A 100974-nucleotide genomic window follows, 5' to 3' on the forward strand; every position below is an offset into this window, starting at 1 on the left:
CTTTCAACTTTCTCTGATAGCATTAATGTACAGTATATATCAGATTACTAAAATTTCTTGAATATATATTTGTCTCCTCTTTATTAGATTACAAAATGAAGCAAGCATAAGTAATTTTTAGTAAAAGGAAACCCCCCTAACAAAAACAAATTGGAATATTTTACCATCAAGTTGAATATAACAATCCTACTCTTAATCTGCAGGGCAAAAGGGTCATGTGATAATAAAAGAAAATAACTCCCATAATTCCTGCACATATATAATAAATTCAACAAAAAAAGTATATTGTGAACATTCAAAACCACTTTCCCAAATATATTTTCCTTTGACTCTAAGATGATCACATCATGAGGTGATCATGAATACATGCCATGGTTCAAACTCCTCTAAAGCTTTTTCACAGGCGTTGAGGAAACAGGACTGACTCACTAGTTGCTTTTGGACTCGGGCCAGATGATCACGCTACCTCTCTTGCTAAATGCACCCTTCTTTGGGCCGGCGGAATGTGACTCCTTTGCAGTAACACACCATGAGTCACAAGCTTTGCAGGTCTCGCTTGGCCTTTAATTAATAAACAGGTTTGAAAAGTTTCAGTGAAGAGGAAGACTGATGAACAAACACCTTAGGAAGGTGGAAAAACATATTTTTCCTTCTTTAGATGTAGTTAATGAGAAATTAAAAATGGGAGTTGAATAGTGCTCCAGGGATTTCTTTTAATCATGTACAAGAAATTATTTTCCCATTATTAAGAATTATACTCAGAGAGCATCTGTTGTTAAATTGCACTAATTTTATACAGGGTCCTTTTACTAAACTATGGTAAGCATGAGTTTACCGCATGCTAAAAAGACTTGCCGTGGGATATGCACTGTTGTCCTATGGTATATTTGCCTGTCTGCGCACATACACTGCACGGTAAAAATATTTTTCTGAATCTTCTGTAAGGGAGCGTGTTTGAGATGGAGAGTGGGCGTGACAGTGCTAATCAGTTATCGTATGAGGCATTGCTACACGCTAATTGATTTAACACAGAGTTAGCATGTGGGCCTTTAGAAGGAAATTCTGTAAGAGGCACCTAAAGTTAGGGGCTAAACTTGCCCCCCTCCCCCCCTTTATGAAACCATATCTGGCTTTTTTATTGCCGGCCATAGCTGTATTAGCTCCAACGCTCATAGAATTCCTATGAGCATCGGAGCTGCTGCTGCCGGTGATAAAAAAGTCTAACGTGGCTTCATAAAAGGGGGGGGGGGGGGTAATTAGTAAATTGGCTTGATAGACACCTATCTTCTTAGGCGCAATTCTACAAAACATAAGTGTCTTTCGCATAACACCTAACTACAAAGTACCGTAGGTGCGTTTAGGGGTGAAGAAGGCGCAGTCCTCTAATGACTTAGGTGCCTATAATGTAGGTCTTTAAAACCCTGGCCTACATTACAGGTGCCTAAGTTTTAAGTTAGACGCGATTCTGTAAAAGGCACCTAAATGTGATTAACAAGAGATAGGTGCCTATATTATAGTTGCCTATCTTTTTGGACGCCATTTACAGAATTTCCTACTTACTGTGTATAAAATAGGTATCGGTAGGAGCTCACTCTAACTTTTTTTAAAGACCATGTTTAACCACTAATTACTGTTATTCAGGCCCAGATTCTCAAAACTTTAACGCCGTCGCTAAATTGTTTACTGACAGTTTAGCCTGTACGCATTTTAGCGGCAGATTATCAAAACGGATTATCTCTATCAATAGCCATCTCCGACAATGCCATGCAAATGGGCTCTCCGGTGGATTCTTAAAAAATGCCGAGCCATTTTCTAAAAGTGGCGTCGTCTGTTGGCAACATAAATAAGCAACTGATCTAGGGGTGCCAGTACAGGTGTGACAGTGTCAGAGACTGCTAGAAAGCCATGTTATGATGCAGTGGGAGAGATGATCATTCTCTCACCTTGCATCACATCACCCCTCCCCAGGAGTGGCCACAAACATGCCCCCCTGCAGTGGGAGAGATGCCAATTCTCTCCCACTACTAAGAAATCCATGCCATTGCCCGGCTGTGCCCCACCTCTACAGCGGGAGAGATGCCCACACTCTTCCGCTGCCAAGAAATCCCTGCCGTCGCCCAGCTGCACTCACCCCCTGCAGCAAGAGAGATGCCCACTCTCCCCCGCTGCCAAGTGACCCCCCTTGCCATACAATACCCCTCACAACCGACGCTCCCTCCCCCTTACCTCCAAGTAGTTGATTTGAGGGACATGGACTCCCTCCTCCCAGCTGGCCTGCGTCATCCAAAATGGGCCTTCCCTTCCCCAGTGCATCTTGGGATGCACCGGGGAGGGGCCTGAGGCTCCGATTGGTCCAGGTTGTATAAGGCCTCTCCTATGAGCGTTGGAAGCAGTGCCTGCGCTAAAAACCGCTTCCGCGGTTTTGTAAAAGGGGTAGTTAATTGGCAAAATACCTTCAATAGGCTCAGTAATTGCTAAAAAATAATTTAATTGGGTAATAGGCACCTAATGCCTAAGTGGGCATTTTTATGGGTGAAGCGTGACTTAGGCGCTGCTAAGCATGATTCTCGGAAAACTTAGGCACCTGAAATGCAGGCCTTTAAAACCCTCATCTACATTTTAGGTGCCTAAGTTTCTACATAGGTGCTGCTAGCTGTGATTCTGTAAATAGCGCCTAAGTGTGATTGGCACGCGGCTAGTGCCTATTTTTTAGGTACCAGGCGATTTATGTGCCGTTTATAGAATCAGCCCTAAAATGTTTATTTGCAATGTCTTAGGCCCATAAAATTGCATGAAACCATCCTTCTGCTTTGAGTGGGGAGATGCAGGAAAAAATTAGACTGCAGGGACGGTGAAGGGACAGGGATGAAATTGCAGGGATGGTACAGAGAGAGGAATGAATCTTTGTCCCCATGTCACCTTCTATTACCTATGTCTAATTATTCTTGCTGTATACCTAGGGTTACCAGATTTTCCCAAAGGAAAATCCGGACCCATGGCCACGCCCCCAGGCCCATCCAGTTCCGCCCGTGTCACTCCCCAGCCTCACCCCTTTATCCTGTTAGTGCGTCAGGACGTCATCTACACATGCGACTTGATGACGTCGTGTGCGTGCACGTGACATCACCGCGTTGCATCCACACATTAGCTGATGCTGTCCCGACGTCAGATGCTTTTCAAAACCTGAACAAAGTGCCAGGCTTTGAAAAGCCGTCCTGACCCCCAGATGTGTCCTCAAAAGAAGGACATGTCCAGGGAAATCCAGACATCTGGTAACCCTATATATATATACTGCCATGAGTGAATTTCTAAGTAAATCCTGAGAGAGAAATCTTAACAAGTCCAGACAGTTTTTAGCTGCAGGGAAACAAGAACTGAGCCAGAGATCAAATAGGGTCCATAGTAATTGGCAGAATAAATGGGCCCTGCCATCTTCATTTGCTTTTTCCTTTGATACTGCCACACATGTTCACTCTTTCAAGATTTAGCTAACATTTTACATGTTCTTTTCTTTGCTGGCAAATTTTCCAAATGGATTAGTTTTGCACATACCATGACAAGTAGTGCATAAGATTACCATAGACTTGGGTTTTTGAGTGAATCTTAGGGCTCCTTTTATCAAGCCACGCTAGCGGTTTAATGCGCGTAATAGCGCACGTTACATCGCCGGCCACACTAGCCGCTAACGCCTGCCTTGAGAAGGCAGTAGTTTTTTGGCCAGCAAGGGGGTTAGCGCGTGATGAAACATCACGCATGCTAACCCTGCTAGCGCGGCTTGATAAAAGGAGCCCTTAGTCTCATTGCAAAGACCCAGAAGACCACATGAGTGAAAAGCTACCAGATTTTTTTTTTTTTTTTTGGGGGGGTGGGAAAGAAAAGACAAACAAATTCCAGGATTATTATGAAAAGGTTTTTTTTTAAACATTATTTTTGCAGATTCCAGTTTTCCAGGTGTTAAGTCATTAATTTATGCCAAAGGGTATGTGAGACAATAAAATAACTGTCATTATAATTTTTCACTGCCACAAAACACTGTTAAAAGTCTGCAATTTTCAAGGAAATTCTTGCAAATTCCCAGTGGCCTTGATTACAGGCAACTGCTCATACTAACTGGAATGAAGGTGTAAAGGTCATCAGATGATGTGGCAGGATACAAGTCTCTGATGCCCAGATTTTCTAAAGTCATTGTTCATTCAATGATGGCACTAAACCATTGTTAAATGCATGTATTTTATTGCCTGATTATCAAAATGGCTCACCGTGGTCTTTTCTGGAGGTTGTTATAGGGGAAAACACCCTCCAGGGATTCAAGACAAAGTTAGACAAGTTCCTGCTGAACCAGAACGTACGCAGGGAAGGCTAGACTCAGTTAGGGCACTGGTCTTTGACCTAGGGGCTGCCGCGAGAGCAGACTGCTGGGCACGATGGACCACTGGTCTGACCCAGCAGCGGCAATTCTTATGTTCTAGCAGCCTCCGATTGTACTATGTAAATGTAGTACAAGTTCATTAATATTAAAACAGTAGTACAACGAGGTAATTAAAATTAAAATGAGCTCTCCAGGCAATTCTATAAAAGGAACGCCCCTCCATTTACGAGGAATCAGGGCCAATAGTTACCAGCAGGGTCCAAGCTGTCACAGCCTTACTTTCCTGTCAGTGCCTAAGTGCTGATTGGCTCAGGCACTGACAGGAAAATAAAGCAGCTTAGATCTGCCACCAGAAATAGCTCCAATTTCTTCTCCCCCCCCTACAGAGCCCAAAAATAAGCCTGATGGTCTAGTGCCACCTCCCCCCCACCATTGCTGCCCCTTGCCAATGCTCCACCCCAACCCCATGTGAAAGATCAGCAGGAGGGATGCTCTTTCCTGCTGGTAGGCCCACCTCTTCAAAATGGCAGGCCTTCTTCTTGCAAGTGCATCCTAGGATGCACTGGGAGGGGCCTAAGGCATTGATTGGCCAAGGCACCTAAGACCCCTCCCCTTATTGCCATTGGAAGGGGCTTTAGACGCCTGGGCCAATCAGGGCCTTAGGCCCCTTCTCAGTGCATCCTGGGATGCAGGGTCAGTTTTAAGACATGCTGGGGCCCAGGGTAGAAATTAAGGAGGGGGGCCCCTCTTCTACCTGCCCTTCTCTCAATTTCCCCATGCACCATTACTACCATATATATATATAAAAAAATTTTAAATGACTTCTTCACACACAAACACAGACAGACCTTCACCAAATATAGAACAGATCACAAATTAGAAATAGAAATATGAATACCAAAACTGAACTGGAAATCCCAAAACGTTAAAACTCAGCAAATACTTCATTTTGTACTAAACACTATCAGTGGCATTACCATGAGAGGGGCTGGGCTTCCCACCATGAGCTTAGGCCCCTTCAAAATGAACATCTCCCTTGCTGTAGCTGGTGAGGATCCCCAAGCCTCACCAGAACTTTCCAAGTTCTACAGCTTGCAACAGTACTTCAGAGCTGCTGCTGCTGCCTCTCCACTCCCTTGGCTTGTATGCATGCATGAAAGCAGTGGCAGCTTGAGGATATGGCCAGTAGCTGCAAAGCTTGGAGATTTCTGGTTGCTGGATCAGAGGTGGAGGTCTTCAGTTGGCAAGGCTTGGGGGATCCCCACCAGCTCAAGTATTTATATTTTGCATTCAAGTAGTGGAGAAAATTTGGTGCCCCCCCATTATAGACTACAAATATACTGTATTTATGATGTACAGATCACAAAGTTAATAAATTCAAAATAAAACACTATTTCTACTTTGTTGTCTGGACATTTTGTTTTTCCATCATGTTGGTCCCAGTTCTTCTTTCTGCTTTTTATCTATCTTTTACTAATTCTCTTTCCAGCATCTGTTCATTTCTTTTCTCCTCTTCTTTCTTGTTCCATTTCCTCACTATGCCTGTCTTCAACATATTGTTTTCTTTTTCAGCTTTCCTCCTTTTTTTCTTTTCTGCCTGTCCACTCAAACCTCACCCTCTTTCTCAACCTTCTTCTTTTTAAATTTTCAGCTACCTATTAATTTTCCATCTCCTCTTATTCTGTAGCTCTTCTATTTCCCATATTTCCCAGCCTATCTACTACCCATTACCACCACTGTACTCAATGCTCTCTCTCATCCTGTCATTCCCATTTTGACCTCTTTCACATGGCTCAGCACTTCCCGAATCCCCCTTCCTCTCTCATCAGGCTATATCTCCCTTCCCTTTCTCAACTTCTTAATCCACCTCTCTTGCCTCCTATGGGCCCACCTTTCATCCTATCTCCCCATGATCCAACATCTCTCCCTCTCTTTTTTGCTCTTCTTCTTTTCTCCATTCTTGATGCTGAACAATGGGAGGAAGGGAAAAAAGAGATGCTGAATCTCTTTCCCTTCTATCCCAGACCTAATATTTCACCCTCCCTTCCTACCCTCCTTCTATCCCGAGGTCCAATTTTTCTCTCTTTTTCTTCCCAACTGCCTTCCCATCTCATATCTCTCCCTGCCTCCCTGAGGTCCACTATCTCGCCCTTTCTCTTTCAACTATCCTATCCTCTTATTCTATATTGCTCCCTCCCTCTACACACACCCCCCGGCCAACCATCTCTGCTTTTCTCTTCCCAACTATCTTCCCTTCAAGTATTTATTTTCCCTTTCCTTCATAGCACTCCATGTTCAACTTCTCTCCCTTTCTCTTCTCTCTCTCTCTCTCCAGCCCACTGCCCACCATCTCTCTCTCTAATACCCTGTTTCTGGCCCTATAAGTTCTTCCTCTTCAACCCCTACCACAGTCTGGTGGTAGATGCCTGGAATGCCCTCCCGAGGGAAGTGGTGGAGAGGAAAACAGTGATAGAATTCAAAAAAGCGTGGGATAAACATAGAGGATCTCTAATTAGAAAACAAATAATGCAAATTAATGAGCTAAGGCTGGTAATGGACAGACTTGTACAGTCTGTGTCCCATATGTGATGATTTGGTGTAGGATTGGGCTGGGGAGGGCATTGATGGGAACTCCACTAACTTGGAACATGAGGATGTTATTGGCCAGACTATCCTGCAAACAGGATAGCTGGATAGGCTGGAGTGAGCTTGGATGGCAACTTCAGCATTTTGAACCTAGAACAATAACAGGTGGACTTTACAGTCTAGGACCCAGAAATATCAAAGAAGAGCCAAATTAATTTAATCATGCATTTTTAATGAGTATAACTAATGGGCATACTGGATGGACCGTTCAGGTCTTTATCTACCATCATTTACTATGTTACTTCTTTGAAACCCCTCCCCCATTCTACTTAAACACCCCCCCATAAAAAAACAGTTGGTCCAGGGGACTTCCTGGCCCAGCATGTCCTCCCCTTCTAAGCACACTGGTCTGATATCACCTTTGCCTTCGTTCAACTTCTCACCCATTTTAGACACGGTCTGATGAGGACCAGCCAGCACAGTTTCACAAAGGCAGATCTTGTTTGACAAACTTGCTGCACTTTTTCGAGGGAGTAAGCAGGCAGATAGACAAGGGCGACCCGGTCGACATTGTTTATCTGGACTTTCAGAAGGCGTTCGACAAGGTTCCACATGAACGACTACTTCAGAAAATTGTGAGCCCTGGAATCGAGGGTGAAATGCTCACATGGATTAAAAACTGGCTGGAGCATAGGAAATAGAAAGTGGGGGTAAATAGACAATACTCGGACTGGAAGAGCGTCACCAGTGGGGTGCTGCAGGGCTCAGTGCTTAGACCCGTGCTCTTCAACATCTTTATAAATGATCTGGTCATAGGTATGATGGGCGAGGTGATTAAATTTGCGGATGATACGAAGTTAATCAGAGTAGTGAAGACGCAGGGGGATTGCGAAGATCTGCAACGTGACATAATCAGGCTCGAGGAATGGGCATCAACATGGCAGATGAGGTTCAACATGGATAGGTGTAAAGTGATGCATGTCGGTAACAAAAATCTCATTCAAGAATACAGGATGTCTGGGGCGGTACTTGGAGAGACCTCCCAGGAAAGGGACTTGGGAGTTCTGATCGACAAGTCGATGAAGCTGTGCAGCGGTGGCGAAAAGAGCGAACAGAATGCTAGGAATGATAAAGAAGGGAATCACAAACAGATCGGAGAAGGTTATGCCGCTGTACCGGGCCATGGTGCGCCCTCACCTGGAGTGCTGCATACAGCACTGGTCGCCATACATGAAGGACACGATACTACTCAAAAGGGACCAGAGAAGAACGACTAAGATGGTTACTTGGTTGGAGAAGCTGCCGTACAGCGAAAGATTAGAGAAACTGGACCTCTTCTCCCTCGAACAGAGGAGACTGAGAGGGGACATGATTGAAACATTCAAGGTACTGAATGTTACTTAGTAGATAAGGTACTTAGTAGATAAGGACAGGTTGTTCACCCTCTCCAAGGTAGGGAGAACGAGAGGGCACTTTCTAAAATTGAAAGGGGATAGATTCCGTACAAACATAAGGAAGTTCTTCTTCACCCAGAGAGTGGTGGAAAACTGGAACACTCTCCCGGAGTCTGTCATATGGGAAAACACCCTCCAGGGATTCAAGACAAAGTTAGACAAGTCCTTGCTGAACAAGGACATGCGCTGGTAGGGCTAGTCTCAGTTAGGGCGCTGGTCTTTGACCAAAGGGCCGCCGCGTGAGTGGACTGCTGGGCATGATGGACCACTGGTCTGACCCAGCAGCGGTATTTCTTATGTTCAGGGAACTGGGTGCTGCGGCAACGACTCCAAAATGCAGCGGACCACGGCAGAAGGAAAGCAGGGAGGGAGGCCGCAACTGCTAGTTCCCTGCAACAAAAATGAATGAGAAGTTGAACAAAAAGTGAAAGCGACGTCAGACCGGCTTGCTTAGAAGGGGGAGGACATGTTGGCCCATAGGGCCCCCCCCCCCCATGGGCAGCTGCCCTGTTTGCACCCCCCCCCTAACGCTGGATCTGCTGGGATGCCGTGGTGTCAGAACTTAAAGAATCTGGCTCTGAGTTTTTCCTGTTGGAGCTGGCACATTATTTACTCTCCCACCACACCCCCAGTGCAATTTAGGACAGCAATTGTAAATGCTTACTGTTTGCAGATAGTTAATTTTCATGTGTAAAGAATGCAAATTTCTTTGGCTTGCACACTGGGTGGTACAAGTCTCACCTTGCTTTGGGTTGTATTGTGTCACTTGAGCTGTTTTACCTGGTCTAACCTGAAGCGAAGGGAATGCACAAGGCTGAGGAAGGAAACGTGACTCTCACCTGTGTTAGACCCTCTCCAAGGTAGGAAGAACGGGAGGGCACTCTCTAAAGATAAAAGGGGATAGATTCCGTACAAACATAAGGAAGTTCTTCTTCATCCAAAGAGTGGTGGAAAACTGGAACACTCTTCCGGAGGTTGTTATAGGGGAAAACACCCTCCAGGGATTCAAGATAAGGTTGGACAAGTTCCTGCTGAACCTGAACATACGCAGATAGGGTTGATCTCAGTTAGGGCTCTGGTCTTTGACCTGGGGGTTGCTGCGGGAGTGGTGCACTGGTCTGACCCAGCAGTGGCAATTCTTATGTTCTTATGCTAATTGCAGATAAAAAAATCCCTTTGCTGCTCTGTAATGCATTCTGATAAAAAAAAAAAAGTCTGACTTTTTTGTCAAAGCATCAGTGGCATTGTACAAACAGTGTCTCGATTGATATGTTATCACACACGAGGGGCTGCTGACAATTTCTCAGCCCAACCAAGAAGGAAATGATATGGAGCCATGAAACTTGTAAGTTATTTCATATATTCACTCCTAAGTTCAACACACTTGGCATATCATGTCTGAAGTTTCTTTAACCTTTCTAAAAAATACTCTGATGTCTGGTCACTAAAATACTGCTCCATTGCTGCTATCACCTCAAAATCACTCAGAATTGTTATCCTTTCAGACTCTTTTTAAGGCTTGGAAACCGGAAATATTGTAGTCAGATGGAGCAAGATCTGGTGAGTAGGGTGGATGGTCTATGCACTGAAACCCCAAATGTGTCACAACATCCATCATTTTGCCAGCCTCATGAGCAGGTATGTTGTCTAGCAAAAAGAGAACTCTTTTCCGCAGCTTCCCTTTCCTTTCAATGCCTCCTTTAATCGGTACCGCAAGTTACAGTAGTATTCTGAATTAACTGTTTGGCCCCCTGGGAAGATAGTCGGTTATTACAACACCTTCTTGTTCCTAAACACTGTTGCCATAACCTTTCCTGCTGACTTTTGGCCTTGGAGAACCTTGAGTGCCGCAATTGCATGGACTGATCTCAGGATCATACTGATGTAACCATGTTTCATCAACAGTAACTAGTCGTTCCAACACGTTGGCAACAGTTCGCTGAAAATGCTGCAGAATCAACTTGGATGTCTCCACTTGCTGCCGTTTCTCATCAGCATTCAAACATTTGGGCACCCACTTGGCTGACAGCTTCTGCATACCCAGCTGCTCATAGATTAATCACTTGGAACGGTCCCTGGATGTATCTATAGTGTCTCAGCAATTGTTTTAGCTGATATTCACTGATCTGCCAAAATAAGGTCATGGATATGGTCAAAAATTTCAGGAGCTGACACCATTTGAAGCATCCCAGACCTTGCTGCATCTTCAGTCTCAAAATATCTACGCTGAAATTCTGCACACCACTTCTTCATTGTGGAGTATGATGGGCATATATCACTCAATGTTTGCATCATACATTCATGGATTTCCTTTGGAGTTTTCTTCTGCAGGAATAGGAACTTCATGATGACTCGGAGTGTCACTCTTGAAAATTCCACACTTTTCGTTGACTTGGTTCAATCAATGATCAGAAACAATGTCAAAACATAGAAACATGATGGCAGATAAAGGCCAAATGGCCCATCTAGTCTGCCCATCCGCAGTAACCATTATCTCTTTCTCTCTCTGAGAAATCCCACTTGCCTATCCCAAGCCCTTTTGAATTCAGAAACAGTCTCCGTATCCATCATCTCTTCTTTGGTTTAAAAAATGGGAACATGTCACCCCATACTTCCAGATACTCCACTGATTGCCGGTGGAATCCAGAATACTCTTAAAGTTTGCCTGCATCAGCTACAAAGCTGTCTTTGGGATTCTACCAACTTACCTCGCCTCTCAATTCATCCTCAACAGCTCTAATAAGAGCTCTCGCAGAATAAATCTCTTTAATTACCCATCCCTGAAATCATGTCATTACAAGAAGTTCCTTGACAGAATGTTATCATTCCAGGCAGCCAAACTGAATACATGGCTCGTAAAACCCATACTCAAGGCCACTTCATACACTGACTTAAGAAAATCACTAAAGACCCGTCTCTTTAACAAATTCTAATCCCAATTCTTGTCCAATCCCCCTCAGCTATCCTCATCCCAATCCCCAATTCTCTTGATTTTAGATTAACTCATGTTCTTCCCATTTGTAATTGTATTCCACCCAAATTGTTTTCCCCTTGCACCCCAATCTCTGACTAGATACATCCTTTTGATTCAAACCAACTTGGTTCTCTTCCATTTGTAATTTGTATCCTAGAAAGTACTTTTTCTTTTCCCCTTACATCTCATACTCTCATTGTATGTATCTTGTTGTAAACCACTTTGAACTTATGGTATAGCGGTATATAAGAAATAAAATTATTATTATTATTATTATTCTGGGGGACTGTTCCATGCATCTACCACCCATTCTGTAAAAAAAGTCCATAGATTACTCCTGAGCCTATCACCTCTTAACTTTATCCTATGCCCTCTCATTGCAGAATTTCCTTTCAAATGAAAGAGACTTGACTCGTGCGCATTTACATTACATATGTATTTAAACATCTCTATCATATCTCCCCTCTCCCGCCTTTCCTCCAAAGTATACAGCCCTACGATTCTGCAAATTGGCACTTTGCAATATAAAATAACACTTTTTACAGCTTCAGTGGCAAAATATATACCGGGTCATCTCTCGTTGGAACTTGACTCGGTTTACAAATAGTCAGAAGACCAGAATATACAGAACATAAAAGATGGAGAATAGAATAGAGTTAAAAAAAAGAAACTTATCATGAAAAGATCTTACATTGTTATCGGTTAGTGGATTCTGCAGGTAAATTTTTTAAATACTATGAAAAAAGCAAGGTAAATATAGGTAAAACATTACAAAAAGAAAAAAAAGACTGAAATTGTAATCCTACATCATCTCAAATTCATTTCACCTCTTCATTAGAAGTATTTTATTTACTTATTTAAAAATGTTCTACCCCCATGCTATCTACCATTTTGGGCGGCTTACAAACTACATACATATGTTTACTGCATAATAAAATAATAATACAATAAAGAATACATTCATAAGCAGGATAAGGATACAAAGAAAACCCCTGCAGACAAAGGCTGAATATCCTTTGAGTCATTCACATCTTCTTTTTACATATCTTTTACAAGTTGGTTTACACATCTTTTACAATTGGTTAGGTGCCCTATTATAGAATTACTTCTTTAACACACCATAAATGCAAAGGTTTACTGCCCTTTAATAAACAGGCTCATAAGCTTAATCAGGAGTTAAATAACTTGTTCAAGTCCACTAAGCAAGTGATAATTGAGGTATTCAAACATGATACTACAGCTTTAAAGCTTAATGCTAACCAGCCAATACCAGGCAGTCACACTGTTTGCATTTAAATTCTACCCCTCAAAGTGTTATTTCAATCAACTCCTTCATTAGCGGATTCTAGAGGTCCAGTTTTGTAAAATCCAACAGCTACACATGAAAGCACTAATATTTACATGTATAGGCTGCAAAAATGGCACACAGGCAAACCTCCCATTGCAAAATGGCTATACCTACTGGATGTGCTGCATAATACACAGGCAGATTATAGATACAATGTAGATATTGGAATTGAGATATCCAGGTTGGGGTATTCTAGAAAATAATCTGTTTACCTAGAGCCTTTTCTAAAATGCATACAGGAATAAGGACATAGATATGTATAAATTAGCTACATGCAGCAACACTTATTTAGTAAATGTCAGCATCTAAAATATCAGTGCATACAACTTGGCAACATACACATGCATGTTGAAATTTCAGAACCTACAATTGTAACTGCTGGTATAGACCTGTATGTCTGCCAGGTTAAAAACCTACACATCTGTTTCCCCAAGCTCTCATTCTGATAGCATTTGGGTTTCTCCCTCTGGTAAACAATGCGTCTTCTTATTTAAATTTTAGGCACAGGTTAAAAACAGTTTTATTTACTAAATTTATGGGGAATCAGTGGATTGTATATTTAATGATGTCAAATTTATATTTTTGCTGTTTTTGTACAGCTTGACTCTTTTGTAAGCCGCTGTGAACTGTAAGGCTCTGCGGCCTATACATTTTATGTTATGTTATCATGGCTTAGGGTTGCATGTCAACAAATGGTGTTGGGACATTTATAAATCATCAATGGTATGGTAAATAAATACATTGGGATATTGCAGAAATACATGATTCCATCAGTACAGAAACATTTTCAAGTAACTGCATATACCAGGACAACAATGCCATCGAGCAAAAACAGTTGTTGACTGGAAGAAATCCAAAAAGATTTCTACCCCCAACTGGCCAACCTAGTCACCAGACTTGAGTTAATTGAGAAATTGGTATAAAATAGCACTCAAAATATCCAAGCAGCATCCTACATCAAAGAGATGACAGACATACTCACTGCAGTCTAGAATAAAATGCTGGTAGTCACCAGCCACCAACTTCTGAAGTTGGCCCATTTACTGCCAGGTTAGCACAAGAATAAAGCTGCCCTACCAAATACTAATCATCATTAACACATGCCAAAATGGTAATTTTCTTATCACATTTAAAAAATTAAATAATTTTAAATCATAATATGTACACAACTATGGTTAAAATCCGCGAGGCCCGTGTTTTACCCTCTCCCACGTTATTGCAAGTTTTACGTGGAAATCATTACCACACACTGCATTAAAATGCATAGTAATTTGGTCATTCATTAAAATTTTGCAGCCATGCAATTAAAAAAAACATGCACTGTACTGGGAAACTTTTTGCCAGGTATGGGGCAGCATAAAAGGGTTAGTTGAGAAAAATGGGTGTCTTGTGGTACCCCCTCTTTCACTTCAATCTAACCAACCTAACCCCAGACTGCTTTCTGTAACTACTGTATTTCAGTGGAGCAGACCCCCTACTGACCCAACCCTCCTTATTAAAAAAAAAAAAGAGTTGCCCCTGTAGTTTAGTGTCTCTCCTCTCCATGTTTACCTCAGAGCCTTTGCAGTAAACACTTTAGTAGAAGGGCCACAAGATTTATGAACTGCTTCCCTTCTACATGAAAAATATCTTAGATATCATGTCATCCATATTTATCCTATCCTATTGTTTTGTAAAAATTAGCCACGAGGCAGCTTCTCATGCTTTGTGTTGACTTCTCTCCGTTGTGTCTACGGAATCCTTAATCATTTTATGATTTTTTTTTTTTGCTTATTTCTAAGCTTTATTTCCTTTTCTAGTTCAACATCCGTTTGCTTTATGTATTTTTGAAATTTAAACAAGTTTACCTTGCAAAAACAATAAAGTTAAAACTATCATCTCATCTTTGGTTTTCTGTACTAATCTTCCAGGAGCACTCAGTCAAGCGAACGCGTAAAGTTTAAGCGGCCCGCTCATCCCGCCGGCACTGCCAGGAGAGCCGAGAGAACAGTCAGGCCCCCGCCCCGCGCGAGCAAACGGCCGTCGCTTCGAAAGTCCCGCCCGAATGACGTCGCGGTTCCACTGAATGAGTCTGTGACGCAGCCTGGCGGCTCGGCTCCTCTGCTCGGGTACATGGCGACTGCGGCAAAGAGCAGGCAAGGAAAAGGGGGCGAGAAGCGGCGGACTGGGGCCTGAACGCTGCCACCTGGGAGACAAAAGAACGCAATTTCGGTTTTCTTCATGACTCGGCAAAGAGCTGTAAGTATGGGGGGAGAGGAAGGGGGAGCAGTGCTGGTGGGCTTTAGCGAGGACTTTTCCTCTCCTGCTGCGGCGGCTTTTCTTTGTGCTGGGCTTTCCTCCTCACCGCTCTGCATTGTGTGAGCGCTGACTAACCGCGTCGTGGTAACTTAACAAAGACGCTTTTGGTGGGTGCTCGCCCCGCTCAGGATTAACCTTGATCTTCAGGGGACATTTTTATATTTCCTTTTAAATCTTTTACATATGTTTCAGCTGGTGAGGGGGTAAGACTCAGCAACAAGTTAATGGTGAAAAAAAATGATATCTTTACAGAGCTCTGAGGTGTTTTGTCCCTCTTTTACCCAGTATTTATCGATTTACAGTGCTGAGTTGTGCCTTAAGGATGTAGGGTTAAAAAAAAAAAAAGAAATGTAATTGGCTCTGTGGGGAAATAAAGGTACTTCGGAAGGCCGTCTGTTTTCTCTAATTTTCTGGTGGGTTTATTTGTCGCCTTGTCAGTGGAGGAAACGGTTTTGTAAAAATTAATTCTTGACGTTTGTATGTAGAGCCCTTACCGGACACTCGCTCTTTCCATCCGGAAACGGTCGACATAGGTTTGTGACCGCTCTCGTTATGTTTTGGGCGTTATATACACTCGGATCATTTACTTTTTGTGTGTTTCTGTTGGTCTTTTGTGTAGTCTCAAATGTGGCTCTGGCTAGGGAAGAGTTACCGATGAATTGCGGCCGACCCTGGGTTTTCCTCTTTGCCGGCCACGGCTGGCGTAACTTCTTCTGAGAATCCGAGAATCCAGCGCCTGGTTACTGAGGACGGTAATTGACATTGGACGTGAGCCAATGGGTAACTCGCGAGACGTGCACAATGTGGTGAGGGGGTGGGGATTTGGAGGATCTGGCCAATTGGCGAGGAGTTGGGAATCTACCCCCGAATAGGTTGTGACGACAGGCGAATTCCGATTATCTCGGAATGTGTTTGGCGTTTTGGTGGGTACTAAGGGTGTCGAGTTTTTCTCGGCAGCAAGATTCTACATCAACGTGTTTCTTAATGTTATAACATTTAAAACATGAGTTCGTGATGTAGATTTTCGCCCGGAGTCTAGACTAATTATACCTGCTAAGACACAAGACACTTTTGATATTGTGTGACGTCAGCGCCTAATAAGTTTCCTAAATTATTCATCTCGACATTGATGAATTTTGAAGTCTTTTATTTAGACTCTTCAAGCATAGTTTTAGTAAGTTTTTATATACCGGTGAGACGGGATGTAGGAAGGTTCAGAAGAGCAACGTGTTTCCTGACTTGTGGTGATTCACCATGCCCACTGAATGAAATGCAACGTGGCTGATTTCTCCTTATTCGTGATGCTAGCAATCGAGTTATGTGATGCCTTTCAACTCCTAATTCTGTCCCTAGAGATGCGTGACTTATTTAAGCTTTTCTTCGTTATGAGAAAATAAGCATTAGGTTTCGTGTGTAAAAATTCAGTGCTTGGCAGAGGATATTTAAAGGAACTGTCTTGGAGGAGGCGACGTCTTCTGATGATGACGTTAACTGTACTGTGGATACAGGAGAAATGCTGCTGATCGAATTTGTAAAGAAAATCTACCTGTAGATCGCACCATTTATTGATGAAAATGTATCTTCTCACTGACGTTTGGCCATTAGATATGCACCAGTTATGATCGTCGTCTTTTTTGGGGGTAAGAATTTTTTGTCGTGTCATCACAAAACTGACTTTAGATATACAGTAATTGCTAATCTGGCTTGTAGGTTGTACATGACAGTTTTCCTGATGATGTGTGGAATGATGAACTTTTTTCTATAAATTAATAATAGTCTTCTAGTTCTTGGATTACTGTTATTTACTGAGGTTCCCCTGAAAATGTTACTGAGCTTTTGTGTGAATACAAAGTAGTTAAATTTAGGATAAAGTTTTGATACAAATTTTCCAAATATTTTATAATGACAGCAAATGAAATCAGAACTATAGTGTTTTATCAGAGAATAGCTTTTAAAATGGAATGTCTGACAGCAGTGTTTCACAATTTTGTCTGGAACTTTGGGTAAAAGGAAACAAGCTATCAAACTTAAGCAAAATACTGTTAAGTTGCATAACTGACTATTGGATAAAGTGGAAAAAAATGTGAAAATGGGGTTGTTTTAGGGAAAGAAATATGTAGGATAGTTTGGGGAAGAATTATGGTTTTCTATGTAAATCTGCATTTTAATAGGGAAAATGTAGTTATTGCATGATTTACTATATTTCATCTTTTCATTGTCAGTAAAGGGATGTACACCAAAGATTCCATGTCATCTATTATTTTGAAAAAAAATAATAGATGGATTTTTTTTGTTATTTTATGTTCTAGTTTTCTTATAATTCTTGTGCCATGTATTTTGTAAGGCTTTTTCTGATAGTGTATAAAGAATTCTTGCCTTGGGTGTGAGAGGAAAAGTCAGTCTCTGCTAAACAGGAAGCTTTGAAAAGGCTCTTAGTCTCTCAGATATCCTGAAATCCCTGTTAATGGCTCTTAAAGACCATTGGACTAAAGGGTGTGGAAATATGTTTCAAAATGAAATCATTCTTTATTCCTGGAAGCAAGTGTTCTGAACTGTTTTCTCCATTAGGCAGGATGCTGTGTTTTTGAGCTGGTTATTGAGCCAGAATAGTACTTCAAAAATGTAAAATAGGTTAGAATTTATCTTTTAGGGCTGAATGTAGGTATAGGTATACACCTTGTGTCAAATTTCAAAGTTGCCCAATAAACGAGACTGGTTACTGCTTTTCAATCTGGGTCCCTACTTATGGGCATAGTAATCTTAAATCCAGCTGTTCCTTTTTTTATTTTTTTTTTGCATTTTTGTAATATTCCTCGGCAGATTTGCAAATAACCAAAAGTTTTCTGTCTTCCTGTTTAAATCTTGCAGTAATTTTTTTTAAAATAAATTGAATTATCTTTTTCATTGTTAATAATTTTGCTACAATATGAAATGAAAGAAGTAGTGTATTTACAGAAAATAGTTAATAAAAACAATGGGACTGATTCTGAAATGGTGCCCTACGACCCCTAACTTAATTATTTTAATTGGTTTAATCAGTGCACTAATTGACTGCACTGATTAAAAACCAGTTAAAATCTTATTTAAAAAAGTGTAAGCGCCCATAGACACCTATAAAAAGAGCACCAGAATCGCGTCTACATCCTAAGATCAAAGTAAGCATAGTTTCGACTGAAAATGCCCTTTGGTGCAGTTAAGTGTGATTCTTCATTAAAAGTAGGTGCCAGTATCGTAGACCTTTAAACCCCTGGCCTAAAATACTGGCGCCTATCTTGGGGAGTCATAATTCTGCAAAGGGTGCTCGCTTTTGCAGTCTGGCCAAATATGTATAATTATTAGAAATAAGAAAGACAGTACAGCAAGAGTGTGAACATCTTTATGGAATATGATTTTATCTGCTATTTCTTTGTATTTTCTTTCAGATTAGATTAAAAATTGATGTAGACCAGGGGTGTCCAATGTCGGTCCTTGAGGGCCGCAATCCAATCGGGTTTTCAGGATTTCCCCAATGAATATGCATTGAAAGCAGTGCATGCACATAGATCTCATGCATATTCATTGGGGACATCCTGAAAACCCGACTGGATTGCGGCCCTTGAGGACCGACATTGGACACCCCTGATGTAGACTATCAGCTCTATGTCATTAATGTAGATATATATATATATATATATATATACATACACATACATACATACATACATACATACATATATACAGTATGTAGAGATACTCAAGAGTTATTCTTTTTCTTCTGGAGCTTTTAATTTAGTCAAGACACAGAATAAGATAGTTGAAAAAAGAAGAATGGGACAAACTAGGCATTATTTCTGTTCGTATAGCTGCTGCAGAACCACACCCTTTAAAACAAGAAAAGATAGGGACTGGCTCTTACTTACTTAAGAGGTCTGTGATGTGAGAGGCAAGAGCAGTCCCCAGCCACTCTTGCCCAGGTGGGCTGCTGCTATTAAAATGGTGCTGCCTAATCATTGGTGGTAGCCTTGTAAGGTGTCAGGTTGCCAAATAAGGGCAGAAATTGCACTTTAGCTGCTAGGCTGCACTTGACATATTTGTGAGGCCGAGTTATCCTGAGGAGGCGGCAAGAGGCTCTTCTCTTTAGGCTGTTACTGTCAAAAAGTAAAGGCTGATGGAAATTACGTAATGAAGGATTTGAATGGAATAGTGGGAGTATGGGTGAATTAGTTATGAATGTGTCTTGGAGGTTGGAAGAGATAAGGGTTTTTGAACAGATGAAGTCAGGATAAAGTATGGTGTACAGATATTAGGATAGAAGGTGTATGGGATGTGGCGTAAGGGGAGGAAAGCAGGGAAGTTTAGAGACCAGTTGTTAAGGAGTTCGGGGGGGGGGGGGAATAATTAGGTAGATAAGTAAATAATAATTTGCTTTACATTAGAGAGAATAATGATTTGACTATTTTTAAGAAGCTCCTGAAACATCATCTTTTTTTGTGAAATGAAATATGGGTTCTGAATATTTATTTTATTTGTTGGAGCTGCATGATACATTGGAAAAGATTTGTAATTACCAGGAATCCTTTTCTGGTGATTCTAGTGGCTGAGGATTGTCTTTGACAGCCATGGTATGCCAGTGTGATCAGAAAGTAACTGATTAACAGCTATGATTTCCTCAGGTGCCAGGGCTGTTGAATTAAGATCCTATACTCATGGAAGATCTGGATCCATTTTGGTTTATGGCTTGGCTCTTGAAAGGTGAAAGTTAAAGCATAGAATTCTATCTCTTGTCTATGTACAGGTGTGGTGTATTTTTGAGTCTTGGTGTGGGAACCAGGGTATAGCTTGCTACATCTCATTGATCCTAGTTTTCTTTCAGGGGTCCTTGAATGCAGTCTGTCCTGCCCTTAAGGTTCAAATCGCAGTTCTTTCCTGTTGCAGGGGTCACGTAGAGGGTTTCTTCCCAGGGTCACGTAGAGGGTTTCTTCCCAGAGGTTTACCCACATTTTCTGCAAGGTGTTAAGGAGATTTGGGCTTGCCAGCAGGCAGTGGTACATCAGTGGGATCTCGAGTTGATTTTAAAGTCCTTAGTGAAACTGCCTTACAAGCCTTTGAAACAGGCTCCTGTAAGGATTTATTTCTCAAGACAACAATCTTGGTGGCTATCTACTTCACAAGGCATGTTTTTCAGAATTGTAGGCCTTGTCCCACAGGGAGTAACAGTAGGGGGGAGGCAAATAGGATCTACACTCAGCCAGTAACAACAGCAGAAAAAGTTAGATCACAGGGTTGGAAAATTAAGAATGTATTTATTAAAGTTGCCTGACATGGCCATGTTTCACCTACTCTTGGTTGCATCAGGGGACAAAACTGAAATATATGTAGTACAAATTACAATCGCAATACTTATATCTTAAAGAAAATTAAATCTGAGTGTTGGGAGCAGCGCAGAGCATTCAGTGTGCCAGCCAGCACTAAAAAATGTTTTTGTGATTTTATAAAAAGGGGTAAAAGTGTGGTTCTGTCTGGAACATGGCTCCATCTATCTGTCTTGGTCCCACAGGTGGAGGGTGCTGTACCCTGCCAAGCTGTGTTAAAAAAAACAAGTATGTATTCTATCCAAAGCAAGGCCGGGCCTCAGTTAGCCTTGGTGCCTGGTCTATTGTTATTGCATTGCTCCCAGTTGGCCACAGCTTCCTAGTGCAAGTCTGCAACTCAGGAGAGCCACAAGGGGAGCACTCTGGCACATGGTTTATGCCTTCTATTCTTCATTTTGGGCCAATTTCCTGCTTTACAATTTAGCTTTACCATTCCTTTGGTAGACTCTGCCTCATCTGGATGGCGGCTATGCCCCACTCTCAAGTTTCTTTGCATGTGGCCTGTTCTGGAGTAGCTATCTGCAGGAATTCCGGTATTCCTTTTGCAAGTTGCTGCTGTTGCCTTTTCTTTGGCAGTACTGGGATTTACTTTCCCACTCCAGGGTTGGCATCAGGCCTTGGCAGCCTGCTTAGTTGTTAGGACAATTCAGAGCCAGTGCCTGCTTATTTTGTGTCTCTCCAGCAGAGGGCTGTCTGGTTCACAAGTACCATGGATTTCACTGCTTTCCTATCTTCCTGTGAAGATGGGACTTGTCTTGATTTCACAGGTCTCCTTTACTCCAATCTGGTGTATACTAGTGCTGCCCAATTCAGGGAAAAAATTTTTCATTTGATTTGGCCTATTGAAATTTTTCTATTCCAGTTTGATTCATTTTTCCCACCCATTCGGGCATTTTTTCCCCAAAAAATGGCCTGGCGGGTTTATTTTTGTAGCCTCTTTACCCATCCACACCCCCTTTGCCCTCTCTAACCTCACACTGCTGGTGTAAACAAAACAAAAAGACTTCCTCTTTCTGTTAGGTCCTAGCTTACACTTGCTGTCTAACACCAGCTCTGGCAGGATACACATTTCAAATCTGACACATTGTAATCACAATAGGAAAGACAAAATCCAACACAATCTGCAGTAAAGAAGAACAAACAAAAACAAAGAAAACTGCAGATGAGCGAACAAGATGCAGGCTATGTTTATTATATAAATTGTTGATTGCGGTTAATGTTACCACCTTTTTACAAACCAAGGGACCCAACATGGTCTGTGTTTCAGTTAACATGCCTTCATCAGAGGTCCTAACAAATGAAAGTTGTGAGTATATGTTTTATTTGAACGTCTTTTATGGTTTCTGGTTGTGGTGGAGCTGTGGGTTTGATGTGAGTCTACAGAAGGAATATGTTTTTTATCAATTGCTATATTTTGCAGAGTTGTGAAAATGGTTTAGTGACTGACAAATTTACATTTGTATGAACTTTATTCAGTAAAGGGCTTCGGGTGTATGGATAGAGCTCTGTTGACGGAACTAGTGCCTTCCCATGTGTTGTAGGTTAACTCTTGTTTTCATACTCTGGCAGTGATAGTAATAGTGGGATTTCTCCCTGAGGCAGACTTTGCTTGGCAGTTCCCGCGGCCAGGTGGAGGTAAATATTTGGACGGCTCCGGCTGTGTTCTTCCCATAGCCGGTTCCTGACTGAGCGCAAGAGGCGTGTGCTTATTTTCCTAAGTTGAGAATGAAGCAGCATTCCTTTATTTCTCTCCAATGTTTATTTTAAGCATTTTATACCATGATAGTGGGAAAAAATATTTTAATGGTTGGCTCCATGTAGGTTTTTAATGCATTGTTGATAGAGCCAGCTCATTTCAGCATGAAACAAGCACGCGCTTGGGTCTCCGGCGCTAGCGGGAGTACCACAGCGTTCACGGAGTTTATTTTGCAGCTGACTTAAGTCATTATCCTGCGGCTTCCCTGTTTTCGGGATTCTACGCGTCGGGAGTGTTTCAACAGCTTTTGCCACTGTTGCAGTGATATACCTTGTGTGTGTGTTTCCCCACTCTCTGCTTGAAAAGACTTAACTACTTTAATTGTGACTGTATTGTTATGCCTCACATTCTGCCCTGCTTTTGCTGCACTACTAGCTCTAACTGGCTTCAACCGGCCCTAACAACAAGCTTGTGAGTATGTCTCTGTTTTTTAATGTTGGTTGAACTTCAGGTTCTGTTTGGGAGCCTTAGTAATGTGGGTTCGGTCAACGTATGTTTAAGGAATGGATATTTTATTGAGGCTAAGTTTTATGACTAGAAATCTGTGGAGGGAGCTGGGACTTCCCGCCCTTTGCATGCACACGCTTGGTTTCCTTGTTGGTTACAGCGCGGCAGTAGCGGTGCAATTTCATGCTCGCACTTGTTCTCATTGTTGGGTTTCAGTGCAGCAGTAGTAGTCTTGTTTATTCTGAGGCTCTCTTTAATCGGTGTTTGTCACGGCCATGTGCAGCTGATTGTGCAGGTGCCGGTTTATAGCAGCGCGCATGAGATGGGACATGTTTTTTCCGGCGCTGTGGGCCGTTCTTCTGGTTATTCCCCGAGTCTGATTTTCTTTCTATGCAAGCCGCAGCAGGGTAAATTTTGCGGGGCTTGAATCCAACTATGTTTCTAGGAGCGTTGATGCAGCAGCCACGTGTCAGTGAGAATCAGATGTGCGCTTGGGTCTCCGGCGATGGCGGGAGAGCTGCAGGATTCCGGTAGTTTATTTCCAGCTGACTTTGGTCAGGGTATGCTGGGGCTTCTCTCCTTTCCGGTTCAGACAAGTTGTATGTGTTTCACCAGCTTTGGGACAAGCTTGGGCAGCTTTATATGTCTATGTCTGTGTTCCTGCTGTACTCCCTTGAAGGAAGCTGCTTGTTTAATCGGACTCTGGGGTTAGCACTCAAGGGGTTTACCAGAGAGACTCTGACCTGTGCTGGGTCACCCAGTCTCGGTTTGTCTCCGGACTGGGGCGACATACGGCAACTCATGGCACAGTGAGATCAGCAGTAAGATAGTGCCCTGTATTTCACACAGGTATCTCTGTACAGGTGCCCTGTATTTCTCATTGTCTCTCTTGGGGTCCCTGCAGATTGAGCCTTTGTCTGTTGGTAACTGTCCTTATTTGGGCCTCTGTGCTGAGCTTCATGTGTCTAGTAGTGGCACAGGATATATATGCCTAAAGGTAGTACAAACAGTTTCCAAGTTCGGGCTGTCTCTATGGGCATAATGACACTGCACATCTTCCTGCGGCCAGGACTCTCTTTCTCTATTTCTGAGGGGGCCTGGACTTCAGATTTCCATGCTTATCACATTGGTTTCTCCTGTCACCATTTTCTCATGGCACATGCTAGACGGGCCCCCCGACCAGACAGGAAGGGCTGTACAGCTCCTTTTAACCAGGAGCCAGTTACCTATTCTATCAAACCCGCGGAGGATCACTCGCTATGTGGCTGTTAGCCTCAACCCTGAAGCTCTCATTAGCGATGTGAGCTTTGTCTGATACCTGTAAGGATGCTGCTGTTTTCCACAGGGCGGTAGATGCAACATCTTGATTGAGTCTAGTACGTATTCACTTTAAAGGACATACGCATTTCGCTCATGTTGCATGGGGTTAGTACTGTTTTCATGGTTCCGGTATATTCCTCTTTACATTGTGAAACTTGATTTTTCCTAGGAGAATCTTCTTGCAGAACCTACAATCTCATCCTGCCATTCCCTGACCTTCTGCACTTCATTCTGAGGGGATCTTGACTTCTTCCAATGATTCTTCAGGCTTTCTCATGAGGAAGAAGACTCTATAATGTCAGGTCAGGGGGCTGTGAAGATTTTTCAGGATGCTTGCATCTTTGCATCCTCCTCAGGTTTCCAGTTCGTTCTTGGAGTCTCTATGTTTTGTGTTGCCCTTTTCAGTGTTACTGGTCCTCAGGACAGTTCTTGTAGTTCTTCGGGAACTAAGGGACGTTGTTCCACTTACTGCATGGTGCCTGAGACGGGGCCATTGGGCAGGCTGGATCCCATTCTGCTGAATTAGTTTCTCAGGGTTACACATTTCTGCAGACAATCTGGGAGTATATTTACATTTTCTCTATGGACTCCAAATCGGCACTTGGTTTGCTTGCCTCTCTTGGAACGGCGCTTTCGGTTTTGGCACATGCCATTTCGCCTACCCAAGGCTTCACGAACGTTTTAGGTGATGTGGGCGGTGGTACCGTTTTGGCGCTACCAGGCGATTCATCTAATTTTTCTTGACTGCCTGCTTGATTCGGACGACTTCCAGTCAGGCCATTTGACTGACACGAAAAGGGTGATATCTTTTCCTCAGTTCTTTACACGTGCATCTTCGAATTTGCACAGCGCTCTTTTCTCCTATACTATTTATAGGTATATCGGGGTGATGTTTTTATTCATATAGGAGAGACATGTGTTTCTTTCCGGAGACTTGGGTGTGGGGTCTCGGTCTCAGATTGGTATTCTTCTTCGCTTACCATGACCAAGAGTATGGGATTCTGTACAGTTTCTGGGATCCATATTGCTGACTCCACTGGGGGCTTCGGCTTGCTTTCCCCTTCTTACGCTACAGCAGTCGCTTTTGTTCCGGTGGTTCCCGGTATCTCAGGGCTCCAATTATTTGGTATGCTCCTCCTGCATCGCTCTGTATGATTTGGTGGCTCAGCGTGATTTCTCTTTTCAATGCATGCCTCGGTCTTTGCTGGACTATCTCATGATCACCGACCATCCCGGGCTGTCGGGTTGGGGGGCTCGGTAGCTTCCATCCTCAGCTCCAGGAGTCTGGTCTTCAGAGGCGACTCAGTACTTGTTCATTCTTCTACTCTTGAGCAGGGTCAGGCTACCTTTCTGGAGCTTCAGATCATTCTTCCGGATTGCCGCTGAGGGTCCTTTTGGTCAGTATTAGGATGGGGGTATTTCTCTACAGCTTAAGCAGTAGATGTTGTACTCATTGGCAGGTGAAGTTGTTCTGCTTCAATGGGTGGACTCTCATCTTCGTCTTCTGTTGGCAGATCCTTTTATGGATCAGGACAAGAGTTTGGATAGACTTTCTCTCCGTGGAATCTGAGCATGGCCCATTTCTTGTATGTTACAGTGTACAGCGCTGTGTACGCTCTGGAAAGTGTGCATGTTAGTAATAGTGTAATCTTCTGCATCCTGGATATTGAGATATAGGCTCAGGCGTTCTAGTTCTTTTTATGGACGCGAGATCTCCTTGACCTAGACCTCATGGTCTCGTCTCTCAATTCTAAGCTTCCTAGCTTCTTCGGCGGGCCCAGGGAGTGGGAGTTAGAGGGGGTAGCTGCATGGCTCCTTTCTCGCTTCTGCCTTCTCTTTTTCAGTGTTTTCCGCTGGCTGATGATGGCTTGGATTTGCCATATCGAGCTCGCTTTCCGGGCACAGTATTTGTAGAATTTCTGGATTGGCGGCGCCATCCTTACTTTGCGGATTTGATGAGTCTTTCGACAGCCGGACTAAGAAGTTTCCTGGTATCTCCGGCTTCGCTCGCCTAGGGTCCAATCAACATGGATATTTGTACTACTTTAGTATTACGACCTAGTTTTTAAAAAAAATCTTGGCTGACGTGTAAGGGTTATGCGAAGCAGGTTGTTTCTTCTCTTATCCAGGTGCTACAGACGTCTTCTCCTGTGGCTTCTGCTTCCTTTTGGAGGTTTTTCCTTTCTTGGGTGCTTCTTAACGTTTGAACCATGCCAGAGTTCCTTTTTGGCACAGGTGTACTGCCGAGGGCTTAGCGTTCAATTCCCTTAAGCTTCTAGTGCCATTCTTGGCTTGTTACAAGGGCTAGGTATATTGCTCTTCGCTTACTTCTCAGCTTCATGTAGTTCAGTTCCTAAACAGAGTGCGGTATATTCATGCGCCTCTTAGAAAGCCTGGTTTGGAGTACAATCTTCACGTACTTCTTCTCAGTTTACCAAAGGCTTCATTTCATCCTTGTCTTTTGGGACTCTAAAGGGCTGTGCCGTTGAACATGGGGTTTCTTGTGGCCATGGCTTCAGCTCTGCAGTTTTCTATGTTGCAGGCCTTGTTCAACGGGGATTCCTATTTCTGATTTCCGAAATATGGGGTATCAGTTCGGATGGTACCACTATTTCTTTCTAGGAGGGTGTCATCCTTTCTTTTATCATTAACCCAAGGTGATGTTCTAAGTCACCCTAAATGCCTTGTAACAGAAGGGCTACAATAATTGTTCTCGGCCCTCAGAGATGCCACCGGGGGATCAAACGATCATATCCCCTGGCTTTACGCACCTAATCGTCATTGGGTCGGTGCAAAGTGTGAAACTGGTATATCATTTTTTTCTGTGTTTTTTATATAATTTACTCTTATAATAGTTTAAAATAATAAATATTACTGAAGAGTTTTAGAGTGAATACTTAGCTTAACCGGGATGGTAAATGGTGGTTGACAAGGGATAAACAAGCCAACATGTTTCCCCCTGCAGTCCACTAGGAAGATCAACTGTTTTTTACACCTAAGCAGCAACAGGACCAGCCACCACTACCGAGAGCCCTTTGCCCTGGTCCAGCCAAACAAGTAAGCTCTTCCCCCAGCATTCCGTTGGAAAAATCAATATGCTTGCTTTTAAATATTATCAGAAGTAGGAGATCAACTGCTTTTACACCTAAGCAGCCTATAATAGGAGCCCTTGCCCTGATCCAACCAGGCATGTGAGCTCCTCCCCCTATATCCCGTTTAAGAGATCAATCTACCTGCTTTAAATATCAGCAGCAGTAGAAAAACAACTGCTTTTACATACAAGCAGCAGCGAGACCTACCGCAACCACCAAGAGCCCACAGACCCGATCCTGCCAGGAGTGTGAACTCCTCCCCCTGCAGTCCATTGGAGAGATCAATCTGCCTGCTTTTAAATATCAGCAGCAGTGGAGATCAACTGCTTTTACACCTAAGCAGCAACGAGACCAGCCACAACCACCGAGAGCACACAGACCCGATCCTACCAAGAGTGTGAACTCTTCCCCCCATGCAATCCGCTAAGAAGATCGACTGTCGGCTCCGGGCGGCTTTCCCGCAGAGGAGAGAATCCTGCATTCACCGTGGGCCTCATCTGGGGCAGCCTCCTTGGAGCGGCTGGGGCACGGGCAGTGTGTCTGGGAGGGAATGCATGGATGGGAGAACATCGCAGGGGAGGAGACATAGGCATCCTGGGACTGTCTGCCAAGTCTCTTCCCTGAAGAAGCCCTTTCTGGAAACGTCAATCGCTCCTCCTAAACTTACTTGCTCCACTTCATCACTGACGCTGAAACCGTGGATTGAAGACAAAGTTTTATTTTATTTTTCTTTCCAGCTTATGATTTATCTTTAATCTTATCTATTGTTTTGCCTTTGTTTTGTTCTATTTCTATCATTTAAATTTCTCCAGAATTCTACTGTTCAACGGCTCCCCCTTCTGCTTCTATTCCTTTCTCTCCTCTCTTCTACCTTCCAAAGTATTTAGATCAATGCTGTCTTGTTAAAATGTTTATTTTATTTTTATTTTTCCTCTAACTCTACTTTTCACTTCTCTATTACCCTCCAGGTACTTTAGTTAGATTGTGAGCCTTCGGGACAGTAAGGGAATTTTTCAAGTACCTTTCTTATTTCTAATCTTAATGTATATTTTCTGTAAACCGCTTAGAACCTAACGGATGTAGCGGTATATAAGAAATAAATTACATTACATTACATTACATTACATTACATTTCCTCAGGGCTACTATTCCTTTTTTGTGCTAGTTATACACGACGTGACCACCCGATCTAAGTTCTCAAGAACTTGTTCTCATAGATCGGGTGGTCACGTCGTGTATAACTAGCACAAAAAAGGAATAGTAGCCCTGAGGAAACCCACTCTACGGGTGAAACATGTTGGCTTGTTTATCCCTTGTCAACCACCATTTACCATCCCGGTTAAGCTAAGTATTCACTCTAAAACTCTTCAGTAATATTTATTATTTTAAACTATTATAAGAGTAAATTATATAAAAAACACAGAAAAAAAGATATACCAGTTTCACACTTTGCACCGACCCAATGACGATTAGGTGCGTAAAGCCAGGGGATATGATCGTTTGATCCCCCGGTGGCATCTCTGAGGGCCGAGAACAATTATTGTAACCCTTCTGTTACAAGGCATTTAGGGTGACTTAGAACATCACCTTGGGTTAATGTTGATACTTTACCTTGTATAAAACCATTATTTAAGCCTATCATCCAATCCTTTCTTTTATGTCATGCTCGCTTTTCCTTCCTTCTTCCTGGGAGGAGAAATTGGGAGCAGTGCTTTTATTCACTGCATTTTTTGATACGTACGTAGCGTTCTCCGTGAGCTCGGTTTCTAACGACTTTTAGTTGTTTATATCTCCTTTTTGTATTCTTCAAGGGACGCCTCAAACGTATGGCAGCGTCTGAAGCCTCCATCGCTCGATGGGTCCAGGAGGACATTCTTTATGCTTGCTTGCTGGCAGGGAAGCGGTTGGCAAAAGAACTTCATGACCATTCCGCTGGAGCGATGGCTACTTCTTGGGCTCGGCCCAGAGGTTTTGTCTCACGGCTAATTGGTCTTCCGAGAGTGCTTTCTCTCCACATATCTGCTTGGATGTGGGGGCGCATGCGGTAGGGGCGTTTTGTGCTTCGGTTGTTGCGGAGGCGGCATTTGCTTCCCACCCAGATTGAGGATTGCTTTGCTACATCCCATTGGTTTCTGGATTCATCTGCTGTTGCTAGGGAAGGAAAAATTATGTTCTTACCTGTTAATTTTCTTTCCCTTAGACGCAGCAGATGAATCCGGAGCCCCACCCTTTCTGGATATTGTCTCTCGTTTTTTTCTTTTGCAACTTTCGCAGTTTGTTATTATGGCAGGTTGTTTTCTGTATTATTGCATTTTGAGATTTGTTATGGGAAAGAAGTTTTTTACATGCTATGCCTATTGATGGTTACGGATGCTTGGGCAAGGAGCTATACTGGATAAACAGGAGGAGTGCCAGCCAATAGGACCACCTGTTAATCAGTTTCTCTATCTCCGCCTGCTGGTTGATGTGGGCTATCCCATTGGTCTCTGGATTCATCTGCTGCGTCTAAGGGAAAGAAAATTAACAGGTAAGAACATAATTTTTCCTTGGGAAAATAATAAAGTATACTATACTTCCAATCCAAGCAAAACATAACTCCCCCCTCCCCCCCACACACACATACACACCAAAAAAAGAGAGGAGCTCATGGGGTGGAGGAAGAGAGGTTATCTGCGCAGTGAGAGAATAACTTACATGGATCGGCAGGTTCGACTCTAGAGAACTTTACAAAACCCACCAAACCGCTGAGGCTGTCCCGCAGGATTAAATAAAGGGGGTGGCTGACAGTTTCACTTCCATAGCTCCTCCTCCTCCTCCTCCTCAATTATCTTCCATTCGACCCCTCTACATACAAAATAATAAAAAGGAGGGGGGGTTTGAACAGAATTAAAATAAATGCAGGATCAGACTTAGAAGTCAGCGGCTCATCAATCTGCTTTAGGAGGCCTGCATTCCATCTTCAGCCTATCTCCCTTTCCCTTACAACTTTCTTTTTGGCTTCCCTATGCTGCGAATTTTGACTTTTTAATTTTATTTTTTAACAAAACTGGTGGGAGATGGGGAAAAAAAGACTGTACAAGAAAAATCTCTCCTGGCGAGGCAGTTAGTAACAGTGGGATCTGAATCGCCAGTGAATTCTCTTATTACACGAAGGAAACACAGACGGCACACACACAGACACCTACACAGCCTCTCACATTGATGAAAGCTACTGGTAAAAAATAAATAAATAACCCACCGGTTCACCTCTAAACCTCTTCCCTCACTCTTTAGGCTCCTACCCTAGCTGTTGGCTGTCCGCCCCAGGACCTCTCCACTCCACGGGTTGTAAATTAAGTGCTTCCAGTCGGCGCGGGTCTGTCCAAAGTTTTCTTGCTCTCCTCTTTGGCCATGGTGGGCTCGCTAGTGTTGGCGCTCTTCCTGTACCGACGGCGGCACGGCTCTTTCTCAAAGTTGAAGCTTCTGCCGCAGCGCCGGAATTTTCATTGGCTCAGCTAGGGCAAAACGGACCAATCACAAACTACCTCAGAGTTCTAAGGTCGTTTGTGATTGGTCTGTTGTGCTGCAGCTGAACCAATAAAAAAAACCCTCAGCAGTAGGCAGTCCGGAACCAGCCAAAAAGTAGCCCAATAAAGCGGAGAGATTTGTGAGCTCCTGTAATGAGAACCTGTACTGTCCCGTCAACTAGATTTTGAAGGGTAGTTGTGGTTTCAGTATTTAACAAGTGCCGTTCCAGACTGTCTGTCTGAAATTCACAGCCGGGTGCTCACTTAAATTAGCCGGGCGGAGCGCAAAGCTAAAAGTCGGTAGGGAGAACACTTCTACTTTATCCTAAAGCTAAATAAATAAATAGAAAATTTTTTTCTACCTATGCTGTCTGTTTTCTGCTTCCCTCATCTTCTCATTCAATTCCTTCCATCCACTGTGTCTTCTCTCTGCGCCTTCTATTTGCTCTGTTACTATGCCTCTCCCTTCACCCCTTCCACAATTGGTCTGGCACCCATCTTCTTCCCTCCACTCCGGTGTCAGGTCAAAAGTGCGCCAGGACAAAGGCGCGCCCAGACAATTGAGCGCAGCGCGCGCCGCCGCACCGCTCTAAATTACTGTTTTTACTTAATAGACATCGCGCCGTGTTGTGGGAGGTGTGGGGGGTTGTAATCCCCCACATTTTACTGAAAACTTCACTTTTTCCCTGTTTTTAGGGAAAAAGTTCAGTTTACAGTAAAATGTGGAGGGTTACAACCCCCCAAACCCCCCGTAACGCCGGCGCGATGTCTATTAAGTAAACTGGGGGGGTTCTCCAACAAAACCCCCCGTCGGAGCACCTAAAAACTGTAATTTAGAGCGGTGCGCGCTGCGCTCAATTGTCGGCGCACGCTTTTGTCTTTTGCGCCGTTGTCTATGAACCCTCCACTCCCCCATAGTTTGGCATCTCTATCTTCTTCCCTTCCAGCGTCTTCTCCCCACTCTCTCTTCCCCATTCCCTTCAGCGTCTTCTCTCTACTCTGTCACCTCTATTTACCTTCAGTGTCTTCTCCCCACTCTCTGTTCCCCATTTCCCTTCAGCGTCTTCTCCCCTCTCTTTCTTCCCCAGTTCCATTCAGGCTGCTTCAGCATCTTCTCCTCTTCATCCCCCCACCCCAGCAATCTTTGCGCGGTCCAGCAGCTCCCTCCCGCCGGCCAGCCATGCATCTCCCCCCCCCCTGTCTTCCCCTTACTTTCTCTTCGTGGTGATTTCTATAAGGCTATGCCTTGTATTATCCCAGGTCAAGCAGACAGCCTATTCACACATATGGGTGACATCATCCACGGAGCCCCGATGCGGACAGCCTCACAAGCATACTTGCTTGTAGAAACTTCAGAAGTTTTGAGTCAGCCACACTGCGCATGGGTGAGTGCCTTCCCGCCCAGCACAGGGCAAGTCTCCTCAGTTCTCAGTTTTCTGCGGAGCCAAGAAGTCTGTACTCTGGATTGGCCTCTGGAGTGTCTCCTTTACGTGTTTCCTCTTTGGCCAATGATAGTTCGGGTATTGCATCTCGTGACTCGCTTTTCGGGAACGGTGATCCTGGTAGCTCCGGATTGGCCGCGTCGTCCTTGGTATGTGGACCTGATTCGACTGTCGACGGGCGATCGGTTGCTCTTTCCGGTGACTCTGGACTTGCTGACTCAGGGTCCAATCAACATGGAAAATCTATCCCGCTTTGGTCTTACGGCCTGGCTCTTGAAAGAGCGCAGCTGAGACGTAGAGGTTATTACGAACAGGTTATTTCCACTCTTCTTCAAGCGAAAAAGAGATCTACCTCGGCCTCGTATGCTAGAGTCTGGCAAGTTTTCGATTCGTGGTGTGCTGCTCAAGATCTGTCGCCCTTCCAGGCTTCGCTCTCTAACATTCTTTCCTTTCTTCAAGAGGGCGTGGCCAAAGGTTTGGCTTTGAATTCTCTTAAAGTTCAAGAGGCTGCTCTTGCCTGTTACAGGGGCCGTGTGGCTCGTTCTTCTCTGGCATCTCAACCTGATGTGGTTCGATTTCTGAAGGGGGTTCAACATATTCGCCCTCCTCTTAAAAGAATCTGTCCAGAGTGGAGTCTTAAAGTGGTCCTTGGGGGGTTGCAAAAGCCTCCTTTTGAGGCTTTGACAAATGCAACCTTGAAGGATGTGACGTTGAAGACCGTTTTTCTTGTCGCTATGGCTTCGGCCTGGCGGGTGTCGGAGTTGCAGGCGTTGTCTTGTTGAGACCTTTTCTTGCGCATTTCCAATTCCGGTGTGTCTGAGAGACCTGTTCCTTCGTTTCTTCCCAAAGTGGTATCGTCCTTTCATGTTAACCAGTCTGTCTTCCTTCTGGCCTTCAGGAAAGAGGATTGGGGGGAGAAGTTCTCTTTGCTGCGGTTCCTGGATGTACATAGGGTACTGCTGTATTATCTCCACCTTATGACTTTCACCATTCAGATCACCTCTTTGAGTTTTTCGCGGGCCAAAACAGGGGTCTGGCTGCGTCTAAGACTTCCATTGCTAGATGGGTCAAGGAGACCATCGCTTCCACTTACTTGACTTCAGGTAAACGGTTGCCGGAGAAGCTACAGGCGCATTTGGGAGAAACACTAACTACATGGGTCAATGACTGGCTGAGTGGCAGACTTCAGAGGGTGGTAGTTAACGGTACCCTCTCTAAAACATCGGAGGTGACCAGTGGAGTACTGCAGGGCTCAGTCTTGGGCCCGCTCCTTTTCAACATATTCATAGGGGACCTAACTCAGGGGCTTCAAGGTAAGATAACGTTATTCACTGACGACGCCAAACTATGCAATATAGTGAGAGACGGCAATTCACCCAATAGTATGACACAGGACCTACATTTGTTGGAGCTTTGGTCCTCGACCTGGCAGCTGGGCTTCAACGCTAAGAAATGCAAGATCATGCACCTCGGCAGCAGAAATCCGTGCAGAACTTACACCTTGAATGGTAAGACCTTAGCTAGAACTTCAACAGAACGAGACTTGGGAGTGATCATCAGTGCAGACCTGAAAACTGCTGATCATGTGGAGAAGGCTTCATCTAAGGTAAGACAGTTGTTAGGTTGCATCCGCAGGAGTTTCGTCAGCCAGAAGCTTGAAGTCATAATGCCATTATACAGAACCATGGTGAGACCTCATTTGGAATACTGTGTGCAATTCTGGAGGCCACACTACCGAAAAGATGTGCTGAGAGTAGAGTCGGTGCAATGGATGGCCAACAGGATGGTCTCGGGGCTCAAAGATCTATCATACGAGGAAAGGCTGAAAAATCTGTGGCTGTACTCATTCGAGGAACGTAGGGAGCGAGGAGACGTTTAAGTATATTACCGGCCGTATCGAGATGGAAGAAGAGATTCTCTTTGTTAAAGGACCCTCAGCCACAAGAGGGCATCCGCTCAAACTCAGGGGCGGGAAATTTCATGGCGACACCAGGAAATATTTCTTCACCAAGAGAGTGGTTGATCCTTGGAACGAGCTCCCGGTGCAGGTGATCAAGGCAAACAGTGTGCAAGAATTTAAGAGCAAATGAGATGCCCATGTGGGATCCCTTAGAGGGTTAAGCCAAGGGAACCTGTCACCAGGAGTGGGATCCCTAGGATAGTAGACTTGGGGATGGGTCAGTAGAGTGGGCAGACCTGATAGGCTATGGCCCTTATCTGCCCTCATCTTCTATGTTTCTAATCCACTAGGGCGATGGCTACTTCTTGGGCAGAATCCAGAGGTTTTTCCTTGGAGGAGATTTGTCGGACGGCTACTTGGTCTTCTAGGAATACTTTTTCTAAGCATTACCGGTTGGATGTGGTGGTGCGGGCTGAGGCTGCCTTTAGTGCATCAGTTATTGCAGAGGTGGCGTCGCTTCCCACCCTGATTAAGGATTGCTATGCTACATCCCACTAGGCTCTGGATTCATCTGCTGCTGTTGCTGAGGAAGGAAAAATTATGTTCTTACCTGTTAATTTTCTTTCCTCTAGACGCAGCAGATGAATCCAGAGCCCACCCTTTCTGGCTATTGGTTCTCGGTTTTGAGTTTTTTCAGGGGTTTTGTTCTTGTTGGTAGTTGTTTCTCTGTTCTTATGTTTGCAATTTCTTGTGGGAAAGAAGTTTTTTTACAGGATGGCCATATGTCTGGTTCTGTCTGCTTGGCCAAGGAACAATATTGAAGATACAGGGAGCGTACCAACCAATAGGACCACCTGTTAATCAGTTCTCTATCTCCACCTGCTGGTAGATGTGTACTATCCCACTAGTCTCTGGATTCATTTGTTGTGTCTAGAGGAAAGAAAATTAACAGGTAAGAACATAATTTTTCCTTCTTTCTCAGGGTTTCTCCCCCTCTGTCTGCACCTCCTATAGTCTTCCCCCTCCCCAGGGCCTGGCACCTCTCTCTGCTCGATTCAGGGTGTTTCCCTTCTCTAATCCCTCAAGTAGAACAGGATCTGCCCTGTCTTCCCCCTCCCTTTTGGTTCAAGGCTGCTTTCCCACCCCTCTTCAAGGCCCTTTTGTCTTCTCTCCCCCCTCCCCCCCACGATCCAGTGTCTCCAAGACAACCCCCATCCCACCGGGGCCCTCACAACATGCACAGTCTTACCCTGATGTGCGTGGCCTTTCCTCTGCTGCTTCCCTCCGACTGGATCATCGAGCTGCTTCCCTCAGACTTGATCCCTCACCTCCATTCTTCCCTCTGGGCCTAACTACCACAAATTCAAAGTAATTACGGCAGCCTGCAGAGCGAGCATAGCAGGCTGCCGTCGGCATCTGTAGCACGTTCCCTCTGCCGCGGTCCTGTACCTCCTCTGACTTCAGGGCCAGGACCGCCACAGAGGGAATGTGCTACACAGGCTGATGGCAGCCTGCTACGTTCGCTCTGCAGGCTGCCGTAATTACTTTAAAGGTGAGACAGCAACCATGGGGGAACACGCTAGGGAGAACACTGGCTCTGTGATCTACCGGCGTTGCCTTTGTGATCGACGTTTTGAGCACCCCTTCTCTACAACCTCTCTTAGAACCAGGCATTAGACCATTCTTCCCCTCAAGGATCACCTGTGGAGTCTGATCTCTTAAGAAAGTCCTATGAGGAAAGGCTAAAGCGGCTAGAGCTCTTCAGCTTGGAGAAGAGACGGCTCAGGGGTGATATGATAGAGGTCTATAAAATACTGAGTGGCGTTGAAAGGGTTGATGTGAATTGCTAGTTCACTCTTTCCAAAAATGCTAGGACTAAGGGGCATGCGATGAAGCTACTAAGTAAGTAGATTTAAAACAAATTGGAGAGAATATTTCTTCATACAAGGTGTAATTAAACTCTGGATTTCGTTGCCGGAGAATATGGTAAAATCATTTAGCTTAACGGGGTTTAAAAAAGGCATGGATAATTTCCTAAAACAGTAGGCCATTATTGTGATGGCTTGGGGAAACCCACTGCTTATTCCTAGTAAAAGCAGCATAAAATCTGTTTTACTACTTGGAATCTACTAGGGACCTGGGTTGGCCACTGTTGGAAATAGGATACTGGACTTGATGGACTGTCCCAGTATGGCAATTCTTTTGTTAACATTTGTTGTATCATTCAGCTAGTTTCTGCATTCCTACAGAGAAGTTTTTTGGCTGCTCCCGTAGCCAGGTGAGCACCACTTCCTTTACTTCATCATGCTTTGTCTTCTGCTCTCCAGATTGCAGTTTTACACCCATGTCTCATTGCCAGTGGCAATTCTCCCCAGAATACTCTGATCTTCATACCATCTCAGGAACTGGGTGGCAACCTCCACACACTGTTGCTTGTACAGATCAGTAAGCTGTTGGGGAACTCATCGTGCACAGACTTTTTGTCATGCAATATGACCCATGCAGATCCATAGCGGATATTCAAATTTGCAGCCAATTGAGACACCATTATCAGTCAGTCTTCTCTAATCAAGGCATCTGCTCTGTCAGTGTGCTCTTGTGTGTGCAATGTTGATAGGCGACTAGAACGACCTTCGTCATTTACACCTGTTCTTCCTGCTTTAAACCTTTCTACCCACTCATAAACCTTTTGTTGGTGCTGTGTCCATATGAGTCAATATCTGATGGTGAATTTCCACAGGTTTCACGCCCTCTACCCAAAGAAAGTGCCCTCTTCAATGGTGCAATCTTGCGATGGAGCATCCATGTTTCTGACTTCATGGCTGATGACTAAAGGCCAAGCGCTGCACTGTGCTTGGGCGAACTATCCAACAGGCAATGTATGAGTACAATGTATGTTGCATTTCGCTAATTCTGTTCCGGTTATTGCATAATTTAAGAATTGCCTTTAATTTTTGGTTTGCCCTCGTATATTCCTAGCTAAATGTCATTTCATCTTGTGACAGAATAGTTTTGTTTTTGTTTATAAGTCTCACAAAGTGGGGCTTTTTTTTTTTTTCAAGCAGTGTGGGAGGATTAGGTTCAGTCTTTGTAGTTTATAAGAACTTAAGAATTGCTGCTGCTGGGTCAGACCAGTGGTCCATCGTGCCCAGCAGTCCGCTCCCGCGGCGACCCTTAGGTTAAAGACCAGTGCCCTGAGTCTAGCCTTAACCTGCGTATGTTCTGGTTCAGCAGGAACTTGTCTAACTTTGTCTTGAATCCCTGGAGGGTGTTTTCACCTTTAACAGCCTCCGGAAGAGCGTTCCAGTTTTCTACCACTCTCTGGGTGAAGAACTTTCTTACGTTTGTACGGAATCTATCTCCTTTTAACTTTAGAGAGTGCCCTCTCATTCTCGCTACCTTGGAAAGGGTGAACAACCTGTCTTTATCTACTAAGTCTATTCTCTTCATTATCTTGAACGCTTTGATCATGTCCCTCTGTCTTCTCTTTTCAAGGGAGAAGAGGCCCAGTTTCTCTAATCTCTCACTGTACGGCAACTCCTCCAGCCCCTTAGTGGGATAGTTAATTTGTTGGGAAGATGGGCAGAAGTGGATGAATGGTTAGCTCTACTTATGTGGCTGAATCTCAGAAGGGAAGATTATTAGGGGCGATGGGCGGATGAAATGTAAAAATTGTTTTGTTCTGAAGATGTACTGTTTAGTTGGCATATGTAAAGTAAGCCTCATACTGTACTTTCTGTTTTGTGTAATGAACAGATTCAAAGGTAAACTTTTTACAGTACTGTATGTCGCCTGTTCATATAATTCCACTAGCTAAAGATTCTGTTCCTCTTACTCTCTACACTTTTTTTCACATGGCAACAGCCTGCCTTACTAAACGGGTATGAGCGGGATTTGGTTTTTAATAAATTTAGTTCAGATTGTTAATAGTGTAACTAAAACATTTTATAGGTACTATATTAGAGTTGGAGTAATAGTCTCCTTGGTAGCAGTGACTGTTAGATAATTGTCAGTGACCTGAGCTGGGACTTACCCAAATCAAGGGCATCTTCTGAATGCCCAGTGTAATTTTTATGGCAGTAGAGCACAGCACCAAGGGGAAAATCACCTTTAAAACTTGGATTAAAAAGTGAGTTGTAATTTTTATTACTCTTTCTTCTAATCACGTTCAGCTGCAGATTTCTAGCAGTCTTTTGTTAAAACCAGAATCTGCAGTAATTTTGTTGATGAAGATAGTAATGTAATGGATGATGGCAGAAAGACCAACCAATACTTCCTTAGCAAAGCAGCAGATGAATCCAGACAAGTGGGAATAGCTCACATCGACCAGCAGGTGGAGATAGAGAAACTGATTAACCGTTGGCCTTATAGCCCGGTATTCTCTCTGTCCATTCAGTTTTGCTCTATCTCCCAGCAGGAATGTGAGCTAGTCCTCTAGCTCCTGGATTTTGGCTGTGCCGGGTGCATTTCTGAGCGACTTGAGTCTGCTGTTGAGACTAGCTCTCTTCTGCTAGACAGGGGTGCCTGGCTGAGCGGTGCCGGCTTTAGGTGAACACCTGGGCCCTCCCAGGTCCCTTCTCCACCCTACCCTCCGGAGGATTGAGGGATTCATTGGGCTCTGCGGTCTTCTTTCCAGTATAAAAAAAAAAAAGGAGACAGAGCCTGTTAGTGCTGTGCTGTTCCTGTTTGGTCAGCTATATTTACAACTGCCAGCCATAACTTCACGTTGTAAACGTCGCGTTTTGGGGGTGAGTACTTCTGCTAATTTTTGTTTCCCCGCTCCGCGTTCCGACCATCCGACACGAGTTGCGACGTCGACCGAGGGCGGGTCGGGGTCGCGAGTTAAGGGCGGGTTTCTAAACAAGCAGAAAGCTAATGGCGGCAGAAGCTGCAAAGCGGTGTTCTCGCTGTGGTAAGCGAAGGACACTGCTAGGTCTGTGCTCAGCCGGGTGTTCAGATACACCGGCTGAGGCTTCTCAGGCAGCAGAAGTGGCTCAGTCCCGCGTTGGGGAAGCGCAAGTGATTTCCCCTTCCCTTGCGGTTGAGTCGGCTAAACACCAAACTACTGGGACAGAGGAGGGGAAGCCAGCGGAGGCAGTGGCGTCAGGGACGCTGGGAGGAGCCGCGGGTCCGCTCCTCTGTTCGGATCAGACTGGGTTGGCTGGACTTGGGCCAACTTCATTTTCGCCAGAGTTTGTGATGTTAATGCACCGAGCTTTTCTGTTACAGGGCTCTCAGCCTGCTCAGCCGGTGCCTATGAGTATGTCGGAGCGTCCGGTTCCATCTACTTCCACTTCTGGTTTTGCTAGCAAACCTTTGTGTACGGCTGCGGTTCTTGCGGTTTCTCCCGGAAATTCGCGGGTAGCAAAAAAGCGCAGACTCGCAGCCGCGGACGAGGGTGATATTATTCCAGTCTCCCCGTTATCTCTTCCAGACTCCCTTGAAGAGGGTGAGGTATTGGACTTGGAAGATCCCCCGGGGAGGGAAGTAGATGATCCGTCCGCTCTACGTCTTTTTCATAGGGAAGAACTTTCTTCATTAATTTCTAAAGCGTTGCAAGGCTTAAACATCTCGCAAGATGATGCTGCTAATTCTGGTTCCACCAATCCCCTTATGACAGGGACGCGAAAGCCACCCAGGTCCTTCCCAGTGCATGAGGCTATGCAGGAACTTATCACGGCGCAGTGGGACACGCCGGAGGCAAGTCTGAGGGTAGCAAAGGCCATGCGGCTATTGTACCCGGTGGCTCAGAAGGAACTTGAAAAATTTCAATTACCCAGGGTTGACGCGCTGGTGGCCGCAGTTACCAAAAAGACTACCTTACCGGTTGAAGGGGGAGTTGCCTTAAAGGATACTCAGGACAGGAAGATTGAATCTTCTTTGAAAATGTCCTTCGAGGTAGCTGCGGTCACTCTACAGGCTGCAATTTGTAGTTCATACGCGGCACGAGCGTGTCTGCAGTGGTCTCAGTTAATGACTGATAATTTAATGGAGTCGGGAGGTTCGGTTCCAGTAGAACTGGCTGATTTGGAATCAGGTCTGGCATATTTAGCAGATGCTTTATATGATATTATTCGGGCTTCCTCAAAACAAATGTCTCTGGCGGTGGTTTCTCGTAGGTCTTTATGGCTCCGTAATTGGGCGGCAGATGCAGCGTCTAAGCTCCGGCTCATAAAGCTCCCTTTTAAAGGCCGTTTGCTTTTTGGGGAAGATTTGGATAAATTAATTAAGGATTTTGGGGATACCAAAACCCAAAGGTTGCCGGAAGATAGGCCTAGACCCCCGTTGAAATCCTCCACCTCGAGACAGCGTTTCCGATATCGGACAGGTAAACCGGGTTTGAGGTCCACGTATGGTTCCTTCCCTTCTTCAAGGCCTAGGTTTCCGCAGAAAGGTTCCTTTCGTGCAGCAAAACCTCCTTCAGCTCAGTCAGCCCGTGCCCCAGCAAATCGGTCCTCACAATGACGGGGTCTTGGCTCCCTCCGCTATTCCCTTAGGGGGAAGGCTGTCGGCTTTTGTAGCGGAGTGGGCCAATATCACGTCGGATCAGTGGGTGCTAGAAATTATTCGAGACGGTTACAAGTTAGAGTTCGCCTCTCCCGTCGCCGATTCTTTCTTGGTGTCCCCATGCAATGGGGTAACCAAAAGGGACTCGGTACGAATGACTCTTCAGGTGCTTCTGGATCTGGGGGCGGTGGTGCCGGTGCCACAGGAAGAAGTGGGACTCGGCAGATATTCCATTTACTTCATTGTGCCAAAGAAAGGGGGGTCGTTCAGACCGGTGCTGGATCTCAAACGAGTCAACGAATTTCTCAGTATCCGTCATTTCCGGATGGAGACAGTTCGGTCTGTCATTGCGGCAGTGAGGCCGGGGGAGTTCCTCACTTCTCTCGATCTCAAGGAGGCGTACCTCCACATTCCGATTTGGCCCCCGCATCAGAGGTTTCTGCGGTTTGCGATCCTAGGCCAGCATTATCAATTTCGGGCGATGCCCTTTGGTCTGGCAACAGCTCCTCGCACTTTTTCAAAGGTGATGGTGGTTGTGGCAGCATGTCTCCGCAAGGAGGGGATTCGAGTTCACCCTTACTTAGACGATTGGTTGATCCGCGCCTCTTCAAGGCAGGAAAGTTTGTCGGTGACTCAGAGCGTGATATCTCTCCTTCAGTCTTTGGGGTGGATCATCAACTTTCCCAAGAGTTCGCTGTCCCCGTCTCAAACCTTAGTACATTTAGGGGTGATGTTCGATACTTGTCGGGGAAAGGTGTTTCTACCCCGAGAGCGGGGAGAGAAGTTACAGTCTCAGGTTCGTCTACTTCTCGAATCCCCGAGACCTCGGGTTTGGGATTATGTACAGGTTCTAGGCTCGATGGTGGCGGCTATAGAGGTGGTACCCTGGGCTCGGTTCCACATGAGGCCGTTGCAAAGGTCTCTTCTTTCACGGTGGTCCCCGGCGTCCCAGGATTACGATCTGCGTCTCCAGTGGACTCCTCGAGCGGCTTCCAGCATGCAGTGGTGGCTCAACGAGTTCAATCTTTTTCGGGGCATGCCGTTGGCGACGCCGGATTGGGTCGTAATCACGACAGATGCCAGTCTTCGGGGCTGGGGGGCTCAGTGCCTACAAGCATCGATCCAGGGGGTTTGGTCCTCGGTAGAGGCCCAGTGGTCGATCAATATGCTGGAGTTGAGGGCTATCAGGCTGGCGCTTCTGGCATTTCAGTCCAGGATTCAGGATCGTCCAACCAGGATCTTTTCGGACAGCGTCACAGCAGTGGCGTATATCAATCGGCAGGGGGGTACCCGGAGTCCTCAGTTAGCCGAAGAGGCAAGGCTGCTGTTTCAATGGGCAGAGACGCATGTTCCTCTCCTCTCGGCGGCATACATTGCGGGTCACGAAAATATTCAGGCAGACTTCCTCAGCAGAAATCGTCTCGATCCAGGGGAGTGGGAGCTGTCCGCTCAGGCGTTCAATATGCTAGTCCTACGGTGGGGGCTCCCGGAGATAGATCTCATGGCCTCGTCTCGCAATGCAAAGCTGCCTCGGTTCTTCAGCAGACGCAAGGAACCGAACTCGGAGGGGGTAGACGCGTTAACCCTCCCTTGGCCTCCAAATTCCCTCCTATACATATTTCCTCCTTGGCCAATGATAAGTCGGGTGTTACAACGCATCGCTCTCTTCCAGGGACAGGTGATCCTGGTAGCTCCAGATTGGCCACGTCGTCCGTGGTACGCAGATCTGATGCAACTATATGCGGGCGATCGTTTGAAATTTCAAGTGACGCGGGACTTACTAACTCAGGGTCCAATCTCCATAGAAGATCCGTCCCACTTTGGTCTTACGGCCTGGCTATTGAACGGTCACGGCTAAGGAATAGAGGTTATTCTGAGCAGGTGATTGCCACGCTTCTTCAAGCAAAGAAGCTTTCCACGTCTACCTCCTATGCTAGAGTCTGGAAAGTGTTTGACTCGTGGTGTGGGAGGCACGGGATTTCGCCCTTTCGGGCGTCTTTATCGGCTATTCTTTCCTTTCTGCAAGAGGGCGTAGCTAAAGGGTTGGCCTATAATTCTCTGAAGGTTCAGGTAGCGGCCATTGCTTGTTACAGGGGCCGGATTTCTCGTTTGGCGCTGGTATCACAGCCCGACGTAGTCCAATTTTTAAAAGGAGTTCACCATATCAGACCTCCTATGAAGAGACCGTGTCCCTCATGGAGTCTTAAGCTGGTCCTTGGGAGGTTACGAATGGTGCCTTTTGAGCCTTTATCCATGGCTACGCTAAAAGATGTCACTTTGAAAACAGTGTTTTTGGTGGCTATGGCTTCGGCAAGACGGGTGTCTGAATTGCAGGCGCTATCTTGTAGGGATCCTTTTTTGCGGATTTCGGATGCTGGTGTATCGGTTCGAACGGTACCGTCCTTCTTGCCGAAAGTGATGTCTTCCTTTCATATGAACCAGTGTTTATTCCTCCCGGCCTTTCGGAAAGAAGATTGGGGGAAGCAGTACTCGTTGTTACGTCTCCTGGATGTGCGACGGATGATTCTACATTATTTGGGGGTGACTAACGACTTTCGCCGGTCGGATCACCTCTTTGTTTTGTTCGCGGGGAAAAACAAAGGAATGGCAGCGTCGAAAGCTTCCATTGCGCGTTGGGTCAAGGAGACGATTGCTTCGGCTTATTTGTTGACAGGGAAGCAAGTGCCAGAGCAACTTCGTGCTCATTCAACTCGGGCTTTAGCTACGTCATGGGCGGAGTCCGGGGGTCTTTCCTTAGAGGAGATTTGCAGGGCGGCTACTTGGTCGTCGGGAAATACCTTTTCAAAGCATTACCGGTTGGATGTGGCAGCCCGTGAGGAGGTTAGTTTTGGCGCTTCTGTGATTGCGGAGGCGGCATTAACTTCCCACCCGATTTGAGTTTTGCTTTGCTACATCCCACTTGTCTGGATTCATCTGCTGCTTTGCTAAGGAAGGTAAAATTATGTTCTCACCTGTTAATTTTCTTTCCTTTAGAAGCAGCAGATGAATCCAGAGCCCCACCCTTTAACTTCAATATCTATATAGGTGTTCGGGGGCAGTCTTTGTTTATTTGCCAATTGGGTTATTGTTGGTAGTTGTATTCAGTAATGTTTCATTGTGGCATTTGATACTGGAAAGAAGTTTTTTAAGAGGCTCATTCTCCTATCTCGGGATGCTTGGGCAAGGAGCATAACTGAATGGACAGAGAGAATACCGGGCTATAAGGCCAACGGTTAATCAGTTTCTCTATCTCCACCTGCTGGTCGATGTGAGCTATTCCCACTTGTCTGGATTCATCTGCTGCTTCTAAAGGAAAGAAAATTAACAGGTGAGAACATAATTTTACCATAAGTCTGTCCAGTTATTGCTGGCCACCCTGTGAAGACTATCCCAGCTGCCACCTGTGATCACCTCAGGGATAGATATAGATATTTTTAATTATTATTTATATACCACTTATATCCTAAGTGGTTTACATTCAGATACTTTATCATATTTCCCTATCTGTCCCGGTGGGCTCAAACTCTATCTAGTGCACCTGGGGCAATGGGGGGATTAAGTGACTTGCCCAGGGTCACAGGGAGCAGCGAGGGATTTGAACTCACAACCTCAGAGTGCTGAGGCTGTAGCTCTAACCCCTGCGCAACACACTCCTTTTGTAAAAGAGCGTTTTGCAGCTTGTGTTCCGCTTCCTTGATAGCTGAATATGCAAGAGCTGCGTTTTAGTTTACATCCAGTTCCATCTATGCTATCCCACAACAATCCAGTCAGCACCCACCATAGACCTGTTTGCTATGAAGAACATGCAGCCTGCCAAGACAGACCAGGCTGCACGAGTGTGTGCATTTCTGCTAAAACTTTTAATTGCTATTAGTTGCTGTTCAGTTTTAGGGTGGATTCAATTTGCAAATGCTTGTCGCCACATAAAGAGAAGGGAAGATACATGCAGGAGTTTCAGTTTGAATATTTTTGATGCAGCAGTTTGAATTGTATTGTTATATTAAGCATAGGCAGAATTACATCATGATATTTAAACTGCACAACTTGACAGTTTGTCTATTGTAAAAGCACCTCCATAAGTACTTACTAATTTATAGTTGTCCTTGAGAACTACTGTGTTAACTGGGAGATTATTTGTAGACTGAAATGCATTGAAATACAAACTTGGAGATTAATTTTGAATCTATCTCCCTCCTTTACTAGAATTTTTTTGATGCAATAGGTATTGAAATTGTAGCATGAAATGAGCATATTACTTAGATTAATGACCTATTCTTTCTTTTCTGTTTTCAGGTTTTCAAGGAATAAGATGGACGGTAGCTTTGATTGTGATTGCGGTGAGCTGGAGCCACCTGATCATTAACAGAAGGCATCTTCTGTAAATCAAGAGCTGCCCCAGTTTCCTGTGTAACTAGACTCAAAAACAAAGAAGAGAATAAAATTATTTTGTCTATGAACACCATAGGATGTCGCTGCTCAGGACCAGTCTAACACTGAATGTATCTGCACTGTGAGGAGGATGTTAATAGAAGCCTATTATATGCATATTTATTCACATTTTTGTTAAATGTTAATCAGTTTCATACACTAGCGCCAAGTGCATAGTATGTCATTTCATCCCTTTTCAGTTTGTTTTCTTTGATGTCTGCAGGGATGCTGCACCTTTTGTGAAATATGAGTACTGTAATATCGCTGTCTGAAATTCAGTTTGTTGCATTCTAGAGCTTTCGGGCTCTGTTGAATGGGACACACCAGGCCTGGCAGGCTGATTTATGCAATGAGTGTCAAGAAACCATCTTATATTGAAGGCAGAGATTTTCTTCTCTCTGCATGAAAGCTCTTTTCTTCAGATACTTGTTAAGGAGCATCTTCAAGTCCTTATTTCATTTTAAAAATTTAAGAGAAAAAAAGTGTAAAGATTTCAGAATGGCTGAAAAATTTGAAAGTCTCATGAACATTCATGGTTTTGATTTGGGTTCTCGGTACATGGACTTAAAACCACTTGGTTATGGTGGAAATGGCTTAGTTTTTTCTGCTGTTGACAATGACTGTGACAAGAGGGTAGCTGTTAAGAAAATTGTCCTTACTGACACTCAAAGTGTAAAACATGCACTTCGAGAGATCAAAATTATCAGAAGACTCGACCATGATAACATTGTAAAAGTATTTGAAATCCTTGGTCCCAGCGGAAGCTTGTTAACAGAAGATGTGGGCTCTCTTACAGAGCTGAACTGTGTTTATATTGTTCAGGAATATATGGAGACAGACCTGGCTAACCTGCTAGAACAAGGGCCTTTACGGGAAGAACATGCCAGGCTATTCATGTACCAGCTGCTACGTGGGCTTAAATATATCCATTCTGCAAATGTCCTACACAGAGATCTCAAACCAGCCAATCTATTCATTAATACCGAAGACCTTGTGGTGAAAATTGGTGACTTTGGTCTTGCACGCATCATGGATCCCCACTATTCGCATAAGGTATGGAAGGAGTTGAATGACATGTAATTTTAGAGAGATTGTTTTGCTCAGTTTTATCATTATTTCCAACTTGTTTCCTTTGGGGCATTAAAGGGGCAATTCTGTAAATTGGATTGTGGTGAGAGCCTATTCTATAATAGTCTGGGCACCTAAACTTATAGAATACTATTGTAACCCAACATCGGGGCACCTTATGTTTACACACTCAAAGTTACATCAGCTGTAGATTCGGCATAACATTGGTACCTAAATATAGCAAGAGCATGTGTAACATACAGTATTCTGTAAATTGTGTGCATGGGTTGCAGCTCTGATCATGCCCTTGTGAATGTTCCCTTGCATTAAGCACTGTAGTACTTTTGCATGCCCTTACTTAAAAGTACTTAAATCATTTTACTACGATATACATTACATTACATTAGGGACTTCTATTCCGCCTATACCTTGCAGTTCAAGGCGGATTACAAAAGAGCTAACTGGACATTTCCAGTGAAGTTACAACAGTTTTGTTTTTTTTTGTTTTGTTTTGTTACAAGGGAGGAGAGGTACCTGGATTAATTCTGGAAGAACTTGCAAATTGGATATTAAATTGACTGTACGTTACTATGTGATATAACAAATAGATTACAGTTAGAGTACAAATAAGATTACGTTACATTTCAGGGATCTGAATACTTGGTTGGTGTTTTGGGGAGGAAGAGATTATTTAAGTGGAGGTTTTGGGGGAGAATTTATCTAGGAGGAGGGGGAAGGGTTGGGTTAAGATATCTGGATAAATTTTTTGAAAAGTAGGGTTTTGATTTCTTTTTGAAAAGTTTTGAAGTCACCCATTGCCGTCAACAGGTTGGAGATGGAGTGGTTAAGTGCACATAAGTGCACACTTAACTGCAAAAGCACAGTTATTCTGTACATTTACAAGTAAAGTGGCATGTCAGTGAGAGCACCCAGTTATAGAATTACCTTTTCAGTATGGAATTATGATTTGATCATCAAACTTTCCAATATAGAACAAACAAACAAAAAATAGTCTCTACTGCTCTTAGTTTTGTCCTAGAGGGATTATACATACAATTGTGTGCCTACTAATTCTTAGAACTATATAGTTCTTGACTTTATTTTGGACAAACTTAAGAAGAGTGGAGACACCTGAAGAAGCAGAGCATCCTAATCAGAGTTCTTGTACAATCCCACTATGTTCCTGGACAGGTGGGTTATGCATCCCATGTCACGAGACTGCTAGTAGAAAGCTTCATTTACATAACTTATCGGACCCTCCCCTCAGGACTGAACTCTGGTCTCCAATTTCTTTCCTACAAGCGAGATAGTAGGAACCAGTCTTTCCTTAGCAACAGCAGCAGATGAATCCAGAGACCAATGGGATAGCACACATCTACCAGCAGGCGGAGATAGAGAATCTGATTAACAGGTGGTCCTATTGGCTGGCATTCCTCCTTTATCTTCAGTATGCTCTATCTCCCAGCAGGTGATGATCGCTATTCAACTAGCTCCTGAATTCTGGCTGTGACTGGAAAATTATTTTCTCTCATTAAGGTTTCTCTTCAGTGAGACTGCCATTCTATTTCTATTGTTGAGGTTTCTCTTCAGTGAGACAGTGATGTCCGGCTGAATGGTGGCGGCTTTAGGGGGGTTACACCTGGGCCCCCCAAGTCCCTGCCTCACCCTCCCTCCAGTGATAGAGGGTCTAACTGGGTCTCTATTTTCCTTTTTTCCCTTAATTATGTAAAAAAACAAAACAAAGGGAGACCACTACTCAGTTCCATTTCTGCCCTGCTACTCCTGAGTTACCTGCATCTACCGACACTTACCGGTATTTACTGGCACTAACAAAGAGCTTGTGAGTACAGTGGTACCTCGGTTTACGAGTGCACCGGTTTGCGAGCGTTTTGCAAGACGAGCAAAACATTCGCAAAATCGGCGCCTTGTCCAAGGCACCAGGTTCCTATGAGACTTTTTTCCATGACGAAACTTCTTCTTCGACACATGCTGCCTCGACATCTTCCGAGTCCTTCTCGAGACAAGGCATCGCCAGATCAGCTATCTTTCTCGTATTTCCTTCGACAGATGGCTGTTGACTTGGATGTACAATTGGATACTGGCTCCAAATATTCTAAGGAATATCTCGAAGTCATGCGTCTTCCTTAGCCTCCGGCAGAGTGTCTCAAGCTTCTGCTTCATAAGCTTTTGAACCAGACTTTTGCTCGATGCATGGAGACTCCCTTCTCCATACCAGCAGTTCCAGGAAAATTGGACTCGAGGTATAAGACGGTGCATCGCAAGGGATTTGACAATTCACAGTTATCTCATCAATCCCTGCTAGTTGAATCTTCCTTGAAGAGATCCCACCCTTCCAAAGGCCCTCCTGGAAGGGAAGGGAAAACTATGGACAAATTTGGACGTCGCATTTACCAGAATGCTATGATGTCCTCGATTATAATTTTTATTTCATCACTTATTTTGAATTTCTTCTTTCTCTTCTACCGAAGTTTTTGATTTATATGGATAACCACATGCATTGTGAGTTTCAAGACGTCATTGCTTCTTTCTCTCAGTTACGTCTCTATCTCCTGCATTCATCTTACGATGCCTTCGTACCATTGACATGGCTTCGTACCATTGACATGGACCCTAACCTTCAAGATCGCCTGGCTAACATTCCTTGTCAAGGCAACGACCTCTTTGATGAGTCAATCGAGGCAGCCACTAAAAAATTATCTGACCATGAAAAATCATTTGCTTCCATCGTCAGACCTAAACCGAAGCCAGTTCCTGCTAAGCCTGCATGCCCTGCTGTTATCTATCAAAGGCGTTTCGCTCCAAAGCCGGCTCCTTATACTCACCCTCCTTTGAAAAAACAGCCACCTCAGAAGCAACAGAAATCCCAACCTTCTGCTGCACCTAAGGCTTCCCATCATCAGGGAAGGATACTCTCTTCATTTCATTCAGGTTCCTCCAGACCTTCCTCCAAGTGAGTATCCTTCCAGTCCATCCCAGACTGCCCTTCTTCTTAACATAGTAACATAGTAGATGACGGCAGATAAAGACCCGAATGGTCCATCCAGTCTGCCCAATCTGATTCAATTTAAATTATTATTTTTATTTTTATTTTTTTTCTTCTTAGCTATTTCAGGGCGAGAATCCAAAGCTTTACCCGGTACTGTGCTTGGGTTCCAACTGCCGAAATCTCTGTTAAGACTTACTCCAGCCCATCTACACCCTCCCAGCCATTGAAGCCCTCCCCTGCCCATCCTCCTCCAAACGGCCATGCACAGACACAGACCGTACAAGTCTGCCCAGTAACTGGCCTAGTTCAATCTTTAATATTATTTTCTGATTCTAAATCTTCTGTGTTCATCCCACGCTTCTTTGAACTCAGTCACAGTTTTACTCTCCACCACCTCTCTCGGGAGCGCATTCCAGGCATCCACCACCCTCTCCGTAAAGTAGAATTTCCTAACATTGCCCCTGAATCTACCACCCCTCAACCTCAAATTATGTCCTCTGGTTTTACCATTTTCCTTTCTCTGGAAAAGATTTTGTTCTACGTTAACACCCTTTAAGTATTTGAACGTCTGAATCATATCTCCCCTGTCTCTCCTTTCCTCTAGGGTATACATATTCAGGGCTTCCAGTCTCTCCTCATACGTCTTCTGGCACAAGCCTCCTATCATTTTCGTCGCCCTCCTCTGGACCGCCTCAAGTCTTCTTACGTCTTTCGCCAGATACGGTCTCCAAAACTGAACACAATACTCCAAGTGGGGCCTCACCAATGACCTGTACAGGGGCATCAACACCTTCTTCCTTCTACTGACTACGCCTCTCTTTATACAGCCCAGAATCCTTCTGGCAGCAGCCACTGCCTTGTCACACTGTTTTTTCGCCTTTAGATCTTCAGACACTATCACCCCAAGGTCCCTCTCCCCGTCCGTGCATATCAGCTTCTCTCCTCCCAGCATATACGGTTCCTTCCTATTATTAATCCCCAAATGCATTACTCTGCATTTCTTTGCATTGAATTTTAGTTGCCAGGCATTAGACCATTCCTCTAACTTTTGCAGATCCTTTTTCATATTTTCCACTCCCTCTTCGGTGTCTACTCTGTTACAAATCTTGGTATCATCTGCAAAAAGGCACACTTTTCCTTCTAACCCTTCAGCAATGTCACTTACATACATATTGAACAGGATTGGCCCCAGCACCGAACCCTGAGGGACTCCACTAGTCACCTTTCCTTCCTTCGAGCGACTTCCATTAACCACCACCCTCTAGCGTCTGTCCGACAGCCAGTTTCTGACCCAGTTCACCACTTTGGGTCCTAACTTCAGCCCTTCAAGTTTGTTCAACAGCCTCTTATGAGGAACTGTATCAAAGGCTTTGCTGAAATCCAAGTAAACTACATCTAGCATATGTCCTCGATCCAGCTCTCTGGTCACCCAATCAAAAAATTCAATCAGGTTCGTTTGGCACGATTTACCTTTTGTAAAGCCATGTTGCCTCGGATCCTGTAACCCATTAGATTCAAGGAAATACACTATCCTTTCTTTCAGCAACACTTCCATTATTTTTCCAACAACTGAAGTGAGGCTCACCGGCCTGTAGTTTCCTGCTTCATCCCTGTGACCACTTTTATGAATAGGGACCACATCCGCTCTCCTCCAATCCCCAGGAATCACTCCCGTCTCCAGAGATTTGTTGAACAAGTCTTTAATAGGACTCGCCAGAATCTCTCTGAGCTCCCTTAGTATCCTGGGATGGATCCCGTCTGGTCCCATCGCTTTGTCCACCTTCAGTTTTTCAAGTTGCTCATAAACACCCTCCTCCGTGAACGGAGCAGAATCTACTCCATTTTCTCGTGTAACTTTGCCAGACAATCTCAGTCCTTCTCCAGGATTTTCTTCTGTGAACACAGAACAGAAGTATTTGTTTAGCACATTTGCTTTCTCCTCATCACTCTCCACATATTTGTTCCCAGCATCTTTCAGCCTAGCAATTCCATTTTTTATCTTCCTCCTTTCACTAATATATCTGAAAAAATTTTTATCTCCCTTTTTTACATTTTTAGCCATTTGTTCTTCCGCCTGTGCCTTCGCCAAACGTATCTCTCTCTTGGCTTCTTTCAGTTTCACCCTGTAGTCCTTTCTGCTCTCCTCTTCTTGGGTTTTTTTATATTTCATGAACGCCAACTCTTTCGCCTTTATTTTCTCAGCCACTAGGTTGGAGAACCATATTGGCTTCCTTTTTCTCTTGTTTTTATTGATTTTCTTCACATAAAGGTCCGTAGCCATTTTTATCGCTCCTTTCAGCTTAGACCACTGTCTTTCCACTTCTCTTATGTCCTCCCATCCTAAAAGCTCTTTCTTCAGGTACTTTCCCATTGCATTAAAGTCCGTACGTTTGAAATCTAGGACTTTAAGTATTTAAGAAGACATTAACTATTTTTTTCTGAGGTCTCCGTACTCAAGGCCTCTGGACCAGTACGGACTTTGACACCCCTGGTCTAAAGGAAAGAAAATTAACAGGTAAGAATATAATTTTTCCTTTCTGTTCATGTTTATTTTTTTCTTCTATTAAGTTTTTACACAACTTCTGCTGCAGAGGTTCCCCATGGCAGTGGTCCCCAACCCTGTCCTGGAGGACCACTGGCCAGTCAGGTTTTCGGGATAGCCCTAATGAATATGCATGGGGCAGATCTGCATTCCTATCATCTTCATTACATGCAAATCTCTTTCATGCATATTCATTAGGGCTTTCCCAAAAACCTGATTGGCTAGTGGTCCTTCAGGACAGGGTTGGGGACCACTGCCCCACAGGGACAGCTCTGGCTGCGGGAGATTGCAGACTTTGTGAGTAAAATCTGCTTCCAGGACGTTGGCTGCTTTGCATTTCAGATCGGGGCTCAGGGACCGTTCCCTTAAGAGCTGGCTCACCCCAGGTTTGCCCACTAGTGGGTTTGAGCGCAGGCTGCATAGCTCAGTGGAGAAATGCCCAGAATCTGAGCCGACTGCGTTCCTCCACCAGGTCGCTTCCACAGGGGTGGGTGTGTCCGTTGGTGGCAAAGGTCACCGTTGGTGTCAGGCCAGATTGGCAATCAGAAGACCAGCAGTCCAAGTTACAATGTTTCTTGAGGCAGAGGATCTCCCTTTAAGCTGTTTCAGCTTCCTTTACTGCAGTGCACAGTACAGCATGGTACAGTCAGTAGTTTTGGGGCAATTTGGGAGTTAGCCGTAAGTCCCCCCATCCCTAAAATCACTGCATTATGGGAGTTCTTGTGTTTTTCTCAAGCTATTTTCTTTTGAAAATTGCTCCTATGGTGGCCATCTTGGGTTTTCCTGATTTGAATTTAAAGTTATTTTTTTGCCTCTACAAGTTTCAATTTTGCAAGAAAACTACTCAGATGGACTTCTCAGGACAGGATACTTTAGATTCATGCCCCATTTACGGTAGATGGCTTTCCGATAAGCAGCTGTGTTCCATGTGCCGTGCAGCGCATGAGGGGGCAAAGTTTTGTCGGCTGTGGTTCCCTCTATTCATTTGGGGGAGTCCTATTGACCAGTCCATCCGTGGCTAGTCCAAGAAGTAAAAATTGGCCCCGGGAAGGCATATTTGCGGCCCTGGTGAAATGTAGCCGTGATTTGGCATTGGAGACAAACAAATCTTCTAAGAGCACAAAAAAGAGTTCCCAGGAGGCGGTGCTGCTTCAGATGAGGGTTTCCCCTGGAATGTATTAACGCGCTTTTCCAGGTTTATCTAGCCAAAAAAGAGATGCCAAATAATCCTCCTTTGGAGTCCTTGCTAGTCCTTGTTGAGGGTCCCCCTTCCCAGGACATGGGTCTTCAGTCCAGAGTCCCCAAGTTGACTAGGAATGATAATGCCGACTGATGACAAGGATGATCTGGATGACTTAACTATGCCTTTGTTCACACAAGCAGACACCACCACTGCAGGGGATGTAGCTATGCTCACGGATCTCCACAATCTCTATCTGGGAGAGGCTCCAGATCAGAGACTTTTTGATCCCTTTTCCTTGATTGAGTAATTTCCGAATCCCTCCAGGAGTTGAAATTGGAAGTTGGGCAGTCAGCAGCAGCAGAATGCTCTCTCTCGAGAGTAGCATGAAGCCGCAGTCTTCATCCTTTTCTGATCATCTGGACATTGCAAAAATGCTCACGGATCCACTGGGAGGCGCAGAAGGTCCTCAGAGTTGCTATAGCCATGTCTAAACTCTACCCAATTGCAGACGCATTAGCGTTTTTGTGTCCCCGAAAGTGGATTCCTTGGTGTCACAGGTTACCAAGTGTACTTCTCTCCTTAATGAAGGAGGGGTTGTGCTGAAAGATGTACATCTGGCAATTTCCCAGAAGAATATGCAACGATTGCGAATAGTACAAAATGCAGCGGTCAGACTGAATTTTAGATTGAAAAAATATGATCACATAACACCCTCCTTTCGAATACTGCATTGGCGCCAATGGAGGCACGGGTGAAGTTTAAGTTTGGTTGCTTCTGTTAAAAGGCTTTGTTTGTTTTAGCTCCCAAATATATAATTGAGCTTTTCTCTTTTGCAACCAACAGACATAAGAGAAACTCACATCTGAATTTTGTTTTTCCGCCTGTTAGAGCAGTGTTCTTCAACCTTTTGACACCTATGGACCGGCAGAAATAAAATAATTATTTAGTGGATCGGCACCAATCTGCGGACCGGCAGTTGAAAATCACTGGGCTAAGTCATGCCCATCTCCGCCCCCATAATAGTACTAATTATAACACCATTCTTTTTTCATATATATACACACAATATAATCGTATTAACAACACATAATGGTTAACCACAAAGTTAAAATACACAAAGCACACTGTATGCTTTTCAACATTCATTCCTACCAGAAAACAGATAATCCCATGCAAATGCAGGACCAAAAACTAAAAGTACTAATATTTACAAACAAATCCTAAGATGCAAGACTCTGCAAGCAGTACAACCCCAGAGGAAAAGAAACAAATGCATTTCTCCCTGAACAAACAGCAGATGCAAATCAATCACTAAAAGAAAATAAAAACATTCCCCCCTACTATTGTTGTCTCTCTCCCTCCATGCTATGCCTTGCCTTCTGGCCTGCCCCCCCCCCCCTCCCCAGTATTATCTTTGGGTCCACGGTGCGATCAATGCAACGTCTTCGGGCTGGCTCCCTGAGTGAAGAACACTGTGTTAGAGGATGTAAATTTAAAAAGCATCTTCAAAATCTTTTTTCATATCAAGCAGCATTAAGGGGTAAGGATTTAGAACAATTGCTTTTGCTTACTGACACTTATGGGGAATTTAGGAGACATCTAAAAACATCTTTTCAAAGTATTTAGGCAGCTAATTCGTAAAAATTTTATTATGCACTATTTTGATAATTTTAGTGTCTCTAATTAGTGGCTTTTAACTTTTTAGTTCTAGTCAACTTCTTTTATTGTTTGTTTGTTTTTAACTACTGTAAACTGCATAGAACTTTACGGCCTTGTGGTAAATAAATTTATTATTATTATTATGACTGTAGGATTGATTTTATCCTCAAACGGCTTTGACTCTGTGACCTCCAGGCCAAAAGCAACTGCTTCCTTTGTGGCAAGAGCTTGCCACTCAAAGCTTCGCCATGATCCTGACACTATTGTTTTTCAGATTCTTCCCTTTTTTTAAATTTCAAGCATGGATTATGTGGCAGATGCCTTGTATGATCTCTTCAGAGTGGTGAGCAAGCTCTCTGCATACTCTCCATGCGTAGGATGTGAATCTGGCAGTGGTCCAGTGACACATCCTTCAAGGCGACCCTCAGTAAGCTACCTTTTAAAGGGCAATTACTGTTCTGTAAAGGTCTGGATGACTTTATGGCTGGTATGCAGGACAATAAACCCAAGTCCTTACCAGAAAGGCCCCAGTTCTCTTAAGGAATGAAGCATTCTAGCTTTCGTCCTTCCAGACTTTCCTGTCAGTACTATGGGGGTTCCTCGGGTCGGAGATCCTATCAGTCAGCTAGTGGTTTGGTGGAACCTGACGCTCACAGTCTTCAGAGAGCTGCTCTGCGTCAACCCAAAGAAACAATAATGATGCCAGGCCCTCAGCTGGACCTTCGCTGCTCGGGGAACAGCTTCCAGACTTCTGGAGGAGTGGATGGCATCACCTCTGATTGCTGGATCCTGGATATTCTTTGTGATAGCTACAAACTCGATTTTTATTGGCCCCTTTCAGAGCTCTTTCTGGACTCCTCGGCGGGGAAACCAGACAAGGCGGCTTGGGTGGAGTCCATGGTCCAAAGGTTGCTGGACATTATGGCCATAAAACCCATCCCGGAGTCTGACTCGGATATACCTCATCATGCCAGAAAGAGGCTGCGAATACTGGAGATCAATCCTGAAGAACTTATGTGCACGACAGAAGAGTGGGAATTGGGTGTGATTGTATGTGATTGTATGTGTTGATCTTAAGGTGTAGGCTACTGCTAGAGCCACACTTCTTCACATCTCATTTAAAAATTCCTTATAAGCTTATATAATAAAAGAATTTCATAATGGAACTCAAGCGCTCACAGTTATAATGCCATTAGTATACTTTTCGTTATTTGTTACCCTAAGGTGATATTGTGAATCACCCTTAATACCTTGTAACTAAGGTGTATCAATCAACTTTTCATGGCCCTCAGAGATGTCACCCAGGGATCAACACGATCATATCCCTCGGCTTTACACACCCAATCGTCATCGGGTCAAAACTAATGTGCAAATAGTGTATAAATTTTTCTTTTGCTTTTTTCCTTATGTATTAAACTCTTATTACTAATCTTAAAACAATAAATATGACTGTGAGTTTTAAAGTAGATACTTAGCTTCACCGGGATGGTAAGTAGCAGTTGGTAAGGGTATCCCTTACCAACTGCTACTTACCATCCCGGTGAAGCTAAGTATCTACTTTAAAACTCACAGTCATATTTATTGTTTTAAGATTAGTAATAAGAGTTTAATACATAAGGAAAAAAGCAAAAGAAAAATTTATACACTATTTGCACATTAGTTTTGACCCGATGACGATTGGGTGTGTAAAGCCGAGGGATATGATCGTGTTGATCCCTGGGTGACATCTCTGAGGGCCATGAAAAGTTGATTGATACACCTTAGTTACAAGGTATTAAGGGTGATTCACAATATCACCTTAGGGTAACAATTAATAGCACCTTGTAAGAGAATACAGTTTAGAAAACCGATTGTCCTAATTAGTATACTTTTCGGCATGTAACCTTAATATGAGCTATTATTTTTATTCTTTTATTATTATTATTAATTTCCTAAGATTTAATTTAATTTTAACTGTTTACTATAGCTATTTGCTGCAAAAATCTTCATATATCATTATTGTAGTAGTACTTAGCTTGTGAATACTACACAGCCATCAAGAAACGACAGAAGATCTCCGTTTCGCTCTCTCAATATGGAACAGAGCTTCTTCAGGAGCGCTATCGTTAATATTATCAGCACTTTTAGTGATACATCTATTATGTGGCCGGATTGAAAACTACAAACTCTCTGCCCTCCTTCAACTTTCAGAGCGTCTTTTGTCACATCCGGGAATCCAGTGAATGTGGTCCCAGTTTCTTTTTCTGCTTTCCTGTCTTCTGCTTTTTCCAATGGGTATTTTCCATTTACACTTTTTCCAGATTCTTCCTCTCTTCTTCCATTCCCTCACCACATCCATTTCTTATATATGTTCTCTTTCTCTCTCTTTTTTTCTTCCTGTCTGGCCATTTAGATTTCACTCTTACTCTTCAGTCCTCCTTCTTTCACCTTCCATTTCCTTCTCTCACTCCTTCCCTTTTATTCCCTTTTATTATCCATCTCCCACTACTATGCTTCTACCCTCCCACAGTCTCTCCCAAATAACTCCACCATGCTCAGTATCTTCCGCCTCCCTTCTTGCAGTCCAGCATCTCCTCTCTTTCTCTATCTCTTTCAACCGCTCCCTCCCCACCCCCCGAGGGATCATTTTTCCCTAGCCAATGCCTACATTAAAAAATAAATAAATACATTTCCAGCCCTGTTTACTTTGTATATTTTGGCCACATTAATCTTTGTATTAACCTGCTTATTGTGATTTGACCTGATGAACTGTGCATAGCTCTTGAAACCTAGTCAGAAATGTATTAAGTTGGTCCATAAAAAGATGTTACCCAAAACTTACAGTATATGTTGACTTTTAATTTTGTGTATCCAAGCAAACTAACATAGCAACCACACAGCTTAATTCAAGATTACCTTAAGATACAAAGTTATGCAGAGAGGTAACCGCTGGGATTTATTAGCAGCAGTATGGGCTTCCTGTTTTGTACACCACTTAATGGAACATATCTGCTGGGATTTATTTTGTTACGTCATCTTTTTAATTTGAAATTGAGTAAGCTTTTGTTTGCACAGCTGCCTGGTGTTAGGGTTGTATTTATGGGAACTTTGTTTGGTGATGAATTTTATATATGTTTTGTAACACATCTAGGTTTTAGGGGAAAAATTTTTTTTAATTTTTTAAAAAAAATAAGTTACTGTTATGTTGTTATCTGTACTTACTAGTAAATGTAGTCCATAGCATGTAAATTTGCTCTGAAGTAGATAATTCTGTCACATATTCTAAATAAGCATAACCGATTTATGTTGATCAATATTTGTATTTAGTAGTATCTCTGGAGCTCTAAATTTATGTTACTATGCTTTAATTGTATTAAGAATGTGTTGTTGTTTTTTTGTTGTTGATGTTGTTTGTTTTTTCATCTCTAGGGCCATCTTTCTGAAGGACTGGTTACCAAATGGTACAGATCTCCTCGTCTCTTACTTTCTCCTAATAATTATACTAAAGCCATTGACATGTGGGCTGCAGGTTGCATCTTTGCTGAAATGCTTACTGGGAAAACTTTATTTGCAGGTTAGTGAAAAATATCAATTTTCAGACAATCTTAATACAGTGGTACCTCGGTTTGCGAGTAACCCAGTTTACAAGTGTTTTGCAAGAAGAGCAAAACACTCAGCAAACTTTTGACTCGCAAACCAAGCACTGCCCCGATCAACGAGCACTTACAGTCCAGGAAGCACCGCTTCGGAGGATTCCTCTTCCATCTTCTGGCCAGCCTTCTACATCGGGTGCCTTCTGCAGGTTGGAGGACTTCTGTCTGGGCCTGCGCGGCTGGATGCTGTCCCGCCGCGCACAGTGTCAATCATCGGCGTTGTGCGTATCATGCGCAGCGTGCGGGTGGGGCTCGGCTTCATGGGCTCAGGTGGGGGCTCTCCAGCATGCGGCCTGATGGATGGAGGCGGATGGAGGAGGCATCCCTCTGAAGTGGCACTGTGGGGTTCTCCAGCGGCTGACATCCCCGCCCCCGAAGTGGCACTGTGGGGTTCTCCGGCGGCTGGCATCCCCCCTCCCGAAGCGGCACTGTGGGGTTCTCTGGTGGCTGGCATCCTCCCCTCCCCGAAGCGGCACTGTGGGGTTCTTCGGCGGCTGGCACCCCCCCCCCCCCCGAAGCAGCACTGTGGAGTTCTTCAGATGACCGATGGAGGAGGCAGATGGAGGAGACGGCTTCAGCACCCGGCACCCGACATGTATAGACCCCAGGTTCTAGAACGAATCGTTGCTGTTGCCACTATTTTCTATGGGGAACTTTGTTTTGATAAACGAGCATTTTGGATTACGAGCATGCTCCTGGAACAGATTATGCTCGTAATCCAAGGTACCACTGTATATTGTTTCCATATTTATTCCACCATGCAAGGCAGGTTTTACAGTCAAACCTCGGTTTGCGAGTAACCCGGTTTGCGAGTGTTTTAATAGACGAGCAAAACATTCTCACAAAACTTGTCTCGCAAACTGAGTGTTGACTCGATTTGCGAGCAAACCCCCCCCCTGAGAACCGGCATTGCTCCCTGCCGCTCGCAAAGGCCGCCCCCTCCCCCCCATCTGGCACCGGCACGCAGCCCACAGGACGTGCCGGTGCCGCTTGAAGAACTTCCTGCCTCTGCTGGGCCTTGAGCATGCATCTGCGCATACTCAAGGCCTTTTAATTCTCCCTCTCGCCGAGAATCTTGAGCGGGGGGAGGGGAACATATCAAGCGAGTTTCCATTATTTGCTGTGGGGAAAGTCGCTTTGATCTATGAGTATTTTGGTTTACGAGCATGCTTCTGGAACAAATTATGCCTCTGTCTTTGAAGGCAAGGCTGAGCTAAGTATGTAAGTGGAACCTGTGGCAGAAAACAGAAGCAACTAAGGTCTTTATGTATCATTGTTACAATGAGAACTCAAAAGGAAAAGGAAATACAGTGGTACCTTTGTTTACGAGCATAATTCGTTCCAGAAGCATGCTCGTAATCCAAAGTACTCGTATATCAAAGCAAAGTGCCCCATAGAAAATAGTGGCAATGTAGACGATTCGTTCCAGAACCCAAAAGGTGGCCCTGGGGTCTGTACCTGTCGAGTGCTGCAGCGCTGCCTCCTCCGTCCGCTGAAGAACCCCGCAGTGCCGCTTCGGAGGGATACCTCTTCCTTCTGCCGGCCAGCCATCCATGTCAGGTGCCTTCCGCATGTTGGAGAGCCTCTATCTGAGCCTACGCAGCCGAGTGCCGTCCCTCCTGCACATTGCGTATGACACTCACAACGTTGATGATTGACGTTGTGCGTGTCATACACAACGTGCAGGTGGGACGGCACTCGGCTAAGTAGGCTCAGATAGAAGCTCTCCAACATGCGGAAAGCACCCAACGTGGAAGGCTGGCCAGCGGACGGAAGAGGAATCCCTCTGAAGCGGTGCTTCCTGCAGTGTAAGTGCTTGTTTATCGGGACAGTGCTCGGTTTGCGAGACGAAAGTTTGCTGAGTGTTTTGCTTGTCTTGCAAAACATTCGCAAACCGTGTTACTCGCAAACCGAGGTTCCACTGTATATCTATATATCTATCATATCCATCTATCTATCTTTCTGTCCATCTATCCATCCGTGTATCTGTCTGTCTATTCGTCTATCCATCCGTCCATCTATCTGTCTATCTATCCGTCCATCTGTCTGTCTCTCCGTCTGTCTGTCTCTCCGTCTGTCTGTCTCTCCGTCTGTCTGTCTGTCTCTCCGTCTGTCTGTCTCTCCGTCTGTCTGTCTCTCCGTCTGTCTGTCTCTCCGTCTGTCTGTCTCTCCGTCTGTCCGTCCGTCCGTCTGTCTGTCTGTCTGTCCGTCCGTCTGTCTGTCTGTCTGTCCGTCCGTCTGTCTGTCCGTCCGTCTGTCCGTCCGTCCATCCGTCTGTCTGTCCGTCCATCCGTCTGTCTATCCATCCGTCCGTCCATCTATCCGTCTGTCCATCTGTCCGTCTATCTTCCATCTATCCATCTGCCTATCCTCATCTATCTGTCTATCCGTCTATCCATCCGTCTATCCATCCATCCGTCTATCCTCCATCTATCCATCTGCCTATCCTCATCTATCCATCCGTCTATCTATCCATCCGTCTATCCATCTATCTATCCATCTATCCATCTGTCCATCTATCTGTCTATCCATCTATCTATCCATCTGTCCATCTATCTGTCTATCCATCTATACATCTGTCCATCCATCTATCCATCTGTCTATCCATCTATCCATCTGTCTATCCATCTGTCTATCCTTCTATCTATCCATTCATCTATCCGTCTGTCCATCCGTCTATCCATCTGTCCATCCATCCGTCCGTCTGTCCATCCGTCTGTCCATCCATCTATCCTTCCGTCTAGCCATCTGTCCATCCATCTGTCTATCTGCCTATCCATCCCCATATAAATCACTCTCCATAGACTTTTAGCTAATGTATGGATAGCAGCAGATGCAGTCTTAACTAGTGCTGTTCAGGACCAGCTCAACCATTGCCTCTGGCCCAGGGTGCCAAAATCCCTGGCTCCTGAGCTCGCCGCCAGTGCTTCACCTGGTCCAAAGCTTTCTCTCCTTTCTCTCTTGGTCCAACATTTCTCTCCTTCTTTCTCCAGCCCCTAGTCCCACATTGTTTCCTTTCCTTTCCCCATGACCCTCTAAACCAGTGTTCTTCAACCTTTTTACATCTAGGGACTGGCGGAAATAAAATAATTATTTTGTGAACCGGCAAACTGCTAGGACTGAAATTTAAAACCCCCGTTTCCACCCCATCTCTGCGAGCTCGGTCCACGCAAATCATCTGATCCCATCCGCACAAGCCTCAGTTATGATTTTATATTGAATGTATTTTATTAAAGTATAAAAAGAAACAATATTATCCCAGGACAAGCAGGCAGCATATTCTCACTGATGGGTGACGGCACCGACGGAGCCCTGGTACGGACACTTCAAGAACTTGAAAAAGCTCTTGACGCCCGCACCGCGCATTCGCGAGTGCCTTACCGCCCTCTCCAGTCTTCGGTACTATGCTAGTTGAGGGGTTTTGTTTTTGTTTTTTTTTAAATTACTTATAATAGCTCTGCGCTAGCCTTGGACCAGGGAAAGGTCCCAGACCAGGAGACCTCCCCATCGCTAAAGACCTGATGCCCAGCCTAAGGGACCAGGACTGGAAGGATTGGAGATTGGACTCCATGTCTTTACTGTCCCAGAACACAGTTTCTTGCCTAGAGGACTCGGGTTCCCTTTCAAGGACCAGAGGTCAGGAGGCAATAGTCCTGCTCAACCAGGAAGATGATCCCTCGGTGCAGGAGCATTTTAAGTTAGCTACTGTGCCTCACATTATTACAAGTGCACTCAGGAAATTGAAAGTGGAACTGCAACAGCCATTGTCCTCTCATTTCATGGTCCTGAACGGTACAGATGCTCACACTCCCTTTTTTCCCGCCCACAAGGACATCACATTGCTAGTCACTGAGCAGTGGGAGTCTCTGGAAGATTCTCTAAAGGTAGCCAAAACTGTGGCTTAGCTTTACCCTATGGCTCTGGAATTTCAGCAGCTATTTAGTCAGCCGAAGGTAGATTCCATAGTGGCTCAAATGACAAAGCATAGCTCCCTCCCTAGTGAGGGAGGTGTGATGTTAAAGGATGCGCAGGCTGCAAGGTGGACTTAGTTCTCAGGAGGCAATTTGAAGTGCTAACTTTGGGGATCAAAGCTACAGTGGCAGCCTCATTTATGGCACATGCCTGCCACATCAAGTTACAGTAGTATCCTACAGCAGAGGAGGATGTATGCCCTCAACTGCTGCTGGAGGAGGTAGATTATGTGGTGGATGCGCTTTATGAAATCTTCAGAGTCATGAGCAAGGAGTAGGCATATGCTGTTTCTGCCCGCAGGATGCTCTCGATCAGGCAATGTGCAGGTGATTCAGCCTCCAAGGCCACCTTAAGCAAACTGCCTTTTAGAGGGCAGATGCTATTTGGTAAGGTGGTGGATTGCTGTCTTAAGTCTTTGCCTGACAGCAGACCTCGCTGACCTGCTGAGGGAAGCAGAGGCAATTTTCATTCCTCATGACGTTCCCACAGAACTACACAGGTGCCTACGTTCAGAGATCTTATCAGGGTTCCAGAGATTTGGCAGCTCTAAACTCATTGTAGCCCTCCATTCTCTCCATACACTCATACAAACACACACAAGTATGTGTTTGAAGGCGTGATCTCTGGCACCCTCTAATGGCCCATCCGCCACTAATATGTGGTGCACTAGATGAACAAAAAGTTTAATTGAGCCTGATGCCATCAAGCTTAAGCTGTTCTTAGATGGAAAAGCCCATCCACAGCACTTAACACATGGGCATTAAAAAGAAAGGCAAATCAATTTAGAACTGGATAAAAGAGAAGAAAAAAATACTGTGTGTATAACAGAACTATGGCTACAGCAGCTTACTCTACAGCTGGCATCTCCCCATTTGTTTGTTTTCTTAAGCTTTATAAACTGGAAAATATTATAATTTTCATGCATCCCAAATAGTCTCACTTTCTGTTTTAAGCTTCTTATAAAAATAAAGACTTGATTCCTGACCTATATTTGAGATGTTTTGTGAGTCTGGGTAGAGGGTAAGGGTCTTGAATCTGATGCACTGCTTTTCTGATTTTATTCAGCTTTTGGAGGTAACCTTTTAGGTTTTCAGTTACTTGAGCCTGTACCCAAACTAACATTAAATAAATAAAAACTAACATTAAATAAATAAAAATTTCCAGACAGCTTTGGGTGCACTAGTGTAAAGAATTGAATTAATTTATTTCATAATGCTTGTATTTAATGATCTGTTCCTGATTTATTTGGATAATGAAGACCTTTCCTCTTTCTAACATTTTTTGCCTTTTTTAATTGTGCAGGTGCACATGAACTTGAACAGATGCAGCTGATTCTTGAGTCCATCCCAGTGGTGCATGAGGAAGACCGTCAGGAGCTTCTCGGTGTAATTCCAGTTTACATTAAAAATGATATGTCTGAGCCACACAAGCCTTTAACACAGCTACTTCCAGGCATAAGCCCTGAAGGTACACAATATTTGACTTGATGGAAAAGTGACAAATGCAGACATAATTTAATTGATTTGACAGCACTAGACTTTCCAGAAGATTTTGAGAATGTGAATGTAATTGTATAAAAATAAGCACACATCACCTGTCCAGTATATCTGGTAGAAGAGAAAGGGTAGTTATTAACCATTGTAAGGACATGTTCTAAAGAATTAGTACAGAATTAAGGCAAATGACTGTTTGGGGAAGGAATTTGCTAACTTGGGCCCAAAATGTGTTATCCTTTTAAAGCAGTATTACCTAAATCCCTGAAAGTATCAATTTTGTTCATTTTGGCCCTTTTGATCTTATTCTTAGGTCTCCTTTCTTTGTAAAAAGATCTTTATTTTGTTAGGCAAGAGTATCTTTTGGATAATATGTCCATTTGTTTGTCTGTCCATCTGTCTGCATGCTTTAGTGCATATGCAGCTGCATGGCAGACAGAGTAGGAGAGAGCATGGGATGCAGAAAAGGCTAAGATGTTGGCAGAGTTCCCAGCTCCCACTGGCTAAAGAAAGAGACTAGTGTGGGGTGACAATGGGATTCCCAACTCCTTGTCAGCTAAAAGAAAATACTCTTGCATCGGTACCAAGAAATGCATAGTGCTAGAAGGATTCCCAACCCCAGCTGGCTTTCAGATGACACTTGTATAGTGGCATAATAAGCTTAGAGTGCTAATGAATTTTCCAGTCCCCTCCAGCTGAAGGAAGAGATCCAAATCACACATAAGGTTAGGAGATGCCAACAGGGTTCCAACCCTACCAGCTGAAGGAGAGATCTGTGCTGCAGCACTAGGAAAGCCCACATTCTTTCAGAGTTCTCAACACACATGACTGTGCCAGAAAGCCTACAGTGATGGAAAGGTTTTTTACCTCTGCTAGCTGAAAGAAGAGACTCTCTCAGGGAGATGGGAAGAGAGAAGGATGAGAAGAATTAGGAAAGCAAGGATCAAAAAGAAATAGAGGGAAGCAGAAGTATATGGTATGATGCTAGTAGTACATAGCCCCATAGAGACCATCTCCACAGAGGCACATTTGTAAACATCTAAATGTACTTGTCCCAGACTCCTCCTCCACTTTTCATACTCTCCTCTGCCCATATACAAACACACACAAGCATGCCACTTCACCCAGAAAGCACCACAAATAGATATGTTTGTCAGTGGAGAAAGGGAAAATGTGCCATGGGAGGCAATTCTGTAACAGGAGCCTTTGCTGTAAAGGAATTTCCAGTGCAATAGGAATGTTTTGCTGAACCATAGGATTGTCCGTGCGCTCACGAGTATGCTGCAGAAGATGTCAATCATAGCTTTTCAGCTCCTCCTTTTCCGGTCTTTGCTGCCCCCTTCAGTTTTTCCTTCTGCAGGCGAGCATGAAGGTGGTGGTCTGATCTTCTTTCTTTATTTCTTTCTTATTTTGCTTTTTTTTTTTTTTTTTTTTGTGGTTTTTACACGGCTCAAGGGACTGCTGTACCTGCTTGGAGAGCAGCACTTTCATCTTCAGCTGGCAAGTATATCCTTAAGGGATCCGTGCAGCCTGCCTGCTGAACCACTACTACTTATTTCTATAGCGCTGAAAGGCATACTCAGTGCTGTAAATTTAATAATCAATAGACTGTCCCTGTTCTAGAAGAGTTTACAGTCTGATATGATAAGACAGACAGGACATCTCAAGGTTGGGAAGTTTCTGGTAGAAGAAATGATGCAATGGTTATAGGTATCTAACAGTGAGTGGGATTTAAGAGTTGAAAGCAGCTTAAAAGAAGTGGGCTTTTAGCTTGGATCTAAATACTGCTAGAGACAGAGCATGAAGTATTGACTCTGGCAGCCTGTTCCAGGCATATGGTGCAGCAAAAAAGAAGGGATGGAGTCTGGAGTTGACAGCTGAGGTAAAGGGTACAGATAAGAGGGACTTTCCCAATGAATGGGGTGAGGGGGGGGAGCATTGGGGGAGAAGAGTGAAGAGAGAGATTCAGGGGCTATAGAGTGAATTCACTTGTAATTCAGTAAGAGAAGTTTGAACTGTATTTGGAAACGGTTGGGGAACCAATTAAGTGATTTGAGGAGGGGGGTAACGTGAGCATGGTGGCTCTTCCCAAATTTGAGTCATGCAGCAGCATTTTTGAATGGATTGAAGAGGTGAGAGGCGGATGAGCAGGAGACCTGAGAGAAGTACGTTACTGTAATCTGAGAGATGATGAGTGTGGATAAGGGTTTTGGTCAGATTTTGGTAATATAGAGGAAGAAGTTACAAGTGTTAGCGGTTGTTTGGATCTGAGCGGAAAAGGAAAGAAAGGAGTCAAAGGTCACACTGAAGTTGTGAGCTGATGAAACAAGGAGGAGGCGAGTGTTATCCACAGAAGTAGAGAACGGTGGGGGTGGGGGGGGGCAGGGATAAGAAGTTTGGTTTTAGCCATATTCAGTTTTAGATGGTGGTGAGACATCCATGTGGCAATGTCAGACAGGCAGGCTGAGATAAGGGCCTGAATTCCTGTAGAGATATCAGGTGTGAAGAGGTAGATCTGGGAGTCATCAGCAAAGAGGTGATATTAAAAACTATGGGAGGAGATCAGTATATAGAGAGAACAGGTATATATGGAGAAGAGGAGAGGACCCAAGGCAGAGTCCTGAGGTATACCGACAGACAGTGGGATGGCAGTAGAGGAGGATCCACCATAACCTACACTGAAAGTGCAATGGGAGAGATAGGAAGAAAACCAGGAGAGAGCAGAATCCTGGAATCCCTACGAGGACAGCATATCAAGGTAGCAGACAGATCGAGAAGGATAAAGATATAGAGTAGAGGATTTGGATTTGGTTAGAGACTTTAGCGAGGACATCTGAAGATTATGGAGTTCAGGCCCCTTACCATTTGCTTGCTTCCTTGACTTGGTCAGGAGCTTGAGCACAGGCTGTTAGTCATCAGTAGTGTCCCTCAGGTCGCTCAGAATGCTGGCACTGGTCTGTTCTCTGCTGCACTAAGCTCCCTGCCAGCACTGGTCTTGAGGGCTTACCAGGAGTTAAGCTTACACCAGCATTCCTTCTCCCAAGGGTTCCTTTGAGTCCCAGTTTCCCAGGACTCTGCAAATATATTTTTGGGGGGTTTTCACTCTGGAGAGTTTTGAATAAGGTCTCACTTCTTCTTTAGTGTGAGTGAATTTCAGTTCAGTCCAAGACACCTTAGAGTCTTATAACCCCCCCCCCCCCCCACACACACACACACACACACTTCCTTTTTCTGGTTTTTTCTCAGTCCTGAGAGTCTCTTACATAGCTTCAGAGACCTTTTATCGTCAGTAAGCACATATGCAAATTAGCTTTCTTCTTCTGGGATTTCTTTTATCAATAGTCACCCTGACTAAGACGTCCCTGTCTGGAAGGATATGAGATATCTGGGCCCTGCCACAACCCTCCTAGTCTTTCTACACTGACTAGAACCTCCCCAAGCAGAACTGCAATTCCTCCCCATCATATCCCTTTTACCAGGGACTGCTTTTAAAGTGGATGAGGAGACCCCTGATTCTTATGTTCCTGGAACAGGATATTCAGCCCATCACATACCCTCCCCCTCAGCTCAACCCCCTGCGATTGAGTGTACTCTTCCTCTGAGTCTACATTATGGACCACCCAAAAGTTATATGCTTGCAAGGGAAAATACCAACACATCAACTTTACATTGCTATTCTTCATTTGCTTTAGCCACTTGAGGGGAGTATGGTCAGTTACAAAGGTGAAGTCCCTCCCTAGTAAATAATACTAAAGGGATCCTATGGCCCATGTCACAGCTAAACATTCTTTTTCTGTGTTAGAATAGTTTCGCTCTGATTTAGTTAACTTCTGGCTGAGAAACCTGACCGGATGTTCATCGGATTCTCCTCCCTGACTTAACACCCAACCCTCTCCCAGAGGCATCAGTCTATAAAATAAATTCCTTATTAAAGTCAACATTCTTTAGTACTAGTTCTATACACAGTATGTTCTTGGTGGTAAGTGCCTCTTCAGTTTCTCTACTCCAGGGAAGTTTATTAGGAGACCCTTTCATCAATAGGTTGGTAAGAGTAGCTGCGATTTCAGGAAACTTTGAAACAAATCTGCGGTAATAACCAATGATACCCATAAAATGTCGTAATTCTTTCTTGGTTCTAGGTGGGGCAATATTTTTTGATGGCTTCAATCCTAAAAGAAGGGGGCCTAACCCACCCTTTTCCCATGCATCATCCTAGGTATTTTACCTCATGTGTCCCCAGGGTACATTTCTTTGGGTTTGCTGTTAAACCTACCTCTCTAATGGTTTGATAGATTGCTTCTAAGTTTTGTAGGTGTTCCTCCCATGTGTATGAAAAAAACAACAATGTCTTCTAAATAGGCCTTTGCGTACTCTCTCTCAGCTCAAAGCAGTTGATTCATTACCCGTTGAAAAGTAGCGGGAGCTCCATGCAGTCCAAAAGAGAGGGTTGTAAATTGGTAAAGACCCAGATGCATTATAAAGATTTTTTCTTTAGAACTACTCTTGAGGGGAATTTGCCAATACTCTTTCGTTAGATGTAGGGTGAACAAATACTGGGTATTTCCCAACTGCTCTACCAACTCATTGACTTGAGGCGTGGGGTAGGCATCAAACCAGGAAACGCTATTGACAGCTCTAAAATCTACAAAAAACCAAGTAGAACAGTCCGGTTTTGATACCAACACTATGGGATTAGCCCATTCGCTATTAGATTCTTTGATTACCCAGAGTTTAAGCATTTTGTTGATTTCTCTTTCCACCTCCTTCTGTTTCATTTCAGGTAATCTATAAGGCTTTTGCCTGACTACTTTTCCTGGCAAGGTCACAATCTTATGCATTCCAATAAGAGAATGCCCTGGAAGGAGCGAAAAAACATCACTAAACTGGTTTACCAGGTGGGTTAGTTCTTTTTTTCTGAGCAGAGGATAAAGATACTCTCAGTGCCACCTGGTGTACCTCTCCCATAGTGCTGACCTATGGGCCCAAATCCACCAATTCCCCTTCAGTTTGATACCTACAAGGCCCTTTCTTTCAACCAACTTCATCAACAAGTTTACATGATATACCTGGGTTTTATCTCGGTTCATTTTAACTTCATAAGTGATGGGACCTAGCTGCCTGGATATCTGAAACGGACCTTTTCATTAGGCCTGTAGTTTTTTAGCACAGGTCAGTACCATAATCAACACTCTATTCCTTGGCTGGAATCCTCGTTCTCAAGCCTTCCTGTCATAATAGCATTTTTGCTTTCCTTGAGCCTCTTCTTAATTCTCTTTCCAGTGCAATATGTGAGACATTCTAGACAACAGGATTATTTCCTCATACTTGCATGCTGCAGAAGGATTCCACTTTGGATTTTTCACTCTGCCTCCAGTGTACTTCACAGACCAGTTTAGCGCCCTCTAAAGTCTTTTCCTTCACACATGACTGCAGCTGTGTGTGTTCTGCTCTCCTCATTTTATTGTTTTAAATTCAACGTAGTTTTGGCCCCTTTGTGGGTATTTTCACGTTTGAAGCAAATTTGGAGCTCTGCCTACTTGAGAATTCACAGACTTTGGTATGTAGCTGACAGGCCGATCCCCTTTGGGTACCTGTTAGCCAATCGGCATAGTTTTCATTGGAGCTTAGGGCTGTCCCTGAAGTAGTCTCACCTGTTAAGCAGGAGTTGAGCACAGACTGTTAGGCATGCTTAGGGGGCTCAGTGTGCCGGCTGCATTTTTGCGCCTCCACCCATCCTGGTGTGCATCCGGTGGCCCGCAGGGGTGGAGGCATAGTCATACAGTGGAGTCTGACCGGCAGCCCGAAGATCAGCTTTGAGAGAGCATTGTGGCAGTGAATTCTTACCCGGCTACTGAAGAGAGTTGGAGGCAGGTGCAGCCCAGTGTATAAGGTCACAGTGAGTACCGTATTCCCCCATGTATACGCTGCAGGAAATGTAGATTTAGGTTTTAAAACTCTTAGATAAGCTGCCCCATGTTACTAGCCCCGACTTATCTAAGCCTTTTAAAACCTAAAACGGCCTATACAATGAGGCAGCTGGGCAGCCTATACATCCCGCCCCCACCTCCGGTAAATACCTTCGCCAGCTGCCTCATCGCGGCCAGCGGTGCAGGACAGAAGCATTCTTTTCAGCGAGAACTGGCACAGGCATTGAGGAAGCAGCACGGGGCCAGCTGGACACTGAAAAGAATGCTCCTGCCCTGCACAGCTGGCTACAAGGAGGCAGCTGGTAGCCATCTAGGAGGGAGCTGCAGGTACGAGGGACTCCACAGCTGATCTTCCAATGGGGCAGCTTATCTATGATGTCATTAGATAGGCTACCTTGTGTAAGGAAGCCGCACCCAGTGCGGGGGATTGTAAAACCCATATATCATCCGCGGCCTATACATGGTAACTCAGAACTTGACAGCCTGTGAGGAGTCATCAGGGAAAGTTTAAAATGAGGAGCTTTCTGTGTTTCTAAGGCTTCCCTCTCCTGAAAAATCCTAAAATCGCCAATTTTACGTTTTGGGAAGTGTAAAAAAATAATTGGGTTTTTGGTGTGAATTTATAGTATTGGTGGCCATCATGGATTTTTAGCGATCTTTTTTTCTTTCTTCTCCCTGCTTCTTCAAAACTTTGGTTTTTTCCTGGAAAACTGCTGGGATGGAGTCCTCAGGGTCTCCTCAGGTGAATTCATGCCAGGTTTGTGTCGTTTTAGCATCTTTTGACATGGTGCAGCTGGTGGGGGGGGGAGCTGTAGCAACTAGCTGAGCTGCCCTCACATAGAAGCAGGTGATTAAATGCTCGGCTAGCCCAGTGTGGCAAAACTCCATTGCTTTCAGGGCTTGGCACAGCTGGTTCTTCGGTCAGCCAGGCTGCAGAACCTCCACAGTCTAAGAAGCACAAATTTAAGTCATTAAGGGTGATTCTGAGCCTCAGCAACCAGATATTTTCTCTGACTTTATGAAGTTTTTGTGGTCAGAATTTCAAAGCAAATGTTCTGCTGTTGGGCGGTCTCCATCTGTCCTTCCCCGCCCCCCCTCCAAGGTATCTTTGGGTGGCATAATACCCTTGGGGAAGTCCTCGCCTCTGCCCGCTCCAGCTGTTGTTCTACCTGCTCATGTTCTGGGTTATCCGGACTCTGATCCTGACCTCTGATCCATTATTTCACAGTGCAGCCCTTCCTGGATTAGGGAATTTGGACTTGTGTGCTGGATCCATGGATCCCTTGGGGACTCCAGATCCTGGTGGTGATCCTACTGTCCTGCGCTTATTTCAGTTTGTTGCTCTGCCTGATCTTATTGCTGAATCTTTGCAGGAATTGAACTTAGTGACTTAGCTGGCTCCGTCCACTTCTTCTCCCTGGCTTTGTAGTGTGTGCTCGCAATCTGCTACCTTTCTTTGGCATCCAGATATGAGTTTTATGGTCTCTGAGCAGTTTGACTCCCCGGAAGGTCCTTTGAAGAGTGCTAGAGTGCTAGAGCTATGTCCCACTGGTATCCGATGGCGCAGAATGTCAGCAGCTTTTGGGGCAGCCCAAAGTGGTTTCCTTGGTACAAGTGACTGAGTGTACCTCTCTTCCCAGTGTCGGGGAAGTTGTGCTGTAAGATTTTCAGGACTACCGTGTGGATGTGGTCGTCGGGGCACTTTTTGAAACTGCCAATTTAGGCATCAAAGCTGCTGTGGTGACGTCTTTTGTTGCACATGACTGTCTCGGCTGTGCACACTAGAGCCTGATGCGGTGAAGCCTCCTCCTCCTCGGCTTCTGATGGCTAAGATGGATTACATGGCGGATGCCTTTATATGACCTTTTGAAAGTGCTGGCTAAAGTATCGGCATATTCCATTTCGGGTCAGGCAGTGGGCTGGTGATTCGGGGCAGTTATTTGGCAAAGGCCTGGATGACCTCATGGATTCGGTAATGGACTGTCGCCCGAAGACCCTGCCTGATAGTAGATCAAGATTCTCCATTGATGTTCAAGCTATAAAACCAGTGCTATGCGACCTCTGTATACTTTATCATGCCCTATAAAACCAGTGCTATGCGACCTCTGTATACTTTATCGTGCCAAAGAAAAGCTCAGAAGATTGGAGACCTATTCTGGATCTACAGCACATGAATGCGGCTTTCAAGATTTCCGAATGGAGACAGTGTAGTTGGTTATTGCAGAGTTATTGCAGGGAAATTCCTGGCCTCCTTAGATCTTACAGAGGTGTACCTACACATTCCCATGTTTCCAGCCCACCGCTAATTTCTGCGGTTTCATGTTCTGGAACAGCATTACCAGTTCCCGGCCCTGCCTTTTGGGCTGGCAATAGCACCTCCAACCTTCACCAAGGTGATGGTAGTAGTGGCAGCTTACCTGAGGAAGATGAGGTTGCCAGTTCACCCTTATCTAGACAACTGGTTGATCAGGGCTCCCTCATTGGCTGAAGAACAATGCACAGTGGAGCAGATGCTGGAAGACCTGGGCTGGATTGTCAACTTAAGGAAGAGCCATTTGACGCCCACACAGTCACTAGAATACCAGGAGTCCTCTTTGATACGGCTGTGGACCGTGTCTACCTGTCCGTGGCTCGCAGACAGAAGCAGTGTGTCTAGATTTCTACTCTTTTGGAGAAGTCGGCTCCTTCAGCGTAGGAGGCGTGGGATTATCTTCCAGTTCTGTGATCCATGGTGGCCATACTGGATATAGTCCCTTGGGCGAGAGTGCACATATGCCCTCTTAAACATGCCTTACTCTCTTGCTGGGTGCCCCATCAAGATGCCTTGCAGATGTGCCTGCCATGGACTTGGGCAGCCCATGCGAGCATGGCCTGGTGGCTTCTTCTGCAATCAGTCTGCAAGGGCATTCCGCTCTACATTGCCTCCTGGATTGTGGTAATGATGGATGCCAGCCTTCGGGGCCGGGGAGCTCACTGCAGTCGTTGTCCTTTACATGGGTGTTGGACTCCGACAGAGAGAAAGTGGTCAATCAAATGGCTCCCACTGTAAGGTTAGACCCCCCCCAAAAAAAATGTAAGGTTTAGAGTGGTTATATTGGAAGCGGCCTTACACTCCGCAAGGTCCCGGGTTCAATATCCTCACAGAAGATTCATTAGGAAGTAAAATCACTGCAAAGACCAGTAAGAGTGCTTGCATAAAAACTATATTATAGAAATAGGCTTAATATTACAGAAAAGCAAGATTCATAAAGATTACAATTAAGAAGAGAGCAAAGCAGTTTCCCTACCTTACAGAGTCCAGAGGAAAAGAGAGACAGAGAAGCGTGATGTTCCAGGGAGAGCCAGAGAGAGAGAAAAGGGGGTGGGGGGTGATGGTCTAAGTTTCGGGTTCCAGAGAGAGAGGGGTGTTGCAGAGAGGAGGCTTTTATAGCTTGGAATCTTATTCTACATATAGAAACTATTGTATTTTCCAGTAACTTTCTGTTTATAATTTGTAAACTGTTTGAAAAATGGTTAGTTTAATTGATAAGGAAGGTGTGATACCTGCAGAAATGGTAGATGGGATTAGTCTTTGGCTTCTTTGTCCCATTCAAGTAGCCTATCTTCTTGATAAACAATCCAGTTTGACTGGATACTTAGTGTATGTGAATTCTGTGCAGGAGCATTTAGGGTCTATCTGCATCAACATTCCAGAGTCAGATTGATATAAAGTCCCATAGGCCTTTGACGTTGGTTAGGCCAACTGAAAATGCTGACTGATAGCAATGCTAGGCTGACAACCATGATCTGTGGGAGAGAACAGTTCACATCCAAGTGCAGTTTCAACAATCCTTGGCCCTTTCAGCCCGCTCCCCAGCCTAGGTACCTGTTACCTGAGGTAGAAGAGTATGCACTTTCCCTGAAGGGTCACACTCATAGCTTGAGACAATTTCACTGATCAAAATGTGGTTTGGTCGATGGACATCCAAGTCCCTTTAGGCACTGTAGTTCAGCTGACTCCCTTTTCTCCCGCCGCCTACCTGAAGGCATAGGCCTAGCTTTGGTCCTTTTCAAACAGTCTGGATACCCATGGAGAATGCAGAGCGCTTTGCTCTTTCAGCATGGCTATTGAGCATACAGCCCTAATTCGCAAGGGATAATCAGACATGGTTATTGCAGTCTTCTGGGCTAAAAAAGCCTTTTACTTGCCAAAGCTTGGAAGGTTTTTCAACAGTGGTGTGAAATACTGGGTAGAACCACAGCAGGCTTCTATTCCAGTTATCCTTGCCTTTCTGCAGGCCAGTCTGGAAAAAGGATTTTCAGTAGTTGCAGGCCTTTCATGCGTACGGGAGCAAAGTGGTAAAGTTTCGCTGACAGCTCATCCAGTTGTCACCAGATTCCTAAGAGGATGCACTCCGGTTGAGGCCTCCGCTAAGGCATCGTTTCCCATTGTAGTATCTTTTAACATGGTTCTAAAGGGCCTCACTAAGTCCCATATGAGACACTCAAAGATGCATCCCTTTTTGGATAGTGTTCCTGGTGGCGATTGCCTTGGCAAGACATGTATCAGAATTGCAGTCTCTCTCTTGTAAAGAGCCTTTTTTCAGGATCATGGAGATGGATGTAGCTCTCCGTGCTATTCCTTTCTTCCTTCCAAAAGTTGTATCAGATTTTCACATCAACCAGGAGGTTCATCTACCTGCTTTTCATCCCACAGGCTTGGACAAGCAGGACAGAATATTGCAGAAGCTTGATGGGCGAAGAGATTTACTTAACTGCTTGGAAAAGACCAATGACTTCAGTCTTTTTGACCATCTGTTTGTGCTAACCAGCTAGTCCAAGTGCAGCAGATCGGCATCCAAGGCCTCTATAGCCAGATAGATTTGCATAGCCATTTCATCAGCATACATCATCTGTGGCAAGCAACTGCTGTTTTTTCTCAAGGCGCACTCAACCAGGAGTATTGTATTTTCATGGGTGGAGCCTCGGGCAGTTCCTCCTGTGGAGATTTTAGATCAGCTACTTTGATGTCTCTTCATATCTTTACAAGATTTTACAGAGTGGATGTGGCGGCTCGAGAGACTGGCATCTTTGGGTCCTCGATCTTGCAGCAGGCTCTTCTATCCCACCCTAGACATCAGCCATTGCTTTCATATGTCACCTGACGTACGGACTCCTGAGTAGATGTAACAGAATGAAAGATTAGGTTCTTATTTGTATAATTTCTTTTCTGTTAATTTTTTCTGCCTCGGATATTTCTAGATTCCAGGCCTGGAGTTTTTCTCCTGTCAGCCAGATGACTAAGCATAAAGAAATCCTATATAAGTAAGTGAATTGCTCAGCCTCCGGCTCCTTTGATGGTAGTTCTTTTTGCACAGCAGGTTGGTTTGCTATTGCTATGTTATAAATTCCTGTTGATAATTATTGTTCTTTTTCTAAGTTGCAAGGTAGAACAGAATTGTATGATGTCTACGAGGAAGTTCCCCGTACCCCTCGTTCTTTGTATTTTATCCTAGTGGCGATCGATTGTTTTAGAATGAACTGAAGAGGCATTCCACTCCACTGGCAATTTGGGAGGTCTTGAAAGTTGTGAGTGACACACTTCTGAAAAACCTGGTTTATGGGAATGAATTGAATATCTAGCGTATGGACTCCTGCGAAGATTAAAAGAACATAGATTATCCAGAAAGAACCTAATCTTTTATTACCCCAGATACAAAAATTTAGATTGTGAGCCCACTAAGGGCAGAGAAAGTATCTGTATATAAAAGTGTAATTCACTGTGGTTGTACCACAGAAAGGTAGTATATCAAATCCATGACACTCCCCCCCCCCAAACAAAGTTTTGATTTGCATGTCTTCATACCCTCATCATAGCAAACTCAAATTTAGTTCTGTTTTCCAAAATTCTGTTAATAAATTCTATAATAAGTAGAGTACGTTTGTCACAAGAGTTGAGTGATTAGAATATTCTTGGATGAAGAAACCAGATGTTTCTGGAGAATAAAATTAATTTGAAGCAAAGGTCTGAACATGCTAAGTAGGAAGTTGCTGAAAGATATCTGGGGCACTGTCCAGTCCATAATTAAATAAAGGAGTTTTGGCAACAGCAAGATACTATTTTGATCAAACCATCCTTTCAAAGTCAATAGCAATGTGTTAAGGAAAATACCAAGCAAAGTCACCATGATGCTTAGGATTGCTTTAAAAGAACTATAGAGAGAAGGCTCTGCCTGACAAAAGGGGGAAATGATGACTGTTTAACAGTTTCAAAAATACTCTACAAATATGAGCTGTCTATGCGAGAGGCAAGAAGGAAGATATTGTTGAAAATAAGCCACATGACAGTGTTGCAAAGAAAAACTGAAGGGACCTTGCATACACGTCTGAGAAGATTTTGTGGTCTGATGAAACCTCCCTAGAAAAATTTAAAAGTAATCTAAAAAGCTATCTTTATAAAGATGCTTATGAATCTTAGATCAGACAATCCTTTTGATTCTCCTATTTACTTTTAGATCAGGTCTCACCTTAACAATTACTCTTAGACTAAGTCTTCATAAAAAATTGTTCTTCCCTAATTGTTGTTCTATTTTAATTGTTTATTTTAAATCAAATGTAATTTAACCTCTAATTCTTTACATATCTTTAATGTAACTATGGATAAAATTGTATGTATATGGTTTTAAACTGTTTTATTTGTCCCCCCCCAAATTATTATTGTTATACGCATTGAAAATACTTTGAAACTTGATATATGAAATTTCTTGTTATTATTTCTAAGCAACACAGCACATTCTTCTACTAATGCGTCCCCTGCCATACAGTATGGTGGCAGTCACAGTAGGTTATGGGGATTCTTTGGAATACTGGGTACAGAAAGGCTTATGACAATTAAGGAAAAGATAGAGATGGTGGAAAATACAGACACGTACATCAATGGAATGGCTCAGCGGGGGCACGCAGACATAAAACTCCTGACAGAGTCCTGAGAGGTCCCAGAAGGCTCCCTTAGAGGGATGAAAGCCATGACTAAGCTGTATCCTCTGGATCAACTTCTAGCAAATGTTTGCTATACCTAAGGTAGACTCCCCTAGTAGCACAAGTGACTAAAAGCATGTCTTTACCCAGTGAAGGAGTTGTCATGCTGAAGGATACATAGGACATCAGAGTGGATCTGGGCCTTGGTGCAGTTTGAGGCCTTGGCCTTGGAGTTAAGGCAACATTAGCTGCTCTTTTCATAGCATGTGTCTACAATTCACGGCTGCTAACCTGGACATGACCGACTAAGCCATTACCTCGGCTCATGCTAGCAAGGGTTGTCTGTGGCTTTATGATGTAATTATAGTCATGGCAAGAGTCTTCACATATTCCATCTCCACCCAACACATGCTATGGATCAGGCAGTGGGCAGATGATTCAACCTCCAAGCTACTTAGCAGAGGGACAGATGCTTTTTGGCAAAGGCCTGGATGATCTTATGGCCAGTGTGCAAGATCGTCATCATTACCGGACAGCAGACCTTGAGTGATTAGAAGCCAGAACTGGAGCTCCTTTCAGGGGTCCCAACATTTTGGCCAGTACACCTTAGGAGGCTCGTCTCAAAGAACCTATCGGTGTTCCAGACAGAGATATTCTGGAAGCCGGAAAATCCAAAATACAGGTTTCTAGGCCACAAAGCATTGCCAGAGGTTTTGGTAAGTGTGGTTAACATAGCTGGTTTTAAGAAAGGTTTAGATAATTTTCCTAGAGGAAAAGTTCACAGTCTGCTATCGAGACAGACATTGGGGAAGCCATTGTTTGCCCTGGATCAGTAGCATGAAATGTAGCTGCTATTTGGGTTTTTGCCAGGTACTAGTGACCAGGATAGATTACAGATCACTAACAACAGGTCATCAACTTCACATTTGAGTTTTAGTACCCTGGGATGCACACCATCTGATTCAAGTGATTTATCACTTTAACTTGTCAATTTTGCTCAATACATCTAGATTTACCAAGATTTCTTTCAGTTCCTCTACACCATCACCCTTGAAAACCATTAACAGTTCAAGTAGATCTCTTACATTTTCTTCCTTAAAGACCGAAGCAAAGAATTCATTCAGTTTCTCTGCTATGACCTTATCCTCCCTGAGCGCCCCTTTTGCTCTTGGATCATCCAACGGTCCACAGGTTTTCTGCTTCTGATGTACCTAAAAAATTGCTACTATGAGTTTTTGCCTCTTTGGCAAGTTACTTTTCATATTCTTTATTAGCTTTCTGTATCAATGTTTTACATTTAACTTGCCGGTGCTTATGTTTCTTCTTCTTTTCTTTCATTTGGATCCTTTTTCCATTCTTTTTTAATTCTTTATTGATTTTCAAACTACAAATGCGCCATAAATGAATCACATATATGTACATTGTATAATAAGCGCAGCAAACTTTCAAATATTACTGCAACAATGAAATTTCCCCCTCCCTCCCAGCTAATATACAAACAAATAACTCAAACCTTCATGAAACCATTCATAAAATTACATTCCCTTCCCTCCCCCTCCCCCCTCAGGATGGGGGGGAGGGGAGGAAATTAAATTATTCCTCTTTACAGTATTTAGTCATTTGGATCCTTTTTTCATTCTTTAAGGATAGTTGTTTTTTTTTTTTTGCTCTAATATAACCTCACACTTCACCTTCTAACTATCTTTTTGGGGCAAATTACAAACCACTATCGAAGTCAGAACCTACAGAGTGGCACTACCTACAGGTTCTTTGTTCGATGGTGGCTGCCATTGAAGTAGTTCCCTCGACAAGGGCTTATATATGTCCACTTCAGAATGTGCTGTTGTCTTGTTGGCCTCCCCAGAAAGACTCCCTACAGATCCTCTACCCTGGACGGAGGCAACCTACAACAGCATGACCTGGTGGCTCCATTCCATTCACAGTCTCTAGCAAAAGCGATTCCTGGGTCACACTGACAAAGGATTCCAGCCTGTTTAACTGGGAGGGGGGAGAGCGCACAGAAGTGTTGCTTGGTGCAAGGGAAATGGACATCATCCCAGCGAAAATGAACATAAGAATAGCCTTACTGGGTCAGACTAAAGGTCCATCAAGCCCAGTAGCCCATTCTCACGGTGGCCAATCTAGGGCACTAGTATCTGGCCAAAACCCAATGAGTAGCAACATTCCATGCTACCGATCCTGGGCAAGCAGTGACTTGCTCCATGTCTTTCTCAATAACAGACTATAGACTCTTCCAGGAAATTGTCCAAACCCTAGAACTGAGAGCGGTCCGCTTAGTTCTGTGAAACCTACAGTTGATGCTGGAAGGCAGAGCTGTAAGAGTATTCTCAGAAAATGCCACAGCAGTGGCCTATGTCATCCGGCAGGGAGGCAGCAGAAGCATATTGCTACAGCTAGAGGTAAAACTACTGTTCGCTTAGAAAAGCACCTGCTGACCATAACTGTGGTGCACATAGCCGGAATAGACAGCGTGCAAGTGGACTGCTTCAGTAGACAGATATTGGACCCGGGTCCTGTGGATGTTCCAAGACTTTGTCGGACATTGGGGGCGTCCAACATTCAATCTTATGGCAACAGCACGCAACAAGAAAGCGCCTCAGTTTTTCATATGAAGATACAAGACCGGAAATGCAGGACTGGTCACTCTGGTGCAACCATGGCCAACGTCCAGACTGCTATATGTTTTGTCCATGGCTCTTGAAAAACTGGGTAGTCCGTCCCATAGCATCTTGCCCAAAGAGGGTGATCCTTATGGCCTCAGATTGGCCTCGGCATCCTTGGTATGCAGATCTAGTGTGCCTACAAGTGGATGAATATCTCCAGCTCTAGGACTTTCTCACAAAGGGGCTGATTGCTCTCGAAGATCCATGTTGTTTTGGTCTTACAGCATGGCTCTTGAACTTGCGACACTAGCCAAAAAAATATATTCAGAAGTGGTCATTACCACCCCTACTGAAGGCCAAGAAACCATCCACTCTTTTGGCATTTGCCAAGGCATGGGATACTTTTCAGCGCTGGTTCAATAGGAGAATCTGGAGCCCAACAAAGCCCCAGTATTGTTGGTACTGGACAAGGGATTAGCAGTGGCGTCTATTAAGGTGCAGATGGCAGACCTGGCTTGTTTTAGAAGCCAAGAGAAGTGAGTCCTTCTGGCTGCTCACCTAGGCATTAGATTCTTCAAAGGAGCCCTGAGACTCAGGTCGCCGATCTGAGATCCCTTCCCTTCCTGGAATCTCAATATCATGTTGGAAGGCCCTGTATGAGCCTTTGTAGGCGCTTCTTTCATGGATCTTATGATCAAAGTGGTAATTACCTCAGCCAGAAGAATTTCAGAATTGCAATTTTGTCATGCAGGGAACAGTTTCCAAGGATAACGGAAATGACCTTGCGTGCAGTACCTTTCCTTTTTGCCAAAGATTGTTTCAGTATTTCACATTAACCAGGAAGTCAGGCTACCAGTCTTTCAACCTATGGGTTCTAAGAAGAAAGACAAGGTTTAAGCTGCTGAACGTCTGAAGAGTTTTCTTTCATTACCTGGAAGTGATTGAGTTTCATCTGTCGGACAATCTCTTTGTCCTAACCAAACAATCAACCCAAGGCAGACCAGCCTCCAAGGCCACCATTTCTTAGTGGATTTGGACAGTGATCTCCTCCACCTACATTGTCTACAGCAAAGAACTGCCAGTGTTGTTGAAAGCACATTCGAACACCAATGTAGCCTTCTCTTGGATGGACCCAAGGGTGATACCTCTGGAAGAGATATGTAAATTTGTGACATGGCCTTCCCTACATATTCACTAAATTCTATAGAGTGCATGTAGCAGCACAAGAGGATTCTGCTTTTGATCCTCAGAACTGAAAACAGATTTCTCTCTCCCATCAGGGACTTTGGAGACTTCTTAGGTATATCCCTGAGATTCAACATACCATTCCTTACCTTGATAATCTTTTCCAGTAGATAGGAATGGTATGCTGAAACCCTGGCCAATAACTTCTGATGGTCCTGTTTCTGCCTTATGCTTCATGGTCCTCTCCATAGCTAAGTCTTCTCTGCCAGTTGAGCTATGAGTTCAAAATCAGTTTGTAAATAAAATCTAAAGAGATAATTGAGATTCACTAATATTCAAGCTGTTACTTTTGTTTGGTGTGTTTTATTGTTCAATGGTAATGTTCGTTCATTTATATGTTACATTTTCAGTGACTGTTACAATGTTATATGAGCAGATCAGAACCTTGGTTTTGGGGAGTTCCCCATGGCTGCCTCCTATCTTTTACTTTAGAGCTCTTGCATTCTTTGGAACGAACTGAAGGGGTTGGCAAACTCCTGGAAGAAGGAGAAGGTTTCAAAAGCTGCGATTTGACATCTTTCTGCAGTATGCTCGTGAGAATGGACAAAGTACCTTAAGGTTCAGCATTCCATTCCTATCTACTGTAAGAGAGCTTTTCAATGTAATTACATGGAGAAAGAATTTGTCCCCATCTCCACGGATAACTATGGGAAACCATCCCATGTCATTCTTTAGTGTCTTATCTCAGCCTTAGTCCTTCTACAGCAGCATTCTTCAGTGCAAGACTTGAGGTCAATGGCTGTGCCTATTCATGCTCAGATTCTTCCTCTCTCCTTAAAAGAGTGACATGGGGATGGTTTCCCACGATTAACTGCAGGGACAGTTCTGACAAATTCTGACCTTGTGTCTTTTCTTCTAAGAAACTAATATCTTTTTCACATGAATCTACACAACATACTCTACGCTTTCAATGAAACCAACTCCTACTTTATTGCATTTTGAAGTGTATTTTAGATAGCAGAATGTGAAGTGTGCAAGGATACATTATTAAGGACTTATTCACAAGATATTGCATACTATTTTTGTTTTGTATTGTACATTTTCTGACGTAAGAGACATTTTTAAAGCATTTAGAAATCATTACTATTAATGTATTTCTTCCTCTAGCACTGGACTTCTTGGAACAAATTTTGACCTTTAATCCCATGGACAGATTGACAGCAGAAGAAGCGTTGTCTCATCCCTATATGAGTATCTATTCTTTCCCTCTTGATGAGCCTATTTCTAGTCATCCCTTTCACATTGAAGATGAAGTTGATGATATTTTGCTAATGGATGAAAGTCACAGCCACATCTATAATTGTGAAAGGTAATGTAGAAGCACAGCCAGCTAAGTAATTTAGAACTGGGAGTGGAGCGTAGCCTCATGGTTTGAGCAGTGGGCTGAGAACCAGGGAAGCCTAATTTAAATCCTGTTGCAGCTCCTTGTGATCTTGAGGAACCCTCTATTGCCTCAGGTACAGAATTTAGATTGTAAGACTTCTGGGGAGAGATGAATACCTACTGTACCTGAATGTAACTCATTTTGAGCTACAATTGAAAGCATGAGCTAAATCCAAAATCCTTTTTCTTCCTTTCCCTTTTAAAGCTTTTCGGTATATTATAGAGATTTTTTTTAAATTTATATTTAATTCTTAATATATAATACACATTAGTGTGAAATGAACAATGTGTTTTGATTTTGATACAAAGTAGGAGGAGGACAAGTGCTATGCCAAATGCATTACTGTATCACAGTATCTTTCAACCCGTGTACCACGACATAGTGGTGTGCCCCAAAGAGATTGTGGGTGTGCAATGAGAGATTCCAGAATTTTACTTTATTTTTAAAAATTTCCTTCATACATATACACTAGAATAAATGATGTACATCGATTATGCAAGAGTCTGTCAATGTTATGAGCATCTAAGTGTGTAAGGATTGTTCAAGTGGCTGCAGACTTGAACATCGAGGCCAAAAGAATTGCCAGAATGGATTCTCTCTCCCACATGATTGGGCTAGAGACTCCGTTCTGTGAATTCAAATAACAGACGAGGAACAGCTATGTAAAAACAAATGGTTTATTGACAGAGCTCTCATGGTCTAGGAAGAGCAAGCCCTCAGAATTTCAGTGCTCTTCAAAGAGAAAAAACAAGGCAAACTGATTTATACCCTATGTGACATCATTTTTAATAATTATCATGCTTTAGAATACAATGGTACAGTTGATCACATGACTCCTTTCCAAAAATGCCTTACGTCAATGTTAACATTAAAAGTCCATTCTGTTAAGTTTTTTAACCCAGCAGGTGGCAGTGTTTCACTATTCTTCCTAAATCACCCTTGATCTCTGACCTCTCCAAATATTAACCATGTCGGTAAAAAGCCCTACTTCCTGCAGACACATCTTAACTTCTGTATGACCTTCAAATTAGTATTGTATTTTCTAATCTATAAGAAACAGATTCTCTGTAAAATACCCAAATTTCCTGTTCCTCTGAGAACCTTATCCCCATAAATCTGTGTCTCTTAAGAGTCATAAAATCAATCTTCTGAACTTCCTAGCATTAGCTGAAATGTAGAATTAGCAATTTAGACAGGGAATGCCAATCTGTGAGTTTAATCTCTTTACTACAAGGCCTCAAGGCTGAGTTTCCAATGCAATGTGCAGGCACTGTATTTATTTATTTTTTTTAATTTATTCACTTAAGTTTGATTCATTCACAATCTTAGTCTTCATATCATCGGTGACAACTGTCACACTTGTAAATTCCAGGAATCTTCAACAGGATACAACCGCCCAAACAAGCATCATTTTTTGACATGATTTGGTCAGTCAATCCTGACAAACCTCCCTTACCAAGGCAGTAGTGGCTGCCAGTGAACAAGAAGCACTGTAAACAGGCTGCTTCTGGCTAGCTCTGGCTAGGCCTTTCTTCTGCCGCATCAAAAGTGACATGGCAGAGGAAAGGCCTGGCCAGGGCTGGCTGAAAACAGCCTGTTTACGGTGCTTCTTCTGTTCACCGGCTGCCGCTACTGCATCAGTAAGGAAGGGAGGGGGGTTGTCAGGATCTGCTGACGCTGCTGCTTTGGGAACAAAGGAGTGTAGGTTGTCAGGATTGGCTGCTGCTTCGGGGGCTGAGGGAGGGAGATTTGTGGTTGCCTGCTGCTTCAGGGGAGGGAGAGAAGGAGGATTGTTTGGAGGTTGTCTGAGGAGTGTGGTGGGGGCTTTTTTTTTTTTTTTTGGCCAGTTTTTTTTTGCCAGTTGATTGAGAGTGCTGGTTAATTGAATGCCGGTTATCTGAGATTCTACTGTACTGTATTCTTACAGACATTTTTCAAGTGACTGCTTTTATGCATCATTACTAATACTTTAAAACTAATAACTTACAGATATCAAGAAAGCCAATTGTCTGACCATGACTGGCCAATATATAATAATTTTGAAGTTGATGAAGTTCAGCGTGATCCAAGAGCTCTTTCTGATGTCACAGAAGAAGAGGAAGTGCAAGTTGACCCTCGCAAATACTTGGATGGAGAACGTGAAAAGTATCTGGAGGACCCTGCTTTTGACTCGCACTTCACTACTGAGCCTTGCTGGCAATATCCAGATCACCATGAAAACAAATACTGTGATCTGGAATGTAGCCACACTTGCAATTACAAAACAAGATCTACTTCTTACTTAGATAATTTAGTTTGGAGAGATAGTGAAGTTAACCATTACTATGAGCCAAAACTTATCATAGATCTTTCTAACTGGAAGGAACAAAGTAAAGAGAAGGCAGATAAGAAGGGCAAGTCAAAATGTGAAAGGAATGGATTAGTGAAAGCTCAGATAGCCCTAGAGGAGGCCTCACAACTAGTTGAAAAGGAAAGGGAGAAGAATTCAAGTTTTGACTTTGATTCATTTATAGCAGGCACCATTCAGCTTAGTTTACAACATGAGTGTTCTGATATTGACAAACTAAATGACTTGAATAATTCTGTATCCCAAATTGAATTGAAAAATTTGATATCAAAGTCAGTAAGCCAGGAAAAACAGGAAAAAGGAATAGCCAATCTGGCACAATTGGGAGTTCGAAACCAAAATTCTTGGGATAGTCTCTTTGTAAGTACTGGAGAGGAGTGCTTCCTCATAGATCAGTTTTGTTGTGAAGTAAGGAAGGATGAGCAAATTGAGAAGGAAAATACATACACCAGTTACCTAGATAAATTTTTTAGTAAGAAGGAGGATGTTGAAATGTTAGAAACAGAGATGTCAGAAGATGGAAAACTGGGAGAAAAAGAGAAAGGTGAAAGTGTTATTAATTTTAGTGGGGATATCTTCTTCAACAAGCAACTGGAGTCTATTGGGATCCCTCAGTTTCATAGTCCTGTTGGTTCACCCCTTAAATCAATTCAAGCCACGTTAATGCCTTCAGCTATGAAATCATCCCCCCAGATCCCCCATAAAACCTACAGCAGCATTCTGAAACATCTAAATTAAAACACTCAGCAGACAGTTCTTTTGTATTCATGATTTTTTTTTAATTAGTGTAAATTTTTTTACTTGAATCAAACAGTGTAATTTTAGTACATATTTCATTTAGTTTTCAGTTTACATTGTTTTTACAACTCAGAATGAATTTGTATACAGAACGAGTAAGTCTTTGTTTTAAACTGGCATGTTGTTTGCACACACAAAATTAAAGAATTTAGTAAAATAATGCAATGCAGGAGGAAATGGCAAAAGACAAAATGCACTAAACCAAGTAAAAACATTCTGTCTTCAAAACACTTGTCCATGTTTTGGAGACAAAAATTAATCTTGCCTTGAAATTTACACAGTGAGACAGTACATAATTGCATGAAAATATCTATTTTCCCTCTCCCAATAAGTCAAAACTTTTTTTCAACAAGCATTGTAGGAGTTTTCATACTGGATGCATTTCTTAAGACACATGATACCAGCAGCAATTGAAGAATACAGATTTTGGTATGCATGTGTTATCTACCTCAAGGTAACAACAGTATGTGGCTGACCATTAGCCACCCCATAGTGCTTTACATCATGCACTTCTGTTAAGCCAGCATTACTGTAGTAGTTATCCTCTATGAGAAAAATCAGTCAATATTTGCAGATGTTCTGGTAATGCATTCTTTTTTTAGTGAAGTGTTATGCAGTATTTTTATTTATTATAGCAAATATGTTCTGTATTTAATTAAAGTCAACCTGATTTTTGAAATGGATTGACATAACTTGTCTAGCACTATGGTTTATTACCTACATTGCTGAATATAACATCAGCTTATTTTGGAGGCTTTCCACTTAAATCATTTTTATTTTATTTTTATAACTTTCATTTCAAGGAAAGTACTCACTGTGTATAGGAATTTCTATTCTCCAAGGACAAGCAGGCATTATATTCTCGCATGTGGATGACATCATCCACAGACCCTAGTATGGACACTGCCAAGAGTACTGTCACTTTAAATCTTTAGACAGTGTCCATACCAAGCAAGTGCTGGTCCCTTTCTGCCTAACATCTGCTCATAGGACTATCAGTTCTTTGTTTTCCGCAGAGCTGAGAAGCTGTCTCTTCAGTTTTCTCATCAGCATGTCGAATCTTTCAACATTTTTTGCCTTCACATCCTTAATTTTCATAGTTTTCATAATAATTCTTTGGGGGGGTTTTGTGTTCCGGGGTTTTTCCTGACTTTGGTTTATTTTTGTCAACCCCAGGAGCTTCGATCGTTTTGGGGATACTTTTCACTTGAGCTCTCCAGGCCATTGAGCCCTTTGATTTACAGCCTCTTTTACAAAGCCACGCTAGCGGCTGCTGTGTGGCAAAAGCCCAGAAGCCCTTTAAATTTCTATGGGCTTCGGGGCTGTTAGCGCAGCGCAGCCGCTAGTGCAGCTTTGTAAAAGAGGCTGTTAGTGTTGGCCACTTTTCCTCCATGTCAAAGATGATACCATGCGACTTTAAGAAATGCTCTTGATGTAATCAGACCATCTCAGTTTCTGACTCACATAATTGGTGTGTCCAGTGTATGGGTCTTGAACATTGGGACATGTGCTCTCTGTCTCCATATGCAAAAGAGTCATTCAAAGCCTGGACCTTCATTTTCAAAAACTTTTTAGTACTGAGTCAGGATTGACATCAATCATGGGGGATTCAGAATCAGAAACTCAAGCCTCCCATGACCCAGGCATTGACATCAGCGCCAAGTACATCAACACCACATCCAGAGTGTCATGCATTGAGCTCCTTGAAGAGGCAGGACTCCACATCATCTTCATCATTGCCTCAAATATCAAAGGATGTTGCATGTAAGAAAGCTAAAAAGCACAACATTCTTCTCCTAGGTATGCCACTGCATTCTCCCAGATATTGACTTCTCTATACACAGTAAACATGGATGCAGAGATGACTGTTCTCTTTCCATTGAGATGATGTTTCAATGCCTCAACAAAATCAAGAAATATACTTTATTTAAAAACTGGGAGACTCTTATCAGTCCAAGTAGCTCCTAGAAAGATACAATGTAAAGAATTCAATTGTGTCCAGGATTTGACAGAACTCTACTTCAACACCATTCATTAGTTGTGGAATCTGCCCTTAAGCATTCATACACTTCTGCTCCTCCAGGCAGAGAAGCCAGAACATTGGACTCTTTTGGCAAGCGCGTTTTTAGTAATTTACAAGTTTCAAGTAATCAAAGTGGTTTTACATAATAAAAATTTTAAAATGCAGGGAACAAATGCATTACATCAAAGAAACATCAAGAGACAAACTTTCTTGACTGACGTGACTAACCAGAACAAAACAAACTAGCACATGAGGAAAAAGGGAAGAACTACAATCAATGATAGGAAAGAACAATTTATGCCCATTTACTTTCAAATCTTTACTAAAACAATTAACAGAATTTGAGTAATTTTTCCCCCCCCCCTTCAATTTCAACAATTATCTAAGAACTTGTTTACTATTAGAAAGTTCATAGCTAGTGCAGCTTTCAATGCCTCTGATGGTTTTTCCAGAACATCTGCTTTAGCAATTGCAATGCACCATTTGGCCTGGCTTTGAGTTTCTGCTTATGGAATAATAGATCTTAGGGCAGCTTATCTAGCAGGGAAGCAGAATGTATTAGCAGACTTCTTCAACCCCATGAATGGTCTCCCAGCACAGACATCTTATGTCTTATTTCTCCACCTTGGGGACACTGGATCTCTTCACTTCTCCCAGCTATTCTGCTCCAGACCCTTTACCCTCGTCATTGGAGTTGGATCACTTCTTTATTGATTGGGATGAGATTCCTCTACACATTTACTCCAGTACCTTTTCATCAGAAAAATTCTACTCAGACTTCACCAGGAGCCTGATATTCATAGCACCTTATTGGCAGCTTCAACCTTGGTTTCCACTCCTCTTGGAGCACTCATCCAAAAAACTATGCAAGCTATAGTCGTTCCTGACACTCCTCATGCAGAACAATGGATTGATCCTTAATCCCAATCCTTGATCATTAACACTAACAGCATGGTTTCTTCCACTGAGCAAGTAAAGCGTTATGCTTTCGGCTGCAGTCTCTGCTGTCATTGACATGTCTAGAAAACCTTCTACTCAGCAGTGTTTCCGTTTCAAATGAATGAGATTTTCTTCCTGGTGTGCAGTGCATTCTTTTGAACCAGTTGCATGTCCACTTCCATCCATCCTGGGCTACCTTCTTCACCTCTGACTCTGGTCTAAAAACCAAGTCAGTTGGGTGCATCTTTGTGCTATCTGTGCGTTTCACTTTCCTCCGGACAACAATCCTCTGTCTCTTCATCCCTTGGTAGCCATGAAAGGATTTTACTACACCAAACCACTTAGCAGGCCTTCACCTGTTACCTGGGATCTAAATGCAATACTATTTACTCTTATGAAGTTTCTTTTTGAGCCACTAACAACTTGCTCTCTCAAACTTCTTACTTGGAAAGTTGTTTTCCTCATAGCCCTCACATCTACACACCTTGTGAGTGAACTTCAAGCTCTTGTGTCTGATCCTACCTACACAAGATTCTATTATGGACAGTAGGGTTCCAAACTCGTCCAAAATTCATCTCAGAAGTCATCTCAGAATTCCACCTCAACCAATCCATCATTCTGCCTATTTTCTTTCCAAAGTGACATTCCCTTCCTGGAGAAGCAACTCTTCACATCTTGAACTGCAGATATGTTCTAGCATGCTACCTTGATCAGACCAAATCTCATACAGGATTCTCCCATGTCTTTGTGTCTTTTGACCTTAATAGACTCAGAGTTCCTGTTATCAAGAGAACCATCTCTACTTGGCTGGCAAACTGTATTGCCTTCACGTATATTCAGGCTGGGCTGATGCTGCAGGGCATGTACAATGTTCAAGCTATGGCTGCCTCATTTCCGTTCCTCATCCATTGAAGACATCTGCAAAGTGGCTACTTAACCCTCGATCCATACTTTTACCTCTCACTACTGTTTCGAGCAAAACTCCAGAAGAGACAATTGGTTTGGAAAAGCAGTTCTACAGAATTTTTTTAGTTCCTGAGCACCATCTTTCCATCCATCCACTTGGGTTTTGCAAGGCTCATGTTTATATATCCATTATCCTCATCCAGAGCCGTGATTCTAGCAGTTTGGGAGTCTCACATGTGAGAATATTATGCCTGCTTGTCCTCCGAGAAAACAAAGATACTTACTGTGTAGCAGGTGTTCTTTGAGGACACCAGGCATATATTCTCACAACTTGCCCACCTTCCCTAGTTAGCTTTTTAGCTTCATTATTCAACTGCTGGTCCTGTGAGCTGACATCAGGCAGGAAGGTGCTAGTACGTACGCGGAATGGGCACTGCCTTTAAAAATTTATAATGACAGTGCACCTTGGTAGTGTCCATACTGGGTTCTGTGGATGACCACCCACATGTGAGACTATATGTCTGCTGTCTTTGGAGAGCACCTGCTATAGGTAAGTATCTTTGCATTTAGAAGGTGCTTGACCTATCTCTACAAAGATAAATTAGGAACTGCTTTGATACAAAATGCTCCTAGAGTCTTAATTGTGTTCATTTTTTAAACTTCTTTGTAATGTTAGCATTGTGTGCATGGAAGTAATTAAGGTACATTACTGTAGGTTGCAAGTTGTATATGGTAAGACTTTTTTTGTTTGTTTTTACTGTATGTTTTTACTGAATGATATTTTTTCCAAGCCAGCATGAATAAAATTAGGTTAAATATAGCATGTAGCTTCTCAAGTCTTCTGCAAAATGTTTTATCTTTGGATTTAGATACCCTCTCTGATTTCTCTATTTAAACAGCAACAAAAGTAGAGCAAAATAACATTGCTGGTACAACGGACTTGTTTTTAATAATTGTACAATAAGAAGAGATATTAGTGTAAATTGTAGTAATATGTGAATAACACAACTACAGCAAACAATGTCTCCATGGTTTATATCCTCCTGTTCTGTACATTTTTGTAGCTTGTGTTTTTTTATTTTTAATTTGCATATACAGAAAGGCAACATTCGAAGCCTTTTTCTGCAGGTGAAAAAGCAGTTAATGCACAGAAGCGGGGGCTTTGAATATTGCCTATTTCACATACTTTTATTTGTGGACTCAAGACATTCCTGGGGTGGAGAGAGGAACAATGTGATTAGATTTGATTGAGCAATAATTTTGTTTTGATTATCATTCAAGCAAGTAAGCTTTGGGGCAAGTGAAATCATTTCCTTTGACCAGGGAGGAATGGTGAAATCATTAGATGCCAGTTGGTAGAAAATAATCAAACTAAAAATAAAATGTTGAATTTTAAGACAAAGTATTAAAGCAGAGAAGGGAGGAATGAGTGGTGGTCCATCTCAAAATAAGTACCCCTCAGTTTTCAAAGACCCAATAGTTCCATATTATTCTTATCAAGAAAGAGCATCCAATGCAGGCTTTTATGTAATCTGAAAACTTTAATGCCTGCTGATGCAATCGCACATCTCTAACACATATCATTTCTGATATAGAACACAGCATCTCCTGAACTTGTAGTTCTAAGGGATTCCCAAAAATGCTAGACTAAACCAACAATGTCCAATCTCTCACAGTAATTTCAGCTGATGTAAGAGCACATATCTAACACATCATTTCTGATACAGAACACTGCATCTCCTGAACTTGTATTTCTAAGGGATTCCCAAAAGTGCTAGACTAAACCATCAATGTCCAACCTCTTACTGGGCTCAATTGCTGTTCAAAATGTGGAACCTGATGATTTCCTTGTGAATTCACCTTCAGGCATCCTATCTGTCCAGTAATCTCAGCCACTTGGTGGAGAAGCTGAGCTTGTAGCTGGGTCATCACTAATAGTTCCTCAATGTTTCAATCATACTGAACAAAGTCAGGTGCTGCAACATGCCATCCATAGATTTGTTTGCTTCTCAGGACACAAGTATCAATTTTTCCACAAAGCCAGCTTAGCAAAGAATGTTTCTGCTGCCTTTGCAATTCTGTAGAATCTGCCCATTCTACTTTTAGAGTCATCAAAAAAATCCTTTCAGACAGATCACAAATAGCACTGTTCTGTTTTTGTTAGCTGTAGTTTTGATGGCTCATTGAACTTACCAAGCAGCAACCGTTTCCTCTGAGGACCCAGCACTGTCTTCTAACACAATAGGATGCCAGCCTTGAACTTCCCAATCTCAAATCCCTAACTTTGATAACATGGTTATTGAGAGTTAAATGATTTCATCTCTATTGATGTTTTTCTGTCTTCCAGCACTTTCAAAATTCTTCAGGTTGCCTAACTCCTGAGTTCCTAGACTACCTTTGGTACCTTTCTAAATCAGTCCTTAAAATAAATTCAATACACATTTCACCTTTTCACTATTGCAGCCTTTCAAGAACACATGGAACCAAGAGGTCAAGATCAGTCTAAGCCTTTTTCTTGATTTCACACAAGGATTCCTTTACAGAAAACTATCCATCCAAACCCCAGTTACATTAAGGGAATTCAACTTGTCCTAAGTTTGAACCTCAGTTCATGGAATTTTCTTTTGAACTTTAAAGACCACTCCCAGAAAATTCTTCTTTATAGCTATCACTGTGGCATAATGCCATTTTTCTGAACCCATCATAGCCTAACCAAACTTTTGTATGGCTGATGCCAGAACCAAATTATTATAGAGGGTACTGCAAAGCACTCTGGATTTCTAATACTGCAGCTTTGCCTAACTCCCAAAGGATGAAGAAATAAAAAATGTTCATAGTTTTCTGCTATGTGTGTGCTGTAAGGCCTGGAGCAAGAGCTTTCTCAGTGATGAAGACCTTGAAGAATGCAATCATGTTGTCCTTATCTTCATATTCCCTTGATGTCACTAATCATTGAGGATATGGCACATATGATAGCAATTGCCTGATTTGCTATGCTACTATTTGTAAGCTCTGCTCCAGCCAATCAGAGAAACTGCTTAGTGTTCAGGCATATGTGCACAACTCTGATGATATGAAGAGATTGGCTAAAGAGAAGATTTTACTGCTTCTCTGCTTTAGACTTTGCTTTCTGTTATCCTCTTTCTACAGGTCTATGCCCAAGTGTACAAGACTGATTTGATTCTATACTGCTTCCCAGCAGAATACTAAGACTCAGAAACTTTCCTCTTTGTACTCGCAGGCATGCCATTGTGAACTTCTGAAAGTTCAATATGGCTCACCACTCCTCCCCTAACTAAGTTTGGCTAGAGCCAGTGAAGGAGATAAACCACCTCTACATGGATCAGCAGCCTTCATGTGACTGTACTAGGAGCTGGCATCGCCTACCACAAAGGTTATATGGCTATGATATTCCTTTTTCTAGTTTAAGGAGATTCTCCTAAGAAGTAGAAGTCAGGCTTTGTGACACTGGTCATTAGAGAAAGTTTGGTAGTTGTGATAACATAGGATTTTGTAATGAGACAACTGTTGGGAGATATTTATGCTTTTGCTTCTGTTGTTTATCCTGCCAAGTGACAATAAATTATTATTTTTGAAGAATAGAATTCAGTTCTTTTGTGCAGTTCTTATTACCAGCAGATGTAGTAAACCTAAGATGTACAACTGTAAACATTATCTTAGGCACATATGCCTCCTAAACTGCAAGTCTTACCCTGAACCCAAAGTTTCTAGCTAAGATTATATTGAAATTCCGCATAAGTGATTGTCTTGCCAGTCTTCCCCAAACAGCATTCCCATCTGGTTAAATCTATACTATACACCTCGAACCTCAAAGAAGCCCTTTTTCTTACCTGTGAGGTACACAGTCTATTCAAAAAATGTTATAAGTTGATCATCTCAATCCATACAGCTCAGGCCTTCAGTTAACTAAGCATACACTTTCTCAATGGGTGTCGGACTGCACTGTCATTTGTTGCCAAAATGGGCATTCAACCTCCGGATTTCATTGGTGTCCTCCCATTCTGAGCTAAAGCAGCAACCATCTATCACAAATTGAATCCATAGTGGAAATTGACAAAGCTGCAACTTATCTGCCCACACCTTTGACAAACACTTGTTTGAATTTCTGCTCATGCTTGAACACTGTATTTGGACAGTACTACAGAACCTTAGTTCCCCCAAGTTGTTGTAAATCCTAAAAACTCTGACAACCTTCTGGTTGGTAATTACCTATAAGTGTGAGTGTATATCTGCTCGTCCATGGAGAAAGTAATATGGATTTCCTATAATGTGTGTGTTTGGGGTGGGGGGATCTCCATGGACATTAGGGCAATAGAGCCATACTAACCATCCAGTATAGAAAATGTAGCTTTTTGAGACTGAGTTGAAAGAGAACAGAGAGAGCATGCAGGAGTTCATGCTTAGGCAGGCTGCCATTCTGAGCTTTCAAAAAAAATGATATCATCTGCTAGAGCCTGTCCCATAATTTGACTGTATTTCCTTGCAGTCCACAGTGAACCCCCATTACAGGTAGGCAATTTTACTTTCCTGTACAAGTAAAATGTTTCTCTGAGGACAGGCCAGTATAATCATTACATTACATTAGAGATTTCTATTCCGTCATTGCCTTGCGGTTCAAGGCGGATTACAAAAGAATTACAAAAAAGGTATTACATGAAGATATCTGGTAATTTCTAGAGGAGATACAGAGTAGACGAGGTTGCTTTGGGGAATCAGGAAGGTATTAGGGAGTGGTATTGGTAAGTGGGAAGGAGCTAGTATTAAGTCGTTTGCAGGATTTTTTTTGAAGAGTAGAGTATTTCTTTTCTGAATGCTTTGTAGTCTGGGGTCATAATTAGTAGATTGGAGATTTGGTTGTCGAGTTTTGCTGCTTGTGTGGCTAGGAGACCATCATAATTTTGTCCGTTTGACTTCTTTGATTGGAGGGTACGTGAATGGGGTGTGGGGTTTCCTATGTCTAGTTGATGAAGTTTGAATGAGACAGTTGTTCAGGTACATTGGGCTGTCGCCGTTTATGGTTTTTAATAGTAGACAGTAGAATTTGAATAGTATTTTTGCTGGAATTGGAAGCCAGTGTAAGTTGAGGTATGCCTCTCTGATGTGGTCATGTTTCCTTAATGAATAGATAAGTCTCAATGCTGTGTTTTGGATTGTTTATAGTTGTTTTATCATTGTTGCTGGGCAGGGGATGTAGAGAATGTTGCAATAGTCTAAAAGACCTAGGACTAGTGATTGTACCAAGATCTGGAATTGTGTTCTATCAAAGAATTTTCGAACTTGTCTTAAGTTTCTCATAACTCCGAATGATTTCTGTATTGTTTTATTGATTTGTGGTTGCATGGTGTAGCATCTATCGTCATTCCTAGTAGTTTTAGGGTGGGTTGAATGGGATAGTTGATTGAGTTAATTTCTATATTGGTTATGATTGGGACATGGGTGATGTCATCCATGGGACCTGGTAAGGACACATACTAAGTGCATTGTCACTTTAAATTAAGATGTTGCCTTTACTCTGTACGTGCTGGTGCCTTCCCACCCAATATCAGTTCATGAGACCTGCAGTTTTTCATTTTCTGCAGATTGAGAAGCTGTCTTCAGTATTCTCAGCATGTCAAACTTTTTCAAATTTTTGTGCTTAATCATTTTTTTCCTTTGCTTTTATCATCAGTGGGCAAAAAAGCTATTATAAGGGCAACAAATCATTTTTTAAGAAAAGTAAGTAAGAGAAAAAGAAGACCTCTTTGGTTCCCAAAAGCAGTAGCTGAGAAGATAAGGAAAAAAGAGGTTAGCTTTCATAAATTACAAAAGATCACAGAAAGAAGACAAGCAAAAAATATCTGGAAAAGTTAAGAGAAACTGGTCGAGTAGTCGGGAAAGCAAAGATGCAAATGGAAGAAAAAAATAGCTTTATAAATCTTCATCCTGTCTGCTTCAACATTCACTAATATAAGCACATAGCCATTAATAGAAAATTGGTGATTTTATTGTCACCATAAAAATGGCCTTAGCACACAGGAAAGACCCATATGAGAGCTCGTTAAGGCCTAGGGATGGGGAATATAAAAGCCCTTAACGCATTAGAGGCTTTGGGCTCCTTTTATCAAGCCGCGTTAGCGGTTTAACACTCGTAATAGCGCACGTTAAACCGCTGGCTGCGTTAGCTGCTAATGCCTGCCTTGAGCAGGCGGTAGTTTTTTGGCCAGCGTGGGGGTTAGCGCGTGATTAAAAGTCACACAAGCTAACCCCCGCACGGCTTGATAAAAAGAGCCCTTTGTTTTCCTCCTAGTTTTAAAGTTTCTTAGTGCCATTGGATAAACCCTGCCTGATAGATGATCCATGTGTTTAGGTAGGGCTTATTTAACCCTACCTCTGCAAATGTATGAGACAAGTCTAAAGATAGGTTGTGAACTATGTCTGTCTGCAATTTAACACTGTATATATCAGCTAAGGTTACTAGCTCCATTTTTTTTAGACATTTCTAATTTGAGTTTTCACTCTTGCATAAATCCATGTTTATAATCTATATAAAATACATCTGCAGACGTTTCCTCTGATCTGCTACATGCTGATAGTAACCTGTCAAAGCACAGCAAGTAGAAATTGGTAGATGGCAGATTTTCAGACATTCCTAATTGCTGGTAATTATTACCATAAAATCAATGTGATTCAATTTTTGAACTTTCACATGTTAAAATTATATACTTTTGTGGTATATTCTGGTAGGAATTCATATATAATTGAAAACATGCAGTTGGATTTTTTTTTAAGGGGAAACAACTAGAAAGGAATGAGAGGAGCATTAGGTAAATTCTCTGATGACTAGATGATGAAGAAATTTAGTTTGCACGTAATAAAAAGTGCACAATTATTTATACTTAATCAAAAGAGAGAGTACCAAAATCATAAGGTATAATTCTATAAATTGGCAGCAAGATTTAAATAACCCCAATGCCATGGGCCTTGAACCAAGATTGCTAGCATAAATAAGCCATGACATTTACACCATGTTTAAAATGAGTATTACATAAGAATTGCCGCTGCTGGGTCAGACCAGTGGTCCATCCTGCCCAGCAGTCCGCTCATGCGGCGGCTCTCAGGTCAAAGACCAGTGATCTAAATGAGTCCAGCCTCACCTGCGTACATTTCAGTTTAGCAGGAACTTGCCCAACTTTGTCTTGAAACCCTGGAAGGTGTTTTCCCCTATAACAGGTTCCGGAAGAGTGTTCCAGTTTTCCACCACTCTCTGGGTGAAGAAGAATTTCCTTATATTTGTATGGAATCTATCCCCTTTCAATTTTAGAGAGTGCCCTCTCGTTCTCCCCACCTTGGAAAGGGTGACAGTCTGTCTTTATCTACTAAGTCTATTCCCTTCACTATTTTGAATGTTTTGATCATGTCCCCTCTGTCTCCTCTTTTCAAGGGAGAAGAGGCCCAGTTTCTCCAATCCCTCATTGTACGGCAACTCCTCTAGCCCCTTAACCATTTTAGTCGCTCTTCTCTGGACCCTTTCGAGTAGTACCGTGTCCTTCTTCATGTACAGCTGTCCTTGCTGATAATTCTAGGAACAGAGCCCCTACCCGTTTCTACCTACAATGTGTTCTTTGGATCACAATGTGGGACAGCTGAGCTGTGCTTTCTGTTTCTTGATGTATGACATTCAGTATTGAATGTTTTTTTTATTTGGGTTCATATTATATATTATATGTAATACTTATTGTAAACAAGTCTGATGTCAGAGAAAGGGCAGGACCGCCGGAAGAGGAAGCAGCGCAGGCGTAGGGCTCACAGAAGGGCCGGGACCGCCGGAAGAGGAAGCAGCAGACCAGGGGCTCACAGAAGGGCCGGGACCGCTGGAAGAGGAAGCAGCAGACGCAGGGCTCGCAGAAGGGCCGGGACCGCCGGCAGAGGAAGCAGCAGGACAACGGTAGGAGCTTCTCCATGATGGGGGGGGGGAGGCTGTGGGGGTGCGAGTGGTCCTTCGGGGTTCGAGTGCGAGCGGTCCTTCGGGGTGGGGGTGCGAGCGGTCATCGGGGGGGGGGCATCAGGCTTTCAGGGTGGAGACAGGACTTCAAGGGGGAGAGGAGAGTCGGGGCGGGCGAAAGGAGAGTCGGGGTGGCCAGAGGAGAGTCAGGGCGGGCGAAAGGAGAGTCGGGGCGGCATGCGCGGTATACAAAAATTTCTTTACATAAATTTGTGTTCCCCGCGCGCTATACCCTTGTGCGCGTTTTACACGGGTGCGCGGTATATGAGTGAAAATATGGTAATTTGATTTTCTTTATATAAGAATATGTAATCAATTTTTTTCTTTAATCTTTAGAAATCATAATTTATGCTATAATGAGCATATGTAAAAATCAATATTGTACTAATAAGAATATTAAATAGTAAATCATGATATATGTCTAGAAATATATATGCTATATGCATTTTATTTTATTATATATTAAGTTGTGCTTTAATAGGATTCGTTCATTGTTTATTTTTATTTTTCCAATCACAGTGATCCAAACGGACAAAGCAACAGACACTACAACGAAGCATCTCCACATATTCAATATTAGCATCTGTATTTTTATAAAAATTTAATTTAAAAATGTTTAAGGTGTACAAGCATCAAGGTGTATAAATATCAGATGTTTCCCGTTTCAATTTCTCATATCTTTAAAAATTATTTCATATTCTTTCTTGAACTGAGGTGTTATTTAGAATATCAGATGGACTAAATGTAGATTTACTTGTCTGTCTCAAAGCAGATCAAGAAGGCAAAAATCACAAAATGTATCTCATTTCTTTTCCATTTTTTCAATATTTGTTTTTGAACTTTAAAGTTTTCACCCCTTCCCTTCATTATTACTCACCTTCCACTCTTTTCCATTTTTGCCACTCTTTCTCATATGTTTAAAGATTTATTTCCTCTTCTAATATCCAGACTGATAAGTCTCCTACGTCATGATACAAATAGGCTGAGCATTCACATGTAATCTTCTCAGTACAGATCATTCACATGTAATCTTCTCAGTGCAGATCAGGAAGATAGAAAGCACAAATTGCATCTCATTTATTTCCTCTTCTAATATCCAGACTGATAGCAATTATCCTGTGGAAGAACTAGGTCACTTGTCAACAAGTCTCCTGCGCCGTGCTACAGATAGACAGAACATTTACATGGAATCTTCTCAGTGTAGATCAGGAAGGCAGAAAGCACAAATTGCATCTCTTTCTTTTCCATTTTTCATGTCATTTTGAATTTTCCTCTCTGCTGGGACAGGAACGGTGATGAATTTTGTCACCGTGTCATTCTCTACTTGCCATCTTTGCCATTCTTTATCATGATTTAAAAAAATGGTGCGTGATCTTTATTATAAGGCATATGGGGACAGAGAACGATCTTAATCTGTATACTTTGGAGGAAAGGCAGGAGAGGGGAGATATGATAGATATGTTTAAATACCTATGTGATGTAAATGCACGTGTCGCGTCTCATTTGAAAGGAATCTCTGGAATGAGAGGGCATAGAATGAAGTTAAGAGGTGATAAGCTCAGGTGTAATCTAAGGAAATACTTTTTTACAGAAAGGGTGGTAGATGCAGGGAACAGTCTTCTGGTAGAGGTGGTGGAGATGGAGACAGAGACTGTGTCTGAATTCAGGAAAGCTTGGGATTGGCAAGTGTGATCTCTTAGAAGAGATAATGGTTACTGCAGATGGGCAGACTGGCTGGGCCATCTGCCATTATGTTTCTAAGACAAATCTTTATATTGTAAAATGGTGAACTGTGATAATTATATAAGACAATTGACACTTCAAATTTTACCTAAAGAACTTTTTTTAAAATCAATTTCTGAAAGAGAATTTTCATTGCTGCAACCATTATATAGAATATAAGCCCGTTACCTTAACAGGTGCTAGAATAGATGTGTGTGTCTGTCTTTCTTTCTCTCTCTCTCTCTCTCCTTGGCCTCTTTCTGTCTGTTTCTTTCTTTCTGTCTCTCTCTTTCCACCACCACCTCTTGCCTGCTTCCCCTGTCCAGCAGCAGCCCTTCTCCATTCCTTTTACCTCCCCCTGTCCAGCAACACCCCTTCCTTGCTCCCCTTGTCTACCAGCAGCCCTTCTCCCTTCATTTTACCTCCCTCCTATCCAGCAGCACCTCTTCCCTGCTTCCCCTGTCCAGCAGTAGGCCTTATCCCTTCCTTTTACCTCCCCCTATCCAGCAACACCTCTTTCCTGCTCCCCCTGTCCAGCAGTAGGCCTTCTCCCTTCCTTTTACCTCCCCCACTGTCCAGCAGCACCCCTTCTGGCCCACCGGCACGAACCTCATATCCATATCTCTCCCTCCCCTTCTGTTCCCTCCCTGAATCTCTCTCCCTCTCTCCATCTTGCCTCCTCCACATTAATTTCTCCCTTCCTCCCACTTCCCTCACTCTGTAATGCACCCTTGCCGGCATCTACTCCTCCCCCCTCCTCTCTCCAATGTTGCTGAACCGGGGGGGAGGGAGAGAGAGAGAGAGGGACAGGCAAATTTAAGTAGAGAGAAATAGATTCACCCTCCCCTGAGCTGCAGCCGCTGCCTGGGCTCCCAGCACACTGTCTGCCTGCAGCTCATGCCCAGCCCCGCTGGCTCATGGCTCACCGGCCAGAATCTGGTACACCTTGCTGGTACCCGCTCTTAGGCAGCCCTGGTAATACTTGTCCTTCTGGCTGCAGCGGATGAGCTGGGGCTGGTTGGCTGCCTACACTAGCATGCTGGCGAAAGCCCGTTAAGGCCATCTCCCATCTTCCTGCCCCCGAGCACCAATTCAGTGCACGCGACTGCCGCCAGCACGTGCCCGCTTCCCAACGACCGCCTCGCGGTCCACTGTGGCCAGCCCTAGTGGAAACAGCGAGTTGTCAGTGGAAAGAAGACGAGGCCAGCGGCAGCACAGCGCAGCGCTTTTATTTGAAGTGAAATGCGGCGGGCAGATTTGCAGGAGAGGGGGAGAAGTAGATGCCGGCAGGGGCACCTGTGCCCCTCCCCCCCATTCTGACGACTATGGAGGTTTCTCTGGTGGTGAGTGAGGGCAGGAGGGGGGAGTCGCCGGCGTGTTTCCTGCTTCTGTGTTCGAAAATGGAATTTGGCACGGAGGGACACAGCACACTGTCTGTAAACACGCCATACTATGGGCGCATGCGTGCTTAGGATTTTATTATAGAGGATTATATTCTTAAGGCTTAATCAGGTCAGCAGCTGCAACAGAAATCAATACAAGAAGGGCTAGATTCACTAAGTTCACCAATCATGTCCCAATCAGTTTGCGAGCCTTCTCTGACCCCAACCCGATTCACTAACCTTCTGCCCAATCTGATCCACACATGCAAATGAGGGGAAATGGCATGCATAAGTAGGAAGGCAGCGATTCACTAAACAGAAGATGGAACACCGATTGGGCTTGCCGATCCAAAAAGAAGTGACTGCTGAGGAACAGTCGCTCACATCCTTGACGACTGTCCTCTCTGCCATCCTGAAATCCCAGGCCTGTGGTTTTAACCGCAGGTTTAAAGCAGGGCTGTACTAACGTTCTGTGTTCTAGTCTGGTTGCAAATCATGTTCTGTTCCATTGAAATGATTCTCGTGGGGCCAGTGAGTGCGGCCACCCCTACCCCTTTCGTTGTGACCTTAAGCTTGTGTGGAGAGCAGGCACATGCGCGGTCACATCTACAGGCAAAGAGGATGGTCTGCCCATGCATCTGGATCACTCTGCAGTGATCTGTGGGGTTGCTAAGGGGCATGCGTCTGATCACTTCATTTGCATTAGGACGCTGTAGTGAATCGGTCATCCGGCAAGACTCGGCCACTGATCACCCAGATCGGTGAGCTTTAGTGAATCTAGTCCCGAGTCTTCTGCCAGTTTGGATATTTCTGATATCAGTTATTACCTTATGACCTGTAAAAGAAATCATTGAAAATGTCCTATATTCGGGGTACATTAGCAATGGGCTTAGGGTGTAGGAAAACCCCACATTACCATGTGCTAAGCCCATTTCCTAGCACCCTTTAGTAAACATTGGAAGACCTGAACCACAAGTTTGATAAGTGCTCTTTTGATATTATAATTGTAATCTGTCTGGTGTACTCTCTATATATCTAATTGTGGTATACTGTTGTGCTTTCTAACCTAGAGCTCTTTATTCCTCAAAAAACAAAAAAAAAACAAGCCAAAAACTGTAGGCAGGCTCTATTATCTGTTCTATGTATTACTTCTTTCCCTGCCATGGCCGGTATTTTCTGCATTATATTGTAAATCTTTCTGTCTTTATCTGTTTTTAAGTCCATTATTCTAATTTGTATTTTATCTGTATCCCATGTATTAGCTCACCTTGTGAACCGCCAAGAACTTTTTCGGTATGGCAGTATATAAGAATAAAATTATTATTATTATTATTATTATTACAGTGTATAGAAAGGCTTATTCTTTTCTTAATTTTCCCTTCGT

General features: G+C 43.5%; 1 protein-coding gene across 3 annotated transcripts; it reads left to right on the top strand.

Annotated features, from left to right (window-relative positions):
• The first annotated feature begins 14690 nt into the window (after nt 1-14690).
• On the top strand, nt 14691-92086 carry MAPK6 (mitogen-activated protein kinase 6). 3 transcript variants are annotated; one of them, XM_033919942.1, is made up of 6 exons: nt 14691-14969; nt 44644-45831; nt 57646-57790; nt 63144-63308; nt 81195-81396; nt 83461-92086. In XM_033919942.1, exons 2-6 carry the CDS (start codon nt 45181-45183, stop codon nt 84554-84556), a joined length of 2259 nt encoding a protein of 752 aa, XP_033775833.1. In that variant the 5' UTR covers nt 14691-14969; nt 44644-45180; the 3' UTR covers nt 84557-92086. The 3 variants fall into 3 exon arrangements, with proteins under 3 accessions (XP_033775833.1, XP_033775836.1, XP_033775835.1); XM_033919945.1 differs by lacking the exon at nt 14691-14969 and adding an exon at nt 15258-15952; XM_033919944.1 differs by lacking the exon at nt 14691-14969 and adding an exon at nt 15963-16669.
• Nucleotides 92087-100974: the final 8888 nt, after the last annotated feature.

This window comes from Geotrypetes seraphini, chromosome 14, assembly GCF_902459505.1.
Source record: "Geotrypetes seraphini chromosome 14, aGeoSer1.1, whole genome shotgun sequence".
Lineage (NCBI taxonomy): Eukaryota > Metazoa > Chordata > Amphibia > Gymnophiona > Dermophiidae > Geotrypetes > Geotrypetes seraphini.

Bases quoted from the DNA above. Each gene is read 5' to 3' on its own strand.
- MAPK6 (XM_033919942.1), top strand. From the start codon at position 45,181: ATGAAAGCTCTTTTCTTCAGATACTTGTTAAGGAGCATCTTCAAGTCC. The intron at 57,791-63,143 runs GTTAGTGAAAAA...TTAATTGTGCAG, and splicing joins TGGGAAAACTTTATTTGCAG to GTGCACATGAACTTGAACAG. The intron at 81,397-83,460 runs GTAATGTAGAAG...AATAACTTACAG, and splicing joins CACATCTATAATTGTGAAAG to ATATCAAGAAAGCCAATTGT.